This window comes from Gymnodraco acuticeps, unplaced genomic scaffold, assembly GCF_902827175.1.
Source record: "Gymnodraco acuticeps unplaced genomic scaffold, fGymAcu1.1, whole genome shotgun sequence".
Lineage (NCBI taxonomy): Eukaryota > Metazoa > Chordata > Actinopteri > Perciformes > Bathydraconidae > Gymnodraco > Gymnodraco acuticeps.
The window spans coordinates 436396-580574 of NW_022989891.1; the positions used below are offsets into that span (position 1 = coordinate 436396).

General features: G+C 40.0%; 1 protein-coding gene across 1 annotated transcript; it reads right to left on the reverse strand.

The window, feature by feature from the left end:
• Nucleotides 1-13802: 13802 nt before the first annotated feature.
• LOC117537649 (cadherin-12-like) lies at nucleotides 13803-116199 on the reverse strand. The gene is made up of 12 exons (XM_034202937.1): nucleotides 115884-116199; nucleotides 80600-81020; nucleotides 55310-55604; nucleotides 51427-51546; nucleotides 49401-49568; nucleotides 46364-46551; nucleotides 33627-33880; nucleotides 28386-28522; nucleotides 24939-25060; nucleotides 21563-21680; nucleotides 19218-19469; nucleotides 13803-15037 (listed from the first exon to the last, which is right to left on the reverse strand). Exons 2-12 carry the CDS (start codon nucleotides 80843-80845, stop codon nucleotides 14526-14528), a joined length of 2412 nt encoding a protein of 803 aa, XP_034058828.1. The 5' UTR covers nucleotides 80846-81020; nucleotides 115884-116199; the 3' UTR covers nucleotides 13803-14525.
• Between the last annotated feature and the right edge of the window lie 27980 nt (nucleotides 116200-144179).

Here is a 144179-nt window from a genome sequence, read left to right on the forward strand (position 1 = left end):
TAGTAAGTGTCTAATCCTAAAGGACCAGTCTGTAGGATGGCGGTAAATGTATTGGCATAAATTGAGTTTAATATTGAATAACTAAGACTTGTTGCTTTTTCACTTTTTATGCAGTGGATATTTTTTGCAAAGTTAGCCTGTCCGTGATTCTTCAGTAGCCAGACGAAGAATCCCTGGCTCTTGAAAGCACTTTTTTTTTTTAATGTTTTTAGGTTACAAGGTCCAATCAAGGTCCTCCAACACACTCAGAAAGGGAGGGGTAGCCAAAAAGGGTATTCAGTTTGATGCAATTTACTGCCAAAACCCTAGATTTGACTTAAATGTAACTTCTAAGATTGTTGACCATGTTTTGAGTTTAAGATATGTATGTCTTTTGCAAACATAGTGCAGTTTGAGGAAAATAAAAAGTTATATTTTTGTATTTTACGGTTCTTTCTTGAGCTCACCCAGAATCCACGAGTTGAGGACCTGTCTCTAAATGTTGTTATTTCCAAGAATGGTGTGTGTTTACTTTTTCTTTTAACGTTTGGTCTTTTTTACTCGGTATGTCACTCAGTATTGACAGTCTGTCAATTTATTGTTTTCCCCGCACTTATCAAATCGACTTTTTTTCAGACTTTTTTTTTAAAGCAGGTCTGTGCAATTCCTCCAGGGAGTAAATCACTTGTTGAATGTACATATTGGAGTAAACGTTGGAGATTATTGGTTTGAGGGAAGCTGAGACACGCATCACTCATCACATCTCACAACTCATGAACTCATAAAAAAAACACTTGATGCTGTCATGCAGAATGTATGAGCTCATATTAACACCATTATACCATGTCTAATAACGCTTTAAACACTGCTTCCTACATTTAAATAGATCTGAATGACTCTACCCCAATTAGACCACTTGATTTAGCACAAGTTCACATGTGTTGACCTCGCTCATTAGCACAGATACTGCATCACAAATCCAGGAATCACTTCATTTATGTTGCCTAGAAACAAGGATGGGCTGATCCAACCCACAGACCAAACTCCCCCTGCACTCCACAACCTGCCTTGGTCACATACAATATATGTTATTATATATCCGACCTTCAGGGGCAACCAATGAACCATTAGCCACAACACATTTGTGCATAGTTCATATCCACTTTAGCTTTTCAAAAGCTCCCTGTTGCTCAGCTTCTCATTAAAAAGGTGTCCAGTGCTTATGTAGTCCCTTCATTAACTGGGAAGGGATAAGAGGAGCAGGAGATCAGTTCCACTTGTTTACTGATATTGCACTTCACAATCGAACTGCAATCAAACTCCTGCAGTGTGTACATGGTCCACACAACCATGTCACTGAGAGACATCTTCTGACACTGCTTTATACATTATGTCTTGTTCTTTTGAGACATACATTATTGCAAAAAAAAGATAAAGGGACCTTATTGTTGTTTAATATTCAAAAACTGCTCTGATTGGTTTGGCTGATCAAACTAATAGAGATGTCCCGCCCCTTAGCTTATCGCTAGAATTTGTTGGAGCGCTAGTGGGTGTCTCAAAGTGATATATATTATGTTATGGAGGTGTTTCAGGCAGAGGGGAGTGTGTGGAGGGATTCAAGCCTTTGCAGAATATTTACATGCACTAAAACCATTAAAGAACCCCAAAAAGCATAATAGGGACTCTCTTGCTCTTGCTGAAATGTGCAAGTCTAGGACCTTTCAACAATTACAAGTACCTTTACAACAACCCTGCTGAATAAATCACCCTCATATTGGTAGTTTGCAGAGGACAAACTGTTTGCTAGGTTTGATTACCACCGTGGGTAGGCATTAAAAAATAGATTCACCCTTCCTTACTGGAGTGATAATGAGAGTGTAATCGTGCAGAACAGCATTAGGCTGTAAACGTCTGCACTTACACCTGAATGCAGTGGCCAATTTGGGTGTTTCTATATTATTTCGCCTATTCCCTCATCCCCCTGGCAGTTGTTGAGATAAAATAGTATGCTTCTCATCAGTGAACGAAACTGACATGGGAAATTAGTTTCCTCTTTTTCTCCTGCTGACTTTCCTTTTCAGCAATGTTGGTGCTTTCGGCAAAGCCATTAGACTTGAACTTGTGACACTGTGCTTCTATTTTCTGCACCAGTTTTAGTAACGTCTCCAGTAAGTTAGGCAATTCACCCAAATGAAAAAATCACAACATGCCAAATTAAATACAAATATATATGACTTAATAAACTAGTGACTGATTTAACCTGCATGTGTCAATCTTTTAAAGCTGTGTGTTGTGTTTTTTCAATTTGTTGTGCAATTGATGGCATGCAGTATTAACACAAAGTCATACTTTTCATTTTTAACTTGTTAACCCGCTAATCAGACAAATTCTGTGAAAGCAAACAGCTCTCAAACACTCAAGGCTTCTGACTTAATAACACCGCTGTGCTGCCAGTGGCACAGAATCACAGTTATCTCTCGTGGCAGAGGTGATGAACTGCTTTTTCATTAATAGGTTGGCACCAAGGATTTCCACTGGAGTAATCTCAAATCTCAGCCGTTGCAAAGGCGTCAAAAGTGTGGTGACACCCAAGCGTGTGTTTATGGTGGGGGAAGACGATAAAGAGGGAAGAAAAAGTGATAAACTCAGATACAAAAACAACTAAATTGTGATAAAGAAACTGAATGACAAGAGGAGGAAACCGGGAAAAAAGAACAACTCATGCATATTAATTAAATCTCTGGGAGCAGTTTCCCTGATGATATTTTGTTAGGATGCTCTGGATCAGGAGAATTGTGTGGTTGCATTACAGCCAATAAGAATGTTAAGGCACACATGTTAAGACCTGGTGTTGATGTCCATCTTTGACTATAAAGGTCAAACAGTTATTACATCCACACTGATCTCTACAAACAGGAATCTGCATACGAATGCAGACCGCTTGCCGATGGGTTTGGAGATTTCCCCCACAGTATTAAGATCAAAATCTGCAGCACACTCACCTCGAGACTGGCTCATCCCTGGAGTTGCAGACAGATCTAAATACATGTTTAAGTTACCTCTCAGATCTAAAAACTGAAACTCTAGTATATCACATGAATAGTACATACATCGGAAGTAATTTGGCAAATGATTCAAGCTGATGAAATCTAGATTATCTGAGGATCAAAGACACTGAAATTCAATTACATTTAGAAGAATTGAAGCAATGGAAAACACTAAATAAACTATTGTGGCATTAAGAGAGGTACCTTTCACTAAGGTCAATGATGCATTCACGCTATTCTTCAGACTTCCGTGTGTTCACGAGCTTTGAGAGTTCATTTAGAAAATAAAAAAGCTACAAAGAAGATGTCTTGCCTTTATTGCTATTACTGCACAAAGCCATCAGAAATATATTGTTTTTGAGGTATAGTCAGAAATGAATTTGTCCTAGTATTTCGACACCACTTGAAAGCAGCACAAAATATATCAACAATGAAACATAGTTTGTCTATTGCAGAGATTTGTATCTATTCCAAAATGTTATGCCTTCTTTCTTGACAAATGTGCCTTCTTTCTTGACAAATGCTACACCCATATACCAAGAAAATCTGGCCTGTTATTATTTCCAAAACGCTGAAAAACGAGAATCCTCCATCGCAGACGAAATACGATGTTGCACAAAAGTGACAGTATTTGTCAGCCAATATCAATTCATCTTTGGATACGTTTGAATTCAGAGATCCTTAAGTTCCAATTTTTCCTCCTAATATGTTTCATCGATTTTGAGTTATTTAGACACAATTAACACTTATAGTTTCATGTCTTGTTACATAGATCATATTTGTTAAGTGTTATCATGGGAGAATTACTTTTCTTGTGGTACTACTGCCTTATTAGGCCCATATTGAGCAGCGCATATTAAGACCAAAACTCATGTACAACAACTTCCTTACTTGCAATAAATAAGCAATAATTAGAGGGTTATTGAGGAAAAACTCTCAACTAATGGCCTATTACTTGTAGAATATGGTCATGCAGAATAAGGCATTAATAAGTGTTTTATAATGACTAATAAAGAGCCAATATACTGCTAATATGCATGTTAATTAACAACTAGTTGATGGTTAATTTGTGTACCTTAATATAAAGTGTTACCAATATTTAAAAACAAGCTAAAATATAAAATTCTCTAAAAAGTGTGCGGAAAATCTATCTATTCATCAAACATGCTTTACCAGTTTGAATATGAAGACATAATTACTATGATCAAATTGTCTGAACACCAGGGACATAACTTGTCACTTCTCCATCATGTAAAGCAGCCTGAGCATAAAAGCTAACCTGACATGTCTTTGTGTGTGAGAGGCAGCCATTAGCGACATAATGGAACAGGCTCAATTAACTTTGTTCTTTTCATATTATATATAGATATTGCTCTAAAATAAATAAAGATGTGGTCTGTACTGATGTAACAAACGAATGTGTTATATAACAAAGAACACGGAACGATAAAGAGGTGTGAAATGTCCTTGTAGCACTATGCAATACAATTGTAATTATTGATGAATAAATAGCTAAATTAATTCATACAATATTTGAAAGTTGCATTCACAATATATACCCTCTATTTCACTGAATGACATACACGTTTTTGAGATATAAAGAGATTTTATAGCTTTGGAAAAAGTGATCAATTTTGGATAGGATTTATTCTTTGTAACAAAATAACTTAAAGATAAATGCTAGCCAGAAGAAGAGTCTTTCACTTCTGCACACTGCACTACATACATGTGATCAGTTAAAATGAGATTACAAAATTAATAATTTGAATGCATCATGGTCCATTTAAAAGTTATAATGCACGCAATAAAAAATGTTGGGATCATTTTTGGTTTGTGAGCAGCATCTGAATGTATATGCTGTAGATACATGTTACTTTTACGATGCTAGTTCATTACAATGTGACAATACATACGATAAGATGGGATATAATGTGTTGCATACGATAGGATACGATGCAATACCATAGGGTGATTGTGTTTTTAATGCAATTCTGAATATGCAATTTGAAATTGCCAAATAAATGCAGATAAGTAAAATAACCTCTGGATAAATGGATAGCTGAATACAAGTATAAAACTAAAATACTCAAGTAAAGTACCTCAAAATTGTTCTATTATAATATAAAGTACCAGAATGAATGGTTTTATATGTTAACCATCTGTAACGACTGAATGAACACAAGTGGAGGACTCAATAGCACGACTCAGAGACAGAGGCTTAGGATGCAAAAAAAAGGTCTTTATAGCCAAGGTTCGGTACACGGGAGATCAGTCAATAAGGCTAACAAAACAGACGAGGAGTAGACAGGGACCGGGTCAGGACACGAAGCTGGGTCAGGTACACGTGGAATCAGATACTAGGAAAAATAGTGCTGGAACGCTAGGAATAACTAAGACGAACTGGCACTGAAGGGAATGTGGATGCAGACTAAGTAGGCAGAGGGAGAGATGATAATGGGGCACAGGTGAGGCTAATTAGGGAAGGGAAGCATGTGGAGTTCAATCAAGGGCAGGAAAGCTGAGACTGAAATGAGAGAAACCACAATGAAAACAGGAACAATAACAAAAACATCAACATGATGGCTAGGCCCTTACACCATCACTGGAAACACTTTGTATTTCAAATGATAACATGGATTTGATTTAAGGTATAGTGCAGCACTTTGAACAGTAACAGAAAACAAATCAATTGTTAGCAAGCATGTTTCATATTTATTTCCTCCTGTCATTTGTTCTTTTCTTCCTGCTGTGCCCTAAAGGGATCCATGAGGGCCAAAGTCAGCCGCATCCGTCTCCGCCTGTTTATCCTCTCGGACTGGTTGTAAGAATACATTATCTCACAGCCTCAGACTGAACGCCTGTGTTTCACTTCACAGTTGAAGAGAGGTGAGCAATGTGTCTTTTTTACAGAGCACAGGGATAATGTGTCGTTATACTGAGTTATGTGGAAGATTATTTCAACTGAATAGTGCTTCGGGAATGTGTTGATGTAGCATGAAATTATCAAATTACTGGCAGGTTATTATAGGCATCATTTTCTCCAAGTGTCAACTGTTTCAAAAAGGTTTTCACTGATAATTATTATCAGTGTTATTACTGTTTCCTAGAACATCCAGTGTTTAAATAGACATTTATTATCAGACTCACTTTGTATTAAACAGCCACACTACCATGTGTGTTCATGTTAAACGTAATACAAAGTGTTACTTCTTAAAATATTATTTTTTTCCATCTACCTATGACTCAGTTAAGATGTAAATTAAACTCAGAATAAAAAGTTAGTGTGTAAACTTTCCAAAAATGTGACTCTGCTAACATTTCTTTTAAATATTGAACCATATTTGTACACAATCAGAAATGTTACAACCTGAATTAATTCATAATGTCTCTCTCTGGGTACTGTGGGAAGTATTGTATTATATGTTTACTCCCAAATTGTAAGGCCGATCTTTAACAATAATGATTTTGAAAAATATATTTGTCTTTTTACATATTTACCATAAAGAGAGAAAGATATGGCCCTTCAAAACGACACAAACACGCTTTTTACCCTCCTGACTATTTACAGAAGATTGTCCTTTGTCGTTGCTTTCTAAAATGTTATAACTTACTTTTGCAAAACAGTACAAAAAATTAAACTTAGACTTTACTGTGTTTATGATTTGGTGGCACAAAATTGATCCTAACCTTGAGTCAAATAACTACTTGTTATTTCCCTGGTATTTATTTTTTACTGACTATTGACATGAAGAAGCATCTGTATTTGTATGTAATTTTCAGTTATTGGTCTTTGTATTTCATGTAATTTCTACCCCTCTTTTCTTTTCTTTTTTTTCTTTTTTTGATGCTGGCGTTTTATGTTTTGTAACTTTTTGATTTATGTCTTGTTTATAATGTGATCATAGCCCATAGGGGTGAGGGTGGGAGGGAGGGGTGAGGTAAATATTTAATTTTCCTACAGACCATCTTCTATACATGTATTTGTTACATGGCAATGTATTTTAATTATTCATTATTGCATGGCTTTAAGTGTAGTGTGTTTTATACCTTTTTATTGTGTGATTTTACTCTGAAATGTGTTTGCCTTTTTAAGTTGGTTTTAACTTCCTGCTGCATGCTTTTATTTTGAAATGTTTGGATTGGCCTTGCCATGCTGATTGACAATGAGTGACCACACCTGGAGCCAATTTACACACCTATAAAGGGAAGGAGAAGAGCAGCAGAGAAGGAAGCTGAGAGAGACGGAAGGGCACAGGAGCGGCGGAGCGCACCAGGAGCAGAGACGGAAACTGGGACTGAGACTGAAGGAGACAGCAGAAGCAGAACGCACCAGGAGCAGAGGCACACGCAATAAAGGGATTAAAAGACACGGCAGTCCGAGAGAGGGTCGACGGAGCACCTTTACAGCCCTGGAAAGACTGGTTTTGAGAAAATACTTTTAAACCCTTTTAACATTCGAATTCTTTGTATTGTTTTAACTACGTTTAATTGTATTTTAACATAGTTTTAGACTATCTTTTTACTGAGATTATATTTTAGACAGCTCTGATTTTAGTTTTCTTAGTAAATATGTTATGTTCTACTGAATAAATCATTGTGTTTTAAACTTAGTAGTTGGCTCCTTGATTACCCAGTTTTGCTCTCCACCTGATTTAAAAGAACCCTTTCCCTCTCCTTAAATTATTACCCCTCCCCCTCCTTTACATATTGCCATTGTGATGTCTGTCAAAAAGCCAATAAAAAGATTAAAAAAATAAATAACTACTTGTTTAGAGCTGTCAATGGGAATCAGCAAGAGAACAGTTGTCCTTATAATAAAAAACTGAATCGGTTAATAGTGCAGCTTCGGCAAAGAATGCACTCTCTGAGAACTTTCTGGTGTTAATCAGTAATTTGTTTAATTTCACAGATCTGTATTCTAATCTTTTCCGCTGGAGTCAGGATCCTCCACACTTACTCATTTACTGTACCAGTAGTGCATAGAAGAAATGCTTCAGGCAAGGATGCTCTGCTAAATTCAATACTCTCAAAGCTCTCACTCTCAGCAGATCCAAATTGGGTGGCACGGTAACAAGGTGAATCCACACACAAAGCCCCGACACAGATATTAAAGCAAACTGGTGCTCGCAACAGTCAAAACTGTGCTTTGCCCTTGGTTCTTTTTTTCTAATATAAGCAAGTGCTGCCTCCTGGGAAGAATCGTCATGTTCCTGGCCACGAGTCCTCGCATTTTGGGTCTGTTTGCTGTATTTTGTTCTAATGATTTCTACTAAAATACCAGAAGCACGACTGCAGTTGTAGAAGACCTTGGGAATTACATGCCACGGTGCTCCCAATCCCCAATCAGGGCCTCCATAAAGGACCTGAGGAAGGCTGCAGTGGCGTCTCTCCTTCTCCTCTGGCTCCATGTGTGCAGCATGTCTCTGTCTCTGTGTGAGGCCTGTGTTTTATCAATTATTAGGAGTTGTGTTCCCGTATACATTGGTACATTAGTTTACTGCGCAAATTGGCTGGTGAGCCCGTGTTCTTTTTGTCCATTAAAAGACCTGCTCGTGGCATCAGAGATCAGTTTTTCTCGTTCCTGGTCAATTCTGTGTTTTGTTACTCCCCTTCGTATACCCCTAGATTTGGAGGGAACATTCCCAGATCTTTAATCACCCTTATTTGGCTCTTTAGTGAACCATCAGTTGTAATAGTACAGAACAGACTGGTTTAAAACTTTTGGATAAACTCCCTGAAGCAAGCTAAACATCCTTAACTTAATCCTATATTTCAGGGTATTAAAGAGGCAACCCTCTGGCAAAAGAAAAAGTATATTATAAATTGTTATAAACTGAAATAAGACTCTAAAACGAAGCATCACCAATATCCCTTAAGTTAAGACACACCAGTTGGTAATTCCTTATTTGCCTTTCCAATAGCATGTAGCTCGCCAGGCAGCTCAAATACAGTCAACAAACATATGGATTGGATCTAAAAATAGCACTCACACACCCCTTTGGGACTGCCAAGGAAATGGTCTGTGTCCGTAAGTGTTAGTAAAGCACACAAGCAGGCGATTGGATGGGTAAAAGGAATGACTTTAAGACATGTGTGCTCTACATGTTTAGGCATATGGCCCTTAACTCAGTCAGCGGTGAACAAGGAAGCGCTTTTTCTCCTTAGTTAATGAACTGGTAAAAACAATGGTGTCTAAAGAGATGACTACTCGGGGATGATGTTATGGGTACGTTTGGTGGTTCAGAACAAACCATCAAAGTAATGTTGTTGACGCTAGAAAACCAGTGTCTTGTCTTTTTCTGTATTCTTGTTTTTTGTCTGCTGCTGTCTTGTTATTTAGCACAAGTTTATTTTACTGTTAATAGGTGCATAATTTACAAAATAAAGTTCATGCTGTATTGAAGAAGATCTGAAACTAACAATTGAGACAATACACTTATCAATAAAATGTTTAATGTGATCAAATCAGAAGTGGTCAACTTCCTCATAGACTTCTATACACTCTGATTCACTGTTGGGTATTAGGGAGAGTATTAGGCACTTTTAAGCCACTCCCAAATTTGATTAATTTTTCAGACCTGATGGAACTCATATTTCCCTTTGTACTAATGTGACAGGAACCTTTTGATTCCAATAGAAGTCAAATGAATACCATGCAAATTGGCATCAATTCCCTTTTGCTATTAGTCATTTGTTTAAATGAATCTATCCGGAGTGACATATCGTGGCACCCTTTCAAACACTTAACAGTAACATGTCATTTCCTTATTACTCTGGACATTTGACTTTGATTCTGAGTTAACCATTCTGCTGTCATACATTTAATAACAGTATTTTACTAAGCCAAGCATGAGTGAAACGATGAGAGAATTGCTTGTAAAGTGGAGCAAGAGGTACATTTTTCGATTTCATGTTGCATACAACTTTAACCTCCTGCAGTTTATTTTGTATTTGTTGAGTATAACACCAACAGCCATATAATGTGCTCCTGAGGCTAACAAATTAATTTTAAGGAAATGTTGAGCCATACTTCTTCCTGAAATTGCATGAGCTAGCTAATGGATATTTGTTTTAATACATTTTTTCAAATGAATACGTCAAGTGTTCAAGTGCTTAGAGTTGGTCTAAAGTTTGAAAATTTGTGTTTTTATTGTTCCAGTTCTGCCATTCTCAAAGTACAAAAATACAGTGATCTTATTTTATATATCAAGGATCAAAGTGCTGTTAAAAGTTGAAAAATAAAGACGAAGGATTTTAGAATTGTTCTTACATGCTTCAGAAATGTGCGGACGGGTTTAAGATGTTACTTGGCATCTTAATGTTTCTGTAATACCTTCAAAGGAAAAAAATACAATGCTTTGATTCACTGCCTGCCTGTTTCACCTTGTTCTTTTCAACTCTGTCTCCAGTGTAACAGCTCAGATAGGGCTGTGTTCGGTAGCTCTGACTTCCTGAGTGATTGTCCAGTAGATGAGCAGAACATGTACCTAGACTGTATTGTGGTGCACATTCAGGTAAAACCCCATCGCACTTAAACTGGGTTTGACACCAATACAATGCAGTACACATAAACACCAACTGACATAAATCAACACTATAAATCAACTCTGTACTGTATCAATACTTCTGATAAAAATAAACTGAGCATAAGATCTCATTACTTACTTTTAAATTGCTTTAGATTTACACCATCTAGGTGCACGTAATAAACCTGTAACGTGTGTAAATTGCCCATGCAAGCGCTAGTTTTTGTCTCTCCATCAATTTGAGTCTTAATTATTGCTTCACACTCAATAAACTTGTTCCTAAGGTGCGATAATGACTGCTGTGTTTGCTTACATGCTACAGCCTCAAGGTTAGTTACCGCTGATGCCGCATAATTAAGAGGGTTAACAAAGGTTAGTGGCCACAAATATATGCACACCAAGATCAGCACATTCCTGTAAAGCAAAGCTGTCAGCTTAGAGAGCACTCAGCAGCAGTGGTGACAGCTTTATCTCCATATGCATAAAACACTCTCCTTAGATGCAGAATATGAATACAAAGTGAGTGGTATTAATGAAAGCAACCATATGCATCAGAACTACATTAAGGAACAACAGAAGTGTGCAGAACAGGGGTTCATGATACATTTAAGCATCATTTAGAGTGGTTTTAATTATGTTTTTTTTATTCACCTCTAACAGTCTAAGCAAACTGTTGTCTGTATACAACAATGGAATGGTTAATTCAAAAGATGCTGTGACAACTCGTCTTTGTTGAATCCTGACAGCTACGCTTGCACAGACTTGTGTGAGTCAGAAATCAAATTATGTAAACACTTTTGTTCACAACCAAACAATGCAGCCATCATTTGAAAGCCTTGTGATTGTGATGTTAAAAAATGAAATGATTGCCACATCTTTGTTATGGCAAATACAGTTGTGCTGTTTGTGTGCAATTATTGATAAATGACTCATAAGAAAGAGGACATTTTGATTTGATGGAGTCAATCACACCCATGGTAGGGTTTTGGCAGTAGAAAGCTGGAGAGAAAACTAAACAATTAGACTGGACAGTGTTGTTCACTAGGGCACAGAGGGTTGAATGCTGTCCAACACAGACAGTATCAATGCCATCACTTATTTTGGCTTTGGCTTCTGGTAATAGCAGCTCTCCCATGAGCTTTTGTGTAGGTTGCGCCAGTTCTCTCATGTTTATGCATCGGATGGCAGCCTCGTCCCACACCCAGCACCCCAGCACCCCCTTAGTGCTGATGTCTCTGTTTGCTCCGTCTTCGCTGCCTATTACTACTTGACATGATGAGTCATAGTGTCGGAGCAGCCGCTGATTTAAAGATCACCAAACAGATGTCACCAAATAATTTCAATAAATTGATTCCCCGTTTATTAATGAAGTCCAGAGTGCTGTTGCCTTGTAATGGCTTTTCTTTGTCTGTACAGTTAGTAAAACAGTAAAAATCTACTGCCCATCTAGCTGCTTTTTGATAAAGTAAACATTGGTGATTTGAGCTAGCTTTGGTAATGCTAATGTGCTCATAGTATATCACAAGCAGGTATAATTGTTTACTATGTTCATGTTGAGCATGATAACATGCTTATATGTCTAATCAAATATAACATTACAGGTATGGCTGGTATGGCAATATTGTTAACACATTTGGTCAGAAAGTATTGAAAAGATGTATAATTAAAAGTAAGGGAATCACTCAAGTAATTTCATTTCATCATGAGGGAGGAGACATTAGCCTCAAAACCACAAATGCCAACCTCATGGTAACCAAAAGTCATTTGGATTTATTGTCTGGGCAAAATTAAAATGTCTACCAAACATGTTCCCAATTAATATTATAGATGTTGAGATATTTCACATATATCATGGCTAAAACTCCAAAGCTATTATAGGCGTGTGTAATGCTTTGAAATTGACAAGAACGCAAAATCCGTATACCTAAAACTCCCTGGCTGGGCGTGGCTGACCTGCTTTTGGATTCCCGCCTCTACACCTCTTCAGCTGCTGCTCATCTCACGGTTTGCCACCACTTACCTGCACCTGTATAAAAACCTGGGTCTTGAAGTGTGTTTTGTCTCCCTTGGTCCTCTGTCCCTCTCCATTCCCCTCATCCTGGCCTTCTCACTTGGTTTTTTCTGGTCATTAGATTTTCCCTTTGGCTCCCGCTTCAAGTTGAAATCCCTGGCCCCGGCTTCCTGGATCCCCTCTGCTCCATTCACTGGATTTCCCCGTCTGCGCCTTCCCCCGAACACGGCCACAACTCCCAGTCCTCTTCCTCGCAATAAAGCCTTGAATTCACTCGACTCTTGTCTCCTTTTTCAATGTTTAAATTGTGTGTTCAACCCAGTTACTCGTTCAGAGCTTAACATAAATATCGTATGGATCTCTCTAATCATCCAACACACTGTTTTCTCTTTTGGAATGTGACTACATTGTTGGTTTAAGTAACTAACAACCATAACTCGTGAGGGTAGTATGGCCATGGGCGTAGAAGTTGAGTCACATCCCTATTGTTGCAATTCATGCTGCATGCAAGGGCTATAGAAGACTTAATAAATCTCAGATTTGGGGAATACCTACTGGATGTGATAGAGAGACCAAAAGGGGAATCATTTCACCTCCATTGGCAGATGCTCTGCATTATATATCACTGACTGCTTTGGCTTTCATCCAGACCTTTCATTACGTCGTCACCAGACCATGGCGAGAAATAGTCTGAGCCACTTCGTTCAAATGCTGGAGAAGTAAAGCTTTTTTGAAATTGTACTGAAGCGCCGCTGTGACTGACGTTACTTGATTGCCTTTTTTAAGCATATAAATGTTTAGTCAATTCCAGCTAGACTCACTTTTAAAAGCATTTATTTGTTGATTGGTCTGAAGTAAACCAATCAACTGAAAAGTGATTTCTCCATTTCTAGTTTGGAGGGATTCTGGTCCAAGTTTGCATTAAACATTTACAATTTCTTCACATGCATTGCAATTTAAAGGAGAATATGAACTGCAGGCACTGAGATACTTTGCTGCCCATAAATGCGCTCATCATTTCCAGAAATAATATTACATTCCACCTAATGTACTTATCTGCTGTAAAGTGCTATGGCCCTTTCACATTAGTCGCAGAGACCCTCATCATGAGCAGTGCCGTATTGTTTTAACCCAGTGATGGATGAACTCTAAATATTAATAGACCATACAGTACATAATGCAAGCCAAACACACTTAAAGGAAGTTTGTCCAAGTGTGGTTTATTTAAGAAAAACTGTGTTTATTACATGACTGAACTGCATTATTTAGCCCTAATAAATGTTTTTACAACTCTAGTACAAGTCTATTCACATCACCCACCTAACAGAAACATACATTTTCATGTGGGCCTTTTTTAATTACAAAATTCCTCCAAAAATAAAAAAAATACAGATTGATGACTGAGATAAATAGATAAATACACAACAAAATAATCAAACTCACTCAGCCAATAAATAAATAGAACAATAAATAACATTCAAAACATCTTTGGCCTTCTTCGGGCCAATGTATGTCCTCACAGATGTTGCATTGCTCTCGGTAGACAGAGCAAAAGGTGACAGAATCAGCCATGGGGATATAAAGAACAACACTGGATGTGTGGCATGAGATAGCAAGTGAAAGAACAATTATATGGAGGCACTTTTTAAGGATGTTCTAGGAAATGAAAACATTTCCGTGTGTATGCGTATTCCCCAAATAGGAAACAAAATGTAAGACAGGAACATTCAATTGAAAGATAATTGAATGGCTGCTTGGCTCATCTAATCATGTTACCGTATGTTCCCTCATTTATTTTTTTTACAATTGTGGAACTGAGCATGGTAAAGTACCAAATCAAAACGAAAACAGAAAGCTGGAATAAGATGGATACAAATAACATGTGAGGAAAACAATGGTAAACTATTGTGTGTCGTAAACCAAACTTTGTTACATATTTCCTTTTCGAGTCTGTGAATAACATCAATGTGTGTTCTCCGTGGTGGTTGAGTTCGACTGAGTCTCTGACTGCTCCCCGAATATCCCTGCTAGTGTCTTAAAGCGGGGCCCCCAGTCATTGAGGTAATCATAGTCCTCCTCAGGGTCTATGACGATGGACTCGATGGAGCTGAGCGACTCAGCCACGGAGCCATCGCCCTCGTAAGCGTACGTGGCCAGGGAGTCGTAGGGCGGCGCCGAGTTGTCCACATCGTGCTCCTTCAGACGCTGGTTAATGAAATGCCGGATGTCAGCGCTGTCCTGAGAGACAGGTGCCCTCGGACTTCTCTTCATCTCAGGTTTGACGTCCCTGCGGAACAGGTTCTCTTTGACAACCTTGGGATTGCGAAGCGTCCCCATGTCAAAGGCGTGCGTGTCCTCTTCTCCACCTCCTTCATCGTCATAGTGGATCACATTATCCCGGATGTCCTCTTTGGATGACATGAGGGTTTCTTTCTTCTTCTGCCGTCTCAAGCCAACGTAGAGGACCACGATTACTGGGGGAAAGAAAAAATTGAGAAATTATATTTAGACTTGTTCACACAACTAATCTACTAAGCACAAGGGACAACGTGGGGTTATGTCAAGGTTTTGGGTGATGTTGGCTCAGGACTAAAATATATTAACCACTTTGGAATGGATTGCCATGAACATTTTGTACAGATATTTTAGGTCCCCAGAGGATGAACCATGATTACTTTTGTGAACCGTCACAAGGCGCCATCTTGTCATGAGCACTTTAGTTTACAGTAAACAACACACATTTGGATTCATTGCCATCAGATTTCTTACATATTCATGTGCCCCACAGCATGCATTCCGATGACTTCGGTGATCCCATTATTTTCACAAAAACGTTGGTTTATTTCCCAATCTCTGGAAGGCTATAAAAATCACATCAGCCTCAGCCGTAATTTGTGTTAAGTGTTAATTAGCAATAATTAGCATGCTTACAAGCTAAACCAAGATGGTGAACATAAAATCAGCAAGTTTGCATTTTTATGCAGAATGCTATTGTTGACTCCAAGGCGCACAAAGATACTGCCATCTGTATTTAGCTTTGTGTGCTTTAATGCAGCCCATATTTCAGACGGGTTTAATTCCGGCAGCGGCTCAGTCAGTAGGGGCTTGGACTGTGAGCCGTAGGGTCGGCGGTTCAAGTCCCCGACCAGACCTAAAATATGGAGTGTGGACTGCTACTTGGAGAGGTCCCAGTTCACCTCCTGACCTGCCGTGGTGCCCTTGAGCAAGGCACCAGACACCCCCCTTCCCCCCTCACTCCCATTGCTCCCCGGGTGCTGTACAATAGCTACCCACTGCTCCTAGTACTAGACTCCTGGTACTAGGATGGGTTAAAAGCAGAGAACAAATGTCACTGTGTGTGTGACCATTAAAGAGGGTTTCATCCCTCCCAATGATATTCTATTTATAAAGTGAAGTCCTGCTTTACAAGGAGGTAGTAAATGAAATCCCATTGAAACCATGGTTATGAAAAACCTAGACATATAATGCACTATTTTCACAGTTTGACCCGCACATCAACACCTTCTGGGAATTTAATTGCTTTTGTGGCTCAAAGCAAATAATGTGTGCTGGCCACATTACACACTTATAGGTAGCACAACAACTGTGAGCACTGTTGGATAGAGCCAAAGCACACAGTTTTGCTCACAAGCCTTCATATGTAGCTTGAGGATCTGCACATTTTCAACACTGAAGTGCAGCAGTGTGATGCTCAACACATTATGTTACAATACATTCCCTTCTCTCCCTTCTGTCAATGTAATCTGTCTCCCTCGATGCCCCTCTCCTGGTCTCCTCTGAGAAATCTGCAGTAAAATATGTGTTTTTCTTTTCCTTTCAATATAGAGTTGCATCCAGGCAGGAGAGCAATGGCCAGGATAGATGGAATTATTCAAAGCGAAAGAGTCCAAAAAACACATTCAGACTGAAAAATAGACTTAAGTAGGTCTCTTCCTTTCATCCTGGCTGTATATCACTTTCTCTCTGCCTCCCTTCACTCCCATGTGATTTTGATCTGCCTGTATATAGTGTGCCAGCTCCCCCCAGTGGCCCCTATGTAGATTTCGACAACAGCCAGCTACAGTATAGAAGGACTCACTGGTTGAACACAGCCTGTCACTGGGTGCAGCCAATCCACATCAGTTTGAAAGAAACAGCAATGCAGATGAAAGCCTGTGTGCTGGTCTCTTTAATTTACCTCATCATTCCTCCTCACAGGACAACTGGGTCATCCTGACAAATCCTGCACAGGAACTAAGTGGCTCTATGAAAATGTTCTCAGTGTGAGTTCTGATTTTCTCCACCACTTTCCTTCCCAGGGACAGCATGACAATTTGGCGTCAGCCTCAGCCTCTGGGGCGAGTTGACTTGGAGCTTTGAAGACGTTCCCCTCAGATGAAGGGAACACACCAACAGCTCTGCAGCACACAGCTACTCCACCACATGCAGCGATGGAAACAAATTAAGTACATTTACTCAAGTATTGGACTTGAATATGATATGTTCTTCTACTTACTGGTCCACTTCAGCTGATAGGGACATGTTGTACTTTTTACTCCACTAAAAATATTTGACATTTATAGCAGTGACATTTTGCTCACATATTTAAAAAAACTGAAATTGTTATGCCACACGGAGAAAAATACAAGTAAATACAGCTCAATTTAAAGGTCATGGCTACCCTTGACTTCCATTGTAAACTAGGAACTTCCTTAACAACCAACCATCCCATATTCATAATTCAGAGAATGATCACATAAACCCACATTTACTTCCTCCCTGTTATGTAGATGAGATAGGGCATTAATAGCAGGGAATTAAGGAGGAGTTTTACAACCATGACCTTGTGGGGAATGTGAAAGCTGAAGCTTGAGGAGCGGCCACAGGGCAGCGAGATTGGATTTAGTTTATAGAGCCAAGAGCTCCTCCCTACAATCTTTATTGCTCATTGAATGACTAAATTCATATGCGTTCTATAATTAACTGTGGACACTCCTGGAGAGGCGCCAGAACAAGTCTGAGGGTCAATTCGGCATGTTTGGATAAAACAATTGTAAAGAATTGAAAATAATCCTGCACTAGGATTATATTCAGGTGTTGAGCTCAATCTCCTACAATAAGATGTTTTAATTTGACATAAAAAATCAATCAACATCTCAAAATTAGGAAGATAAAACTCATACCTAATATGCCAATCAAAATAAAAGTCTGTTTGCTGAAGACACTGCAGATTTGCTGCAGAGCAGAACACATTCATGTCAGAAAAGCACACAGGGGCCGTTTCTCAATCTCGAGGATACTGGTTTCCAAGCCAATATATCAAGGATGCTACGTCATCGAGTGCCACCGAAGTAACCTACTGTTCCAATCTCCAGCATACTTGGAATTCCACGAGGCCGCGTCCTTGGTTTGGGGGAAATTTCGAGGCTGCACATGGGTAGTAGACTTCGCGTCCTTAAAATCCTCACAATGCTTTGCGCACGGACCAATTTCAAAAACCCTTGCGGAGAATGGCTGAAGCGACGCAGCACACATTGTAAGTATGTAGTGGCGTAGAACATGTGTTGGTAAATATGTTCACCAAAAATGTGTTCCGTGAAAGTAAAGCAAGTTCATAATTAGATAGACATGGTTGAAACCGTTAGAAAGAGTGACACACTTGTTAGCCTGTTCCATTCTTCTTCGTTTTCCGAAGCCGTGGCTTGGAAGCATACTTGCTTCGTTTCTGAAGGAAGTGACTTGGAAGTACGCGACTACCAAGCCAGCATCCTCGAGATTGAGAGACGGCCAGGGTGTTTCTCAATGTCAAGGAAAGCTGCTCCAGAGCCACTATTTCAAGGATGCTACGTCATCGAGTGCCGCCGAAGGACTGTTCCAATGTCCAGGGTACTTGGAATTCTACCGAGGCCGGCGTACTTCGTTGCGGGAAATTTCGAGGCTGCACGTGTAGCCTCCGCGGTCTTAAAATCCCCACAATGCTTTGCGCACGGACCAATTTCCCAAATCTTTGGTGGAAAAATGAAGGCGGGGCCTCTCCTATGACACACACTTGCTAGCCTGTCCCATTCTTCATTCTCCGAATGAAAGGAAGGATTCTTGCCTCGCTTCTGAAGGACCACGACTCGGAAGACGTGTCCCACCAAGGAAGCGTCCTCGACATTGAGAAACACCCACAGTTTACTGAGATTAATTGAAATAACATTTCTGCTAAATAAAATAGATGTATACCTTTTTTTACCCAGGGTAAGGTTGCCTTAAAAAAATTATCGTGCCATGTTAAACTGTGTCATACAATTTACTTTCCATTTCACATTATAGCCAATCAATATCTTAAAACGGCACTAAATTGATTTTAAAGGTCAAAATGTTTACTTAACCTGTCAAAGTGTAAAGACTGTTTGATTTGATAAACATATGGAAATGGCATTTTTGAAAAGGTAATAGCTGACAGGTAAAAGTTACAAGCAAAAGTTCAAACAAATGTCATACTCTCACCAAGCATGAAAATAAACATGTCATTGAATGTTTTATACCCAGTGTGTGGTTACCTTGTTCTGAGTGTAACACTAGGCAATTCCCTGGTTCCTTTAATATTATCAATGATGCAGGGCTACAATGGAGCATGTTTACAAGCCAGAACACGGCAGGCCTCACCTAACAGGATGATGATACATAGGAGGATAGCGATCAGCGCTCCTGTGCTGAGGCCCACGGGGAGAAAGATGGCCTCGGCGCTGCACGTTAGCAGTGAGCCATCGGACTCGCAGCCACACACACGGATGGTCAGAGTGCCGGTGCTGCTCTTAGGAGGGTAGCCATTATCGTCAATCACCACAGGAAGGAGGTAGATCTCCTGCAAACGCCGCCTGAAGCCACCCCGCTTAGTCACAATTCCAGCTGTGTTGTCTAGAAGAAAGGAAAGAAATCATGAAAGAAATCTTCGAAAACAGATTTTCTTAAAGGCCTTGGATGAAAAGAAACTCATAAATCTGCATGGAGAGGCCTGAAGAAGTACTTTCTTCCTTGATCTATACAGTTTATAAAGTGCTCTGACCAAAAGCAAAAGAAAATATTTCACCCTTTATACCCTCACATCAATCACACAATGCTCCAAGCAAGTCTGGAGGTCCATGAATGAGCAAGATAACACTTTTCAATGTCTGATAACTTTTCATGTTTGATATCAAATCCTCTCCAAATGTGCCTCCCTGAATGTGATGAGAAACGGCAACGTATAAAAACTCTCGCCCATTTTACACCGCTTTCTTTAAAAGCCAACCACACTCCATACATCATTCCCTGAAACACTGAGATGGGATGTTATTTCTTATCTCTGTGTGCAGGCGGCGTCACTCGAAAACAGCAGATCAGCAATGTGAGATAAAAGATCAAGAAAATAATAAAAACACACAAACTTGGAGAGATGGGAGGATGATGAGTGAAATGGAGGCTGACAATGTAAACCAGGGAGAGGGAATGTCTCAGGTTGTTCTACTGCAGAGAGACTTTCTGACCCCTGTCAAGCCGGGTTTGTTCCTCTGACGGAGCCTGTCACTTTTTCTTGACTGGAGGTCAGGCGTTTTAGCACACCTTGCATGTCGTGCAGAACTGTGGCTTTGTCGGCACTCTCTCTCCCTCTCTGTGTTTGCAGCACCTGTAGCGAGGCCCGCAGTGTTTTGTGCTTCCTGTCCCTGCCGATCACATCCCTCTCTGTATTTGGGAGGGTGCTCACACGGCCTCTGGCACTCAAGAAACTGCAAGAGTGTGTCCAAAAAGGTAAAACTGGATCAGAGGTTCGGAACTGGGCTTGTCAAAAGGATGGTGAATGCATTCGATTCCTTGGCCTCATCCTGCCATGACCCACTTTTCATTACCTGTCTTTCTTAGACTTCAAAGGGCTCCGCCAATGCAAGCTGTCATGTATGCCTCACATATATATAAGTGTCATGTATACCCTTATGCAGTCACGTTGTCAAGTTATTTTTAGCTTTGAGACATGCCACTCATATGAGCTTAGATCAAACAACCTTTTCAGATGGCAAATTATTGATCTTGACAGGTTGATTGTCCTCACTCCAAACTAAATGACTGCATGTAGAGACCTGAGGGTAGCAATTTAGATCAATATTGGTATAAATTGCTGCCAAAGACAAATGTTATCATTTATACACTGCAGTGGTGATACTATAAATGTACACTTAAATCCTTATCAAGGCCACTATCTGGGCTGTTTGAAGAATTCAGTTGTTTCTTTCAGTAACAGTAATCTAATAACTATATGTTTCCTTTTTAGGAAACCATTAATGATTGCATGCAGCATTTCTTCATCAGGACATGGTTAAACCGTACACCCCGGCACGTGCACTCCGCTCTGCATCAACCAAACGGCTCGCTGCACCCTCGCTGCGAAGGGGACCCAAGTTCCCATCAGCAAAAACACGTGGGTTTGCTATCCTGGCTCCAAGATGGTGGAATGAGCTCCCCATTGACATCAGGACAGCAGAAAGCTTACACATCTTCCGGCGCAGACTGAAAGCTCATCTCTTTCGACTCCACTTCGAGCGATGGAACTATTAACAAAGCACTTATATACTAATAAAGGACTGGCTTATCTAAAGCCAGTTGAGTAGCACTTGAAATGTTTTTGCTCTATGAAACCTGATGTACTTTATGATTCTGTTTTCTTCAAGTTGTATGTTGTTGGTCGAACGCACTTATTGTAAGTCGCTTTGGATAAAAGCCTCAGCTAAATGCAATGTAATGTAATTGATACGTCAGCCTTTTTAATTGTTCAATGCAGAGCGTAACGCGGTTTTATAGTTAAAGGGGGCCTATTATGCTCATTTTCAGTCACAATTGTATTTTGTGTCTCTACTGTGACAGTTAAGTGCTTTCTTTGTACACACAGGAAAGGGAAAAAAGCTTAAGCTGCAAACATTTTTATAATAAGTGTGACTAAGTGTCACCAAACTGAGGTGACGAAATTCAACAACACTTACTTCCAAAGTCCCTGACGGTAAAGTTCTTGTTCTTCATGTCTTCTTTTGGCGATTTGAAGGAGAACTGTTGTCCAGCAGCTCGTAGATCCTGGTCTTGTGCACTGAACGTCTGAATCACCTGTGAAACGTGAAAATGATGATAAATAGTTTAAGGTCCTGCCTCTACGTGGTACACTCGTTGTAGAAGTTTGATGTTTTGTTTGAGCACTGGATGTCAGATGTCTTTTCAATAGAAACTCAAACGTATATAGGTTGAATTCTTCTGGGAAAAATGTGTACAATTATTGTCGGACTGTCCTGAACTGACTTCCTGTCAGCGCTGAAACAAAGCGGTACATTGTTCTCCCTGTAGTTTTAGATACAGGCATTGAGTATTTGATTGATGACTTGTTAAAACCTCTCGATAACCTCAACACATTGTGATGGATTCAGTTCATTCCGGACTGGTGGAGCTTGTTCAAGGGTCATGGACAGAAGGCAGTTGTTTCATATTGTACTTATATTACAGTGCATCTCCTCAGAGCACGGGGCCGTCCAAAAATAAACCCGCAAGAAAACAATTCGATCAATTCAACACCTTTCATGAATACTCCAGCTCAACAAACTGAATGTGTTATGTGAAAATGAGTTAAAGCAACAACTGAAACAACAAACAACTCCTAACTTTTCCACCCCGCTGCTCACAGACTGCTGACGGCTCTCAACTTCCTTCTGTTCCCCAAACGTCTCAGGGCTTTGTCTGAAACCCACTGACCTGAAAGCCCCCCGCTCGCCGGGCTTCACCTGCTGAAGACCTGAAGCCTCGTCCCAGGAATTCCCACGAGCCTCAAATCACCCCCGACCACAGTGCTCTCTTTGCTCCTTTGTTTGATAACCTGACACCGGGTGATGAGCCTCTGTTGTTCTCCCCACAGCAGCTGTACACTTCACACTGTTGATTTCTCAGCCACCAAATTAGCTCGGTGATGAATACATCTAAACGATCAATTACTTCCCTTGCTTTAAAACTTTCTGTCTTGCACATACCAAAACGCTGCAGAATGGATGGTTCATTTCCTGTGCTGCATGTCACACCTCTCCTTCAATTTTTAGATATACCTTTACTGACCAAAAATGTCCAAATGAATCAATCAATTTGTGTTCGTTTTATTAAACAGGACTTGACAAAAGCAGCACATTTTACAATTTTAGAAGCTTGTAACTGTTTTCTTAAATTTAAACATCCAATATTTAATAATCTGTTGATTGCCCAACGGATCAATTCAATAAATATGGGTATACTGTCTATCACAAGCTCCAGAGAAGAATAATCTGCAATTTAATATTCTATCATTGGGAGAATTCAACTTTATCATCTCTATTTGGTGTAAACCTATAAAAGTTATATGTTTTTTTTTTTTTTTTTTTCTAATTACATAATCCATTATGTAAGAAGTGCTCCTTTTCTTGCTCTCAAAGTGCTCCCACCTTGGGATCATAGGTGGAACTGTGAGCGCACTAAGTGCTATTGTATATGTTAAATGGCTCTAAGGCTACTCTGCTTTTGCACTCCGCTGCGTTGTAAAGTAAGCAAGATAAAAGTGCCAGCTAAATGCTGTAAATGTAAATGTAATTATTCCAGCATATCAAACTGATTCAGCGGGTTAGCATTTCAATGTGGCATTATAAAAAGCCTGTGAGAGGAGATGCATTAAAGAGTGAGCAATGCGTACTGTAATAGCACTGGCTGTCCTAAGTATCTCTAATACGTGGAGGTCAATATTCTTGTTTTTATGTTTCCTTTGTGCTTGCTTTTTCTCATTTCACACTTGACCAGTTGACTCTCCAAACGTAATACATTTTAAAATAGGGAAACGTTTTGCTGTATTCCTACCCTGCCCTTTTTATTTATATTAAAATCTCAGTTTGAGGTCACTCTTCCTGCTCTTTCCACACACTGGCATGAACACAGCTTCTCTCTGTCCTGGTTATACATTATATTCCAGGGTAGGGTAGTGGCACTGTGTGAGGCAGCCCTAAACAAGCAGTTTGTATGTTTTTTCAGCAGCGTGAAGGCAGATAATCTTCTGGGGAGACGTGTGATGGATTTTACACGAGAGGATCTGCAATTCTTTATCATTCACCGGCTGCGCACAACACCTGCTGGAATCATGCTGTGAAAATGCTGCATTAAGTGTATATTGTGCACCGGAGGGCAAGGGAGGAGAGGGGAAAGAGGGGGAATAGGAAGCGGGGGAGGTGATTAACGCAAGGGAGTAAGGTAGAGGAGAGGATGCATCTTGAATACAGACGTGTTGCATTGCTAACTGAATTTGAGGATGTGGTTGTCTCCATTCCTGCTTTTTATTTTTAGGAAGATTTTGGTGACCTTGATTTTATTTGTTCATTATATGGTCTTTTTTATAGCTTTTACTATTTCTATAGCTAAATTATTATAAATATTGTCTCGCCTTACTTTTTGACTTCAAATAGTTTGGGGAATTTTGTTTTGTCTGTCAAAGCACTTTGTAAACCGTTTTTAACAGTTCTTTATATATTTATTTCTTAAAAGTAATTTTTCAATTCAATTTTTCAACATCAAACACAGCTTCGAACACATTTCTTGGTGTCTTGACAAGATTTTTAAGGCTGACAAACATGACTCTACCTGCAGCCAAGTGCATGATGGGAGGACAGTGATGCCTTCAAATGCAGGGGCACAGCCGTTGTTTTGATTGCAACAGGCCTGAGGAGTCGCAAAGCGTCCTCAATGTGATGAGGAGTCTACAGCTATTTGACAGACTGCCAAAGAAGCTGTTCCCTCAGAACGCTAACTGCATATAGATGCCGGTTAATGGGCTAATTTACAGGCGCAGGTGGTTTGCAATGCGCACAGGCAAATGATCCACTGCATCCAAAATATATCATCTGAAATGTACTCCAAGTTGCCGGTAGGAAAAACACTGCTGTGCTTTTTGATTGCTTCTCTCTTTTGAATCCAACTCCACCACTCAATCACTTCAGGATTTACATTCACACTGTGCTGAAGAGCCTGCAAATTCCCCTGTTTAATTTAAGTGACCTTGAGTAAAACACTAGGAATAAAACTTCTGTTCTGTATCAAAGCAAGAACTAATTGTGTATTCATTCTAGCTGAGAATACCAATAGGTGTTTTCGCCAAAAAATCATGATCAGTGTTTATTTCTGCATAAGTGTTTTTACACCTCAATGTAACACCTTCAGATATGTAACAACCACCTTGCAGCCACATTGTATAGGAGGACAAACCAATTAACAGTTGTCACCTACAGAATAATCAACACGTTTTAACACTAGACAATTTGCGGTGTTATAAACCGCAAAAGCATAGTGTGTGCAGAAGACATGTGAAAGTACCTGTCCAGCTTTGGAGTTTTCACAGACAAAGGTCTCGTAAGGTCTGGCCAGTTCAGGTGGGAACTCATTGATGTCCAACACGTGGACAGTGACGGCCACTCGACTGCTCAGAACCGGACTATCTGCAGGAGAAAACACAACAGAGACGTGACAGATTTGCACACTGGAGCAATACAACACATTTGTTCACAGTGCTGACATCATGTGGATATTGAAAGTACTGCCATCATAGGACGAGACAAAGCAATCGGTTGCAAAGGGGTGGTTAAAGAAAGTCCAGTCGAGATTTTAAACCGCCTATCTGCTCGCCCACTTTAAACCGCTCTGGTTAAATGTGTCTGCTATAAAACCTCAGATGTGTCTGGAACACGGTGATGCATACATTCCCTCTGGACGCTGATGTATTATGCTACGTTTGATTAAAAATATAAAGCAGAATTAAATAAAAATACACAGCAAATGCATCCCATGTGCTGCCTACAAATAAAGCACAATATGGAGTATGGCTCTATAGGGATTTTTTTTTTTTGCTTAGGTTATTTTATGGGTTTTAGCCCGTATTAATTATAGTGTGAAAGCCCTCTTGAGAGGAACAAACTTGAATCCAGGCTTGTTTGTAACAATGTTTCCTCACTGCCGGGGCACAACGGGGGAAATGTTCTTTTTGTGCGAAACCCCCAAGTAAGGTAAACTTTATGGATTTGGTGTGGGAATAGGCTTTGCTCTGCAGCGGGGGGCTTAGTGTGCACTTGTGTGTGCAAGTGCCAGTGCAGGGCAGCGCATGGTGTGTGTGTGTGTGTGTGTGTGTGTGTGTGTGTGTGTGTGTGTGGTGTGTGTGTGTGTGTGTGTGTGTGTGTGTGTGTGTGTGTGTGTGTGTGTGTGTGTGGTGTGTGTGTGTGTGTGTGTGTGTGTGTGTGTGTGTGTGTGTGTGTGTGTGTATGTGGGTGGTTTAGAGGACTGCAGGAGGGGGGATCTGTAGAGTGGTCTCCACAGGATTGGAGACCAGTTAGTAACCTGTCTCTGACCTTGATGGAAAAAGCAATCTTCCCACTGAGGTGAAAATGACACAGAGCTGGGGATTTTCTACTTTCGCACTGACTGAATTACTAACATTGATGCTCAGTCAGCAAAAACACTGATCTTTTCTGTCATCGAGGTCCTGAATTTGTTGGCCTCTACAACGTTTGCAAAGCTAGATCAATGCAATCTGTACAAAAACATACAAATCCTGAGCTTCTGGATACACAAGTTTGTGGTTTCCCCCTCATCTCATTTCAACTCCATAACTGTCACTGCATCAGTCAGTGATACATCTTTCAGTCCACTAGATGGAGCAATGGTATAGTGAATACATTCAAATGTGACCAGCGTCAGCATTTCAGCTCAATAACAAATGCTTTATCTATTTTACTGAAACAGAATTCTGGATTGCTTGATTGGTCAGTCATAACGTTGGCTACTTTCTGCAGCTTTTTTATTGAGTATTACTTTTTTGATTAAGCTCATTTTAATAAAAAGCCAACCAACCAAGCAAGCAATCAACCACAAATCTATAAAATGTGCTGCCAAACAGAGATAGGGAGTTTTTTGTGGTTAGCAAACTCTTGAAAGTGCAACTGTAGACAGAATAAGTAAGCAAGCTCTCATCACAAACCCCATTTTAAGTGTGGAACTACACTTAGTTGCTGCAATTTGATGGAATCTGTGCGCCCTCATTTTATTACCGCCAAGGTTATTATTGCATTTAATAGAAAATCCCCTCCATTTGACTCATAAAAATGGCAACTGGGCTCAAATGCCAAAAAGCAGAATGTTAATTTAACCCCGGCTATTATTTAGCTCGGCTTCTGCTGTGTTCTGAGTCTCAGGGGAGCAGCGGGGACTGCTCTCATTTTGCTGCATGACTGCAGTGTCTCGCTATGACCGCACAAATCTCTCAGGCTTTTGAGAAGTCTCCAACTCGGTTGTTTCACTAATCGTTGCAGAGTAAAGGTGCCTTTTATTCAGGGGAAATGTCATCCAATAAACTCATATTGTGCAGATTTTTTCGCCAGTGTCAATTCAATTGTGAATAAAAAGTGTAGGTGGATACATGTTTAAAAGCATTAGTCACAAGGACACACAGACACAGAATGGGTTCAAATGCAGAGGTCTTGAATATTGAAAAATGCTGTGCAGGGTTAACTGTGGCTGCTCCATACATTAAATATATATTCCCACACAATCTATATTTCTCTGTTGTGTGAATATATCTTGCTTTAATATTAATTGCTGTATTGGTGGTTTGAAAGCAGACAAACTATAACCCGACGATGATAATATAATTCATCTCAGAGGAGCTACCCAATACTCAGAACACAAAGTTCTGCCAAATCTCATTGAAGGTCAAAAACAGATTTCAACTCACTAGTTGGGATACAAACTCTGGGGTGATGGGTTTATCTCTATCCCTGCTGCACCAGCTCAACCATTACATTAACACTGGTTTCCATGTGAATATTGTTCTAATCTTTTTGAAGGAGATCGAGAGAGGACAGAGGCCTGGGTCAGAGCCTAAATGGGGAATAAGGAAGGAGTGAAACACATGTGAGAGGGCAAGATGTGCAGAGATACTGCGATGATAAACTGAACATGTAACGCCCTTGTGCAGTAAACCCCCCCGTCTTCCTCCCACTCTCTCCTCCCACCATCCCATTTCCTTTCAGTTTACCTCATCCTCCCTTTCCTTGACATTTATGCACAAAAGCCACACAAAGAAACACACACACACATTGAAAATAGAATTACCATGTCACTGCCATGACCTTGAGGGGAAGTGAGTAATATCAGTTTCCAAGGCGACAATGACTCAAGTTTTACAGCCCATATTTCACAGTCTATCCTAATGAATATACAGCGTGTGTAATTTTGATTGAGCACCAGCCTGCCTCTGGGATAATGACTTTGACGGTTCTTAGCAGATTTGATGACTTGATGACGATGGATTTGCTTATTTATCTGTAAATTTGCTCCACTTCCTTCATAAAAACATAATTAGCCTGATGACATGTCTTAAAGCTACAGCTCCGCCTTAGTTCACCCTTTCACAACATGCTGCGACGCCACCACATCTGCTCGGTGTAAAACTTTAGAAGGTTGACATTTTACTGCGGTGCGAGTAAAAGTTGACTCTGGCAAAGAAAAGCTGTCTTTCAATGCCAACGTCATTAAAGAAATAGTTGTTAAAAATGAAAACAGAGATGAGGAGTGTGCTAGAGGAGACAATGTCCTAAAGATACATCCCCCAGGGAAAGCCATCATGGTTTATGGTCACCAATAAACATTTCCTTCAAAATGGGATTGAGTATTGACTTGAGTAAAAGCGTGTTAAATCCTTCACACAGATTATGAAGGGGGAAGGACAACGACACTTGCATGGATCACAATCTATCTTGTTGTCATACTTACTAAGTTTGGTGGCCACGATAGAGATATTGTGCTGGGCGATGCTCTCTCTGTCAAGGAGTTCGTTCGTGGAAATCGTTCCCTCCACTGGATCAATGTCAAAGTAGCTGTCCAAGTCACTCTTCCAGTCAATGGAATACCTGAAAGAAACATTTTTGTTTAATGGCGTCCATTTCCAACATAAACCAGAGAATTAAACCACAAGGATTGTCCCTCTGGGCTCATGTATATGAGTTAGGTGTAATATAACGTTGGCATAGCCTTCATTACTCATTCTGAATGGTCATTTCCAGAAAATGTGCTGAGGATCGCATTTACATTCTAATCCTCTAATGGGCAGCATGTTCTTCGGCCATGCTGAGCCAGTGTTTTTTTTCTTCAGAACGTAAATGAATTTTAGGCATCGTTGAAACCGTATCAATCTCACAGGGCTGATGTTTAACATAGGCGGAGACATTTTGATTGGTGTCTGAGAACAGAGGGTACAGTGTCCTTTGGTCTTGCCCAGTTATTCTGAATGCAAACCATGAAAGAAAACAGGGATCTGAAACCAAACCGCATGACAGCGCCATTCATCAAACTATGCTATTTGATCTTAAAAGGGCGATTTTTTTATTAATAACTTTGTGATCGTCAGTGGAGTTCCCGGAGGAGAACATATGTTGTTGTCTTGTATTCCTCTTCACAACAAGGTTATTGGTTGGGGGTTCAATGCCTTGCTCTTGGGCATTTATTCAACACAGAGGCTTCATTTCTCTCAGCCTTGAGTCTGGACTTCTTACATTAAGAACAGCCTTGCTGTGCCACCATTATTCCTTTATTTTTCTTTCTAATGGCAAGCTGTTTGATCTTAATAGGGTATTTCTCATGAATATGAATTTGCTTGTTTTTTTCTCCTGCTAAAGAGCTTCAAACTGGACTTGAGTCATTAATGGAAAGAGGGTTAGCGTACTTTCAAACCCTCAAGTCTTATGCCGTAATGAGAATGATAACAAAACCATTTAAGTGGATTTCTTTTACAAGCTTTGGTTCCATCACATTTTATGTTTCAATTTCGATTTCTCCACGTCCTCTCTTACACTCTTTATGGCGCGCAGCCTTGAAGTGAACACGATCGTATCCAAATAGTTTAGTTTGAGTCTCTCTCATAAATATTGCAGCTAAACTCAAATCAGGAGTTCAAAAGATCAATGGTTCACAATTTCTCCTCGGGGCACAAACCCTTTTTTTTAAGTGTGGTTTTATTGGAGTCCTGCTGCTACTGAAGCATATGTTTCAGTGTCAGTCCGGCCCAGAGGTTACACAGGCGGCCTCATGCCGAGAATATTACAGATTAAAGAATGAATGTTCAGGGATTTCCTGGAGCAAAACACACATCTCTAATCACCAAACATGCAATATGTAAACATGTGAGATAGAATGTTTACTTGTAAATGGATCAATCTGTGAATTATTTTCAAGGAGAATAGGGGTGTGAGATATAAGGAGTCTTCTTATACCAAACTCAGTACTGAGAACAGCAGAAGTGGAAAATAATAACAGCGTTATCTCATACTTTGAACTGCTGTAGTGGTCATTCAGTCCAGAGAAGATTACTAAAAAAACACAAGTTGATTTAAAAAGTAAAGGCACAACTGAAGTTTATTTTCCACAGATATTGATTTCTAGAGCTTACAGTGTTGCTGCAGTAAACCCTTCAGAGTTCATGTCCAACAAGGCTCTTCAGTGGGATTTGTGAAGTTACCATTTAAGGCCAACAGCTCAGCATTCCATACAGAATGTATGGCCATTAGCACTTAGTAATATGACTGTTTTTTTAAGGACGGGGCCATTTTATGCATAAGACCTAATTTACTGTAAATATGTAACAGCACCTGGATGCTATTTGCTTGGCGCAGGTTTACAGGTGAACTGCTACTTTTTTTAACAGCCAGCCAATCCTTCTGTGAATACGCCCTTCCACTTTGAAACTGATTTGAACTTTGGGACGCTCTTTCAATTCGGCCAACAATTAAGTATTCATGATGCCCTTTGTTTCCCCAGTAAGAGATAACTCGGCTCTGTACTGCTAAATAGCGCAATCATTTGGGACTAAAGTCTAAAAGCTTAATTCCCTATGCATGATGGGTGATTGGGTCTATTTTTTAAGTAGAAAATGCAAGGCTGCTCTCTGAAGGCACCCAAAGAACAATGTGAGCTGTGGTATTGATGAATATTTAAAGTGCTGGAGATAAAGTGGAGTTCTAGAGAATAGTGGTTTTTTGTTGTCCTAAATCACTACATCTTCCATTGTTTTTGTTTTCTCAAGGATAAAATATTCATTATAAAACATTTCCTGTCCACGCAACAGGTATTTTGTGTTGCACTTGAGTGATACATCTTGGAAGAACCCTCACTACAAAGTAGCTACAGTGGACGAGTTTAAAAACAAAAGGGTTCTCATAAATGTTTAAGAATGCACTTCTTTGACATTCTATTGTTATCAAGCACTTAAGTTGTGTAGCGTGTTGTTTATATGTGTGGTGGAGAGGTTGTAAAAGAAATGGAATAACATGACTTAAGTGAAGTAACCAGGATACGAGTAAAGTCAGATTTATAAAACTAAGCAGTGGTGTTTGAAACTGCACAGAATATCACCAGGACGGAGCTGTCATCAGTGGAGGACCTTTACTCCCAGCGGCTCAGGAAGAAAGCCCTCAGGATTATAAAAGACCCCCATCACCCCAGCCACAAACTGTTCCGTCTGCTGCCGTCTGGCAGGCGCTACCGCAGCATCCGGACTAAAACCACCAGACTCAGGGACAGTTTCATCCCACAGGCAATAAGACTGTTAAACACCTGAACTGTTGAAAAAACATTTGTTAAACACCTGAACTGTTGAAACAACATTTGTTAAACACCTGAACTGTTGAAACAACATTTGTTAAACACCTGAACTGTTGAAACAACATCTGTTAAACACCTGAACTGTTGAAACAACATCTGTTAAACACCTGAACTGTTGAAAGATCCATAACATTCATCTGGCTGCTAATTATTTATCTAATATATCATATTCCAATAACTTGCATTTAGACTCTTATTGCACAATTTCACTTTTTAAACAATTTTTCTTTTTGTATTTATTATTTACCTGCACTATATTTTATGTTTATCTGTTTTATTGTTGAGCCTGTGACCTAAGATTTTAATCGTCATAACTACACTGTATGTTCGTAGGACAAAATAATACCTTGAACCTTGAAAGTCCCATCTAAAAATGACCACGGAGAGGAGGGGGGAGAGGATTTTTTTGTTAGGGTAGGAATTGTTTGGATGTGGATTAATATTTCAGTTAAAAAAATAAATAATCATAACATAAGACACGTTAAAACTACAGAAGCGTTTGCATTAATATTCATTATGTGCGGCTCTACTTGTTCACTGTATACTGTTTATATTATTATCATTCGTCTTGTTCAATAAGGATTATGTTTAATGCTGCTAAACAATGTTTTTTAATGTGCAAACTTTGCAATAACTTTACTGGAGAAGCTAACTCGGGATTTGGATAAAAACAAATACGCTTACTGCAATTTATTTAATTCTAATTGCTTGCCAAAACTTCTATAAAAAAACATATCCACTTCCACTTGTATCAACACAGGCAATGTGCACCGTGTTGCACATCCCCACAAAACAAGGACAAGTATAGAATATATGATTACCATTAATTAAGTTATGTTAATTATCTCCATCTGCAAAATGAATCACCACAAACGGATCTCATCTAACAGCTGCCTCAAAGAAATGCATTTAACTTCAGGGAAATACAGTAGTTGGCCAAATAAACTTTTCAAAGTGACAGACAATTAAATCATTTTCAAGAAACATGGCTATATCTTGAATATTTTAAGCCATAGTGAATGTCAGCCCATGGGGGATACAGTATATTCCTGAATATGGTGAAAAGAATGAGGTGCAACAGTTTCTGTTTAGTTAATCTCAATAAAAAACTGAAACTGTGAGATGCAAAAATTCATTAAAAAAACAATTAAGTTAACAGAATCATTGTCTTTTAAACAAAATAAATATTGTAGTTTAAGAGACGCTAGCTACAAAGAGGCATTTCTGCTGATATCCTCCGTTAGAATTAACGTAGTTTTTACATTTAACCATAAATTATACGGCAAAACAATATTAGTATTTATTACATTGTATTGAGTAAATGATGCAACTAAGTAAATGTCATAGACAGCATACATAAGCAAAGTCTAATGAGTCCTTATCAACCAGAATTTCAGATATGCAATTATGGCGCGGCTAATAATATTATCTCTGTTAAATCACATCAGCGACACAACCTGAGCTGCAAAGAGACGATGCAAGCAGGATTTTTCATGACAATGTCAAATGTTCAACATAGATTGATTAGCTCTCTGATGAGTAAAGCTGACAATACTCTGAAGATTAAAGCCATGATGACATTAATGAATAGAGACTGGGAACATTGATGAATGGATTAGGGTTCTAAAACCTTCAATCACTGGCGGCAGTATTACAGTTCTTCTTCCTTTAGCTCTTTTATCCTCGCGGGAGTAACGAGGGATAGTCGGTTCAATAGTAAAGCCTCTGAAGATGAAGATGTGCAGATCCAGGCCAACTTCATTCACTAAGACTACATAAAGCTTCTTTAGATGGCCAAACTGGGGGTCATACGGACTCCTTTATTTATCTTACTTAGACCCCCTAGAAACTTCAAAGTTGACCAAATTACAAATAAAAACATCAGTATTTGTATCTAAATAACAGGACTTTTTAATGTTCACAACAAACTCCTTAAATAGTCCATTTTAAAATGTATTATTTAGTGAATTTTGACTATTTGCAAGGGACAAATCCAGCTAACAACGATCACTACTTAACAATCTAAGAATGTCCGGAGAACATTATATGACCATAAGAAAATAATTCAAACATGTAATTTAGATGTGAATGGTTGAATGCTGACATGTATATGAAAGCGCTTTGAGGGGTGTCAAAGACCCTTAGCCTATCAGAGTGCAGGCCAATAGAAGCGCAAGTGTTTCATAGTGATGTCATTATCTCAGGGAACTTTGGGATGTCAGCCTTTGCAGACCATTTACATGCACACAAACCTCTAGAACACAGTACAGGATAGAGAAAACCCCAAAAGCATTATCTGGCCCCTTTCAACTTAAGTGTAGAGTGTCTATTGTTCTACACAGAGGAGTGAAACTTTACCTGACCGGACTGCTGCTGGCGTCTAAATCTTGTGCCGTCACTGCTCCGATGATGGTGCCCGCGGGTGTGTCTTCATACACATCCATCATATAGGAGGGCTTATTGAACACCGGGGGCTCATCCACATCCAACACGTTAATCTTCACTGTTGCTGTGTCTTTGAAGGCCCCAAAGCTTTGAAATCGTGGATCCAGATGGGCATTGGAGGCGTCTACCTTAAAGGTGTATGCCTTCTTGCTTTCATAGTCCAGGGGCTGCAGAAAAGAAACAGAAAATAGTCCCGTTAACATCTCCAGTTTATTTAAAAGCATTATCTTAATGAGTATAGAACGTGTCAGCACTCCCATGTCATTTATTATCTCTGTAGTATTCATCCTGTATGCAATAAGAGCACTTGAATGAATTGACTGATTCTGAGCAACAGTGTTGGCAGTAGTTTCTTATTTCTGTTAGTTTAGCATTTTCAAGGATGAGTAAGTGCTATCAATTGCCTACATCAGCGTCCTCTTATTGAATCTATTTAAGCATTTGGCTGATTTCCTATGTTACTAAAAACACATTGAAATACAGTCGCCTGAAGAGCAGAACTAAACAACTGACGATTACACATATTTGTGTTGTTCAAATGGCAGTTTATTGTGGAAGAGTGCTTCATGTTAGACAGACACTGTAGGTCCTGACACGTCTCGCCCCTCTTCAACGAACAAGTCAAGCTGCACTTTCCTGGTTCAGCAGAACTACGCCCCTTTACAAGAGTTCTCCAGACCACAGCTTAGGGGTTCATCTGTTCTACCTCTTCAAGTTTCTGACACATCAGCTCAGGGTCAATTAGTCAATGCCAGGCGAGGGGTGGAATCTGCATTCTCGGCATGTCTGCAGCTGAGGTGTAAACACCCGACAGCAGTGACACCCATGTTCGTGCTCCTGCCTGTCTCCTGCCCTCTCATGTGTGACCGACAGTACTTGGCGAGCTTGCAGCCGGTCACGCTCCGCTGGCCTACAGTCACATGAGAGACATTCCTTTCGGTGTATTTCAAATTGACTAACATGTAACCACTATGGCAGCAATGCTATCTCTTTGCCCCAGGACCTGGCTCTTCTGGCATGTTGTTCCAAACAACATCAAAGGAAAAACAGCTGGTAATGGCACAGCGAAATGTCCTTAAAGAGACAGTTGATGTGAGTGGGGAGGCGCACTGGAGGGTGCAGAAAATGGCTTTTATCGGTGGAAGGGAAATATGACCAGTCATCTGTCCAAATTAAGTGCACATGAATTAGAGATCTAATTAGAGTGTAACCACTAGGAATGATCAGAGGCTGTGCAGTGGTGATTTCACAGTGATAGCAGATGCTTCTCGAGCCCTCTGTCTCTCCTCCATCTCCATGGTTTCACAGTCTTGCTGCTACAGCAGGTGTCCGTCCGTAAAAAAGAAAAGAAAAAAGAAGAGATGTGAAGGCAAGCCAATCTGAAAGCAATCATTGACCATCAACCGCCATGATTGGTTTGATTACAGTGTGCCAGATGCAACTGGCTAGGTACAGCTATAAGATCTTTCAACAGGAAATACACTCTGTCCCTTTCAATCTCTTTCAGGAAGTGACAACACAGTGAGGAGACCAAGCTCCCTGAAGCAACAGTCGTGTATACAAATGAAATTCATGGCGGGTGTCATTCAAATGCTGATCACTACAATCAACCTAAAAGACTTCCTGCTAACTTTCACTTACAAAAGTCTTACAAAGTAGCTTGAAATATACAGCAGTCAATCTTTCAGATAACTCAGATCCCTGCAGGTTCCTGGAAAATGTTGGAAATAAACTTCAAAAGGAACTCAGTGTATCTCATAAAGTGAGATTAAGACATAGAAGAAAAACGCATCCGTTCTGTAATTCCAAAACATATATTATTAGGAATTTATATGACGTAAATCTAGGAATAAAATATACATAGTAGCTTTAAAAAGACATACATAGTGACCTCTTGTAATAGAGGCTACGTCATTGTGCCTGAACCATCGCACCTTGCATACCTCAGCTTTAATACAAGCACAGGTGGAGGACACGAAGGGAGAGGAGGAGGGATGGAGATGCTGGGGGAGGTAGACAGCAGGAGGTGTACACCAGGCTTCATTAGCCAGACTCTCATGGGGACGAGGAGACGAGTTGCTTTCCATCTCAACATGCTGCATCGCAACACAGTTCAGATACAGGCCCAAACCTCCACCTTGTAAAGCTGTCTTATTTTCATGTTATCCTCTTCTCTTGGGTGTGATGGGGAACTGCTTTTTATTTTCGCATAAAAAACTTCAAAGGCACAACAACTGGCATCCTGGAGTTACATTTGACAAATCATTGTTCATAAATAATATTCTAAATTCAAAAACTGAGCATGACAAATCGTTTGTTCAGTTATTGTCACAATCTCAGTTTTTTGTATTTAATGTTTCTCGTTTTATTTTGAAATGTATTTCCTCTTTGTGTTTCGACTGCATTTTACTTCCTGTTTTTTTGTTTTCCCGCCTGTGTGATGTTCTGATTGTGTTCACCTGCTGCCCTTGTGTTTCTGCTTGCCCTCTCCAGCTGTGTATAGTCCTGTCTCCCCTTGTTCTTTGTCGGTTCGTCGTCTTCGTTCCTGTCCGGTCTTGATGTGGTGTATTTCGTCCCTGCCTGACTCCCAGTATTCCTGCTCGTTTACTGCCCTTGTTTCCCAAACCCGGTCTGTACTCGTTCAGTTTTTTATTTTGTTGTTTTGCCTGATTCCCCTTGTTTTTTGTGTTAAACTGTTTATTTTTGTTTATCAGATATCAGATAATTTAGCAAAAACTGTCTCTTACACTCCATTACTATAACTCTAAATAGCTCATTCAGAATCACAACTATAGTCAAAACTAAAATAAGACTTGTAACTAAGTACAGCTAAAATGAGCTAGCTGGTGCAACATCCACAGCTAGACCTTAGCTCAATGAAAATAACTTCACATCAATGCTCAGTGCACTTGTCTTTTGTTTGAATCAATTTTGAATAACAATCGATAGTGGACTATGCATGAAAGCTCTGTGAGCATGGCTTCCAATACCATGCACATCAGATGCCCTCACTCTGACTCTTGTATCTATTAGAGGCATTTAGTTGACCAGATGCCTTGATTAGCTAGCTAATAAGCTAACATAATCAACAAACTCAAAGTGATTATTTCTCCTTTTCGCTAAAATCTACATTATCACCACCAGAGGGCGTGTTATATGATCTCAAACGTCTGTGCACTGAACGGAATCACAGAAGCAAGTCAGATGATTTTGTACAATCTTTGATCAGAAAATTCAATTAATAATGAAACGTTTCTTGCTGACACCCGTGGAACAATGCATTGACAGAGATATGATCAACCACCAAGCAAATCTTACATTTACATATTCTGATTTGGGTGTAAATCTTTCATGTTAAGAGCTTCACTGCCTTTTTAAAGTGCCTAAGACTCATGATGGTCCAAGTATGACTGGGAGATGTGGGGCCAGGAGGGGGTAATGAGAAAGTCTGAGTTAATGAGAAGACGTGTTAATGTGTCAGAGCATGACTTGGGGAGAATCAAATCACATCTGGAGGCCATAGGGGAAATTTCCCAGGAAGTAAAAACGGCCATTCATTCTCTAACTGCTACTACCATTTTGCATTTTTCCCCCTTCCTCGAATGACCTACTTTAGGGCTCAGAATCAGAGCTGTATGAGGGCGTATTACACATATAATATCCTAAAACAAGTTGCATACACCTATGTATGTTCGGTTACACGTTTGAAGTGTCTTTACAGCTTCAGTTGTTATGCACATTTGATGGGTTACTGCGGACACAACAAGGAAGTGTATCAACGGAGGAATTTGTAAGGAGGACAGACCGAGTTCCTCTCATGTCAGTGCTGCTGCTCTTCAACATCACAACAGAACACACTTGAAATTCTAGACATGGTGCTGCGCCCTTTGATATGTAAATGTGCACCTTCATTGCACTGGCAGTGATACTGAATGAAGGAACTTCTTTTTTTTCTTGTCAATTGAACCTGTAATGTTCCAAGGGAATTTGTTAATTTAAAACAGGGACTAATCAAGGCATCACAGTCTCTCTGGTACAGTATATGCTTCAAACACAATGGAAAAGAAGACCTTATATTCAAATGTGAATACTGAACAATGGGTGTGATTTTTGACGCCTTATACTGAGATATGACGTGTAACCCATAATGTAAAATCTGTTTCTCCTTTATACTTGGGTATGTTCCTCATATTATAAAGTGTTAGCTGCAGATGTTTTTACAGCTTGCTGGTTGTTTTGGAGAAGCAGGACGATATGCTTATTGAATATGGGCTCCGTTTCTTTGTGTCACTCTTGTATTACTACAGCAGATCAATATTCTTCTCAACCTTCAGCTACACACCCAATAGTTTGAGGGACAGTCTTTTGCCAACACCCATGGCTGCCATTCCCCTTGGAGAGTTATTATCGCAGCGCAGCAAGTCCTCAGCAGGCTGTATTTATTTGTTTATGCTGAACACAGGTATTGCCTGGAGAGGCTGACGATTAAGTAGGGTGAAAAAGAATGCAAATGTTGTTTAAGCTGTGGTATTCAGAGCATCCTTAAATCCATTTACCACAGCATTATATATTTACAATAGCACTTATGAATCATTAACACCCACTCACGTGATTTATCCTCTGAGAGTAAATCAAAGCTTAGCCGAATATGGCAGTACATTTCTCCACACATCCTCATGTCTCCATGCTTAATTCTCATGAGGCCAAAACCTCTTGATCCCATATGACAGCACCCTTCATTTAATCGCTAAAGATGTGTCTGTTTTGTTGCATTAAGCGGGAATAGTTTCAACAATGCCCAATGCTAAACACATTCATTCTGGGAGGCGAAGCCGCTTCGAGGTGCAAATTCCTCTGAGATTTAGAGATAAGCAATTATGACTCAGTGGTTTGACTGTGGCCTGACGTCTCTGTTTGTGAATGAGTGACTTCTTCATAAGGTCACTGCTGTCTTTGACTGACGGTTCCGGAAAACCCTGCCATGCAGAAGAATGCTAAACTCCTCCAGCCACCATTGTGCCATCAGCAGTCAACTGGCCACAGAGCACAATGAGCTTATCATCGCCAAAGTAAAGCTTACATGCCCCAGAGAGCGATTCGATGTCCCTCTTAATACCGGGGGGGGGGGGGGGGGGGTCTTAGCACTGTGGTGAGGAGATGCTCACTTTGTTGCGCTGCCATCAGTCACATCGGTTTGTGTCCTTAGCTGCCTCCAAGCATCTCCATCCCCCCAGTGCTCACAACAGTCGAGTGCCATGGAGAGGCTTGCCAGCAGCCCTGTCCACACTGCAGCGGAGTGGAGTGACTGTGAAAGACTCACACTGCCACTCTTAATAGGACAGGGTTAGCCGTGGGATGAGCCCCGAGACTCTACTTTAATCTATTACACCCACGCCTCCCGGGCCACCAGGGAGAAGGCACTTCATCGACTAGCACCACCTCAGTCGCCTATTTGTAACAATCTCTTTCCTTTGTGTCTCTTTGTTCTCATTCGCTCACAAAGCACATGCAGAACCACACACAAGTAGTTGCACACACACTTCGCTCCAAGCTTGGTTGCTTGGTGAGGTGTTATTTATGTGTGTCACTGTGGTGCACCTGGATCTCCTGTTGTTCTCAGATATTGTTTCCTTCTTTTCTCCTTCTTTCGACTCCTTCAACACCCCTTCTGAAAATAACTCATTTCACCTCCCACTGGAACATTGTGCACTATAATCAATAGATTAGTTTCAACTCCTGTCTGTGAGCAAGGCTCAGTCGCTCTCATTCTACAGGGTGAACTCTCACTGCTATCAGTTTTAAGCTATAACATATTGAAATCACCCCCTGGCCATTTACAGATGACATGTTCCACTTTGTAAGGACATTTAGATATTGGACAATGTAGTATGTGTCCTTGTTAAAGCGTTTACATATATCAAACTAAAGCCCCTCTGTTCTTTTTTGTTGTTGTATTCAACCAATATTCCTCACTATATTCTGGGTTTCAGAAATGTTAGCAGTCTGTTCATTTCTTTCATTTGACCATTCCTTTTTTCAAACTGACGGAGAGTGTCGCATCAAGACTGAAAGGCAGTAGCAGCTTTCATTCTCTGAAATGATTAACTGTTCAAACAGCCCACTAATGACATTTCTGATAGAGAAATTAGACTGCAGTCACCGTCTGACTTTAGTGAAATTAAGTCCTTAATTGATGGCAGCAAAGAGGAAAAGGGCTTCTTGCTTCGATACTGCCAATCGTTATGACTTTAGGGAAGTCCATTGGGCCGCGTTTGAGCTAAGCAATCCAGGCAATTAGTGGCATTTATTTTGAATGCAATGTTTATCCGTTTTTGCTCACGGTTGGTGGCAAGCTTTTGTCTAAAATGTCAAGCGACACTGTAACATTTACCTCTTGAAGGTGCTGCTCTTTGAAAGTGGGAATAATTGTCATCGTATGCAATCTGGAGTCATCATTTGCCGCTTTTCTTACTGTGTTACCTTATTAGAAGAACAATGGAAACAAATCATTGTGCGGTTGTAAACTAATTGCGTACTTATATAAGAGCGCAAACATCGGGGCGGTCTGCATTTACTGTGGGCAATACTAGAGTCGATTATACATAATATATATATATATTTCTTTGATTACATTTCAGTCTATCTCCTCCTGTCTCTGTCCATGGTGCTGAAACATTTACAGTTACAGGCTGTGGCACAATCCTCCCCCCCCTCTTGTCTTTCTCTCATAAAATATTCTCTATATTATTTACTTTATAGAGAATAGAACACATTTCCCATTGTCACTGACCTAGTATTATGTTTTTTCTGTGTTTCCAGAGATAGAAAATGGCCCCCTTAAAGTACCTTTACATGTACAAGTCAGAATTCACCCTTTTAAACACATTCATACCGAGGCAGAGGCTGCCATACAAGATGACACCTGCTCAGAGAGAATAACTATATACATTCACACATCATTAGCCATGCCACGACGAGCTGTTGGGGGTTTAGAATATTGCTCAATGACACGTTGACTGTAGGCCTGGTGTTCGAACCACATAGCTTACACCTATATGCAACCAACAGTTGCCCACGAAAGAAACCACAAACAAACAAATTAGATGCATTTATGTTGCACTTTTTGAGCTTATATGTTCATATTGCTATATAATCAAATCAAAATCAAATAACATTTTATTTCTATAGCACATTTAAAAACGATTTTCGGTCGAGCCAAAGTGCTGCACATGCAGATAATAAATAACACATTCCTACCGATGTAAACAGAAGACAATAAATTACAACATCAAATATAAAAATCAAACACAGGGAAGTGTCATGAGTCGTGCTAATATTACTTTCATTATCTAGTTTGGCCGTTGGAAACAATTGGAGTTCAGTGTCTAGCTAAATGACCTATAATAGGAAAAGCCAGGGCTCAAACCACAACATATTTCATGGTTGAATGCTACATTTCACCAGTGGTTGAGGTGTAAATGCAGCACTTTGCACAGCACAAGTCCCCGGCAGTTCTCCACTTCATGTTTTTTGAACCGCTCTGACACTGGGGGCGATGGATTTTGAGTCAGTGCCAAGAGGTGCTCTTTACTCAATGCACTGTGGCCGCTGGGGGCATTCGGTTTGTTCAGTGAGTAGATAGTCCTGTATTAAAATGGATTCCCTGAATATGAGCCAGTAAATATTATGCCACACATGGTGAACAATGCCGTTCCTCTAGGCCTAGAACAGCATATTTCAATTACACATAACCGCCATCCCCTCATCTCACAGGAGGAGGTAAATAAACAAGAGAGTGGGCATTTAATCTGACTAAAAGTATTTTTTACCAACACAAGGTTATCTTGCCGATGTGTGTGTGGGCTCCTCATACTGTATGTAAAGCTGTGTGCTTGTCTGAACGTTTCTGTCTGAATTCATCGGTGGATTTACCTATTGTCTCCCGTAATCCTATGTTTTGCAGATGGGATGTGCAAACCCCCTTCATTTTCCTCTCCCCCCTGTATCGTCAGACTGGGAAATAGATGATCATCCCTTGTACCCATTACTCAGCCTGATCCTCTTATCATAACCAACCTTCCTGAGTCTCTAATTTGGGGTCTGCCAAACTCTGCTCTGTGTACAATGTGGCTTTCCACTCTGTCCTGCTGCGATTTGTCGACGTTGCTGCATTGGAGTCGAAGTCAAAAGGGAAAGAAAGAGACAGAGGCAGAGGGGGGGGAGAGAGGGAAGCGAGAGGGATTGTCTGCACACATTTGCACACCTGTCTCTAGGGATATTCCACCAATGTGAAATAAGACAAGTCTGTGGGCGGGTCAGTATTCTGGGAACACAGTGAACAACTCATAAAGCTTCATCTCTAGCTCCCCACACCTTTCCCAAGCACAGCTCATCCCTCTCTCCTCTGTTTCTCACTCTGTCCTATCACTACCCCACATGGGCAGAAGCACGTGTTGTTTAGTGCATTACACTGTGGGGGAGCCTGGGCAGGTAAAGGGGATAAGAACGTCCCCCATCAACAATGCCTTTGTGCAGTAGCTTACCACTGTAGGGAATCCATCACACTGCCCCTGTGTTATATGGCAGTAAATCAAACACCACAAGTGAAAACAATAAACACGAGATGCATCCCCATCCATTGAGGCTATACATGTAAACCATAATTGCATCCTGCCTCATTTGGTTATTCCATTAGTGTCAATGAGAAGGTCACTTTAAAATGATCTATTGACATGCCTTTGAGAACAGTAGGTACATATATGTAAGCATGATATGGGGTTTGCATACACGTGCACAGCGCATCCTGAGCAGCGCTAACACCGAGCAGGGAATCAATTACTCCCTCAGCGGCATATTTTTCTGGGATCAAAGGATCACACCTTGGTGTTTGCTGGGGCTTGTACTAAAAATGTACCGGTTAGCAAATACCCAAGTGTGATACGTCAGAAAAACAAATTCAGATTTGCATTTCCCCCGGAAACATTTTACACACTTAGATCAGAAATACCCTGGAAGGTGCATGGACAGATAGAATTGTCTGGCGAGAAATCAGACGAAACATATGCGTTATCCCCGAACTGAAAGAAGTGACAAAAAAAGATTACCATTTCTTACGGGTATTTTGTTGAGGTGAATTTACATGAAAGAGGCAGGATTTAATGTGAAACCGACTCTTTTAATTCTTTAATAATGAATTTGCTTTAACAGCTGCAAAATGTTAGAGGAATCTGTTTTTCAAAGTTTTAGTTGTGAGTAATTGATACTGTTCTGTTCTAACATTCAACATAATGGTCATTGCTGACATGAATGTGGGACAGAATTAGTTTCAGTAGAGTTGGAACTTTTTTCACATAAGATATTGTATGATGCCTTAATCAATGTATTATATATATTAAGGATATCATACAGTTCTCCTTAAGTGCCAATGTTCCAACATACAGAACAATCCAGGTAAGCAATTCATTTCCTCCATAAATCAGAGCATCTCTCATAAATATCTTTCTGACTTTAAATAGATTTTCCCTACATCATATCAAAGAGACATGCTATGGCTCTTGCATTATGCAAACGTGGCTTTGCTCTGCAGTCTTTTTTTTTGCTTCCATTGAACCTCAACAGCACTGACAACAAAGGGCATCTAAACTCACCGCAGGGGTCTGTTGCATCCTGCCAAAGGGAAACGCAGCACCAGGTATGAAGGGATCGATGTGCAGGGGATTATGGGAGAAGGCTGAAAGCATATCTGTGTGCATGTGTTCCTGCATGAGTATGATAATGACTTGCATATGTGTAGTTTGGGGTGAAGATCAAATAACTTTTTTTTTTTTTTTTACTTTTTATTTAATGTTTTTTATAAACTAACAGTCAGACAGACAGCACAATAGCAGTTGGCAAACAAATTAGGATGACAACAATGTGATTCGAGTCCGACAGGATACAAAACAAAGACAAAACAATAAATGAAACAAAACAAAATGGACTGCAGGACAAAAATCAACAACAAAAAAACTAAATCTAAAGGCTCTGAGTCTAACTCCATTATTAATAACATAATGCAAAAGTAGAGATCAAACAATGTGTATAAATGGATCAAATAAAAAACAAATAAAAAACCTAGCACTTGTTGGTCAGTCAGTCGCCCACTAATCACAGTTTAACACCGCAGGTCCACCACCCTATTGCACAGAGACATCCGGCATGTCCAGCTCCCGTATATACCCGTATATAAGATCAAATAACTTTGATCACATTCCCATTATCATGGTCCTTACTGTAACATGACACGTTTCCGAAACACTGAGCCAAACAATTGCCAGCAGTTAGTGATACTGACGACATGTGTTTTAACAGCACGTTGCTGGAAGTGTGAGCGGCGCTCTATACATGGCAGAAAGAAGTCTGTAAACTATGAAAATGAAGATGATGGTCAGATATCTTACTTAAGTCAAAGTAGGAATATACCCTCATGTAAAACTCCAATAAAAAGTACACCAGTATGAGCATGAAAATACATTTTGAATACTGAAAATAAAAGTACTCATTATGCAGACTTATTTATCTTATATTATGTATTTATAATGCATTAAACATAACTTTAATGTTGCAGCTGATGACTGTGGGGATTATTTTATTTATTTGATGCTGGTAGTTCAACCTATATTAATATCATTTTGATTTTTTGTATTTCATATATTCTTTAACAATTTCAATCTGCAGAGTAACTAGTAAATGTATCATACCTGTGAGCCCAGATTCCTCTTTACAGAGCATTTACACCATGATTAATATGACCACATATGGGAAAGCTGTCATTCTAATGAGGCTTTCATAACGCCCATGCTCTTAATACTACCCTTTTTGTCACACTAACGCTTATCACCATCTTAAAAGTAGGTGTGTAGTCCCCTGAAACTTTAATAAGCCGATACTGAGACTCTTTTATTCTCTGCTCATAAATGCATATTATCACCTTCTGTCAGCCAGCTGAATGCTTTCAGTGTCCGAGGAGAAATAATATCTCTACAGTGAAGCCTGAGGGAGGAGAATAATAATCTTTATATTTGGTGGGTTTGGGCTTTAACCTCTTTTAACTATGAGATTTCATAAACCAAAATAACATGAATACATTAAGAAAGCTGACATTAAGATTGATGAAGGAATTCTCTTACAGGCTTTTCCATGGAACAAATCTGAAGCGTGTCCTATAATTTTAAATTGCAATAGTTATTAATGAAATTATCACAGAAAACGGCACATTGGTATATTTGAAATGAAATGAATATCCATAAATTGTTAATCCACTCCTCAGATCTTAAGGACATACGGTCATGATATTATTTAAAGTATGAATGAACTAGATCTTGGAATGGAGAAACAAGTATGTATAGGCTTAAGTTAATAATTGGTTGCATAATAAGTCTTATTAGAGCCTGGATATTTAGTAGATTAGCACACAGGTCAATCTATTCTGCTTCTAACATTACTCTGTGGCTGTTATGTCCTTTTTCTTTCACCTCAGGCAGTTGTAGGTCCCCCTTGAAAATGAGATGATAGATCCTTGGAGTTATACTTTATAAATCACTGGTGCTTTCGTGACACTTCCCTTTTTCGTGCAGTGATATCATAGCCCTACAAACGTGCTAAAAGTAGTTTTAAAATGAGATATCTTTGCACTGTTGTTCAGAGGAAGTGCAACCAAAGGCCGAGACCTCTTGATGTTGGTCACTATGCACTGGCTGTATTAATCCATTTAGCCAAAAAGAACATATGGCATATTAAATGAGGCCTGACAGGCTGAGTTAATGCTTTATATAACACAGGCACTCAGAGAGCGCTACTCCTTTGCTCGGAGCGTTGCTCTTAGGCATCGGCTGCAAGAGACAAACAGAAAGAGAGCAGCATCTCACAGGTTCAGCATCCGTTGTGTAACACAGTGAGCTGCACACTTGGTATGGTTTTATGTATTTAAACATTGATTTTTAACATGTGTAAATGTAAAATGTAATGTAAAGTGAGCTTCTAGGTGTATTATAACACACTGAGTGTCATATTCGCAGGAAGTGCAAGATGCTAGGGGTGCTGGAACAACCCCCCCCACACTTCCACACGTACACAACTGTGTATATACTGTATAATGCTAAACTGCCATATTTTTCTCCAGTGTTACATCCCTTTTCCCATTCCCTGTCACAAACAGGAAGGAAGGGTTGGACAGCCTCTCCAGCATGAAAGAGCTTTCAAATGCAGAATAAAACATACAGCAGCACAATGTGTTGCTTTGTCTTGAATGACAAGTCTGCTTCACTCGGCCTTATGACCCCTTAGGAAACCATTTTGCATATACGCATGTCATTTGTATGTAGAAACATTCTGTTCGGGAGTTATCTGCAATGTACTGTAAAGATACATTTGAATTGTGTAGCAGATAATCAATAGAGAGTGTTATGTGTTGGTGTGCATGTTAATAAGCTTCCATCAATGCATTCCAACACTTTTTAACATCGAAACTTTTCCCTTATTGGTTGGCTTTTAATGTGAAAATCCACAGGAAGGGTTGCATTTAAAAAAAGTAGAACAACTGGATAAATTGGTAAATTAATCTGGTCATCGGTAGCCTACTATTTGCTGACTTTAAAAAATGTCTTCCATACCCTTTTGAGAATGATGATCCCCTCTTGGTTGTGTTCATTCGTGGTGATGTCGAACATGGCCCCTCCGTCACCTGGCACGATGGTGTACTCTACTTCGGCATTTTTCCCGATGTCCAAGTCATGGGCCTTGATTCTTCCGACAGCAGAGCCCACTGCGGAAGACTCAGGAACCCGGAGATGAAAGAAACCTGTCAAACAAACAAAGATCAGACCGGATTCATTTATTATCATCACTTGACATCGGATGGAAAACGCAGAGCTCTTCACATCCTCCGTCCTTTATGTGTCTTATCCGCCCACAGGCAGGCTGCTGATATGCTCTGTCTGAAGTCCGCCCTGTAGCTATGAGCATGACATTATTCCATTTGGACGTACTTGGACATCAAGGCAACACAGCTCGTTGTAATTGGCGGGCTCAACCCTGTATGATCCACAAACACAAGAGCCAGGGGCTGTGATACTCCCAACAGGAGAGAAATTACTGCTGAGGGCTTGGAAATAAATATACAAGCAAACAAACTGCGGATTGATTGATTATCACTTACAACTCACAATATGTGGAAATAAATCTGTTTCTCTTTTTCCCTTTTACTTTTTGAGATAGCTAGTATCTGCAACAACATAATCTGCTGATGAAGAGAAATATAATATTTACTGCTGCATTAGAAATCTGTTGCGAACACCTGGCGGCATCATAGAGGTGCCATGGGCAATTCAGTGGCACTAAAAGAGTGTCCAGATTAATTTGAATGTTTTCAGGGCTTCCATTCCATACTCAGAATCGTGTCAGGTCACGAAATGTCAAGTAGGCAATGTGCCATTATTTCTAACACTGTGTTATGTCAGAGGTTACACGACAACTATTTTAGACTAAGTCCTTTTCTGACGCCACGGCTGGCTTCACTGTTTTGTTGACACTAATTTAACAAATTCCTCAATTTGATTAAACATATTCCGGACACATTTTACTGCTGCAACAAATAATTAGCCAAGATTGGTTTTCAAAAAAAACATTATTCGCTTCATGGAATGTCATTTATTTGGCCTTTTAAATTAGAAATGTGTTGTGCAAGAGAGAAGGATGTTTGAATCTCTTAAAACTTTCTGAGGATGGTGCTATTTGACAAATAAATCCATCAACCTTGACCTTGAAAATTACAATGTACAATGATCCAACGTCTTAGTTAAAAGGCATGCACAGGGTGAAAACAGAAGGTGGTTGGCATACAGGATATTCATTTTGTGGGTGATTTAACTAATCTACTGAAACAAACACCAGTCTTTCTCAGATCTCACTCAACTGCTGAAAGGGAAAGGGAAGTTTGATCCAGCTATTTAAACCCAGTTCCATTTTGAGGACTTGTTCTGGTCAACCAGGCTGTATTTTAAATGTCACTGAACCCAGGAGCTGGTGGGATGTAACAATTCACCTTCAACATCGTCTGTTAACCTGCATTCTGATCTGTGACCTTCGCTGGCCTGCTTTTCCTCTACCTCTCCTCTCTACAAGATCCTCATCCCTAATACATTGACATTTTGTTGTTTGAACTGACAAATTTGGTTTTTACATCTTTTGATGTTAAGTTTTTGGGTAATGGGTCTTGATGTGATCTTTTGCTTTCAGATGTATTAATTATGATTTTGGACAAATGCTGACATTATTTGTACATCCTGTAAAGGCCACCGGGCTATCCCTCCATCTGTTTCAATAAATTAACCTTTTTATTCTTGACAGATAAATATTTTAAATATTCTTCTGTCTGGTGCACAAATGTAATGTTATACTTTTGCGATAAAACCTACGCTACATGGTGTTGCTATCTACCATTTCCTTCACTCTTGATCCTCGGATTTTGAGAGGGAATCTGAGGCATATGTGTGAATTCAGATGGTCGAATTTCAATACATAATCAAGTACTTTCAAGGACATTTACAGTATTTAAAAGTGGATGTCATTTGAAGGGCAGGACAGCTCCAGTGCCAAAAAGGGTGAGTTGCAGGTTAGGAGAAGTTAGGAAACAGCTGTTATATCCCACTGCATATCATTTAACAAAGCCACATGCAGTTAATACACCCCTATTAATAATGACCATTTCAGTTACAACCACATCTGGTATCATTACAAAAAGAGATCATTCAGGGGATTTACAAATGTTTAATCTGTAATAACTAAAGGACAGATGTTGCAAGGATGCTGGAATATTATCAGAATCCTTTGATGAGGTTCCCCAATATGGCCGCAAGACTTTTTTTTTAACCTGTAAGCCTATAAATATGGAAGAGAGAAGACAACAAAGAGGATTTGGGACAGGGCAGAGGGCCCCCCCACCTCTGTGCTGTGACAGCATTATGGAAATATCATCTTTTCCCCGCTGCCAGGGTAGCTTGACCGTCTGACGGCATGTATTTACATTCAGGGGAGACCACTCGCTGTAACTTCGCAATACCTGAAGAGACTGCATCAATACACAACAGTATTTATTTTTCCTTTTCTGTCATATACTAGCTGATATTTAAAATGAAATAAACTCAATTTAATATGTGTGCTTAGTATAAGTAGGAAAGCGTTCACAGATCAACATGTTTACAGTAATGCATTTTTTTTTTCCAGCTTGGCTTTTTACATGACCTGGTGAACGGCACAATCAAATTAATCTGGTTTAGCAGCTTATTCAAAATATCGGATGGAGAACATGGAGTGTTTAAACTCTGAATCCCCGATGCAGCAGAAACCTGCTCTAAATATAGAAGGATGCCCTGTGAGCACATTTACAGCAATACTACAGTACAGTCGTTCGTTCAGGAGTATTACATGTAGATGCAATCAAGCTAAATAAACAGGCCTTTGCTTACGACGGAGCATAATGACAAATAATGAAACCTAATTACAAAGATGATACATGATGAATACCCCCCGCCCTGTTGTAATTGCAGAGTGTTTATTTTGTTATCATACAATGTTTGAACCTGCTAAATGTGAGTCAGCTTTGAAAGTAGGTGTTGGCATGCTGCAATTATTTTTTAAATATTTACTCACTTTTAGAGAACCTGGGTGGATTATCGTTGACGTCGCTGAGGGTGATGTTGATAGTGGTGGTCCCGGCCAGCCCCCCCAGCTGGCCCCCCATGTCCTTGGCCTGGATCAACACCTGGTACTGTTCCTTCACCTCTCTGTCCATATTGGGCAAGGCTGTCTTTATAACACCTGGCAAGATACATAGGTTATAGAGTGGTTAGACAATCTAATATATTCCCCCTTAAGGAGCTGACTGCCCAGGAAGACACTGCTCTAACCACGGCTGAAATAGAGGTCATTCCACAAACTGGAGACACTTGACATTCAATAGGGAGCTCTGGTGAAGCCATATAATGATTCACTTCAGGATCACAGACCCTGAGATCAGAGAGCGTTTGTACTGCAGATTAATAGCGAGGTCCACTGGAGGTTGGCAGGGTAAAAGGCAGCGGGCAGCATACTCTAGGTGGGTCTGCACTTTTTCCCTCCTCTTATTTAACTTGAGGAGGATGTAGCACTTGATCCACACACATGTCTGAATGCAAAACCACACACTGTGTGCATTCAACATGTCTGTCACCATCTTTTGGAGAAGGGGTATGTCTATCTCTAAAATCGATAATTCTGCGACAGACATGGAGAATTACGTGTCTCCCACCCTTCCATTGCTCACCTTTTTCTCTCCCAGCAGTTGTTCCCGTTGCCGATGTGCGTTTGGAGATAGAAGCAGGCCCAGCAGTGCAAACATTTACTTTAACAGTTTGATTTTTTCCCAGCATCACTTTGAAATACAGTCGCAGTATGTGCTCTGTGAAGCTCTGGGATGAGCGGCATAATCAGCAAAAGATTCCCTCGTATCTGCCAGTGTGATATGTATGAACCTATTTTCGTATGCTTTGAACTGCCCCAGATGGAAAGCCATCAGCAGCCCACTGCCGGCAAACACTAGTGGTTTGAAGGTATTTCAGATTTAGAGCAGTCACTGCCACTCTGCAACCTTTTTAGCACCATTTACCTCCCATGACACCAACCGCCTACACCAGAAAACAGCAAGCATTCATAAATATTGCTTCAGTATATTGTTTTATTTGTCTTTTGCTTTCGATTTAAGCTCCCTTATATTACAGTTTGCCAGCTATACACAACCCAGAAGATTCAGTGTCCGTGAAGCATAGACTCAGACAATGGGGGATTTGAAATGCAGTTTATTTCTTGAGTTAGAGACAGTCTGTCGGTTTTCGAAGCTCAACTGACATTTTTATATGTCGCATGAAGTTAGCAGCAACCATTTCTCTATCCACTGTACTTACAAATGTTTTATCTAGCTGTCTCTGCAGTAACTCTCCTGAATGTTCATATTATTTTTGAATGTTTCTAGATAAAATTGGGTTTTCTGCAGGGTTAAAAAAAACTTGGACTTATGAGTTTTAAAGAACATGAAAATACATTTTATACCTACTTTTTTGCAGTCACTGGCAGGAGTATGAAGAAAATGTAAATGAAAATACATGTTACTTGAATTGCATGAGTGCATTGACTGTTTAAACAATAACAAATATATATATATATATATATTTTGTCTAAATCCAAATTGCCTAAATGTCAAATCTAAATCTGGTAGGGTAGCATTTTACTTTAGGACCTTTACGGCTTAATATCAATGCAGTGTCGGATGCAATTGACCCTTTACTTCATACCTTAAAAAAACAATTCAACATCTTTATTGGAGAGCATGTGTCCTTTCATGGCCTCATGATTTGTGGATTGGCCCGATGGTCAATTCTGGGATCGTTTTATTCTCATGATGTATGCTTGCACTGGTCCACACTGCAGCATATTTCACACAATGTTTGGAAGACACTCAATCATTCAAGCCTAATGGCCGAGATGACCTTATTTTACTGCGCAATTGCCTCGCAGCAATTGTCAGGTGCACATAAAACAGGTATTTATTGTTGACTTTCACATTTAAAGTGAAAATGTGAAGATGTATTTGAACTCTACACTGACTGAAAGATTTCCTCAAATAAATCAGAATGTGCTTTACCTGTTTTGGGGTCAACGGAGAAGTATGGCTGGCCATGGATGATGCTGTACACCACTCTGGCACTGTTTCCATAGGTGGGGTCGTCTGCATCTGTGGCTGTAACCTGCGTCACATATGTCCCTGGGGGAAAACAGTGGGAAGATGTATTGACTTTCACTTGATTTGTTTCTTCATCAGACCGCAATCTAAAGTCATTGAAGTCTATCAGTTTGCTGAATGATCTCACCTGACACTAAGGAGTGATGGATCACATTTGAGAGAGCAACAGGCAGCTAATATTGAACAAAGTCACATATTGATTGCAATGAGGAGGAGTGTTGAGGAGGGAAATTGGTTTGGATTTGGTCCAATGTTAGTGGTAAATGTTTTGAGAGAATCCTTTTTTAATTGTGGGAATGGTCTTTGTAATCTTAACCATATGCTTCAGACAAGCTGATGGGTAGTACAATATGGGCAGATTGGGAACCCGCCATCTTGGCAGTGAAGCATCTACCACAACCTTAATTATGCATTATTTTAAAAGGAAAAAAGGTCAAATAAATGTTAATAAAAGCTCTCTTGACTCTTAAATGTAGGTCTAATGTATCAAGCACATTGACTCCAAATCGGGCCCTGAAGAGCTGATATGCCACTTTCTGGTTCAAACTCAAATGGCCAATGACACAAAGCACCATGTTGGCATCCTTTTTTGGGAAATGTTTTGTTTTAAACTGTACACGACCCACTTTTAAATAAACTAAGTACATTTTGGCATTGGAAGTTGCTGCTTGGTTTATAATATTTGTAGCATTACTAAGTGGGCCGTATTTGAATAATTAAAGCAAGGGTACAAAAAAAGAAATCTCTTGTGTGACCATTCATAAAAAACTACTACAATTAAGTAAACAAAAGGGCCATGGCAAGAATAGTATTAGTATGGCAGTCTTCCAAACTCCTACAGTCAGAGAGACGGAATAATTACTTGTTGGAGGCTCGGCTCATCCTCCTTAACTAGCTGGCATTGCACATGGTCCTTATTTAATATTCAAATTCCATGTTGTTCAACCATTTTGGGGATAATTAAAAATGCCTTGTCAGCCTGACTAACTCTAAAAAAACAAGGCTGATGTTTCTTGAGCAGATTTTTTTGATAGACAGGTGAACATGGACAGCTCAGTGAACATATTTCCATACATCACTCAAACCTTGCTGTGTTCAAAACATGCTGTGGTAAAAGTTGTCAGCTGCAGGATTGTGGAACGTTTATATAAATAGTAGACACTGACCAAAAGGGAGGACATTTACATAGTCTAAATTCTGCTAAGCTTCCCTGTAAGAACTTGCAGTATAATAAATAGGCTTTGCAGTCTGAGCAGATGGTAACAATGGCATTAAAACATTAGGTGAGAGAGATTAGTGTCTCTATCCTTACTAACAAAGCCACACATGCCTGATTACCAGAGGTCGACTGCATAGTGTTGTAACACCAATTTACAGTGGTGAAAAATCAACAGCTATTACTCTAGGTGTGAGACGACAGCAAGCCAAATAAATGATGTTCCTGCAATTATGGAAAATAAGGATTGCAAGAAATAACTAAGTGGAAGAATTTGATCCAAAAGTTAATCAGCCGCTTTCACACAGCTTCAGTAGAAGCTGCTGGGACTCCCAGCAGAGTACTATGACACTGGAGGAGCATGCAGAGTTTTGCAAAATAAAGATCTCAGTTAAATATATTTTACATCACAATTCTAAACAAATAACTGTAATACAATACAATGCAGATTAAACAAATGAATACGGAACTATATTGAATGTCTAATTTGTACGAGAAAAAAAAGATCATTAAACTGATACAATAAATGACTTCTGTGAGTTCTATGTAATTTGTTATGTCAACTTTTTGAAATGTTTGGTTCAGGATTTGTATGACCAACAGTTCTTTGCTGCAAGTGGTCCCCTCTCTCCCCCCTCCTCTCTATATTCAGTTGTATTATCTCATCACGGCGAGACAAAAACAATCTTTTAATATAGATTTTTTTTAATATTTGGAGACAAATTCATCGAGTCTAAGACATTTGGTGGTGATTAAATGTTTTAATTTAACCCGTACATCTGTCACTTTATTAATGATTCACGGACAATTGAATTGCTTGTAAGTCGAAGGGAGTCTCTGGTTTGCCTTGAGTGATATCCTAATGTCTGGCCATTGATTGGTCTTCATTACAAAGCATTATTGCAAATTAATGTTAAGCATCTCTCTTTTACTTTTGTTTTCCACTAACATAAAAACGTCTGAAGGGAGATAAAGACAACACGAGGGATGTAACAGTTAATGAAGCCATTGATCACACATTTCTTGCTGGTATAAATATTGAGAATAACATTTAGTTGGTTTGATGATTCTTTTTTGCACTGGCGGTAAATATTTACTCAACACCAATTGTGGCGTGCTGTTTTAAACTCACAAGTGCACTTTCGGCTAAGATATTTCTGATAATGGTGTCACTCTGCATCATTTGGCAACACTCATCATTGCCACTTGTGATTTTAAGGTTTTAACAGTTATGGGAGAGGGTACACAATATTTCTGAACCCATTATCCATTAGTGTTGTTTTTTAACAGATTTTCCTGTAACACTACACAAGAGCTTTTGCATTTTAAATGATTTGATATTGTTGCCATGGCTTTCATGACATATTGTTTAATGTGTTAGTCTTTTAAATTAGTGTTTTGAAATGCCATTTGATGTCGTTGCTTTTAAACGAGTGTTTTTAAATGTCATTTCATAATATGTTTCTTAAAGGTAGGGTAGGTAAGAATGGAGAAACCAGCTCGAGTGCGCTAGAATTTGAAAGTACACAACCGAAAATAATCTGCCCCTTCCTTCAGACTTCCTTACAGAGCCCCTCCTCCAACACACACGAACGTGCACATGACCAATGAGGGCACGAGATAAATTTGTGCACGAGATGATTGGACTTGCTTTTTACAGCGCCACAGCTTCCACAGATTAAATATTTGTCTATATTTATTGTCAAAGCATTTAATTTATTCATTGCTATCGGGATGTTAAGAGCATTCCATGGAATATAACAAGTGTTTCTGAAGTGAATTACCTACCCTACCTTTAATGCTCTTAATGTCTTTCATTTTTGTAAAGCACTTATGTTGAAATGTACTATATAAATACACTTGCCTTGCCTTGCAGTGACTTTTTCATATTCGATCTTTATTGTTTATTTTTTTTAAGAACTTATAATTCATTTTTAAAATATTCTTTCTCAAAAGCTATTTGTTTCAATGTTGGTAAAATGTGCATAACAATATTAATAAGATTACCTACATGGAAGTTACTAAGCTTTTTGTCAACTATCTAATAAAGGATCTCCTTAATATATTTTGTTGATATATTTTTTTACATAATCCCTGTACTCTACAGTATGTGTTTTTGATTCGCTTGAAAGCTTCTCTGATTCTTCGGTAAATTATTTCAGAGCAGTTTATGATTTTGAGGCTTCACTGGGACCAGACTTTGTTGTTTTTCCTTCTTCCCTGTTCCCTAGAGACTGATGATTTGGGAGTTTTGAGGGATTCATTGCGATTCAGATCAAGAGGAACCATTATCCCAGCGAATTACCTTGATCTGTGTCCCAGAGGAGGGGGGATGTGTAAAGACAGAGCTGTGAAATACACTCAGGGCACACCAAGAATAACTGGTTCTCGGAAATGTCAAAATCTGAGGGGAGCCTCTTTACCCCCCTGGTTGTATCTGTGATGCTGTGGAAACGTTTGTGTTGTGGTTAAAGAGGAGAAAATAAAACGTTCAGGGCAAAGGAGTCTAAACAAGTAAGCGTCTCTATCTTTGATGAACAGAATACATATATGTGGATGGTTACTGACCTACTGGTGACATCTCAGGGACACTGGCTGTATATGGACCCTCCAGGAATTTTGGCTCATTGTCGTTGATATCTTGAACCTTAATTACAAATTCTGACTCAGGCTCGAGGGGCCTATTGGTGTCGATGTCAACAGCCTGGGCGCGTAGGGTGTAGTAAGGCTTCTCCTCCCTGTCAAGGCTCCTTAAGGCATGGATATCCCCTGTTGTTTGGTCAATTGTGAAAATAGAGCCAGCCCCGTCTCCCGAGAGAGTGTACTTCACACCACTGTCCCCACTATCGAGGTCAGTGTGCAGCTGCAAGACAAAAGAAGAATAAGACAGGTTGAGTGAAAACATTGGCACATAATGATTCATTGCAAGCACTAGGGAAGAACTGTCAAAGAACACTATTTCACAAAGTGTGTCAAGGAAACTGACTGTGCATCAAAGAGCAAATTCATGTCTTGGCAAAGAGCTGCAAAACACTAAGTATGAGAAAAATAAAATGATCGTACTTTCAGAGAGTTTCACAGATTAATGAGGCTAAATCTCTCATAAATTATGTATTCTCTCTGTGCAATTACACTGTGGTGATAACTCTTCTATCTATCCTGGACCCGTTTCTATTCATGCATGCTCTAAAATGTTGATAGATCAGACTGTAAACCTCAGGCAAATACTCCACAAGAACTATTTTTAATACTTCACCTGGCAGCGGAGGTCTGTGACCAGATGACTCTCGGGACAGTTGTAATATCAACACTCAACAGCCAAAGAACATCTTTGTTAATATAGATCCAGGACCAGCCACTCTCTGTGCTTTGTGCAAGACAAACACATTCAGGGATGGTGGCAGAAAGCCTATTGACATAGTTATGTTTACCTCCCCCGGGGAGATCAGTCGTACAACTCAAATCCTTTTAAATATTTAAGGGCTCTAATGCAATGTAATCATCACCATATATGGATATGGATTTCTGCCTTCTTATCAATAACATGGGAATTTCTGTTGAACAGGAGTCTTATTCCAGGTGACAAGAACAGATATTTAAAGCACTGTAGCAGAGGAATATAAAGTAACCATGCTAAATAGAGAACACGCGAGTGGGAGTATACATTTTAACAAAGTCACGCTTATTTGCTATCCTCGCTCCAAAATGTTGGAACCTGCTCCTTATTGAAACCAGGACAGCAAAAAATACAAACTGAAAACCTGATTCTACTCGACCTTGGCCGAATAAAATATAAAAATAAAGAAATGCCCTCTTTACCTCTTTATCACTTAGAATTAACTTATTAAAAGTGACTGTACTTGTAGGATTCTTACTTTTTGAGTTTGCATCTTCTTGCACTAAATGTAAGTTGCTTTGGATATTGGCTAAATGTATTGTGACATGCTAGCTCCAGATAACATGGTTATTTTTTGTCTTTCAGAAAAGCTTTCATATCATGCATGGAAATTCTTCTAATGTAATATTCTACACTTTATGATTGACTTTAGGGAAACTGTGTGGGTGTCAGTTTGCTGACTTAATAATAATAACAAAATTCAGAAACAATTTCTCTCCTGCAATCATATTCTAAGAAGCCTTGGTAGTACAACTATATTGGGCCACTAATGGTTCACCATTCATGTGCAATGACAATGTTCAGTTCCAACGCGGAACACTTTACGGCTTATAAAGGCAGTTTCTCTTTTTCCAGTTTACTTATCCATAAACACCATCTTTTTAGCCACCGCCTAGCACTCACTAATGGCTAAGTGAATCACTGAATTACACTATTTTTGAATAATTCAGCCTTTATTGTTGTTTTCCCCACACATAAAGATTAGTCTATCATTTTCACATGGACACATTTCCTGTGAAATTCAATGGTAATTGCAACCAGGGAGAGAATAAGGAAATTTGAGATGCTGCAAACAATTCTCCATAGGCTAGACTACAGTTAAAAAATAACCCAAGACACGCAGACACTAGCAAAAACACATTGGGAGTAATTGGTGATTCAGTTCAAATTTCCCAGTTCACACAAGCGTAGCACCGCATTATGATATTCTCACCCATGGTGCATTATTCATTGCCATTCAAATGTGCGAACATTATTGTTGGTGCATGCCCCTTGTTGGGTGACTATAGCTCCCATAACATTTTATGCAATGAGCACACAATTTGATTATGTAGGCTATTGTCCACAATAATAACCTGGCAATAATACTAAATACAAACTAAACTCTGTATTTACTCAGATAGATAGGAAAGTGGGGCAGGTAAAGCAATATTATTTTTTATTGGGGACACTTGGTGAAGATTATATTTTTACAGCAGAAAGTCAATACATATTGCCTGCCTTTCCACTTTCTTATCTCCATATAACATAACAATTCTTACAGCTACTCATAATTAACATGTCCATGCTTGTTATCCTGAATGTTATAATGTACAATTGTCCTCAGTGAATGCAACTGTTAATATGCTTGCTATTAGCAGACAAAACAAAGAAACGAGGGAACGACCATGCTAATTGGAACTGCACATTGCAGCTGTGCAATTTCCTCATTTGCAGGAAGAGTCTGCAGTTCAGCTTGATGCATTGCCCTTGTACTGTTTGAACACTGCGTTATTTTGGCTATAGCCTATCAGTATTTTGTGATTTTACAAAACGAAAGAAACGCTACAGAAATAGACGTATCCGGGTATTATGAGCTGTAAGGTTATCTACATTAGTTTAATTGACAGGAGGTAATTAAATTAAACTGCGCAGGAGCATGACAGCTAGCTAATAGCTGTGCTCACCCAACCCAGATGACAGATGTGAGTAAAAGAAGAAGTGGATGAAAGGTAATACAAGCAACCATGATAAAAGTAACTTTAACTTTATTTCTTACTTAAATTACTTAATTTAAAGCTAAGAATTAAACTTTTCAAAACAAGTTTAAAGCAACGTGAAGGGTCTCTCATCGCTTTTAGAGCAGAGCTAGCTTGAGCTGGTCACCTGGACAGGTGTAAACACATTTTGGAAACACATTTGACCTGTCATGTGCTCTGAACAAATATATTTTTTCGCCAACAGAACAAGACGGGAGAGGACCAGATTCAGAAGGTGAAATACCGTCGCAATGTCCGTGTATTCCTGGAGAAAACTGTGTTTTGGACATGGCTATCGCCTGGAGAGTTTGCGACTGCAAGGGTGGGAAATAGCTATTTTGTTTAATTCTGTGCTGTGTTGTTGAGTCTTCCTGGTGTGTGTGTGTGTGTGTGTGTGTGTGTGTGTGTGTGTGTGTGTGTGTGTGTGTGTGTGTGTGTGTGTGTGTGTGTGTGTGTGTGTGTGTGTGTGTGTGTGTGTGTGTGTGTGTGTGTGTGTGTGTGTGTGTGTGTGTGTGTGTGTGTGTGTGTGTGTGGTGTGTGTGTGTGTGTGTGTGTGTGTGTGTGTGTGTGTGAATTGATTACGATGTATTGACTGTCAGTGGAAATGTATGTTGATAATACGACCACAGCAGTATTGTATTAAAGGTCCCATCATGGAGCCAGAATTGGGTCAATATTCTAGCGAGCAAAACAAGCTACTCATGAGCGAGGTGGCATAGGGATATATATGTTTTAAATCCTCTGAAGCAGAGAGAGGAGCTGTGGACTATTGTTATTGATTAATGCATCAGTGTTTCTTAGGGTCAAAAACTATAGGTTACTTACGTAACCCCCGTTCTCAGAGTAACATGAAGTGAGATGTCTCACTATGGGATGCGCCTCATCGCGGAGCAAACAGAAGCATCAATCTCATTACGCCAATCCTGATTGGCTGGAGATCTTGACGTCAGCGTCAGGGAAATCACCCCCTATAAGTAGCTTGCGCCACGACGCATGTGCCATTCAAAATAAGCACCTCTTCTCGCTTCACCATAGCAAGGAGGGCCGTCTGGTGAGACATCTCACTTCAAGTTACTCTGAGAACTGGGGTTACGTAAGTAACCTATAGTTCTCATTCATAACACTCCGTTCGATGTCTCACTATGGGAAATTGTAGCTCCCGTATTGCCAGACGAGCTTATCTCGAAAATCACCAAACCAACCAGAACTTAACAGGTAGAGCTCTGACTCAACCAGGTGCCCAGCACTGCTTGAGTCACACTGGGAGCAGAACGTCCAGCCTGTTAGGAGGCAGACAAAAGTGAGCGGCGAGGACCAGCTCGCCGCTGCACCAATGTCTTTGATGGGAGACATCCTGGACAGAGTCCAGAATGCAGCCAGACTCTGAGTCGAAAGAGCTCGCGGACCCGAGGGTGCCTGCGAACTCTGACTCGTATGAGCCCCAAAGCAATTGCTTCCACAGACCAGTGGGAGAGCCGTTGCTTAGTAACAGGCTTGCCCTTATAAGGGTTAGCCCAGGACACAAGGGGTTGGTCATTATGACAAAGCACCCTTGATCTGTCCCTGTACGTGCGTAAAGCACGGGCTGGACACGGCAAATCCGGCCGCTGTTCCCCGGAGGAATACAGTGGCGGGGAGGATGCCTTAATGTCAAATGTGGTACCTGAACCGACCGCCTTAAGATAAAGGCAGGGTTGGGCTTCAACCACACTCTGTTTGCCCTGGGGCAAACTGAGTGCATGAAAACTGTACAGATAGTGCATGAGTGCCACTGGCTCGCTTGGCAGCTGCCAGGGTCAGCGTCATGTCACACTGTATTCAGATTGTACCACTCACGGGCCAGGCCCATAGAGCCAAGCGCTCTGGGTGTGGGTGAAAGAACGCCCCCCCCGCTTGGGACAGTATGTCCCTGCGTAGTGGGAGCTGCCATGGCGGCCTGCACAGCAGCTGATATATCTCCGCTGGCCAGTACATAGCTGGCCAGTGCAGAGCTATCAGGATAAGTGTGTGGCGTTGCTCTCTCACTCTGGCCAGAGTTGGGGGTATCAGAGCCAGGGGTGGGAACGCGTACAGAAGGCCCGGGGGCCCATTGTGCGCGAGTGCATCCACGCCTAACGGTGCATTTAGATCGCGCATCGAAAAGAACAGCTGACACTGAGCGTTGTCTTTCGATGCGAACAGATCCACCGCGGCTCTGCCGTAACGCACCCACAGCTGGCTCACAATCCTTGGATGTAGAGTCCAGTCTGCATAAAGTGGTATACCTCTGGACAGTAGATCTGCCCCGAGGTTCCTCACTCCCGGTACGTGCGTCGCTCTCAGAGAGAGGAGACGCCTACCGCTCCAGAGGATAAGTTTGCGCGCCAGTGTGTGTAACTGGAGAGAACGCAAACCCCCTTGGCGGTTAATATACGATATTGTGGTCGTATTGTCTGTCCTCACGAGGACGTGATGTCCCCTGAGGAAAGGCAGAAAGCATTTTAGGGTGAGAAACACCACTAAAAGCTCCAGGTAATTTATGTGTGCCCGCTGGAGGTCTCTGCTCCAGAGACCCCTCACCGGGCGACCTTCATAAATACCTCCCCAACCTGTCAGACATGCGTCCGTGGTGACCACTTTCTGTGAAAGGACAGCACCCATAGGCACACCTCGTACTAGAAAAGTCGGGTGCAGCCAGTGGCGCAGTGCCATTACGCATTTCACAGTAACCATAACTCTCCGCGCGCCATGTTTAGTTTTAGGGCGGCCACCCAGCGCTGAAACTCCCTCATGTGTAAGCGTCCCAGTCGTACGCCCAGGATGGCTGACGCAATGAGCCCCAGCAATCGCAGGCATGATCTGAAGAGAACATGTTTGCGCAGCTGGAAGAGAGCGAGACAAGCTCTGAAAGCTTTCACTCTATCCGCTGACAAGCGAGCTGAAAAGGGCACCGAGTTCAGGTGTAAACCCAGGAAGAGTATAGTCTGCGCGGGGCACAACATGCTCTTCTCTGTGTTTATTATGAAACCCAGGTTGAGCAGGTGCTTTACGAGGACATTTGTCTGCGTAACAGCCTCCTGCTCCGACTGTGCGAGAATCAGCCAGTCGTCCAGGTAGGTCGCCAGGCGAATACCCTGTTGTCTTAACGGGGCTATCGCGGCTTCCGTACATCGTACAAACACCCTTGGACTGAGAGACAGACCGAAGGGGAGTACTCTGTATTCATAACAGATCCCCTGAAATGCCAATCTCAGATATTTCCTGTGTGGGGTAATATACTGGGATGTGAAAATACGCATCTTTCAGGTCGACTGATGTGAACCAGTCGTCTTGTCGCACGAGCCGCAGCAGAGATGTGTGAGTGAGCATTCTGAACTTATATCCTCTTAGATATTTGTTCAGAGCCCTCAAATCAAGTATTGGCCGAATTCCGTTCCCTCCCCGTTTGGGAACGAGGAAGTACTTGGAATAGAAGCCGCCCTGACTCTGCTCGGCGGGTACAATAGATATAGCCCTCTTTTCTAGGAGAGAGAGAATCTCTTTCTCCAGAATATAGGCTGACTCTCCTCGGGCCTGCGAATGCAGAATGCCCGAGAAGCGAGGGGGGGTGACAGCGAATTGGAGTCTGTAGCCCCGTGTTACTGTCTTGAAAACCCAGGCAGATGATGTGAGCATCTTCCACTGCATGCTCCTTAGAGCCAGTGGAGATGTCACATCTCTTCCCCTCTGAGTCTCTATTTGTTGTGTTATGGGGCCCTCTAGTGTCTGAACACAGTGGTGCCCCCTTTCGACAATCCCCACCGACACTGCGCATGCGTTGCGCATGACGGTGGTGCCTTCACAACCCCAGCCGGCACTGCGCATGCGCGTGGCGGTGGTGCTTTTAAAAACCCCAGCCGGCACTGCACATGCGCGTGACGGTGGTGCCTTCACAGACCCGCCTGTAATCCGCCTTTTGAGAGATGCCGTAGCTGCTCTTAGAAGGGGAACAGTTGACGGGCTGTTTATTGTTTTTCTTTTCATTTTTCCGAGCTGCGCCCTTGGCTCGAAGCCTGGATGCGTCAGCGGAAAATGTTTTGTGACAGAAAAATCAATAAGTGTGTGACATGTGTTTATGCGGACTTGAGGATGGTGTTGAGGCATCTCTCGAGGCGGCGGGAACACATTTAGAGCTGGGGAACCGTAGACTTCCAGCTCTGTCACAGAGGGGAGAAGGAGGGGCTGTCACGCCGCTTGCTTCTTCTTCCTCGACTGCTGGCCGAAATTCTGGGTTGGCTGCGCCTGAGCTGCAGCCGGAACCGGAGATTTTCTAGGCCAGCTCGCCCTCGTCTCCAGCCTGGGCTGGGGACTCGGGGCGGGCTTTTCTTCACGACCCCAGCCGGCACTGCGCATGCGCGTGACGGTGGTGCCTTTACAGCCCCAGCCGGCACTGCGCATGCTCGTGACGGTGGTGCCTTCACAGACCCGTCAATTGTCCGCCCTTTGAGAGAGGCCGTAGCTGCTCTCAGAAGGGGAACAGTTGACGGACTGTTTATTGTTTTTATTGTTTTTCTTTTCATTTTCGAGCTGCGCCCTTGGCTCGAAGCCTGGATGCGTCAGCGGAAAATGTTTTATGACAGAAAAATCAATAAGTGTGTGACATGTGTTTATGCGGACTTGAGGATGGTGTTGAGGCATCTCTCGAGGCGGCGGGAACACATTTAGAGCTGGGGAACCGTAGACTTCCAGCTCTGTCACAGAGGGGAGAAGGAGGGGCTGTCACGCCGCTCGCTTCTTCTTCCTCGACTGCTGGCCGAAATTCTGGGTTGGCTGCGCCTGGGCTGCAGCCGGAACCGGAGATTTTCTAGGCCAGCTCGCCCTCGTCCCCAGCCTGGGCTGGGGACTCGGGGCGGACTGCGACCTCTGCGTTTTCGGTATTTTGAACCGAGCAGGGTTCGGAGCAGCTTGGACGAAGGGCTGCCGCTGCGAAGGCAGCGGCTGGGCCCTTCGAGGGAGGCAGAGGTGGAGGGCCTCGTCCTCCTTCTTTTTCGACTCGCATCTCCTCTGCATGGAGGCAAGAGCGGAGCCGAAAATCCCCTCGGGAACGATGGGCATGTCAAGCACATCCTGGTCATGGTCGACTGGAAACGGTCCACCTTCGCTGGCAGCGTGGGGTTCCTGCTTGGTGACCCATCCTCGGTGGGAGGTGGGCTGCCACCAGCAGTTCCTTCGGCAGTATGCGGAGCAGGCCGAGCCTCTGCGGGCGAGACCATGGTGAGGTCTCGCCGGGAGCTCCTGCCTGGTGAGGCGTGGGGCTCCGTTCCCGCGTCTCTTGCCGCCACCGGGTCCCGGCCTGAACGGCGTGGGATCCCGGTTCCGCAGCTGCCGCTGTTAGTGAGCCCCAGACCGACACAGTGAGGGGCTCAGTCTCTGCGGCGGACGCCCCCGTGTCTTGATTGCCAAACGGCGAATCAGTGGACATGAGGGAGTCCTGTTCCAACAAGCTAGCTTGGTGTGCTAGCCGTCGGTGGAGGCTCTTTCGGATGAAAAGGGCACAATGCCCGCACGAGCCGGGGTTGTCGATAGCCTCCTGGGCGTGTTCCAGCCCGAGGCAGGACGAGCAGACCTGGTGTGAGTCTGTGCCTGCTATCTTCAACCCGCAGCCGCATGACCGAGCCTCCGAGTCCCTGACTCCTCTGGTGTGAGGGGGAGAGGCGTCCATCTTGTTCGCCTCGTGGCGTGGAGAGGACCCGCTCGTAACAGGTACGTCGTTGAGAGAAAAAGTGTTACCAACCCGTCCTTAATCCGGAGAAAAAGGGACGGTGTGGGTCCTTTGTTCTCAAAGAATATTGACTGGTGTGTCAATATACTTCTAATCCTTTTCTCCTCCGTGAGAGAGAAAAAGAAAAGCGTCCTCGCTACCGTGGTGTCGGTAGTAAGGGGAAGCTAGCTAGCAACAGGTGCGTAGCTAGCTTGAGAAAAATCAAAACCTTACCTTACTTTCCGGGGAAAGAACGGCGAGGTCGATTTGAATACTAACTGGCGTTAGTATTACCGTCTTCTTGCGAAGCAGAAGGAGTAGCCGGTGAGCGCCCGTCGACCGAAATGGTTATATTTGGGTTCAGTCTGTGGACCGTTAAGCTTGTCCGGCTACTATAGAGATGTGCTCTGAAGCGAGAAGAGGTGTTTGAATGGCGCATGCGTTGTGGCACAAGCTACTTATAGGGGGTGAATTCCCTGACGCTGACGTCAAGATCACCAGCCAATCAGGATTGGCGTAATGAGATTGATGCTTCTGTTTTCTCCGCGATGAGGCGCATCCCATAGTGAGACATCGAACGGAGTGTTATGAATGAGAACACTAAACTCACAACTTAAAATGAAAGCGTTTAGTTTATTTAATAAAATAGCATATGTTCAAAGTGAAAAGTGACAGTATATAGATTAGTTGCAATTTGGTGCTATATATATATCAATTAATTAAACAAAATTATTGTTTCTTTTCTTTTTTTAAACACCTTGAATTTCAGGGGGCGCGCGGGGCTCCGTTGGCGGTGCGCAGCGCCCCTCCAAGACAATGGTATAGGGAAACACTGCTAAAATAGATTTATATTGTGCAATTTTCCAAACTCACATTGGTTTCTCATACAGCATCTCTGTATAGTATGTGTATTCACTCTCTGTCTTCTGTCCTGTGCAGAAAAAGCTACATAACACACAAGGGGATGGGTAATAACCAGAAAAGCATGACATGGGACCTTTTAAAGTATATTGTAAGCACTTGCATCAAAATAAGGTATTGATTTGGAATTGCATTTATGTAACCTTGAATACATTTCACATACTAGTATAATAATTTCAAACATAACCTATTGCCCATCCTGATGTGCTTGAAGGTGTGTACATATACACAGACAATGGACATGTTCTTCTATTCTATTTTCTACTCCATTATATTCTATATCACTCTTTTCTAATTTATGCTATGCTGTTTTGTTGCTGGCCGCTGTGCTACTAATTTGCCATCACAAATCCTTTATCACATGTATGTTTGAATGGTATGCATTTTCATCACACAATACATCTCTCCTAACATGCTGTGGAACCTTAGAAATTGTGTCACACAAACAAAACATTTGGTGTATATATGGATAGTGTTTCTAATGCTTTGCACACAGATGGAACTTTGGACTGGATGACTGATTCGACACACGTCTCCTCACTACAAAAGGTAGGACATTACTTTTTGTTGTGGATAGCCGCCATGCTATTATACTGTGATGGTCGCTATACCACCAAAGGATATGTGAAAGTATGTATGACATGGTTTTGTCCCATCTACTGCGTGGGGGCTGGGGCTGCTTGGTTCTTGTGGAATGCATTTCTGTTCATGGAAATGTATTTGTCATGTGATCAGAAACATTGGGTATAGGCTTCGAGTGGTTGTTGCCTTCAGGGTTTCTGTTTTTGACTTAGTTTAAACAGTTAAATATAGAGGTGATATAATGATTTTATTATAGTTTGTAGTGGTTTACTTCTGAAATTAAGTTGGACTGATTTCAATATAAAGTCTTTGATGGCAGGTTGGAAATGGATGCTGTGATGGATGTGTTCATCAAGACTTGTCATTGCACCATAATTACACCACGCCTCCATGTCTTCTTTCCAAATACATACATTGCTTGATTTTATTGTTTTCTATTCTGATCTTTTTAATGCTGCTTGGGCATCTTGCCAGTTCTTGGAATCTGTTCCTCCAGCTTGCCTGTGTGTGCATGTATGTGTGATACAGTAATGATCATTCAGTAGTAATACATCATATGAAATTGCACTGTAGTGAGGCTGCAGAGCAATACATAGTCAGACTTATCAAGCCTTCTGTGATGAAAGTCTTTACAACAACTTGAGTCAACTTGAGAACTTTCTATTTTAATCGCAAATATTTAAAACGTACAACTAGTAAAGGTTTAAAATCAAGCTCAGATAGCCACCAAGCATTGTTTTATACAATAAATACATAAAACTGCTTTTTCTGTTGAGTCTAATTAAAGAGAAGTTTAACTGTGGGTCTTTTGCCTGCCAGCAGTTTGGTTAAGACGTTCTTGCCTTCAGGTGATCCCTGGAAACGTGTGCTTCCTGAATTGCCCTTTTTTTTAATGAAACACTGTGCATTGCAATGCATTGTGTTTTCTTCAGATAGTAATAGGGAATCCTGCAACAAAAGTAGCTGTGTCTCTGTTCATTTATTATCCATGTTGTGTTCTATTGCTTTGTAATCCTGTAATCTCTTGCAATCCATTCATATGATCCCCAGTATCATTTGTACTAGATTGTTAGTTTTGTTCTATTAGGCAGATGACATGACAATACCAGTGAACATTCATAAGCACCATGAACGTTGATATTTTATTTTGCTTTCGGCATGGAGAGATCACAGTTGCAGATGGACTGCTGCAACAATGTAGGCTAGCTATAATAGGATTCACAATATTTTACTTTGTAAACCGAGCCAAGAAACACCCTCTGCTCACACATAACATGTCACGCATACACATATTGCAACAAATACTGCTGTGATATATGTATTGTATATATGTTCCCTTTCTGTAGGGAATTCATGATACGGTGGCATACAGATTGTGATTGCATTATAATAACATATGTTTGTCCTAATCTGTCACCCACTGCTGAAGAAGAAAATAACGAACCCTCTGGAACAGTGGTCACCAACCTTTTTAAGCCCAAGATCCCCGACCTCGGCCTAGGTGAAAGGCGAGATCTACCTATTGCAGAATTGAGTGAAAAAGACAGCCCAGACAGTACTTCCAATTTGAGGCCTTTTATGTCGGCTACTTGCATCTGAATTACATCAAATCATTTGGTACAACTTCCAATTTGATTAAACCAAGAACACAACATAACTAACATGTCAAAAAGGATAAATATATATATTTACATCATACCTATCATTTTAAGTTTCATTAATTCCTTCATTACAATCCTAAATATAAATGTAGCTTATTTTCCGTTTGAGTGAATGAGTATTTTGTTGACAGCAACAACAACAAAGAAAAAAATAACATCTTGCAGTGAGCAGATAACATAAAGTGCCATTTTAACTGTGAGGCTTATCCATTGAAGCTTCATGCAAGTGCAACATTTAAGATTAACATTACAACTAGTTATTTTAACACAATTCCATACATGCCAACCTTTCCAAATCCAAAAGAGGTAGGTTTGTGCGCGGCAAATGTGCACGCCCAAATTAGGTGATCAGAAGAAATGGAACCCCAGTAATTACATGTATAAACCATGTATTTAACATATATTGCATAATTTTATGCATTTTTCAGAAAAAGTGGTAGTTTGGTAAACAGTGACATCAACGACATGTTTGGTCTGTAAAATGTGCAAAAGTAAAAGAATGGGAGATACATATCCCAAAGTCTCCACATTTTATTGTATTTTTAATGTGTTTCTGGTCCTCTTTCAGTTGAGACAGTGAAGGATGTGTCAGGATGTAGAAGTGTGAACATTGGATAAAGCCAGGTTCATATTCTTGTTTCATGTTGTTGACATATTAGAGTCAAAGGTTTGCACAGAGCGAAATATCTTTGTGTTGAGCCATACATCAGAAAATACTACATTTAAAAAAAAAAAAAAAAAGTCATTTCCTGCTTTTGACTACTGATAAAGTGTGATATAGATAATGTACAGGCTTTCAGATTGCTGTAGTTCACTAAACAGAGACATTAACGACATGTTTGGTGTTGAAAATGTCAGAAAAAGTGAAAGAATGGGAGATAAATATCCCCAAATCTCAAAATTGTATTATATTTTTTGTGTGTTTGTGGTCCTCTTTCAGTTGAGACACTGTAGGTGAAGGATGCTTCAGGAAAAGACCAAACACTGGATGTCTTTCAGTCGCCAACATGTGTTTTCGAGACACTGATATTAACGGGGAAATCCTGCAGGACTCAAATGCCTCGTCTCTGTTCCCCTAAATTCATTTGGGAGTGATTACCCATCAGCCCCGGGGGTGCAGCGCAGCGGAAAGGCAGCGTTCCCCCCCGGTCTGCACGTTGTTTCTCTTTCAGAAACACGAAGGACTGTTTGTATGATGCGATCACAGACACGCTGCAAAGGTGTCCGCCAAAAGTCGAGTCCTGTGTCTATGTAGTGTCATTTTTATTTGTTATAGTTTGGGAAGATTGAAAATCGGTAGGGAAAGCCAGCTAAGTCGGTAGGCGGTAGAAACATGTCAAAAGCGGTAGACTACCGCCCAAATCGGTAGGGTTGGCAGGTATGCATTGCAATTCTTACAAATTCAAAATTCTCACAACATTCTTTATCCGTGCATAAACCATTGGTGCGTTCACACCGGACGAGATGCGAATGATGCGTTCGCGCGGTAGCCAATCAGCGGTGAGGATCTCAGCCGATCACAGAACCAAAACATCAGCCGTTAGCTGTTAGCACTCAGAGCTCACAACTCCTCGTATCTGTTCAGAAACTGGACAAAAGTTAAACATGAACAAACAACAGACTGTCCGTGTCATGGCGAATTCAGTCGCTGTTGTATCTGTGTCTGTATCATGTTGCTGTGAGTCCGGACGGAGCAGCTACAACGTTAGCTTAGCCTGATCGATCCGATCTCCATTCAGAAAACACGCATTTTAAGAGGTTTTTTGCCTGCCATCTTGTCTGCACACTTGTCAAAGCATTAATTCATGGTTTTTACTAACCGGTATCAGTATGTAGTCATTCCGGCATCATTTTGAAACGTGTATTACAATTAAATCACGGTAAAATATTTTCATTTTGTTGTAGTTCAACAAATATGCAGCATCACTTGAAGTCAGTCTATTATTTTCGGGAGCGACAAGGAATGTCTCAAAGACACGTCAATCAAGTGGCACCTGCTAATGGGGTGGTTGATGATAGGCTTACATCTAAAAACTTTATTTAAAAAAAAAAAAAAACATTATTTATTTTTTTACTTTTCTTTATTTTGTTACTTTCTTTTTTTAACGGTGCGCGATCTACCCGCACCACACTCGATCGCGATCGACTTGTGGGTGACCACTGCTCTACAATGAAGTCTCTCTTGTAGTGCTGAATCAACATCTTTCTAACACACTCCTTTTAAATAATTTAAATAATTAAACATTGAAAGTGCACAGCAGGGTCTGTGCCACATGTTTTGTCTGGAAATATATTCTTGAAGTGTTTATGATAGTTTACATCATATGTTACCCTTTTCATTTAAACAACACTATATTGAAAACTCATCAAACTGTTCCGTTCTAATAATCATCAACACCAAATACTGGATATACTTTGTAATGCGGGGAGGCTCCTATTTTGAATAAATTATCACTTTGTATTTATGAGCAATGAGGTGTTTGTATGTGGTTATCCTTTGACTGTCAAGAAAGGGAAAATATAACAACTCGGAGCATATTTTTCTAATTTGTACTTTATTCAATAGAAGTACCCAGGAGAGGCACCTGCAAATTATTCATAACTGCAACATTTAAGATGTAAAAGAAATGCAAATGCAATTATAAAAAAGAATAGGCCTCATTAGTTATAAGTGAAAGTTAACTGATATTAATTATATATTACATTACTCTAACAATGGCAATCAATTATGAAAAATATTCATTATGGGGAGGTGGTCAAGGTTTCTTTTCCAAACTACAAAACAGCCAGTGGGCTCAATGGAAGAGTTACCACTGTAAGTAAATCAAAGCAAAAAAGTATGTTTACTAAAGAATTAAACAAATGTCTATTCTATTACCGATACGGTTCGCCACAATACGTTTAAATCAAAAAAAGTAGAGACTATGCATTTGGCATATAAATTATGCTTAACTTATAAGATGACTCTTACATGTCTAATATGTGTAATGTGTACTTGTAAAGCGCTTTGAGCACCTGTAAAAGCGCTCTAATAAAAAATGTAATGCATTATTATTATTATTATTAACATAATGTCAAACAAAAAGCAAATTTGGTTAACATAAAACATTCGTAGAATGACTAAGAGCCGACCAGAAGAGACATATGATGATTTGGTTATTTTGAGACCCTCTTTACACTCCATTTTTCATGATGGGCATAATTAGCAAGATGCACTGCTCAGGGTACCAGTTGACGTGGCGGCTATAAAAAGAAACAGGTAGTGGTGTTGGAAGTGAAATATTGTAGGAATCTTGTTACCATCAGAACATGCACCATCTGTTTGAATAATTATGTTTGCATGAGTTTTTCAAGACTGTTAAACAATGAGGACAGGATTTATGCCTTTTTTATGTACATGCTTTAGACATTACAATATGCAAAGCCATGACCTATTATTTTCACCTTTTTTAGGAGTGTTGTCAAAACAAATATCAAGCAGAAAGACTATTACTCTTCTGCTAATTTTGAAAAATGCTATTAGCTTAAGGTACACAAATACTGGTGCAAATGAGAAGAATGTTGGCTGATGCATACTGTCTGTGGAATAGTAACATACTAAGGATAGTGATTGTGCTGTGCAGGGAATCTTTGGCTCTGAGAGAGGGGGGTGTACTGTTCCTTTCAGGATTTGCAGCACATGGTCCCTCATTGGCTATGCAGTAAACACGCATATTGATTAATTTGAGTGATTTCAGGGGAGAATGTAACCAACCTCTGTAGAAAATGCTGTAATTGGATTTGTGCAGCCGGGATTATGTGGAGCTCCTCTCAGGAATGCATATGGTGGCCACGACTCTTTGCTGATAGCCAGCCAACATTGTTCCTTGAACAGCCCAGCAACCTTGCACCAGCAAGTACATTCACAGATCAGTGAACATTCTGAAAGGGTCAGAGTGTTCTTGTTGTTCTCGTTTTTGCGTTCAGTCAAATATCTTTTCTGATTTTGTCATGTAAAGTCCAACTTAAATTAAATAGCCTTTTGTATTTCGTGTTCTTGAACATGTATGTCTGCTCTGTGTATCTGTCCTGTTTTCTCCATTTTAAGAGAAACTTCATACCAAAAGTGAGGATTCCACATTATATATTTCTGTATTTTTGCTACACACAACAAACATCCAGATGATCTTTCGTGCTGAAGTCTGATTCCGAGTAACTCACCACCATAAGTATGCATCTTGTCCTGCACCTTGTTAAAGGAGCGATAGTTTCCTAGTACATCATAGAAAAATGCCCTGTTTGGTGGCAAAATACAGTTTCTTTGGACATTTATTATACTTGAATATCTGTATCCATTGGACCCACTGCTGTCTTGAATCTATTTTTAGGCTGCTCTTCATTATAGGCCTGAAAATACCCTTCAATCAAACAACCATTAAACCACTGTCCTACCAACCCAGTGGTGTGGTGACAGTAAGTTGTCATTATTATGGAATAGGTGTCTCCAAGATAGTTCATTGTCAGGCTTGTGCCATGCCGTACCACATCATCACGGCACGTTTCATGGTAAGGTTTTCCAAGCTATTCCACTGGTGAGCTGCTGATAGGGAGAGAACGCTGTGTCAAATGCTGCCAGCTTATTATAGCTGATCGATATTGGCTTGCGAGCCATTTCTTTGCTGCTGACAGCTTGAAGCTTGCTATCTGGGTTGTGTCATGCCTCTGTCAGGTAATAGGGATGGAGGGAAAATGCACACACATACACAGAAAGCTATACAGCTAGATTTGCAACCACAGACAAGGTAGAAATGTGTGGTTGTGTACGTGAAAGGGAGAGGCAGCCATATGGGATAGATTGCCAGATATAGCATAGGTTGTTTGATGACAAATATAAACCGTTTTTACTTCTGCATCTGTATTCAGTGCTATGCCCATATGACCTGCAATTGTGAAGATGCATTCACAATGTAACTATGTTGTTACCTATGTACAAAATCTGACACAATAAGATGCATGACAACTAGCATATTTATCATACATCACAAATACAGTGGGGCAAAAGTATTTAGTCAGCCACCAATTGTGCAAGTTCTCCCACTTAAAAAGATGAGAGGCCTGTAATTGTCATCCTAGGTACACTTCAACTATGAGAGACAGAATGGGGGGAAAGAATCCAGGAAATCACATTGTAGGATTTTTAATGAATTAATTGGTAAATTCCTCGGTAAAATAAGTATTTGGTCACCTACAAACAAACAAGATGTCTGGCTCTCACAGACCTGTAACTTCTTCTTTAAGAGCCTCCTCTGTCCTCCACTCGTTAACTGTATTAATGGCACCTGTTTGAACTCGTTATCAGTATAAAAGACACCTGTCCACAGTGACGTGCGGTGAGGTTCATGGCTGGTGAGGCACTGACTCTTTCAGAGTCAGATTTACAAATATTATATTCTGACCTTAATCGAAATATTCTGTTATTTTCAAAAGCTTTTTTGGTCTGATGTTTCGATTCATTTTAAACAGACCGTTCAACAAAAGGATACCCACAATCTAAATATTGGATTGTTCTTTCTTAGTAAGATCCAATTTTCATTACCAATGTGGTCTTGCCTTGACTTGAAGATGAAGTCCATGCTATCCTTCTGGACAACAATCTCTATTACTTTTTTGTAAAAGTCCTCCTTATCTTCCTCTAGTTTCAAAAGTCAAGTTTGTTGTTCGTCTCTGCGTAGAATAACAGTAGCAACAAGGACCTGTGGGCTCACGTGCGCCCCCTTTAGTGCGGCAGAGGTTATGGCTGCCTCCCCTGGTGCTTTTTTCATTGCCGTTGTACGGCGAGCCTAAATATCATATATACGTGAAATAAGTTATTTAGAGACTATGGATGGCGAGGATAAATGTAATAAAGGGATCTATCTACAAACATTACATTGGTGACCTACAGTGAGATGGTAACAGGCATGCGCTTAGGGCCCGCTTTCCAGACAGTTTCTGTGGGGTGACGCATTCTGAGGTGAGGCAGATCTCATCTGTGCCTCACCTTACCACACAGTAACTGGCTTGAGCGCGCTCACAAAATAAGTGCCCGCGCTAAATTAGTGCCCGCGCTCCAGCCAGTTACTGCGGGCTTACGAGAGGCAGAGCTCGTCCCTGCCTCACTTCTCATCGCTACCCGTAGTTGTAGCGGAGCTCGGCCAATTTGCTAATTTTGACTATAAAAAGCGATTGGAATCATACAGAAATCACACTTACAACACAGATCAGTGGAGACATTTTATTATTATTACTATTTAGTTTTTCTTTAGTTGTTTTTACGTTACATTGTAGTATGGCCAGTCTATGAGTATGACAGGGGAGGCTCTGCCTCCCCTGCCTCCCCTGACTGCACGTCGCTGCCTGTCCACAACCTCAAACAGTCACACTCCAAACTCCACTATGGCCAAGACCAAAGAGCTGTCAAAGGACACCAGAAACAAAATTGTAGACCTGCACCAGGCTGGGAAGACTGAATCTGCAATAGGTAAGCAGCTTGGTGTGAAGAAATCAACTGTGGGAGCAATTATTAGAAAATGGAAGACATACAAGACCACTGATAATCTCCCTCGATCTGGGGCTCCACGCAAGATCTCACCCCGTGGGGTCAAAATTATCACAAGAACGGTGAGCACAAATCCCAGAACCACACCCCCCGTGTGGTTCTGGGATTTTTGCTCACCGTTCTTGACCTGCAGAGAGCTGGGACCAAAGTAACAAAGGCTACCATCAGTAACACACTACGCCGCCAGGGACTCAAATCCTGCAGTGCCAGACGTGTCCCCCTGCTTAAGCCAGTACATGTCCAGGCCCGTCTGAAGTTTGCTAGAGAGCATTTAGATGATCCAGAAGAGGATTGGGAGAATGTCATATGGTCAGATGAAACCAAAATAGAACTTTTTGGTAAAAACTCAACTAGACGTGTTTGGAGGAGAAAGAATGCTGAGTTGCATCCAAAGAACACCATACCTACTGTGAAACATGGGGGTGGAAACATCATGCTTTGGGGCTGTTTTTCTGCAAAGGGACCAGGACGACTGATCCGTGTAAAGGAAAGAATGAATGGGGCCATGTATCGTGAGATTTTGAGTGACAACCTCCTTCCATCAGCAAGGCCATTGAAGATGAAACGTGGCTGGGTCTTTCAGCATGACAATGATCCCAAACACACCGCCCGGGCAACGAAGGAGTGGCTTCGTAAGAAGCATTTCAAGGTCCTGGAGTGGCCTAGCCAGTCTCCAGATCTCAACCCCATAGAAAATCTTTGGAGGGAGTTGAAAGTCTGTGTTGCCCAGCGACAGCCCCAAAACATCGAGATCTGCATGGAGGAATGGGCCAAAATACCAGCAACAGTGTGTGAAAACCTTGTGAAGACTTACAGAAAACGTTTGACCTCTGTCATTGCCAACAAAGGGTATATAACAAAGTATTGAGATGAACTTTTGTTATTGACCAAATACTTATTTTCCACCATCATTTGCAAATAAATTCTTTAAAAATGTGATTTTTTGGATTTTCTTTTCTCATTCTGTCTCTCATAGTTGAGGTATACCTAGGATGAAAATTACAGGCCTCTCTCATCTTTTTAAGTGGGAGAACTTGCACAATTGGTGGCTGACTAAATACTTTTTTGCCCCACTGTATGTGTTTCCATGTGAGGTTACATACCAGATAACATGGTGTAAGAATGATTTTTGACATATCAAATGAATGTACATGATTTGTATTGATCTTAGAAACTAGGGTTAAGGCTTGATTCCCTTTCCTCATATCACACTTGATTAAACAATATAGTGATATTGATACAACATGCAGAATGCAATTTTTTCCCAGATCCCCCACAATATTACCCATCAATGTCAAGGAACAAATGGAAAATGTTGACCAAGGTAATAAGTGATACTGATTGTTGCATTAGCACACAGTTTGGAAATATTATCCAGGCAATTCGTCCATTACCCATAAGGACAAATATATGAAATATATTACTTTGGCAGGACAGATGAATGGCGTCATTAGCTTTTATTTCAGATGTTCTTTCCTGAATTTCCTGCAACATTCATCATCAACATACGTTACAATTGTAAAGGCCCTCAACCTCTTAATATGTTCTAACGAGTGGCTGAATCACTGGCATACCTCATGCAAACCCTCTAGGAGAGCAATCCTTTCAAATTACTCAGAATTTGACAGTGAATTACTTGGGCAATACTTTTTCTGGATGAATTTAGAGATAAGATCTGGTGTCAGCATTTTAAAGAAGAGCTATACTGCAGTTTGTTTATCAACATTTAGACATATGTATATCATTTATATTAATTCAATATTAACAATATAGTCAAGTGCCATGCTTGCTGATACATGTACTTGTGTGCCATATTACTTATCTCACTGATTGCAGTATTGTTACTACATTAGACATGCTTTGTGGATGATATGATTATTAGTTTTCATTTTGCTTGACCCTGCATGCAGTCACCTGTTAAATCTAGGTCACTGAATGGACTGCAAAGTTATTACGTTACAAAACCTATGATCTTGCAGTCAAAGTTAATTGCCTGCCGGCTTTGCAGTCAGCCCCTTAAGTATTTTCGAAAACATTGGCTTCTCATCTCCCTAGACAAGTTTGCTGTTTTTTTTTTATAGTCCTCTTCATGTTTTCATGCATTTTACAGCTAAATTGTAAAGCATTTAAACCTAACCATATTCAACAAAGTGTGTCGCGCTATCACTAGTACGCTGGTGGATTTCAAATGGCCAGGTGATTGAAACTCTCCTTGTTGGGCCTGGTGCATAGGTCTTGTTGAAGCATTTTTTATGTCCTTCTTATAGGTCCTCATTGAAAGATGAAATTGCAGGCTCCACATCAGTAATAAATCTCAGCCAGGTGTGAGGTAGGGCAGAGAGGGAGAGCCATCAATAAAAAGAGGGATGGTCATTCCCTGTCGGGCAGGAAGCGAGGGAATAAACAAGCTGTAGGGGAAACGGGTCTGCCCTTTCTAGCAAAAGTGCTTTATTGACTTGTATTTAAATGAGCGACCTTTTGTTCGCGAGTGTGTGGAACGGGGCATCGGAGCATGCCACTGCATGCCATTGCATGCTCTGTATTGTAAAAAGGGTACTGAGATTTTTTTTTTTTGCTCCTTTACTTTTATAGGTCCTATCTAAATTGATTGGATTTGTCTTTAACCTTCATTGCATGAACTGTTATGGGTACTGTATGGTTTTTGCTTTTTGAACTTCAACTGATTCCCTGATTCTCTTGCCATGTGTATAATTTGTTAAGTCCCCTTTAAGGGTTTTGAACACTGTCTTGCGATAATGTCCCCATTACTTGTATACAAGAAAGCAGGGTTATGTGGTGTTGATTTCTGTGGGAGGTATGCTGGAATCCGTTTGATTTGCAAAGATTTATATTCAGATAGACTTTGAATCTGGAGACCAGGTTGTCAATACGAGTGTCAAATCCCTCATTAATAAGATAGCAAAGTAGCAGTTATACTCTATGTCATGTTACAAAATGAGAAGAAACGCTCCTTTTTTAAGTGGTTACTAAAAGGCCACTTTACTGTAATTTCTGGATAAATAGTAGCAACAGCAACAACAATGCATGGCCATTATATTCAATCTGATAGCCCAATGATATAAGAAAAAAATGGTAAAAAATAGCTCCTGAACACAGCGGGGAGTTTAATAGAGAGTGAGAGGAAGCGGCTTGGCTTGATATACAGCCACACCACTAATGGCTGACTTTTCCTGCAGATAATCACTGCTCAGCATAGGAAAGGCCTTAGCATTATCTAATTGTGAGCGCTCAGGTTTGTTACATTTACCCCCATAAGCCTTCTGGGCTTTAATTGCTAATCTGCAATAATGTGGTTGTTTTCTACAGGAGATTGTCAGACACTCACAAAATGGAGGCTTGTATTAAATGTGCAATCTGAGTGCTCAGTGATTTCGAATCGATATGTTTCAGAGGTCATTTTTTATATCAAGTGACAGAATAATAACGTTGTTTTTTTTAAACTAGAGAGGACAATCATACACTTATAATGGTTGATTATGTATTGTTGTTGTGCTTTCGAGTTACACAGCTTCTCTCAGAAGGGCAGCCTCACAATAAGCTTGAACAGGTTAAATATGTTATTATTCTTTTTAGAAATCCTTTGCACCCTGTCTTTTAATAGACCATTGGGACATTGTGACTCTTTGTTAAAAATGAAGTATACCTTGCTTAACAATTGCATTTCACTTTGCCCTCTACCAAGACCCAGAGCAGAAGCTTCCTCTTAAATGTAGACAGTAGGGAATATTAGCAGTTGTAAACTTATTCCTGAACCCTGTCTTATTTGCACCTTAAGAGGATGACTAACGGTACGTCCACACAGCAGCTTTTCAAAAATCTTGAAAATCTTGGAGCTGGGCGTGTCTGAAAGCTTGGGGATTTTTTGCGAGCAACGCGACCAACAACCAACGACATGAATCTCCCGCCCCCGACATACAAAGCAAAAAACCCCAGGGATTTTATGCGAGCAATATATATATATATATATAAACTCCCCAAACAGGCGAAAAACTACCAGTTTCACCCACTGTCTCTGCCACCTCCCTCCATGCCTGGTTTCTCCGGTTTGTGGATAGACCACAGCATGAGAAGATGTCTTTCTCTGCACAGTGCGAACCAGAAATAAGGAAATTGTGTAGGTGCTTTGAAAAGTATGTCGCACCTGTATAATATACCTACATATCAGTTGTGGTTAAAAAAAATCCTGATGGCCTGACATTCATAAACCGGCAAGTTCATTTTTCAGGAAAAAATAATTAGAAATATGGGGAATTATTCTCTCATATTAACCTTTAAACTGGAATGCTTGAGTTCAATCAACCATAAGAGAGCCTGAGTGTGAGTTGTTGCTTATTTTGGTGCCTTAACAAGAACCAGGGACTTAACTTGGATCTTGAGACTAACAAATAACTGTATACTGCTAACTTCATGTCATGGCCATTGTGAAGACAACTTTCTATTTAATGCACAATTGTATAATGGTGAAATGGTTTGGTATCAAGAAGCATTAGCTGATGTTTGTGGTATGGTGATGGATCTAATGAATGTGATATGTACATCCTGTGGTTGGTCTAGGTTCACTGCAGTCTAAGACTCAAACATGGAAAAGACAACAATCTGATATTCACAAGGACAACTTCATGTTATTGTGTCGTTTCCCAACATCTGCCGTCGCTACAAGCAACCACTGGCGCATTTCGGCAATATTCATCTGGTGATAGGCAAACTGGTTGATCCGTAACAATGGTACTCCAAGGCTCCACTCAGTTGTCAGTGGTTGTCCCCCTCCCCCTTTCTCCTCTATATTTTGCATTGCATTATCTGTGCTGTCATAACTGACAACATAACTGCAACCATTTATGCTCACATTCACACCTATACATACAGGCAATGTATAGTCAAAAACGTAACTAAGCTGCATCTCTTTGCAGTGTGGGATATGCTTCAAAACCAACTTTGTTCAAGGAAAAGTTTACTAATGCCCCTCTTTAGAGGGCACTGCCTTATGGTAATACAATTACCGGTATTTGAATGGACAATTAAAAATAATTGATAATGCCCCTCAAAGTTCCTTAATGTTAATACACCTTGCACGAGTTTGAGAGTAGGGCACAACAGCCCCCATGTGCTGTGCCCTGTGCTAATTATCTGATAAATAAATAATAAAAGGGTTGTTTTTTGCAGATGAACCATAACTGCTGAGGAAATCCCCTCGACAATAACAAAATCAATTCCAATATGCCCTATTATGCTTTTTGTACAAGGTTTTAAATGATATGTTCCTCCTCTCAGTCACTGAGAAGAGTAAATGCTGATTAGCCTTTTCCTAGTTATATATATATTTTTTAGTTCAGAAAGACTCCACTCGAGCCACTATAGGTATTTTACTCTGAGGGTCACTGAATGTAAATCATGTTTACACCCTAGAGTGAATACATTACCACAATTAGGCATTGATGTATTATAGGACAAGCATTCATTGCATGACGACTCATTTATGTGCCTTGAAAATAAAACTGTTGCCCTGACAGGTGATAGTACTTGATAACTCTCTGGAAGACATGCCACTGACACCCTGGCATTCTCTGTTTATCTTCCATCCTGCTATAGCTACACGCTTTATGCAGTAAAAGCCTTTCCCTTAAGATTGTCCCAACAAAGGTCCCAGGATCTCCTCTCCAAATGCTTTTCATATGGCAGAGAATCAGTCAATTATTTTTGAAGCAGTGCAGCAGTTCAGGATTAAGTGATTTAAGAGTGCACCGGACAGCAGCCTCACCCCCGCCACCCCCCTTGCTTTTAGCCTCAGAGACTTCCACTAACAGTGTGGCTCGTCAGGGCTGATTGCAGCGGCACTGGGGCAGATAAGTCAATCTTACTATTATCCTATGTAAGCTAGGAGTAACAAATTACAACTCTAGCCTTAAACCCCAGAATTGACTTCTTAAGCCACAGCAGAGAATAAAAGAAATCACTACACTAAAGCAGCGATGGCCCAGGTTTGAAGCGGGACCAAAATAAGTGTGTCTGATGGAATGCATATAAATCTCAGTCTGGATTCAGTTCAGGCTATCGGGCCTCTCTGCTGTCTCTTTATTGCCGTCTGCATCTCCCCAAGCTCATAACTATGATGTCCTGACGGCTTTACAGGGACTGTAATTCAAATGTATTTCTACCAAGCCATCGATTCTCTCACCACTTTAATGTCATGTGTGTCTGGCTAGTCTAACATAGAAATGCACAGCTCCATTAGCATGTATATATTTTCTTCCCAGTTATAACTTGGAACACTAACCAACAGGGGTAGTTTTACTACAAGAGCATTATTAGATTAAAATGGTGAGGCTTATCTCCAGGGGCAAAATGAACAAAGGTTGTGGTAGTTACCTTCTGGTGCAGTGTAGATATATTCCTTATTTATTTTGAAAAGAGAGTCTTAAAACATTGTCTTATGAATCAATAATAACATATTGTGGAATTGTATGTAGGTAATATTGCCCACCAGAGTAGTTAAAATATTCAAAGGTTTTATCTGTCATGTGCACAATACCGTATTATTTTGGCAGTGAAATGTTAATACCCAGGCTCCTTCAGCAATACAATGTACAATAAACTTGAAATGAAAGACAACATAGTGCAGTAAAACAGTGCAATAGACTAAATGGTCAAAGTTATTTGGGGGATAAGAACAATAAGGGAATGAAAAATACAATACTGTAGAGTAGCATAAATACTGTGATAGTATATCAATATGTGGGTAGGAGTGCAATGTACAAATAACAGTGTAAATAGTCTTTAGTCTGAACATATGGTAGATGAATGATACTGCATATTACCGTGCTTTTCTGTGCCTTTTCTCCTACTTTATCCGCCTCATATTCTGTTGCTCCCTCCATTTACCACAAATTCAATTTCTCCCAAGCTACACTGTGTGATTAATGACTTCTCCCACCCCATAAAAAGATGAAATAAAATATTTTTACCTTCCCCACGTACTGCGGGTCTGACCCCATGTACTCCTCCAGTACAAAGAACTGGTTCCACACCCAGCCCCTTTTGACCCGTTGATATCCAGCCGCTCCATTCCTCATTGGGCCCACCAAGCTGTTGGCGTGCTCCCTCCCCGTCCTGCTCCGTCCCAGTGGCGGCGAAGGGGGACGTAAAGAAGAGACTGAGCCTTCGTCGACAAGAATCCAAAGGAACAGCAGCAGGCAGTTCCTTGTTAGCATTGGCGATCTGTGAGCCTCAGGTCCCCAAGTCAAAGTCCAGTGATGAGAGTTGAGCCACGCTGAAACAACTTGTGAGGGTGGTGATGGGGAATGGGTGAGGTGGGGTCCAGTGCCCAAAAAGAAGATTTCCGTTGGTCTGTCAGGAACCCGCTCAGAGAGTTAAGGAGCTCATCACCTAAAGGAAAGGAAATAAATGCTTGGATTAAAACGTTGCTTTTAGATGAATTCCTACTGTATTACTGGTGTTATATTAATGATGTCTAGGACTGTGTAATGGCACACATGGTCTCTCTACAATAGTGAAAGTGTGTTGAAAGCTTTTCGTTTATGAATACTGATGGCATTGCATTTTCTAGCTCATATTCCTTGCCCTCCACTGCTTTAATTTGTAACTGTTCATTGACAAATGATGGTAGCAACTTTCTCAAACACAAAAAGAAGAGTTATAATGATTTGCCTGGTGATAGATTACCACTACACTAGACAGTCATCTTTGATAAATGCTCTTTACCAGATGTCTTCTTTGACATTGAACATTTTTTTTAAATGAAGTTTGAATATTTGTTGTCATTATTAATGACACCATCACAACAAAAAGAGAAAACGATCATTCAAAAAAATCCTCAATCTAAAAATAAAGTTGTTGTAGGTCATCAACCTTCTATAATGAATATCATTTTAAATAATGTATTTTTTGACATTCAAAGCTTCTATTGAGTTTTTTGAATATCTCTAATGCTTATTTATGACAGCTTCATAACAACAAATTACAGAATCCTCTTTTTATACTTTAGTTAACGTTATCAGTTTATTTTCAATTACTAGGTGTCAACTGAGGACTGTGTGTGTATGTGTGTGTGTGTGTGTGTGAGGGAGTGACAGAGGGAGAGAAGGTGGACACATCTTTTGTGTAAGTTATTAATAACCAGAGCTGTTAACTAATCCGTAAAACCCTTTAATTAGCTAGATCACTTCTGTCAATGATTTGATATACTTTATTAATCCCCGTGGGGAAATTGTTTCTCTGCATTTGACCCATCCTAGTGTTAGGAGAAGTGCGCTGCCATTTTGAACGGCGCCCAGGGAGCTGTGTAGGGAACGGTGCCTTGCTCAGGGACACCTCGGTAGCACTTGGTCTTGCCGGGACTTGAACTGGTGACCTTCCAGTTACCAAGCCAAGTCCCTATCAACTTCGCCACCACCGCCCCAAGGGTGAACTTGCTGTCAATTTGAACACAGTGCCCCACACCTGTCAGCAACTACGATTCCTTGATTGCTTATAAAGGATAAGCGGTTGCTAAGAAGCTCTCATGTTTTGTTTAAAAAACATGTCTTACTATTTTAATTAAACCTGTCAGAAAGTTGTATACTTTCGAGATGAACACTTTTAAAAATAACTTGACACAGATGTGCAGTTGTTACGCCAATTACACTTGAAGATGTAGCATGATGCTTTGGCACTTCATATATGAAACTGACATGTGTACTGAAAGGCAGATTTGACAACCAATGGCCACAGGAGATTGTTTTGCTTGCTGCAGCATGTCACTTGACTGACATGCATTCAATGAGAGGCAACTCTCCTACAGAAGATTACTAATATATAATCTAGATGACAGACGAGCGGTTGAATATTTTATTTGTTTTCTTCCATTATGTTTTGTTTATGTCTTCAAGTGGTTTGGAAGTACCAATGAGCTAAAAGATGGATATCATGTTGTGTCATGAGCCATTGTCTTTGCATGCTTGAGTAAAGCACAAATTCAGACCATTTGTTTGTTACCCTTATTATTATATATTTTTTACAATTTTGTTCTATAAGCAAAAGCAATAACTGTAACTATTCTACACATTGAGGACTTTGTTTGTAGCTAGAGTAAGGTAATAAACTACGGTTTAAATTCTGAGTTATTTACCAATATTTATTAATATCAGGTGAGTTTTGTTTGACAGGCAACACATTTTTCGTCATTAAGATGACTAAATTGTGATTACCTAATTACAAATCATTTATTTCAAAGCCTAATGCATAGAAGACAAAGACGTATTACAAAACCAACCTAATTTGTTAAGCCTCATTCATTATTGCACAACAGCTTTTGAACAGCTTTTGCTGTTTACACCTTGTTTGCAAGCCTGACTAGTACAATATCACCACTAAAGCATTCACGTCTGGCCTCGTTAGGACACACACTTAATTGCGCTGAAAACAAGAGAAGGGAAACACAAATGGTTTGGATGAACAATGGACCTAATGGTTTCCACACCTGGTTTATTGTTCCTTTCTCCCTCCTAATGCACTTATAAGCTATACAGTAATGGAAGACAGCATGCCTCTAATTTCCTAACCGGGGCCTCATTGACATCATTGTCTTTGATTAATTATACAGACTTGGAACATCGGCTTCAACGGGAGATTACTTCAACAAGGTTATGCCGTGCTCCCAGATCCATTTATTCTCTGTCACCACAGTATCTTAAAAGTCAAAACTGATCTGCAAAGTTCTCCGTGCAAAATTGTCAGGAACTATCTTGACATGGGTCCGACCTGCCTCTCCCGCAGGTCACTCCTCATTTAGCATTGACATAATGGAAAATTACTGTTTCCATCATTCCTGCAAAATCACGCCTCTGCCACGGTTCGGCTCCGGGAGGGCTTGATGCATATTTTATGAGATAAGTTCATTAGCATGTGTCAGGCTACGGTTGTGATCCCTGACCCGCGCGTCGTCTTCAGATAACATGACACAGTGGGCTGACAGCATTCTCACACATCACCTTCAATAATCAAAGAACATATGGCTCGCCGATCTGCTGCTGCAGATTACCTCCCACCAGAGACTCCCACAGAAAGTTATGAGTCTTCAAAGCTGCCATAAACATGACAAACACATAAGTAAGCATTGACTTCTGAAATGAAGGGGAGAAATTAGTCATCTGGATAAAGCAGTTGTTTTGCATATCCTTTCATTTATTTCTTTAACAACTACAGAGTTTTGCATTGTGGAACAACATGTCAGTCAGAGAAGTCATATTTGCTTTAACATTTAAACAGTTGTTGTTCAGGTTAGAAGAGCAGAAGCATATAGATAAGAAAGGGAAGGAGTTTTGCTTGTATTTTTTTCATTTTCACACTATGCTTATACAGTATGTAAACAATCGTCTAAAGATTATGTACTCATGTTCCCTCCCTTTAGGGGCCGCGGTAGTGCAACCAGCATTGTCATGTTTGGAAATGAGATAATGGACTTTAAGATGTGTCGTTGTGAACATGTGTTGCCACTCATAGGGCTGCTCCTTGGTAAATAACCTGGGTTGAACTATTTGACAATGGTTTTGAGTAAAAAAAAAAAATGCTTGCAGAAGTATCCACATTTGTATTATATTCCTCTCAAATATATGCCCATCAACATTAAACTCTGTGCATTCATCCGTCCCACAATTTAACAAAGTAATAACGCTAAATCATCAAATGTAGCATAGCATTTGCAATGAATCAATATTGATGAATGCATTTGTATTTTTAAATGTTTTTGCTGGCATTACAATCTACAGCTATTCTTTGAACAGAATTAGTAGGAGACAAGTTATTTTCTTCAATATGAAATATATGTTACTATAAACAAAATGTAATGATTCCAGTAGAAGAAAACTAAAATGTCGAATTATTATGTTACATTTCTGAGTACAGGCCAGTATGACATGTCCAGTATCGTATTTAAGCGGATCACATTGTCCTAAAGATGTCTGTAGTAGCAGTGAAGGCTCCAATCACATAAATAGATGTGTTGAGTTCAGCGCTGTCACCGAAAGTGATCAAGACAATGGCCTCACTTAAATTACAGCCTTGACTGATGAGGTATGTGTGCTAAGGCTGAGGAGATGAAGGAAACGGTGTGGGCCATACAGGGAAATCACTCTGAAGACATTGTTTTTGCACAGCTAAGGCCAACGACTGTAATATCATTGAAACCCATCAGGGGAAGTGTAGGAGGAGAGAAGTGTAGGTGGAAGCAAGGTAATGAAAATGGGAGCAACAACACAGCTGGCCAGTCAGGCTGAATAATCAAAGAACACCTCATGCGTAGGTTATAGCACAACCAAAGTAATGAATTGCAAATAAAATGGCTCCGTTAGTTACAGATAACTTTGAGTCATTAAATATGCAACTTTGGCTTTAACCATTTTATAGACAAAGGTGTTTGTATACGAGTGGCTGTTAGATAGCACCACAGTGGATTTCTGCAGAAAGATAATATAGCAGATTTTTTAAATGTTCTTTATGATTTAGTTTTTAAGGGCTGCTTGCATGCAACGCACCACGAAGCATACTAGTTGGTTCCTTGAACAATAGACTCATTAATATTTAATGAGTCGTCTTCCCCACTTTTTCTGATCCCACGCACATTATGTTTGGGGAGAGCAAAATGATGCCTTCCACTCACATGTCTGAGTAGTGTAATTTTCTGCTTGGTACGACATGAGCTCATACTCATACACTGAAATATTCCAGGTTTTTAGTAAGCCTATTGCAGTCTTTTTCTTATTCTGTCCAACCCTTCTGTTTCTATCTTAGTTTACACACTCCAGTGGTTTTGAGCACCAACAAATCACTTTAAATGAGCCACCTTGCTGAAAAACAGAAGCAGCCATAAATAACCGTGGTGATTTTAAAGAGATGATTCCACCATTGACTGCCAGTACAACATTTTCTAAACCATAGATTGTTCCTGTTGAACAACACTTCTATCTTTCATTGAGTTCATTAGAACACTACTGTACAACATTAAGCCAAAACGCATTCTTTTAATAGTGACAAATGGCAACTACCCCTTTTGCCAAGGCTATTTATGTGATAAATGTGCCTTGCTTACTTTGCTATAGTGCTATGTTGGCAGAACCAGGACTGGATAAAGCCTTTGCTCAGGGTTTTGGTCATATTGGGGAAGTTTAGTTTAATGTAAGACATCTCTACATTATAACATGTGGGTTTCATGCCATTTCACATTAACGAGTGACTCTGATTCCTGGCACCTGAATTGGCAAACCTGATTCACTAATACATAGTTTCAGGAATGTGCACAGTGTTTAAAATGGTAATATTGTGACAAGGAAATGTCAAAAAGCTTGGCAAGTTCACAGTGAAAGAAAAATACGAACAAGGTTAGGTTTGTCACAGCAACACAAACAACACATGTCAACTTGTCTCTTTGTATATTTTCATTATGGAATGACTGTCACTCCATCACTTCTCTTTATTCACTTTGACACCTTTCCGCTGGTGAGAGTGGTGTCAACATAAACCCTTACCAACTAAGTGCTTATTCTGCATCAGCAGAAATCAACGGGGGAGAGGGCTTATTAACTGTCATTTCATTTTAAATGAATAATGTTTATGTCCGGGTGGCATGTTACAAGCGGTCTTCTTTTTTTATCTCCTCTTGTTTTTGCCACTGTCTTCATTTTGACATAATTTCTGACTCAATTATACATTATGTTATCAGGTCTATAGCCTTGGTCACCATATTGAAAAACTCTCAAGGACACTGCTACTCACTCTTCTTTTAAAACGTGTTAACTACCAGTTCACACAGGCCTGAATATGTGTTGTACAATCATAACAAATATGACCGTATTTCTGTTATAAATCTACAGATGGTAAAACATCCTTTCCCATGCATACAATATCCTTATGATCCAGTGTTTAGCTATCTTTTCTCATGTCTTGGACATCTTAAGTTTTGACAGCTACAAATATTCCGAGTCAGAGACATGCCTGATCTGATTGTGCGGCAGTGAAAGACAGAGATTAGATGAGGCAGCCCTGTTGCCTTCAGGCAGCTCTGGAGCACCATTGGTGCAAAGGCAGCGGCTGTCATCCAGTCAGACAGTTCTCCAACATGTAGTGCTACAACTTATTCTGACCCTGCAACTTCTGCTGCTTAAAACTGTTTATCAAGACTCTTCTCTCAATGAGGGCCTGTCAGTTCCTTCCCAGGTCACTTTGTGCTTTTAGGCCTCGTCCTTGTACTCTTCTTTTTTCTTTTCTAAAAGACTCGGTATATGTATATTCAATGTCCGGCCCTCCTTGTTTAGAACACATGTTAGTGCTGTGCGATAAAACGATTTTGAAATGATTGCAACCCTCGGTTTACCGTCTTACAATATCTACCCTCATACTGGGATTCATGAAAAATAGACTAGATATAAACTGACAACAAATGGCTTGATCAGTTCAATTTTGTCCGCCCTTCATATCATTGAGTACATGCACTCCCTGAGATGCTCTATCACCTTGAAAATAATAAAGCGATGATGAAAAATAAATTAGTCCCATGTCCTACTGAATGAAGGTAGCCTCTCTGTTTGAAAATGAACTTTTCCCCCCTGAAGAAATGGCAGGCTTAGCTGTAGAGACAAAACTGGCCTGAGGCACTGACTCAGCTCTCCCCAGTGGGAACACGTCTGGATCCCCTGCCAAGAAAATGTATGATGCAACAGATATCACTCCAATGAAAGGTTACTTACGATTAAAAACGCAATATACATACAACTTCAGATCAGCACTCAGGATTTAAATGTATTGATTTTGTCTTTATAACTGCTGGGTGCTGTGGATAATCTGTGACATATTGTACACTCGCACGCATACAAAAAAAGAAGACGAATACAAGCGGTAGGTTGAGCGGCTTAATATTGATGCCGTGTTCCTGTTGTTTGAGTCGGTGCTGTTCTCTGATCTGAACGAATGTGCATTAGAGTGTGAGGTGTGAATGTGGAGACTTTAACTTGACTATGAACCCAAGAGCTACATTAACAGTAGGGGGAATTGGATTTCCCTGCTACTACAGTGTGTGCAGTGCAAACTCGTGCCCCCGTCCCCCGCTGCTTTTAGTTTGAACAAAAAAAGAAGACAAACTTGAAGGCTGCATTCTGAACCCTCTTGTTTTGTTACATAGTGTGTAATTAAATTCTCTTGAAAGCAATGTTGACTATTGACCGAGGAGGTTATGAGGGTCAAACTGACTAAATAAACACAGATAGTATTGGGTAAAGCACCTGCTCTTAACTATAAAGACTCACATAAAACCGTACGAAATCAAAACACCCGATCAGTGCAAAGCCAACATTGATCATGGGCCTACTATTTTTCACACTGCTCAACTTTAGTTTCACTCTTCAAAAAATACATAAATGCATAAAATGTATTCAGAAAGTTATTCTTCAAAAGTATTTTGGAGTAAGGATTTTGTAGCTAATTGTAACAACTTAAAGGTCTAGAGAATTTAAATATGCAAGGCCACCAGTATTTTTCCTGGCAACTAAAACAGTGACAGCTGACCAGATAATGCAGTTAATTTGAAGACAATATGGCAGTATTTGCCACACAAACTTGATCATATCAGAGGCAAAATGTAGAGTCAGCAAGCACCTAGTGAATGTCAGAGAAATGTGCCTTGCTAATTTATATAGAAAAGCAATCAGCTGTTGCTGGCTAAAAGTAAAGCCACCTTGAAGGCTGGTATTGAGCAAACTTAGTCGGTATTGTGGAGTTGATCCAGTACAGATAATAAGTATTATCTTAATCCAAAAGAGCTGTTTTTGTATATTTTTTTTCATTGGGTATTGTGAATGGATAACTTATGTATTTTCCTTTAGTGACCTTCATCCGTCATTTGCACAGCTGAAACTTTATGACAGACCAATTGATGTTCTTCAAGATGGCCTCTTTATCACAGCTGAACAGCTTTTGTCTATTACAGCTGTTGTCTTCTCCTAATTACCCTGATCTAATAAGTGCATTTGCTTGCTGCGACAGACATATATCCCTAACTATTATGACTGTCATTATCCGGACGCAGCATTTCCCAGCCAACGCGTTTCCCATTTTTGCTTAATTAGACATTGCTAAATGTTAACAGATAAAGCTCGGGCGAGCAAGTCAGCTCGCGTTCAGATTTACACCGAGGCTGAGCAGATGGCAATAAATTAGAGATGAGAGAGAGACGGAGAGAGAGAGGGAGAGATAATGGGCAGTGGCCTAAACAATTTCTGAATTCCTATTTTTCTTGTGGCAGAGAAACAACCTCACACGTTCGCTTTCTTGTAATTTTTAAGGTGCCCGTCTTTAATCAACTAGAGCTGATAATATAAACACACCCCTTCTTTCTTGTATTGTTCATAATGTGATGCGTTGGTTATGCTATAAACTTAAAAACATAGCTTTTATTCATGGCTGCTTTTAAAATGCAATCCTTTTTTCAATATTTATAGAAAAAATGCTTCTCCACCCAGCCTTCTCACAGTTCAGGGTTTGGTTTGAGATTCTCATAAGCCAAAATTATATCGTTGTCAGTCTTTCTTCAGAAATAAAAATGTACTTCGACGCACGGAATTCTTTATTATTCCGCCGGGTTATTTTGCGCCTCTTCTTCTCCCATATTCCACATCGCAGAAACTCCGTTCAAACATCAAAACGTTCAGCTCTGTCGGGAATCAATGGCTATTACTTTTCTCATTCATAACTTTCATAATTCCAGAGATACATCCCATAATTTATCACATTTTTTACATTGAAGTCAATGGAGAAACTCTTCAGACTTCAAACATCTTCATGCGACTTCAACTGCTAACTGTTCATTCATACTTTCCCTCAGAAACCTCATTCCAACTTTAAAATGTTACACATCTTTCTGACATTATTCATGTTAAACAACTTTTAAATCTGATTCATACTTTTAGAAATATTAAACATTGTTCAGACCTTGGTAAAGAGGCCTTCTTCAGATTTTAACATTAGTGTGTATTGAGCAGCTCGTTAAGGTGTGTGATCTCAAAGCTAGAGTGGAGGACAGCTTGAAATTCGCCTTCATATATTTTTTTAAACCTGCCATAATTCCAAAACCCTACACTCCTGAGACATAAGTTGTCATGACAAACGTAGGAAAACATCTCGTTGCTTAAAAAATGAAAACAAATTAAGCAAAATAATTAAACAAAATGCCTCTTGAGGTGATGAAGTGTCAAAAACTTTCAACATGTCTCCATTAAAGCCAATTGTAAATTCAAGCTGATCTTTACTCGCAGCATTAGCCGCACACCTTTTAGTTAATCTGCCAAATAGGCCACATTAGTAACCTGAAAGTACACAAAAAGCACACTTCAGATGCTCAACTTCCTTCAGATGGTTCACGAGTTGAAATTTCAGCAATATCTGTTACGGTTCTTCAACAAAACATTCACATGTAAGAGGTTTATCTCTCATTTAGAACAATGAAAAGGCTCTCCTCTCATTGATTACTGCACATCACCATGGAAACCTTTGATCTCTGGACAGGTCATTAGCTCAAATATAAACACCTGTGTCATGGAACACGATGTCATAACTCCAACTGACATGCTCAGAGCAGCAGACTTCAGATAATGGTTAATGGTCCAGCCTTCAACATGTCTGTGCCATTAGTGAGTTTTCCTCAAAAGCTGTTGCCATGGCAACGCATCCCTCGCTGTGAAACACGATATTGCTAGAACTCCTAAGAAAATGGTCAAAAAGTGCTCAAACTTCACGTGTGCTAACAGTCCAGCCGTGAAGACATCTATTTGACAGTTTTAAGATTTCTTCAAATGCCGTTGCCTTGGCAACACAATGCTCACTATGAAACATGGTTTTCTCACAACTTCAGTTAAAATGCTCGAAATGGCCCAAAACTTCACAGGTTTGTTAACGATGCAGCCATCAACACATCTAAGCGTATTATGTGGTGTCATCAAATGCCGTTGCCATGGCGACAGATCATTTGCCATCAAGTTAGTTCAAAAGTTTACAGTTCAAATATTCTGCTGCTTTTCCAAGCCTTTTTACTTTCTTTTCTTCTCTCGTCACACATTCAAGCCCCCAGTGTTCATGTATCATTTCAATCTAAATTCTTCACTTTCTTCTTACACATTACATTTCAGCATAGCAATTCAGCGTCAGCTTTTCAGCATAAAGCATTCCCACTAGCAATTTCTTCAGGAATTGCATTCTCTAGTTTTAACTTGATAATAATAAGGTATGGAGAAACAGCCAGCTAACGGTCCCGCTGTGCTGCAATATAAAGTTCTCTCAACATAAAAAGTTAATAAAAAGTTATCGCTGAATACATTTTCCCTAACGTGTGTTCAGTTGTGTTTCTCTCCTTTTGTTCACATTTTCCCCACCACGGTAATGACTACAGTCGACGGGGGAATTCTCGCCCTATGCACACCTTATTTATTTGATTATTTGAGACAGCTCTTATGTGTAGAAGCTCGGTGAAGCTTAATTAAGTGGCTCTGATGCTGCAGAGGCGTCACTTCTTACGATTTGATGATGGGGAAGAACTGAAAACAAAATAAGCCCTTTGGTACGCACTATTGCCAAACAATGTGGTACACATGAATATGAAAATCAGCACTTAGAGTGATGTGTGGCAAATGCCTGACTTAAATATAGTAGATCTCTAATATGATATACTTATCTTTATTTCTTGTATGGAGAATACGTTTGAGAAATAATTATTTAAGTTGCCCGATATTATGACCTGGCATTGGTATTGCTCCTTTGCATCAGCTCGAGGACACTTCAAAAGATGACATCTTCAAACAATGGCAGAGAAAGGCTTTTTCACTGAAGACATTACATACTGTAACTGTCCATTCAGTTCACAATCATACATAGTCATGTTTTTCTACATAGTGAATAACTTTATTAGCTGTTGTTTTTCAGTATTGAAGTTGAATATGACAATTTCACTACGCATTTTCATACAGATTCTCCTGGAGTGTTTAACTTTATAATTTTATTCAAAATACAACCACATTAGTCTCTTTTTCAGAACAACATTCATCACCATAGTTTTTCTGTTACGACAGTAATCTAAATGCAAATTTCAACCGTCCCTTTTCCACCAAGATGATGCTCCTGGCATACACTAGAATTGAGATGTGTTTTCTCCCTTTTATTCTACATCTGTACCAGGGAAATCTTTCCTTGAATCAAGGCTGCTTATCATGTTGCTATAATGTAAATGGAAATATGTCACTATTCAAACACAAATAAAGCCTTGCAGTTTGTCTGCGTCTACAGAGCTTAACAGAGGCAGTCAAACTGAAGGGGTGAGTGACTAAAGATGGGAAAACTATACAATTCGAAATAATCATATTAAGGGATCAAGCAATAGCTGAGTCATGGATTCATTGTGGTAATCTTTGATGATGAATTTGTAAAATGTAATCAAGTTAGTTCCATATAGTCCTTTTTTTATAAATATATTTTCTCTGGGATTTTCTGCATTTACCATTTGGACTAAAATTAAAGTTTTGCAGAGTTTTCTTAATCAAGGTTTCAGTGTAGTAACTCCTAATACACACTATACACACTGTCTACACACAGTGTGATGCCACAGCTATCCTGGATGCACTGATATGGATTTGTGGCAGTGAAAGGCTTCATCATCCCTGTCTTCCTCCTTGCCCTGCCATCAATTTATCCAGCATGGATATAGTCCTGAGTGACACCTGGTGAGTTGCACTCTCCTATCAGCGCTCTTCCTCAGAGCCGTTAATACATCCATGAACGTGCCTGTCTTCGTGTAACTCTAAACCCACGTGTTGGTGGTCTCATACCAATAATCCCCCTCAGCATGTCAACCATACTTTGTGGTCAAAAGCGGCTGCTTCGGCCTTTTTTAATCATCTTCTATTCATCAAATTAGTTAAGGCTGGGGAATATCAGTATCCACATCATTCATTTTACTGTCTACGCAACATTTGTCCAAAATGAAACTCTTCATGAGCTTAAATGAAAAATAAGTTTTAGGTGGCAAGATCTGTGCCTCAAGGTCAGTATATTCAATGTACAGAACTAAATGCCAAATCCTGGCCTGAGCCAGTCAAAAGAAAGCTGTTCTCTGCTATAAAAGCTGGACCTGCAGAGAAATGAACAGATCAATGCAAGGTTAATACCGTTTGGGTAGTAAATACATACATAATTCAGATTGCCTGCTGCAGGTTTATAGGGTTAAGGATATTCAGGCAAACTCTGAATTCTATCTTTTTTTTATAGTACGGCTGCTTTCTGACATTTTTATTATTTTTTTTTTATGATTTCCAGCCTCCTCATCCTAAACCTCCACAGTCCATGGTATTTCAAAAACACAACAGTGCATGCTCAACATTTCTGTACATGCTGGATTCTGTTTACTCTGCTAAGAAAATAATATAGTTTTACAAATGTCTGTCGGACAGGTTTTTGTAAAGTCAGCAGGAGTTTAAATTGTCTTACAATGAGGTAACAGAAGTGTCACAGGGAGACAATAACCACATGTTTTTCTCGAGTTAGTCTTGTACTGTATTTGGTTATGTTGTTGTGGAGGAAACTTCTGTGTAGCAATGCAGTGGGAGTCACCGACTCATGAAGGAGACACGGGATGAGCAGGAGCTTTGATGTCAAACACTGATGGTTTATTTGGAGTTACGGCCGGAGAGTTGACAAGACAGGTGGTGTGTCACGAGTTGACACAGCGGTTGCCAAACCAATTCTGAAGAACTCTTTCTGTAGCTCGAGGTTTTATCTAGTTCGGAGTGTAATAATCAACATTCTTCATCAGTGAGCCTAAACAAATATGGACCCTGAATCTAACTAGAGCTCTCGTCTATAGGAAAGAATGTGCACCAGGGAACCTACGTCCCTGAACAGTAAACTACCTCATGGCGGCTTGTGCTCTGTCATAGACTGGCAACAACAATGCGCCCAAGCTGCCCCTCCTTAAGAGAGATAGCAGCAATACCCAAGGCCGTAGACCTATGCCATGAGAAAGGAGACAGTGAGAGGAGAACATGATGAACTGTGTCAAAGGTTGAATACCTAAGCAAATTATTCCCTAACAGTTGTGATCTTCTAAATATATGTTTTCCCTTCAGGGTGTTTGACAAGGACAACCATGAAAACATGTTGTCATTTTCCTTTAAAACAACGATGAGAATGAAAGACCATATAAACGCTGCGGGGGCTATGGGGGCTGGCACAAGTACCTGATCAGAGACTGATTAGTGCAAGACAGCGCTCTCCATCGTGGCTCATTATACATTTAGCATTCTCTGACAAACTGCATTGTCTCTGTGTTGTTTGAACATTAGGGTAGATTTAATGTTTCAATTTAGAATTGTTGGCATTTAGTCGAAACTCAGAACAGTAACTCAAAGGTGGAGAAAACAACACCAAGGCATATGCACACTAACGAGAACCGGTAACACTTTAAAAAAAACAAGAACTTTAGAGCCATTCTATAAGTAGTGCACAACAATGACTGCGGTATATAGGTTGTTTAGTAGAAGGTATGCGTGTCTGTAAATTGAATTCTCTTGAAAACCCAATTACTAACTAATGATGAGACTCCATTGCACTGCAGCAATAGAAAATAACACTTAAAGGTGAACTGGCAATTACCCTTAGCTGATGCCTAATGAACTTCAGATTATTCTAAAGCAAAATAAGCTGGAGGGGCTCTTGGCTCACTCGTTACTGTGCTGTTGAATGTAGAATGGGCATCATGGGTATAATTATATCCACACATTTTCTTGTCCAATGTTTTTGAATACGGTCAAGATAAAAAAGCAATTCAGTCTTTCTTTGACCTAAATTAAACGCAGCACGATCCTTTGGATTTGACAGCATACTGACATTTACCGAACATATATTTATTTAAGATTTTTCAAAAACATGTTGAGCTTTCCTTCCAATTTGGAAATGTGTTATAAACATCTCAATCATTTCTGAAAATAATGATGTCTCAGGACATATCTGACATAGTCCAATAAGCATTTAGAATAAATAATGAGACGCTTTTTAACTCGGAAAGGTCTGCTTAATTATTTATAGCCTCAAATGGATTCAGTTGTCTACGTCAAATGGCTGAAGATGAAGTTCAGCTCAAGCGGCTGAATTGTAGGTAGAAAACCTTGTTCAATTCCATCTAACAAGAAATGTGAGACCTTTTCCTATTCCTCCATCATCTGTTGTCAATTATTTATTTATTTGAATATCCACTTGTCAAAAAAAGGTCATTCCTGGGAGCTAAAAGTAGTTAATTGTATTTAAAAAATAAATGCAGGACTTCATACAGTGCTTTACAACATTCATACATTATTTATAGTAAGTGTTGAGACTGCGGATTATGTGATGGAAAAATGTGCGTACAAAATAGACAAGCTGTGATCAATTCTGATTATAATCGAGGCTACCAATACGTCTGAAGGATGAAATGTTGGCAAACTCCACAGGTATTGCTATTGTTGGACTACATCTGTTGCAGCAAATAATGACATGACTGCAAAGTAACAGCAGGGAGTCCGCTATAGTCCGGCACCGAGAGCTGCACATTAACATTTAGATTTATTACCCAGACCTGTTAATCAGGGGTTACGTATGTTCAGCCTGTCCCTTAATTACCCAGTGTGACAAAGGATTGTACCATCAATGGCTGCTGTGGATTGAATGCTCAATATTTTATTGCCGCACAACCTGATACTTGCAGCAGGAGACCGTGACCTCATAACCCAACACTAAGAAAGATTACTGTCATTAAATATGAGCATCGACCAAGCTGTGTAACGGCCCGTCTACACTACAGGCATCGAAAAATGCTTTCAACGCTTCGCCCATTCATTTGAATGGGGTGACGTAGAAGATTTAGAATCTTCGCCGAACTGCATTGTGGGGAGCGGAGCATGGCTTTGCAAGCATCGTGAGCATCAAAAGTTGAGCAATGTTCAACTTTTGATGCTCCCGATGCTTTCGAAGCTGGCATCAGCCAATCAAATCCTGTTTATGCAAATCCCGCCAGTACAAGCGCTAGCCAATCAAACCGCGTGCAAGCTGGGAGAGCCAGACCGCAGTTCATTTCCTCATATTCCAAACGAGAAATTACGGTAGCAAATCACCCGGTTCTTTACGACCAGAACTATTTACCGGGATACAAACCGGAGGAACCAGGCATGGAGGGAGGTGGCAGAGACAGTGGGTGAAACTGGTAGGTTTTCGCCTGTTTGGGGATTTTATATCCAGTTTACTTCGTTTTAACATTGCTATTGCTTTGTATGTCGGGGGCGGGAGATTCATGTGATTGGTTGTTGGTCGCGTTGCTCGCAACAAATCGGCAAGCTTCAGACACGCCCAGCATCAAGATTTTTTTATGCCTGTAGTGTAGACGGGCCGTTAAATGAGAAGGCTTTTCTCTTGTTGCGTATCTTCTCAAATGTTTCATCTCATAAGACCTGTGATTATATTCTAGTAATGGAGGGCTTTGCATGTACTTTTTGACCTATTGGTAACATCAATGTTTTGGCACTGGGCTAAGCCTGCCTGAGATATATTCAAACCGAATAACTATTTTTGTCCATTGCTTGAATGTATTTGTGGTCTGATTTGCTTAAATGGCACATTTCTGCAAACAACCAATAGTTAGATAGAGTAGTCATGCTCCTGTATAATACATAGGAAATGTGTTCAAAACAATTGAATCATTCACTTTTGGTCTCCTCTCCAAATAAGGATATTTCAAATAATTTTCCTTTTTAATTTCTATTTCAAAACTAGTGTTATTTGAGCGCTCCGGTTCCCTGCCCTACGTGATACTAATTAATGGAATCGTTAAATCAGTAATATACTCTTGGTGCATGGAAAGAAGACTTCCTTCAAGACTGAGGGCACAGAATAACCTCTTCCATGGCACAGAGAGCTCTGAGATACATTAGGGCTATTAATGAACAGTTAATAAAAATAAACCCTACAGGCCAGTTAAATGAAAAAACAGTGTGCAGGTTTGAAAAGCAGTTTTTTGTATAGCTGCAGCCAGTTTCCTTCCATCAGAGGTGGATGACAAGACTGGCTGATAAGCATTAATGAGTAGATCAGGCAGAACTATGCTGCATTGCTGGTCTTGCTCTAACGGTGTGATTTTGACACACTATATTCTGATAGATTTGATATGATGCCTGAGGTTGCACTCTATAGTTAAACAAATGCCACTATTTCTGCAAATCAATATTTCCCTTGGCTTAGTGTCAGTATGTCAGCACAACAGATTTGTGTCTGTGAGGAATCAAATAATCCACTGAAGACCTGTGTGTTATAGCAAGTTTGTTAAGTCTTTTTTACCAAGTTTCCCTTGTTATGTTGAATAAACATAAACTGCCTTTCCAGCAGATTGCTCTACTTATTTCAGTCAAAGAAAAACTTTCAAAACTAAATTCATGAAATCAAATCAAGTTTTATTTATATGGGGCATTCTACCGAATTGATGCAAAGTGCGGTCCCACAACAAGAAATAGTATTTAACAAAACAATGAAGTATTCAGACATAGATATTTACTAAGAATATGTCATGGTCTATTCAAACATAAGGCATTCAATTATATAGTGATAAGCTTAATATATACAAAAACATCATTATAGGGTACTTTCTATTGGGAAGTAGCTGTCCCCAACCCTGACATCTACATTTCATGTTCTGTAAATGACACTTAAAACATTTTATTTTATTTTGTTTTGTTGAATGGTGTATTTAGAAGATATTTATGATTACATTCAAACACCAGTTGGAATATTTAGATTTATTGTCGGTTTAATTTTTTTATAAAAAAACTATACTCAAAAAATCATGTCCCCCGTTTTCATGTCACTACCGAAACGCAAGGGGTTTTAGTCCAATGGCTGAGCCTGGTTTTTAGCCACACCCCTGCATTTTTGACAAGGCAGTGATACTGCATCCCTGTCCCTCATGGCTGAATGGCAAGTAGCTATATCCCATACTTTTGATATCAATCTGTTCCAAAATCTGAAAATCGGCGTGTAACCTTAAGAACCTTCAATTAAGAGTTTTATGCAAAGTATTAGGTCTTTATGTGTGTAAACCTCTTCAAAAAAACGTGCTAGCCATGTAGTTGCTAGCATTATTTAGTTATGCTCAATTTTAGCTAGAATCGTCACTGCCGAAACATATGGTTACGTTTTGGTAATTGACATGATCGTTTCGGTAGTGACAAAATGGAATGGTAAGCAGGTAAATCCCATAGTTTTGAAATAAATGTGTTTTTAAAGTCTGAAAATCAGTGTGTTACTTTAAAGGTATCTTATTATACTATTGTTAGGCATATATTATAGCAGGTCTTAGATATATAAAAACATGTCTATGAAGTGTTTTGCTCAAAATACCAAACAGATCATGCATTCTAGCCTCAAACCCCTCTATTTCAGCCTGTTACTAAGTGCTGATTCTGGGTCAGTAGCTTCAAACATTCACACTTCAACATAAGGCATGTTATGAGGTAAGGTTAAGCAATAAGGTTGAGGGAATATATAAAACAACCTTGAGAACAAAATACTGTGGTCACTACCGAAACACTGGATGTTTTGTAAAAAGTCAAGTATATCGAGTTATCAAATAAAATGATATGATACTGATTGGTTTTAATGTATGTTCAATTTCAACAATCATCAACTCTGGAGTCAATATGATCAGTTTTATGCATTTTACAAAGAACAATTGCATTGAGATTTTTATGAATTGTATAAATTGAACTTTGAAATTTGATTAAAAATAAAATTGCATTGATTTAATTGAAAACCCTCAAGGAATATTTGTTAAAATACTATTTAGAGAAGGGAAGGTAAAACAATCTTAACAGGTTAATATAATACTGTTTTACTGCAGTGTATGAACTATGTTTCGGTAGTGACCATTTTTGGTAGAGGAAGAACATTCTAATAGTCTGAAAATACGATATAAAAATGTATGGCTCTTTTACTAGATATGTGTAATTTAGATATGGTACAAAATATATATGGACAAAGTTTTGGGGAAAAAACATACAACATTTCAAAACTATTCCAACCTGACTTTGCACCAATTCGGTAGAATGGCCCATATAGCACATTTTTAAAACGATTTTTGGTCGAGCCAAAGTGCTGTACATACAGTAAAAATACTTATAAGGACACTTTACAACAAATACAACAGCACAGTTTGTGCAGAATATCAGTATGATAAAACGATACCCTGCCCTTAGACCCTCACATCGTACAAGGAAACACTTCCAGAGAAAAACCCGCAGTTTAAAGGAGAACATGGGAGAAACCTCAGGGAGAGCAACAGAGGAGGGATCCCTCTCCCAGGACGGACACACCTGCAATAGATGCCGTGTGTAAATCAAAGAGATAATACATTTTACAGCTTAGGTAGATCAAATGTTTGGAAATTCATGTGTCTATAATAAGAAGATGAATCCACGAGGATGTCAACAGTTCTGTGGGAGCCATCAGGGAAGTAGTATGATGAGAGTGAGGCAGGACCGCAGAGACAGGTTCAGCCACGACTCGAGGTCAAGGACTGAAATCCGGAACTCAGTATAGAGGATCCAGGACACAGGACCACAGCAACAGGTTCAGCCACGACCATTGTGCAGCCGCTGTACTAGTCATTGCTTTGTTGTATTTTTCAGCCGCCTGTTCTTCTTAATCAGCTCTACTTTACCTTCCGAGTTCTGACATGTTTTACTTCCGTTGTTGTCTTATTTGGCTGTCAACTTATCAGAAAAGTGGTCTACTTATTCATCTAGCTGGAAGATTTTACCAACGCAAATGAGCTTTTTCACAGTATTATCTTCCTTTTTTAAATGCAGTTATTTTCATTCAAAAAACGTATCATTTTCTAATTTCTTTGTATATTCATAAAATGTTGAATTGAAAAAAATGTATATCAATGTTTCTTGACTTTAGCTGTATTTCTTTACCTTTATTTATTGGGACCACTCAGATCTTTTCCCCTGGCCAAGTGTTACGATGGAATCGGGGCCTGAGTGTTTTGTAACAATCTCATTACGGTGAATGAATATACGAGAAATGTAACAACAGATGGAGCTGGTAGACATAACATACGTAAACTAGAGCTGAGTCACCCGCTTGTGCTGAATCGCTGTAGGTGGCAAGCCATGTTTGTTTGAGACCCGAACAGATGAGAAGCACAGCTCAAACACATGTGAGTAGGCACTCTTCTTAAAACCTTTGATTTGAAGAGCACATGTCTGATTTATATGTATTTTACTACTTACTATACTCTATACTGATGTGTGTTATGTCTCATGTGAATGCAGAGAGGCCTTTCAACAGAAAGGACGCATTTACATTTTTAAAAAGGAAAAATAAATACAAACATGTGAGGTGGAAACTTGAACAAGAATATCATAGCAGTAATAAAACCAGGCAGATTTCTCCTTTATTGGAGTTATGTCCTTGAAATGAAACCTCCCGACGAAGCATTCTAGACCTAATTTCATTAAACGGTAGATTTTGCCAAGTCAATGAACCTAAAATGATGCAGTTGAACTCCCTGGTCTCCAGTCCCTGTCAAGAGGGGAGGGGTTGGTAGTGAATCAACCTGAGATGGGTTACCATGCTGCGGCCTCCAGTCAACCTCCACTCCTCCTCAACTCACTCTTTAATAACCTTGCTTTTACGCTCTCCTTTGTTTTCTCCCTACGTGTTGTCCATTTTCTGCTCAACTGTGCTGCAAACATAAAGCCAGGACGAAAGAGACAAAAGCAAATATTTTTCATGGTGTTCTGGGTTATTAGGCACAGAGTCACATTAAGCTGAGCCTCATTATCGAGGCAAAGAGAAACTCAAAAAGCATTAGGGTTGGAAATCATTGATGTAACTATGATCATCACATTGGTTATGCAAATAGCGGTCTGTTTTCCGTGTGTGTGCTACCGTAATGGTCATGTTCATCAATGTGGGTTGTGGGCACATGTGCATCCATTTCTGAGAGTTTCAGAGTGAGGAGTATTGCAGAGTGCCAAGTTACGGTAATGTAAGGGGACTGAGAGACAAAGAAGTAAACATTACTTCTAGCATCTCAACGACTGTGCAATCGCTGGAAACCCAGTGGCCCGATCATATCATCACAAACTAATGGGTCATTATGCACAGTGCACACAGTTGAAATGTAGGGTAATAATTATCTAATGAATTAATGCAGATCAAAAAGAAAGTAGGCAGAAGACAATGTGTTAGGAGTTTGCCTGAGGCAGCCCTCACTGACCAGAGTGTGCGCTATAAACGTTCCGCCTCATGAAATCTCATCTTCCTCCCTTTTAGCAATCGGCACTGCGAGCTATTGATGTTTGCAGCAATGCACTCCACGCTGCAGGGCGATATTACTCTCAGATAAGTGCCAGCAGAAAAGGTCCACTTTAACCTGTGATACCTTCTGTGCAAATAGCAGAGGAGACACTTTGAGTCAGTGACTTTGAGGGGGATGCTCTTTGGGATTATGGTTTTGAAACGGTTGTGATGTTATTTATTTGTTACTTCCCCTGCCTGCTGTCACCTGGCTGTGATTACTGAAAACAATAAAAGGCACGAAGCTGACTGAGAGCATTAGGACAGACGAGGGTGATACGCTTTCAATTAAAAGGAAGGATTTATTTTCATATTAAGCACACTCGAGCGACGGGCACATAAGTATACTGCTTGTCTGAAATTGAAAAGAGATTTTATAAGTAAATAACACGCTACTGCTGTCGCCTTTGTTTATTATCCGCTAACCTATCCCTTTGAGAGTTTTTCCTCTCATGAACACAGTTTGACTGCCGCTGTTATCCCCCCCCCCCCTCCTGAGGCTCCCTGTTCAGGCTGTCAAGCCCCCTTCTCAAATCACAGATAATATAATGGAACCTCAACTGAGCCTCACTATTAAAGTGGAGTGGTCTGACCTCAAAGGCATCAGGGAAGCTACTTAAGCACAGTGTTTTTCAGTGACATGAGCAGTACGTATTGCCAGATCATCAAAGCTTTTCTGAAGGTATCATAGTCTCTTTATCTCACTGAAGTGGACTGCTACCTTTTCTGCACTCCACATTCAGGTTTTTTACTGCAGAATAATGAAACTATGTGTACTTTTTTTTGAATAGCAGCTGCTCGCATACCATGCAACATTTTGAATTAAACAAATAAAGTGAGTCATTCCAAGTGGTCAGAACTTCAAATGAATCCGCAGGAATATCTAGTTTGAAGTCTTGGTTAAAATGAATTTGCATTGTTTATTGATTGATATTTGATAATTCCGAAGAATACTTTGTCACAGGAGACCCATCAGCATTCCTAATCAAGCATCACAGTTCAACATTATTAGCCTCAAGCAGTGCTGCTCTAATCAGTCAGCCGGGTAATATTAAAAGGTGTGCTGCTTTCAGGCTCCCAAGTGACATAAGTGCCTTAATCAAACAGTTATCACGCAAGAGGCCAGAGGGAGAGAGAATAATGAGAAAGCAATATCCTAGAGTCTTTACTGCATGGCTCTGTCATACAAAATTGGGGTAAGGAAGATTTGAGGATGGTGTTCTCACACTGATGTGAATGAAAGGGAACCTGTCCGTCCATTGCACCAATGGGAGAAGTATTGAAACGGGTGTATTGGTAGTTCGATTAATGCCATTTTGAGGTGATCAACACCAGACGATGCCTACATTCACAAATATATATTTCTTTACAAAAGTTACATTTTGTCATGAACACATTTATTTAGTTTAGTGTGTGTTTATTGCATTTCTAAGATTAAAAGTGAGTGTCACTCTTCAAAAAAAAGAATGCTGACTTGTCCGACAAATGAAGCGCATTTTCTTTAACAATCAAAAATATTGACTGCTGAATTTGAGAAACCAAACTATTTTCAGAAATGCCTTTCATCACCTTTTTTTCTTTAAATTGAAACGCCTCTCTTATTCTGGCTCTGCTTTGAAAAGCATTATTCTGTGTTCCAGATATGAAATATCTTTGGTCTGTGGCAACAATACTGTCCTTAGAGTCCCACTGGGAGGAGCTTTCTCACTCGCTCGCTATCCATTTGTACTTTATTCTTCGCAACCTGTATTGAAATATTGAATAGATGGAGTCTAATGCTGACGATGGCTTTAAAAGCCTTGTGAATAACTTCACACACTGCATGTTTTCCTCCTCTACATTATTCAGTTCCAGTTTGCAGGTAACTTTAAAATATATTGCCATGTATTTAAACTAGAGCAGGTTCATGTGAATCCTTTTAAATAAAGAAAAAAAAGGAAAATCTTCCCCAGAAAATAAAAAAGTTGTTTATCCATAATTCAGTGAGCTGAACTGATAAAACATATTCTATAAGGTGTTTATTCGAAGCTTTCCCTTGGTGCAGGCTGTGAATGGCTTAGGTGATCTGATGCTGGTGATAATAGCTCTTTCACTACTTTTTGTTTCAGGTACAACTGATTGCCTAACTCTGGCTTCAACCTCTGATTTCACATACAAACAATTATATTTAATGTATTTTTTTATGTAACATTTCAGTTTTAAATCCTTATATGTTGGATGTGGTGTTGAATCAAGCAAAACACAAAGGTTTGGCATGCCATCAACGACTGCAAATGCATTTTTTAATAAGTGAAGTATAACCCCATCTTAGTTACATTGTCATTTTAAGGGAAAATATGTATATATATTCAGATTTTTGTGTGGTAATGAAATTGATGAAGGGCTGTTGAGCAGCCACTGTGAGACATCTGTCTGTGACGACTCTACCCTGCTTCAAGCCTCAGATCCTAAATCCCCCGGAGCAACTGTCATTATGTAATTCATGCTCATATGATAAGATAACAGTTGATCCATGTGCTTCTTGAGTGACCCGCTCACACATGTCCCAGTTGCCATTTTTATTCCATTTTACACAGTTATCACACATGATTTGTATATCCACAAATGTCATGATGTAATTTACAATACTCGAGATAAGTATCATTTACATCTACAGTGTATTCTAATGATATGTCTTTGATGTGAAAGGTATATTATTGTCTGTTGGAAGAGCAGTGTATATATGTATACAGTGGCTTGTTGCATAGTAATATCTGAACTCACAAACCTTTTGTTTAATCTGTAAATGTCAGTGCCACAGATCTCTGAATAGTTTTCTGTGTATTTACAGTGAATGCATTATGGATTAGCAGTAAATATGCAACATGGCAGAATGTATTAGCCATCAATGGAGTTCTGTATAATAAAATAGGAAGCATTGCTTTCTTTAGAGGCAATGTTTGTTAGAAGCCAAAGTAGTTTCTTCAACAAAAGTAATCAAACAGTTGTGCCTAACATTTAGCTTTAGAGTTCATTGAAATGTCGTTTTTTTAATAGGACCAAGAGAACAAACAATATTCAATTAAATATTCCGTTTTGCTGAGATGCAGGTACTAAGTTGATGATTAGATAACACCTCAAATGGTTAGATCCTCTTTAAAAAATGTTTAGCAACACCATGCAGTTTACAGTATGTCACTGAAAGTTACTGGATCCCAAACTTATCCAATTTAAAGTTGAGATGTTTCGCACAAAATAAACCAAGTGATTTATGGCTCCTTATAAGAGAGATGATAGATCTGTCAGTCCAGTGGATCTTACAGACTCTCAGATATGTGGCTGGTGGAGGCCTCGCTCGCACAAGGGTGACTGGGCATAGTGTTGTTTATCCTCTACACCATGAAGTCAACGGACCAATGCTCATCAGTAAAACTCAGCAGGCTAGGTCACAGCTGTCAAATCCAGAGCTCTGATTCTCCGGGGGTTTATTGTGAATTTAGCTTTTCCTGACTCATGGTTTTGCTCACATGAGGAACAGAAATACTAAACCTATGACAATGCAGTAAGAAATAAAAGACACTCAGCTGTGATCCTTGATTATTGTCATATTATTTGGAACTGAGGAAAACCTACCAATCTGTCCATTGAAGACAACTTCCAGTAATATAACATGCACATTGACACTTATAGCTGGTCTTAACATCTTTGCTAATTAAAAACTAAATTGACTTTCATCCAAACAGAACAGAACAGATTGCTTCTGTGGGAGCCTATTTAAGTTACTTGCAACCAGAACATGCAGAGACACAGCCCCTAGTTTCACACGGAATCCACAAGTTTCATATCCAACATTCAAGAGGCGCATTCACACCGCAGTACTTTTCCCACAAAGGTTCATGAGAACTTAGTTCATGAGAACTCTTTAGTTCTCATGAACTAAGTACAGATCGCGTTCACGCCCAAAGTCCCCGGCCGGAAGTCCCCGGAGTTGGGGACTGGCTTCAGTAGAAGCTGCTGAGACTCCCAGCAGCTTCTACTGAAGCCTTCAGAGTAAATCGCCAGAACGCCGACACCTCCTCATCTCCACCGCTCCCATGTTTTATTTTGTGTTGCCATAAGTTAGTCTCTCTGCGTTTCTGCGCTGGGCTAATGCTAATGCTAATACGAGGATAATAAAATGGCGGCTTCACAAAACTTTTTGGGAGTTTTACGGGGCGTGGTTTGCAATCCGCCCAGCCAATCAGAAATATAGCTCTTTTCTCACAAGAGAGCCGCACGAAAGTCCCTGCTCTCTAGCAGCTCTCTGCTCTCTAGCAGGGACTTTCGTGGGGGTAAAAAGGTTCTCATGAACTAATTTTAGTAGGCTACCGGCTCTTTTTGGTGTGAACGCGACAAAAGAGTTCTCATGAACTAAGTTCTCATGAACCTTTGTGGGAAAAGTACTGCGGTGTGAATGCGCCTAATACCAGTGTGGTATCATGTCCAACAACACTGAACACTGAAAAGCTACCTAGTTGACTCAAACTGATTTGTAGCACTCCATTTTCTGTTCTTGTTCAGTTCCATAGCATGGCCCGGTACAACCCAGTCTCACGGCATTTCGTGTTCACCAACACGATTTTTAATCTATTGATTCGTGTTCACCAACACGATTTGCCCCTTTTTTTCGTGTTGCACAGCACGATTTTAAAAGCAATGTATTTATACTGCCTGCTGCACGTCTTTTTCTCTGGTCGGGTCGTGGGAGACCGGAAGCTGTGTGGTTCATAAAAACATTTTCTTACTCAATGTCAAGCCACAATTATTGCTTTTATTTTAAATCGTATAATTTCGGACTTTTGTTGCCATCTGTGAGGAAAATAAATGGGGCTCAGAGCCTCAGGATACGGAAATCTGTATTTTTAAATATTTGTTTCCTTCTAATTCGATATTCTTTTCAAAATAACACACTGTTATTTACTCACCAATAACACACAATTATCCTTGCTTTTATTTATTGGTTTAATTCCATAATATCGGGCTTTTTTGGCGTCCGACAGGAACTGAATTTCAAAATAAAAATAACCGGAAACAGACGTAGGCCTATAAGGGACATTTCGAGCATCATTGCGATTGTCAACATTTCTGAGTTTAGGATGGCCGAAGACACTACACTACCCATAATCCCCAGCTATCGACTACAGTCCCCGTAAGGTTACGCAGAGCGTCAAACAGCTGTGTGAAATGGAACGAAACCACGCCAGACTATCTAAAACTGAAATCGAACGCCCCCCCAGAACTACACATGCTGGCTATTGTGTTTCGCAAAATGTTCTATGGGAAGTCTCTACTGAACGTTTTCGTTTTTCCCACAATTAGAAGTTGCAAGTATTAAACACATTGGTGTTATCAAATGTAAAACATATAATTAATAAATGGGTGAAAATCGCTTGTGTCCATAATGCGCAGCATTAATACCCACATGACAGCTCATTGTTACTTTGTAATTCTACTCCACTACAATTCAGAGGTTAACCTGGTATTTTTACTCCACTACATTTATTTGAGTTACTTTGCAGATTCTGATTAATTATGTGAAATATAAACAACCCTTAAATCAGACTTTAGTTACACCTGAGTAAAATTCAGGTAAGGTGATTGTCAAGTGCCAACAATCAGGAGAGATATTTGATAGTTGATGCTTGAGAAGACTAAACATGTATCTGCAATTGACATGAATGGAAACGAGTAATAAAGTATATTCATTACTCGTTATTCTCTACTAATAGTTAATTAAAGACTGTATATTATGGCTATTTTGCACATCCCTTTCAAGATTTTCAAAGGTTTATTGACATATCATATACACAACTACGGTGTAGTTATGCAATGAATGAAACACTTGGGTCACAGGTTCCTCAACAGTGCATTACAAGACATCTATCAATATGTGTGTACCTCCACCATTAAACTGTCATATTCTGCACATTTCTTATGCTATCTACATACATAAGAGTATAATTCATATGTATAATATCAGTTAAAATAAGTGCTTCAACATAGTTAACATTGCAGGAAAGCAATATATTAGACGTTAAGTACTTTGTCAGGCTTAATATTTATCTGTAGATAGATACCCCCAAAGTGTTTTTCTTATTTAAAAGAAGACCTTAATTTGTTATTTAATGTTTAAATAAAGGTTAATTCGTTTTTCTGTTTTGCACCTCCTCCTATTAATATCTTTGTACATTCTGCACTAAACTGTTTTATTGTAGAGATCACTTATAGTATCTTCTTGATTTTTTATATTCTATATTTATACTTTCCCCCTATGAAAGTATGTACTCTTAATATTTTTTTAATCAAATAAAACACAATAATTCAATAACGTGCTTTAACCACTAGGAGGTGCACACAAGGTACACACAGCCATAATAACTTTGTATTATTAGTGTAGGACACTTATGTTTTCGTACAACATCTGAAGATGTGTAGTTTTATGCATGCTTTCACATAATTTTACAGCATATTGCTATACTATTTCAGACTCAGTATTTACATTCTTACATTCAAAGAAAATCAGTAATATCTTTAAAAACTACAGTCCTTTTATATCTGCTGTGCACCGTTATGGTGTAAATATAACCTATCTGTGAATTAGATCAAATGTAAAAGTCAGCCGAATTAGTGTTGATACTGCAAGGAGACGTATTGTGTGAAGAAAAATTGAAGATGTTGTTTAATTGTTATGATCCACGTCAAGTATTCAGTTTCGGCGGCATTTTCTCAGTTTTTCCAAAGGTCTTCTCATCAGGGCTCTATAAATAAAGAACTACGGCAGATCTGTAATATACAATGCAGCCGAACCGTGTATTACAATGCCGTTATGTGATGACTTTCAAAGAGAAAAGCAAGAGCGCTCGGAATTAAGTATTATTTTATTCTTTTAAAATGTTTTCCGGATTTCATATCATATAAACACCAAATCCCAGCATGCATTGCGGCTAAAACATCCAATAAGCGAGCTTAAAACCATAGCTGAGGATCTTGGGTAATCGCTCGAAATGCCTACGTCTGTTTCCGGTTATTTTATTTTGAAATTCAGTTCCTGACGGACGCCAAAAAAGCCCGAGATTATGGAATTAAACCAATAAATAAAAGCAAGGATAATTGTGTGTTATTGGTGAGTAAATAACAGTGTGTTATTTTGAAAAGAATAACAAATTAGAAGGAAAAAAATATTTAAAAAATACAGATTTCAGTATCCTGAGGCTCTGAGCCCCATTTATTTTCCTCACAGACGGCAACAAAAGTCCGAAATTATACGATTTCAAATAAAAGCAATAACTGTGGCTTGATATTGAGTAAGAACATGTTTTTATGAACCACACAGCTTCCGGTCTTCTTAGACCCGACCGGAGAAAAAGATGTGCTGCAGGCAGTAGAAATACATTGCTTTTAAAATCGTGCTGTGCAACACGAGAAAAAGGGGCAAATCGTGTTGGTGAACACGAATCAATAGATTAAAAATCGTGTTGGTGAACACGAAATGCCGTGGGACTGGGTTGCCCGGTACCACTCTTCTTTTTTTACACGGCAAGATAGACAGTTTGATGCTCTTGCCACATTTTCATCTGCCTGTTGCAGCGACCAAAGCATTTGATTGTCACAATCCAGACTCTTGATTCCAATCCTCTCCTTGTAAAATATCATGCTCTCTCTTTTATTTTCTTTGACGTACACTAGAAACACATTTCTCCCCTCCATAGAAGGGCTGCTCTCTATAAATGTGTTATACTCAGGCAATACTTTATTTAAAAAGTCCATTGTTGGTACTATCCTCACTTTAAGCTGAGATAAATCGACTCTCAATGTCATCCTGAAACTGTTCTGATATCAAGTATTCAAATCTGCACTTTCATAGTACAGTAAGAGTCCCGTTACATTATATTGAAATTACATTTACGAAATTAACCCTTTAATTAACAACTATACATATGAATCGACAGATAAACTTTTACTTTTACCAACGTAAATTTGTGACATTAAAATGTACAAAGGTACCTAACTTCTTTGTCTTTTGTAACCATTGTCACAACTGAGAAACTCGATGTTGAAGTAAACACAATACATTAACCCCAGTGAATCCTTGCTACCCCCCATCCCTTCTTTCTGCACCCGCTTCCTCTGAACCTTACACTGTGTCCTATTCATCACAGGCACTGCACAGAGTAAGGAAAGTACCATCACACTGACCTTGAGGAAGTCTCGCTCATAAGAAGACTTACCCAGGCTAAGATTTAGGGTCTGTCAAGATGATTTCTTATTCTATTTAATGGACGAAGTGCAATGCTTTATCACTCTCCAGGTTCATGGTTTATATAAGGCCTACGTACCCACCCTGTTTGAAATGGTAAGCTGTTAAGGAAAAAAAACCCGTACACAAAAAATATGTCCTTAAGAGTCACAATGATATAGGTGCAAGGAGGACGGCTTTTATGTTAATCGACACTCTTCTGAACCATAAACTCCGAAAGAGATGACAATGTCTCCTCAATGACATTTTCAACAAAGACATTTGTTGAGAGATAAGCATGAATGAATGCAGAGGAGGGTTAAGTGTTTATTGTCCTCACGCTCTCATCTAAGACAACATATTGTATTGATGTCGCAGAAGTTTGTAATAGTTTGAAAAGTCTGCATTTTCTTTACAGATTATTGTTAGCCAAATGTGTCTGGGTAAACGCTTCAATTGTATGTCATTGTATGCCAAATCCACCAAATTGCTACAGCTTGCGCCTGGATACATTTGCTAATTTTTACCATCCCTCCTATCGTATCAAATCTGTTGGTTTCGCTTATTATAGCTATCATCATCAGCAAACTCTCTTCTGTCCTTGGCGCAAAGTGTTTTTCGTACTTTTCTGCTTTTATGAGAGGAAAGTCTATAGTTAAGTATGATTGAACCAGTTGAGAGTAATACAAAGACTTTCATGAAGCTTTGTGATGAAAACGCCATCAGTTCAGCAGTGGCTAACATGACTGGCAGTCTAACCGTAGCATTAACTCAGAACATGATAATACAAATATAAATCAGCAGGCTGATATTTCATGGATAAGTGCAGCTGAGATTTGCAGTTAGCACCTATCCTCCCATATCAAACTGCTGCCTGCTGCTTTGCTAGCTCAACCTCTGTTCTACTTCAGTAAGTTATGATGCAATCTCTGCTATGATAATGATGAGAGGAAGAGATACCAGAAAGAGAGACTTCTATGGATACATATTTTTAAATTAAACTTCAGCCTGCTGTTAGTACACAGACTTGGATTACTACCTCAGATATTTTAGACTTCATTCAAAGCGCCTGTGTACTGTATTGTCGTTGTTCTGTCAGTTTGTGGTCACAACTGTAAATGTGTAGCGTTTACTTCCTACTAAAATGTCTTTATAGAATAGCTTAACTTCTACAGTATGCACCAAGTATCATAGACTGAAATGAATTCAGTTTAAGATACTGTGAGACCATAACTAAACTGATGGGAAATGTACTTAAACATTTGTACTGCATGGGTTGCATCTAAAGCAGTACAGTATATGCTGGGGAGGGAGACTTGCTCCAAGGTGTTAAGCTAAATGTGATATGTGATAGTTTGTGAGAGGTACTTCACAGGAAGGTGCTATCTGCTGCACTGGGAAATGATGTGATTTAAGGAGCACTCTTTATTTTAATGAAATGAAGATTGGTTGTGACGTGGATGAATACATGTGAAAATGTGATGTGGCATATACTGTATAGTGGACAGAATTAATTTCAGAGGCTCCTTGGAAAAAGGAAGACACTGTTGTGTTATATACTAGCTTGAGATGTTTTTAATGTAGGCAACACAACCATTGATTATTACTCTAGATTTAAATCACGGAAATATAATATTTAGAATATTAGGCTAATACTATGTTATTATGTGAAGGTAAAACGTACGATCTCTGTATCAATATTTAGATGATGGAAATTGCTTTGCTTTTTTACACATCTCTTTAACTTAAACACGTTTGAAACACTTATACCCTTAATAGTTTAAGCCATTTATCAAGCAAAATATGTATAATGAAACATTTAACTTGAGGCTCTTTGTTGGTTTAACCAGTTGAGCCCCATGCACCGGGGAAAAACGCAACATCTTGCAAGAAACAGCGTCTGAGGGCTTCTTAACATTTAACAAACTATAAATGTGTCGTACCCACTTAACGGGAAGAAACTCAGCAATCAGGCAATATTAACAATTTTTAGAAAAACAAAACACAAGGGTAATATCAAGCCTCTGAATTAGCCCTGAGCGAAACAAATTCTAACGCACTTAGCACAGAACTCACGGTATACATACTTTATTACTTATCGGATCTGCACAAACAAGATATAAGATTAGAGCTGAGATTCCACCGATTCTAGAGGTATAAGTATCCTCACTGTGCGACCAAAACTCAGGGCAGCGAAGGCAAACCTAGACAACACACCACGTAGCTTTACGGAGCCAAAACGGCAAATATGTCTTACCTTTGCTGTTTTTCTGATCAAAAGTTGTGTAGCAATGTGAAGAGGACCCCTTGGCCCTCATAGATAAAATGGACGAATTCCTAACCACAATAATAGGTATTCCAGCACTAACTACAGCAGTCATCATCCGATACTAAAAAAAGAGAAACTGACAGATTTCCATGGTACAAAGGATTCCTGGCGCTTTTTTTCTCTCTCCTCAACTCACAAGAAAATAAACATGTTATGACTTGTATTGATGCCTCAACTCCATTATTTCTCTAAAAGGTATGCTGATAGCCTGAGAATCCTCTGCAAGATTTAATCAATTCACCAGAATAGTGTATTTCATATCTATTTCTGCCTCTCACTTTACTGCAGTAGTGCTAGCGCTGCTCAGTCCCTATAATGAAAGGCCCCCTAGCACCCTCTCCAGAAATCATTACAATCTCCCTCTACCTCTAGGGTCAGTAAACTAATAGTCATTCACCTGTGTGACAGGAAATCTTTCCCAAGTTGCCATGGGGGCCAGTGAGGTTGTGTTTAAGGTTATCGAGTGGAGGCCAGCCGGAGATGACTGTATATTGTTTGGATGGATCTTGTGATTAAATGTGTCACATAAAGTATTTCATCCATAATGCAAAGGACGGGGATAACCTGTATTACCTGCTAATTGGCAGTCTTTTTTTTTCTCTGGCAATCAATGAAAACACATTTTGAGTAGCTTGCCAATTATGGTGTGACGCAACAAAGGACAACTTTTATAAATAGTTGAGTGAAGGTATTGGCAACGAAACACCCTATATCATCCACTTGTACTTGTGCCTGTGTGGCCTCCAGTGATTTTCATGACAACGAATGTTACTGCCTACTGTTGGCTGAGAATCTGTGGTGGATTTCTCAAAGGGATTGCACACATGTATTCAAAGGCCCTCTTTGGAATATTTAAATAAATGGTGGTGAAGAAAAGTTCACAAAGTATTCTTACAAAAGGAGAGAGCTTGAACTGACCTCACTTTGGACTTTCCTCTAAATATCTTCAAAGGAAATAGTTTGTGTATGGAAAGTGGAATCACAAAAAAAAACAGCTTACTGTTAATGTTAAAGTTTAAAAAAACGGTTGCAATTTTCCTTGAACGCTCCACTGTGGACATTTTAAGAAAGACCACAGCAAGTGCTCGGATAGAGTAATAATCAATGTCCAAACTCTGCACAGTCGCCTCTCCTTTTATCTCACATAGCACACCATACTGTGTTCACTGTTTGTTACAATCATAGCGCAAAACAGTTGTGTCCTCGATACAAAATGGTATCTTCAGGTAACTGCCTCCTTCCCACTTCTTCTATTTTCACCACTACTTCAAACAACATGTGTATACCACAGGGAAGGGTATATTTGTTTTCTTTTCTAGAAAAAGCCTTTAGTGTCAGTATGCTGCAGAAACTGATGTTTTACCTGCAGGGTATTCCTTCCACTGAGAGGAAAGAACAGCATGTCCGAAAAGCTGACAAATGAACAGAGACAAATCTATATAAATAATTGCTAAGTGAAGTGAAGAGGAGTTGCCCATCTCCTGGAGATTGAGAGTCATCCATCACTGTAAGACTTTAATTTGAGATGTTTAGGGCTCTTGCTGGTGATAGTGTGGGAGCCGGGAGAGCCCTGTCTGAGGGGTCTGCAGGGGTCGTGGCAGAGTGTGGCTCGATGCGGGAGAAATTGCTGCCTGACAAGAAGCACGCACATGCAAGAACAATCGTTTCATCTGAGATTGGCCTTGAGACAGCAGACGGAACAACAAGATTCACTTTTTCTGATTAACATTCAGATGCTTTAAACTGTGCAAGCAAGTGTCTGACGGTTAGTTTAATCATTCTTATGGTGCTCCTGAAAAATGCACACAGACGCATAGAAACAACTGATTTAGAGCAGAATTATTTAAAAATGAATGCATTGAAGAGCCCAAGGGGAAGAGAGTCTGGAGACTCCAAATAATCTCAAGTATTGATTGTGTTAAGCCCGAGGCTCTTGATGGGCACTTACTTCAAAATGTAGTAATAGGTGGCATATCCGGATGACTGATCACTGCAGTTCCGCTTACGCTAAAGGCTGCACACCATCCCATAAATAACAGCTCCCCCTTAACAGACAGTGTGCAGTGGATCAACGATCTGATGACAGCTGAGTGGACATGTGCTTTAATTTACCGCAAAGCACTCAGTCTTTCCATTACATTTACATGGACACGGACAGCGCGGAGAAGGCATATGGAGACTTCACATTCACCCTGACAAGTGGTCTTGCTGTCTTGCTGTGGCAGATCTGTCAGGCAACGCAGGTAATTGATAACAATATGTTTCGCTTTGGCCTTCTCAACTCTCTGTCGGTCCTAAATAAGCACTTCAACTCTTAAGACGGATATTCCTCAGTCAAATATGAAGACACGGTGGGATATTGAACCATACTCATGTTTAATACAAAGTCATTTATTAGCATGTCGAAAAAACCTAGCATTATTGTCAACAAAGTGGTAATTTATTTTTCTTGGGCTCCAGGGTTATTGAGTAAAATGAATCATAAATCCCCGTTAAAAAAAAATCTAATTAAACTTGATTGCAGAGAGTTTAAGTAAACCTGTTGTTCTGAAACAGGAGAAAAACTTCCACTGAATTGTTCACAACATGCACCTGGGCAGATATTGTCACCATCCTCACTTAATATAGCACCAGTATAGTGCTTCTCTCTTCATTTATCCCCTCTAATGCAGTTGTAATACCTGAGCGGTTGGTGGCTGCATGCCCTGAATGCTCATTTTCTGCACAGTAGCCTCTGTGTACTCAAAGGGTCCAGCTCCTCTTTTCCTTTGGAAGTCGACTGCTTGGAGTGTAATTTGATTATTCCAAAGCAGGTGTTTTCAGCTGAATGCTGATAAGGAAATGCAGTGCCTCTGACACAAAAGTGAGTTGTATTAGATGTGCTTAAAATAGTGGAAGTCTTAATTTGTTTATCTAATCTGTAAGTGAAGATGGGATTGCCTTTGAAAATCTGTCTGACATAATGTTACACACATACTGAGAATAGTAAGCAAGTAATCTCCATTATTTCTGGTGCAATGCACATCAATTTAAAAGTCTTTAAAGTGACAATAGGCGTTGTCTTGTATATCTCTTCGCCCACATGCCTGCCAGTTGCTCTGACTCTAGATGCATTTGATGCAACACAGTACTTGGGATAACTGTGGCTTGGAATATTTCAAGAGATGCAACGTGGATGGTATAACAACTTCCAGTGGGACTGCTGATGTAACAATAAAATGTATAAGTTCACAGCAGATGTGGCTCAGCATCACTCTAGGGTACATTTTTAAATGTTGTGTCCTTACATTTCCTTTCTGGCTCATCTGAATGAGCATCTGCTGTGGATCGGGGGCAAGGTTACATCTGTGATCCCGTGTTTCTCAGCAAATCAGATTCTGTCGAGCTTCTTTTCTATCCTTTCAGATTGTTCTCTCTAATCCTTTCCAACACTAATAGAATGGTCTTAGCCACTTATAATATTGCTGATACACACTGAGTGCAAACAAAAGGAATCATCTCTTGCCGGAGATTGAGCCATCAGACCCCGAGTGCTGTTGCTCTCAACCAAAAGTAGTTGTATTAGCACTGCACTGTCTCAACACTGCACTGTGTAAACACTATCAGTTACATTTAAAATGAATATCACAGGTTCATTGTAATTGGACATAAATATGGATTAAACGATGTTGGCGGCTTATTTACACAGCAATTATATGGACTTTCCAAAAGCACTTGACATGCCATGGTGTGATAATCGCTGTTGAACACTCTCCAAAACAGTGTTGAAACGCTACAAAGACTTTCATATGCAAATAAACTAACCTGCAAATGAGGTCGGCACATTCAGAGTGTTACTTGATATGTGAACCTGTGAATGTGCTTTTATCAACACCTACCGAATTCTCGTTTCACTCCATAAGATATGACAGAAAGCACAAGTGACACACAACTGCGGTCCACGGACTTACAGCAGTCGTGTTCCTCACAACTGCTTCTGTTGAAACATTGTCAAGGGCACAGCTGGACCACATTTCATCACACTCAGCTAGCTGTTAGAAATAAGTGTCTTAACTGTGTTCAGAAGAAATTAAAATGCCGGTAACACAATCAAATAAAACACCTCCTGTTATGTGAAGCTCTGTCAACAAGCTATAAATGTATATCACCTGCACATGGCAAGACACGGAGTTTCTGGAAATCTGTTTAATTTCTACAGAGGTGAACTAGGGTTTGTGCAAAATGCCTACAGGCAAAAATAAGAAGGTACACTCACCATTAGTGGGATACTTTAGAGCAGAGACGTAGCCAGTTTAATCCAAATAATCACTGAATCAAACCTTTCTGCAAGAGCACACTCTCCCCTTTTACTCCTCTTTTAATTCTCTCTCTCTCCCTGCTTTCCTCTTTGGAGCCTTTCTTTCATTATCCCGCTCTTGGTGCACAGTTGAAGAGCCCACGCTGGAACAGATCAGATGCTGCGTGAGTTGCAGAGAAAAACAGCTTCGGAGTAGCTGGAGAATACACGGGAGCTAAACCAAAGTGGAGCGCGACGGTGCCGTTACAGAATGACGACTGAGAGAGGGAGCGAGTGAGCGATGAAGTGAGAGAAAGAAGCTTGTGTGTGTGCGCACATCAGAGAGGAAGTGTGTGTGAAGGGGAGAGAGAGAGATAGAGGGAGGCAAAGGGAATGTGAGAGAGTTGCTGCTGGCTCGGAGGCAAGCGACAGTCGTGATTGCATTGGCGTACGGCAGTATTTCACTCCCCCCCCCTCTCCTCAGGTCCCCTGAGCACAGGGGATCTTCATCATGAAGCAGATTAGAGCCAACTAGTAAGCACCCCGCCCCCAAACCCCCCAATGACACACAGAACCAGTGGTGTGTGCTGTGGTCACCGGGGATGTTCTAATTGGAGAGACACTCGGAGATGCTGCTTTTGTCCGGAGCTCATGAGCTTCACACCCTCTGAGGTCCCGACCGGAATTAAAGAACTTCTAGCTCTTTGCAGTCACAAGTGTGTTAATTCATATTTTCTTGGAACTGATGAAAAATAAGTTTTAGTTTGTTTGGATGTGCTGTGGAGGTTTGGGGGTCATTGGAGTGAAAGGTGTGGTTATGTGGGGGTCCAATTGACTGACAGCTGAGCCAAGGGAGGGGCTGTGATCTGTTCTGTTCAATGTTACCTCGTGCCACCATCAAGCTGCAATAAGCAGCTGACAATTACTACTTTATGCTAATACCATATAAAATAAAATGTTTTGTTTGACCACTGTTTATGCAAATGTTTTCTATTTACATAGGGGGATACCCACTGGCAATACTGTTGGCAGATAACCACAGTGGATAATACAATTAATTTGTCGCTTTTGGGTTCCAGTTTTATTTTATTTAAAGGGAGGCCAAAAGGCATGTCATTAAAACGGAAAATAAATCAACATGGCAAATTAAACAATTTAAGTTACAGCTCATCATAAATGGCAGTGCAGTATTGGGAAGATGATGTATTAGTGCAATTATGCATTCATGCATGCATGTTTATGTTCTGTGAGACATTTCACATCTGTAAGGGGTAGTTAAAAAAGTTACAGTACAAGATTCTTAACTTTTTTTCTTTAACATAGCAGTAAATACAAATACATAAGTCTAAGGATTAGGTAAGTCATTGTCAGTGGTATTTTTCAAGTGTCTTTACAATGAATAGAAGGATCAAAATGATATCAATGTTATGTAATGCCTGGTTGATATAGCACAATAGGGTGCAGAGGTGTATTGTCGGTGTCGTGATATTTGTCTTTACATGCGTGCTCGCTATGAAAGAGATGAAGATGGGGTTTGGGGGGAAACCAGTTGGAAGAGAGGAGGCATCAGCTGGTTCCTGCTAATACCCATAACCTCTCAAAAGAGACAGAGCTAATAAAGAAACCCAACACCTCCCCCGCGATTCCCAACAGAGATCACCAAAGAGGAAGAATTACATCATCAAAACATCAAAACTTTACGGTTCCTCTGAAGTCTGGCAGTTGTCGCTGATGGTGACCTAAATTCCCTTATGTTCTTGTATTGCATGATTTAATGCAAAGCTTCTTGTCTTACTTGGTCATGCAGAATACATATGTCATATTGGATCTCCCTGGCATATTGAGGAGCAACCACCAGCTTTAACCTTTTAAAATTAGACCTTGATGTGCAGAGGGAATCAAAGGTGGCACACATCACTCTATGGAAAAGGTTATGGAGGCATTAGCATTTAGTCCTCTCTATATTTCATTTTGACTGTCTTGAAGATGGACAGGGCTAACGACGAAAGAAAAAAAAAAATCTTTCTTTTCTTTCCGCTTGCTTAAAATGACTCAAACAGTTCAAATTCTCAATGCTTTCACTTTCACTGAAATCAAAGCAATTTTCTTCAATTACATATAAAAATACATCATTCCCTCTTAAATGTCAGGACAGTTGAAATCTAAACACAGGAAAATAGTAGAGTGCTTGACAGCAGGAACCACTTTATCTACAGCAAGGAAACAACACATTTGTGGAAGATTACACTGAAGTGTCCCACATCAACTCTAATCATTCCAATCATCCCATTTCCATAGTCAGCAGAAAGCTATTTGGAAAAAAAGGGAACACTAAATTGATGCCAATACTGTATGAACCAAAAAAAAGATTCTCCAAAGCTGAAAGCTGTATTTGAATGTAACTATGCAGCATTTTATACACTCAGCAGTCCTGGCTGACAGCCCTGCTCCCAGATCAACTCTGTCCAGATGGCATGACATGGCCCAAGAGGACTCCATTCGTAATCCTCTTGGCACAGGCTCAGCTAAGCAAGAGGTGGAACGGATGCTCAGAGTCAGGCGTCAATCACAGCATTTCAGACTGCTGTACGGGACACACGAGTGTCCCACGCAAGAACGCATGCAGGACACAGAGACAACAAGTGCCCTGGCATCAGTCCATAGAAAGGATTGACTGACATTTAATTGAAGGTCATGATACGTTACAGGGCAGTCATGAAGGCGCACTGCAGATATGATAAAGGCTCCAGCTGGGAAAACATAACCTTCTGGAACAGACATAGAAAATACAGGATTAAGGCCTCAACAACTCATTTGCTGAAATAAAGTAAAATGCTGTGAAGCACACATCCCATAACCTATCCAACACATTACACATTGATATTGGGGGAAAAAAGGTTTTATTTGAATTTTTAAGGCTTATTTACAGTAGCATTTTTTGCACATTTTCATTTAAATGACTTAATTTCGCAAAACTAATTTTATATAAGTAGCAGAAGGAACAATACTAGTAAAATCTGGTAAGAGTCCCCAAATCTGACTCGTTTTGGAACTCCTCATAGACACATAGGAGTTTGAAAACATCATCAGGCATTTGACAGAGGCGTATCCACATATTTGATTAAATTAATGAAATTCTTACAAATATCCCAAAAGTACAATTAATTATAATGTCTATAAAAAAAACGTCATACTGTAAAACTAATGCAGAGTACAAATAGTTGAATTGCCTTTTCGTTTATCTGTTAAGTTGAATTGCCACCAGAGAACTGCAATTGCTACTTTTTCTTATCCTTAGAATATAATTGGGGAACTACGTTAACAATTGAAATAAATAAATGAAGAGGGAAAAATAATGGTTTACGCTTCTCTCACATTTGTGTGCACTTCAAATTCAGTCTTAAGGAATTTCATTTTTCTCTGTTTAAGATAAAATGCTTCGAGCAAGATGTGTACATTTTTAGATATCAATCTTTTTTTCGTAGTGATAAGCTATTATTTTCATTAGATACATCACAAAGACACCTAAGACAAAACAGCACGGGTTGTACATTCACACAGTGGAGTTATCTTTCTGTTTTATTTGCAAGCCCCACAGTTGAAATACTTACCATTCCTCTTTCATTCATTGAGCTGAGTTCATTCTCATTTTGATGTCTTTGATGTGATGTCTCCCCAGTATTTGCGAGTCCCATTGCCATTGTTATTGTTGTTATTGTTGTTATTATTATTATTATTATCATCATCATGCGTCACTTTCCACCTTCTTCTCCAGTAGGACTCGGATGAGGGTGTTGCACTTTTCTTTTCCTTATACATGTGATGTTTTGGTGTTGTTTTGTTTCTTTCCGTAAACCGTCAAGTGGGAAATAAGTATTTTTGTTGTGTGTTTCTCTTAGTATCCTAAGGTACTGTTATGTTTGGCTGTGAAAATTATTATTATGAAGGGCAGACCATCTATTTGTATTAATTTGTTTTTTTTAGAAAGGGGCAGGTCACATAAGATTTTATTCTTCTCCCTGCTCCTTTTCGCTCATTGGTAGAGTCATGTTTTGTGAAAATTATTGTACATTTGGTTTTGCGTACCATGAGCGGGACAAATAAAAATGAAATGAAATTCTAGCACATGATAATCGCTCAAATGGCTAAATGGACATCAGTTTTCCAAACCATGATAACATATTCTTGCTTCACTCTTCTTTTCCACTCCACATGGCTGGGGATGACATGGGGGGCTGCTGGATGGGTGGGACCCAGGTGTAGTTCCTATTAGAGGCTAAGTTAATGGAATCACTAGCCTGCCTCTCTCCAGCTGAACACAGGAGCAGCCAGTCCTGAGGGACACACACACACACACATACAATTACCAGCATCAGACGCATCATCCTGAAACAAATACTCAAGATCTGCGGATCACGATTTCTGGTTATGGTGACATTTAAATCAAGCACACAGTGGTTTTGAATAGCTGAGACAAATCTTTGCAATAGATTGAGGAGAGTTAATGTCAACAATTTGTATTATACATATTACAGTAAACCTAATTTGATTTGCATCACATTTTTATTTTTGAGAAGAACATTCCATATATGATAGTTACATTGGTTTAAGGTTCAGAGGCCTTATTGACATATGCATATTACTACAGCATAGACGTTGGCAATGAACATTCTTATGACCCAGGCATCCCATCAATACGACAAAGTATGCATACTTAACATACAAAATGGCGCACAAACATCAAGCGTGACACAGTGGTGCATTTATAAATGCAGGAATAAGTAGTCTACTGAAAAGGCTAGCAACAATTCAAAAATGTAAAATTACATTTTGTACAGCTTATTGTAATAATATATAATATGTGCATTATTCACAATTGTGGTAAAAACATTATTTTGGCTGAGAAAAACATTCTTTATTGCAGTGAATCAGTTAGTGACAACATGTGATGTTAAAGCGCTGCTTAGCCTTGTGGAATAAGTGTTCAATCAGAACAAACAAATCTTTAATTAAGTATGCTCACATAAAAACACTCCTCACAATCAAGACCTGGCTGAGAGTGTTTTTTAGAAAAATTCAAATACTGTTTACTGATCACAGTACCATTGCCGCATTGATCTGAATGGAGCAGTAATTAAGACAGCATGCGTTTCCGAGAGTTGCTTGAACGGAGCGAGCCAAACACTCGGTCTGACAATGCCCCGCAACACAGGTTGCCATTAACAACAATCAGTGCAGGCACCATGAATGAGACATCCAATCACTTTCCCAAAGCTGTAGGCATACTGCTAACCTAATGAACAAGATAAAAAATGCCTGTTTAAGAGAGTCTGGCGCGTGTTTCCATGATGATGTGTTTCTTCTGGCTGCTAAAGATAAAAGCACAGTAACAATGCTGGAAGATTTATTCTCGATTTTAAGATAATGACCATAAGGGAAACATATTGGTTGTACGGGAGAAAAATCCACAAGCAATTTGATTTAGTGTCTTGTGTGCAAAATGTGGATGTCACAGAAATTACCCCACAAATAAAATGAGGTCACATTTTCCGCAGGTAGGAGTAAAAACTGTCTCAAAGTTTGGATGATATGACAATTTGATCAGCAATCTTCGCGAGTAATCAGTCCTGGCAGACACAAGCCCACTGCTGTCAGTGCCAGGGGCGGCTGCGAAATGAGCCCATATTACTCGTCTGCCGCATCGGCTGAGGGATGTGTAGTCAAGCAAGCATTTGGCAAAGGTTTGGAGTGGGAGTGGGAAGGAAGAAACGCATTAAATACTGTGGAGAGATGAAGCGGCCAGCATATGGGCTCTTGCCTGCAGAGGTGGAGGTATATTGAACGAGTGAAGGAGGACGGGCTGAACAGCCAGGAGGGCTGCGGTGCAGAAAGTGCCTTGACTCACCGCAGGCTCTGAATTATGCTCTGCAGCTACAGTATATTACTTTTATATGCTGTCCACCTGACTGCAGCACACAGCCCCAAACTTGAACCTCGTGAGATTATTTTAGTATTTCTCTCAGGCTGCTAAAATATACCCATCTTTTTCCTCTATTTAAACTTAACCCGGTGTGCAGTTGTCACAGTTGCTTCTCTGTGGTCTGTTTTTCTGGCCACTGCAATTTGATGGGATAAGTACTGAGGTCTGTCCTATTAATGGTGGCGAGCCAACTTGGATGTTATGATGAAAACGAGAGACATGTAATCTCTGAGGGTAGGACGGTGCCAGGGAAACAGCTTTCCTGTTTGTCCACAGCATGGATTTAGATCCCTTCATCCCAGCTCTCTCCCACTGCCTTCACAGGGTTATTATCCTCTGAATTCCCACGGTGTGGCCAATCAACAGATGTGTTTAAACTGAATTTGTCTTCCCTCCCAACAAGCCTCCCGCACAGCCACTGATATTCTATCATGTGACAACATGGCACATTCGTCATGATTGTCAAGGCATTGTTTGCAAATGTGTTTGTGTAAATGACATTGAGCAAATGCTTTATCCTTCAACTAGAATATCCAACCAAAACATTTAGCTTGAGGTTATGTCTAGTCTGGGTGTTATACAATATATATATACAAGTCAACACATTATGTGTTAATGTGTTGAATGTCTCCAAATGCAAAACATTGACCATGCTTTTGACCTTTGATACAACTACAGTACAACATGCATCTCAATGTAGACACCTTCCACAGTACATTTCAAAGATGCAATATCAACTGTTTTTTCTGGTTTCTACCTATTTTTTACTAACAAATACTTTTTTTGTCTTTTAGGAGAAAATACAAAATAAAATATAATTAGTATATTTCAACTGTTTTTTCTTTTTCTTTCTAAATAAATAACACATTTGAGATGGGAAGCATTCTGAGAGAGGTTCACAGACATGTGGCTACTTCTTTGTTTGAGTGCAAGGCCATTATCATGCACCTTATTTTTTATTTTAAAAGCAGAAAATAATGAGCCCTTCGCATGAGTCTAGTATATTATATGAGTATATTACTAACAATCCAGGTAGCTTCGGAGCAGTTACCATCCACAGCTCAATTTATCACTGATGATGATTCCAGCAATTCAGTTTTAAAAATTGGGTCAATAAATATCTGTCAGTCTAATTCATTTGGCACTGAGTCATTAATGCCAGAAAGATGCTGTTGTAGCGCTGCTGGAGCCGCCACCCTTGGCAAGCAGGGCTTAAATTAATTTGCAGCTGGATTGGTTTGAACACACACACAGGCAGAAAGAGATAACGAGGGATAGACACAGATTATATAGAATATAAGATTCTAATACCAGCAAATGTATTATGCTGGTATTATGTAACATTATGTAATGTTGTTTATGTTTTTATGTCTTCATGTGGAACCTACTGCTGCAGGTCTCCCTTGAAAAAGAGATCAATGATCTCAATGGGATTTCACCTGGATAAATAAAGGTTTTGAATTGAATTACAATGACCACCTTCTCCTTAAGGAGCTGTTTCCACCATGAATAACAAGTCACATTAAAGTACCGCAAGTAAATACTGAGCTTCATAAACTTGTATCACCGGCTGTATTTCATTATTACATCTCATAAACACATCAGAGTATATGCAGCGAGTTCTTTCTCTGACTGAATCTACCAGCTGTCCTTTCTGTTTTATACTGAACCACACATCTGTCCACACCATTTAAAACCGTGTGCTTGTTACGTCCCAACACATTTCCCCACAAATTAATCAGAAATCATGTTATCATGTGCTGCACTTTTTCACTGTGTGTCATTTACTACGCTAAATGAGTTGTCCAATCCATTAGGCATACAGCGTTTATCAGTGGTCAACATGTGTGGGAAATTAAAGAAGAGGGATAGTCTCTGTTTATATCATTTCTGCAGGGAAATCCAGAAATAAAAAAAAGGCTACGGATGGAGTGGGTGCTTGCTAAAAGTGCCAAGCCATTTCTTTCAGTAATCTCCCCCAGGGGCTGGTGGGGCTTGCTGTTGCCTCTGAATGTAAGCTAATAGTGGAATATCATTGGATATGGTCCGTGGCTGTGAACATAATTCATAGCACTTTTCTCTGACACACATTTGTGTATCATAGTATGAAGGAAACAAGCTTTGGATATTCAGTAGAATGAGGCTCTTTGAGGACATACAGTGAGTGATCTCATAACATGCAAGGGCATTTTCAATTTCCTTTTTTACCAAAGGAAATCAAGTTTTTAGATGTTCTACATTTAATGTGTTTGTTGGCAAGGGAAATCACAAGCATTCTTCAGTAACATCAACACGCTTGTGCGGGACAAATAATGTTGTTCCTGCTTGAATGCTCTTAGTGACAAGGAGATTTCAATCTGCATGCGTTTTTCCATTTAGACAAATGTGAAAAAACAACTTGCATACACAGTACATCTGAAGACGACAGAATAAATTGGTTCTGCTGCGAATGTTTGGATCCTCTGCTGGGGGCTTATTATATGCCATTGCACAACACCTATAAGGGTTTCAAAAATGGTTGTTATTGCACAATATTTCAACAGATACTTTTCTATAACCTGCCATGAGCAGGTCTAGTGTGCCCGGTGAGGGGGTCTGGCCATTATTGGACCTAGCTTATGGTGATGTTGAGTGTGGGATCATTATCGAATGGTATCTTCCAACAGGCACTAAAGAGTAGTGTTGGCAGCCTCGGGCCTCAAGCTGTTCAACCTTACGCTCACTAATTGGTCTCTGTCAGGAAGGCCAGAAAGTGTTAGTTTAACAGAGTTAGGCTCAGGGAGGAACTTTGCTAATGAAAGAACATTTAAGAAACGGAAAGGAGTGGATTGCATTAGGATAGGGCGAGAGAGCTGGACTCAGGATCAGACACAGAATATTAATTACCTTTTTAGTATATGGTAAAAACTAAATTTGATTTATTACTTACTGTTCCAAATTGTTTAATATTTAAAAAACATTTGTTATCAGAGATAACTTTATTAGTCCAACTGCAGGGAAATTAACCGTGTGACAGCAAAAGCACAATGCAGATACAGACAAGAACAACATAAAGTTACTAGACTAAAATGGTAATTAAAGAGCCAGCACGCCTAAACAAAATCAAATGAGGACAAATCCATGGTAACATTTGCTGAGAATGATATTAAATAAATGTAAAAAAAACCAGCTTTGCCCGCTAAGAGGGGGGACCGTTGGTCAGTGTCTGTTTATGTGGTAACATCTAGTGACTTTTTTCTGAGTTATGTTTCGTGGCTGATTCAGTTGCCCCTCTTATCAGAACGAATCAAGTCATGTTTAATTTATGTGGTGCTCTTGAGTGGAGGAAGCCAACGGGGCAATCTACACCCTCCTCAGGCAAACGGAGGGAGCAAGTTATTAGATAAAAAAAAATCAATAATACAAAGGTTCAGCTGAGAGGAGACACGAAAAATGAGAATCCGTCTTTGTAGATCCTGTCCCAGAATGCAAACAAATAATATTAAATGTATTTTCCTTTTACAGGGCTGTTGGCCAAGCATAACGTTTAGGAACTCTGTAATATAAATGCAACAACAACAGTAGCCCCTGTACAAAATATTTATAACAAACGTCTAATAAGAAATGCAAAGGTTGAATTCTTTCACAACATAAATGAGACATTTCATCCATCTGCATCTCGGGCAGGTGTTCCAGTACAGTACAATACTGCAGAACATTCATTGTTACCTGTAAACAGTAGGGATTGACCTCTTTTGCATCAATTTATGTTGGACATACTGTATCTCTATCATTGGTAAGCAAAACACACAATTCAGGTCCCAGGTGACATTTCAGAATATACGTAATGGCACATAATGCTGGAACACTCTGTCTTTCTATAATGCTTTTAAATGTTTTTTTCTCCCGTAGATCAACTTTTCTCATTTAATGTTGTCTCTGCTGAGTCGACATATACTGTATGTAGGCGTTATTTATGCTTCCCTCCTCTTTTGTGTCTTTTGTTAGGGGAAAGTAATCTTTTTAGATGTGCATATGGTACCTAATCAGATCAATGATACATTCAGTTATAATAGATTTTTCAAACCTCAAATAACTAACTAATTCATGTTAAAAACTTCTGCATATAACTCTTTTCTCTGAGAGTTCAAGAACTTAGTCCAAAAATAAAGTTGTCATTTTATAAGAATGAAGTCAAAATATCTTACGGAAAACTCTACCTGACCTTTAGTATGCAATGCATTACATTATTACCTTGCTGATATGTTAAAATATGAAGTTTGTGACTCTGCATCGGCACTTCTGATGAAGCATACATCTTCAGATTCTGTAACCTATTGTCCACACGCATATCAAGTCCCCCACCTTTGATAACATGTTGCTCACAGCCGCTCCCCCAAGCATTCCAGTGGGAAGCATCTAGTAGATCGAGAAACAGAGGTGGTCATAAGGGGGGGGGGGGGGCTTTGGGAATCTGCACACACTTGACAAGGGCTCCATGTCGGAGGAAAGACGCCCCACAGCCGTCCAACCTTTCTACCTGTCCTTACAATTGCGGAACGGTGATCAGATCTCACCTCCTCTGTACGGCAGTGGATATTATATTTGTACATGACATGAGCCTTCAGATAGCACCCTGCTATGCTTCGAGAAATGCTTGGAAATATGAAAGGGCACATCAAAATGATGTAATGTGACTTTACCTCAAAGATAATACAAATTAGTTTGCTTTAATATTGGGAATGGCAATTCTCTCCTCTCAACATATAAGTATGGTCATGTTCCTACCAGCCACATGGCTGAAAACAAATAATATATGCTGGTTATCTGCATGTTAATGGGGGACACAGGTGAAGTGTGGGCCATCCACTTATGTGCAGAGGAAGGGGAACATTGCTTTGTGAGTCATACCCCATCACTGCTCTTTGATCCCTCCCCCTTCCCTAGTGGAGGGGAACAAATGCATTTACCCTTCCATAGCGTATAGAAGACGAGGGCTAAAAAAAGGGCCAGTTAGTGCCATCGGACAGTTTCCCCTTTCTAACACCCCATGTAGCCGTCTTGATGTTCCACCTGCTTGCACATGAAGACGATAAAAAAGAATCGGAAGAGACATCCATTCATTTTTAAATGATAAAATCACACATTATCTATTATTAATGTGCCAAATGCCCATCTTGAGATGCACTTTTGAAGTCTTGAAGGGTATAGCTTCTCACTTTGTTTGAAGCTGGTCCTAACAATATGAAAGGAGGTGGGTATATACAAACACAGAATATAAAGATGAGTGTGTGTTTACTTATTTATCTGTTTCATGCATTTACTCTTTTAAGGCACGGTTCACAGGAAGTGCAGGGTGGACATCTGAGCCTTTTGGGTAAAGATATTTCATAAACTGCAATAAGTGTTGTGTGCCAGCGGTAACGTCAACTTGGAACTCCTTTGGGAGTTACATATTACTTTTTTCCCCCTTGTTGACATTGGACTGGCAGCTGATTTGAAGTTTATATTTCTGGAGAGAAAATTACAAAAGTGACAGACTTTCATCTACGAATCAAGAAAAGTTGACAACTGCTGACAGTAATGGAATGCATTTCCATGTGTATGTTTTTATCATAGACTGTATATATAAATGGACGTAGTGTCCGTGACGTCACCCATAGGTTTCTGCAGAGTTGCTGAGAAGCCCTTAAGGCCGCTAAACACCAACCTGAGACCAAAGAACGCGTACCGATGGCGTCCCGACTTTTACGACCGCTACGTCGCCTGCGTCGGCTACGCACCGCAAAGACTTCAGTTGACGAGGGGCAATAACTGTCCTTACCAGCAGGCAGCGGTAGTGTGTATTCGTCATTCAAAAGAGGCAACAACCGGAAGACAGACTATACACTAGGGTTGTGCGATTATGGCAAAAATCATAATCACGATTATTTGGGTCAATAATTGATATCACGATTATTTTGACGATTATTCATTGACCATTTATTGAACTTTAAAACAAATACTATTTTACCAATAAACAAGATCAACAAATATGTTGGAGCGCACTTCCAAAACCATACTAAACATATATTATTAATATGATAAATAAAATAAATTAGACCAAAATAAATGAAATCAAACATGTTGCAATGCACTGTCACAACCTACTGAAAACTCCTTAACATATAGCCAACATGTTGGTAAAACATATTCAACATATTCCACTCAGTTAAACGTTGAAGACTGGCCAACCGTCATGGTCCAGAAGTAACAGGAAATAAATGTTGAACTACAATTTAAGACCAAATAAAAAATGTTTAGGCCACCATGGCAAATGCTGGTAGGGCTGCTCATGTCATCTTTTAAAGATTTTTTGCAAGAAACACCAGCCTGTTTACATGGTCTGGTTTCAGAGATGAGCGCAGGCAGGTGACAATATTGCCACCTGTACTGAAGACCCTCAGCCACGCTCCGACACATGGGGTGACGCCGGCCAATCACAAAGCTTTGATGCGTTCAAGTGCATTATTCTGGCACAGGAAGATTATGTTACAGGACATTAACGATAAAACAGAATATTGTTGTTCTATTTTTAGACACATCTCGCGATCGACTGGTTGGGCACCCCTGGGCTAGACCATAGGTCTGTTGTGGTAGCAAAGTAGTCAGCTGAAGCCACATCTCTCTCAACTTCCCCATGGCATTTGTCATATAGTGCAGGCAGCGCAGACCTGCTGAAATAATACAGAGACGGCATCGCGTAACGCTTGTCCAACGTGTTGACAAGTTGCTTAAAGCCCTGGTTGCTAACAGTGCTATCTGGGCACATATCTTTAGCGATGTGGAATGTAATGGCAAAGTACTTGCAAATAGTGGAAATAGTTTTACCCTTCTTTTTAACGAGTTGCTGCTCTTGTTCTGACATCTTCGCTCGCGCTGAACACTCACAACATATGTCACTCCCACGTGGCCGAGTGGGCTTTTAGGGAGGGGCGAAAGCGCACCCAGCAAAATAATCGTATTTTGTCAATTATGCTGTTTTCATAATCGTCGCAAGCCATAATCGTAATCGCGATTAAAATACGATTAATTGCACAGCCCTACTATACACCGAGAGAAGAAGAACAGACTGCGTGATAACAACAAATCTTCTTCGTCTGGGTTCCATTTTCACTCTCTCTCGTCGATCGAAAACATGTAAACATAAAAATGAAACTCTTGGGTCCAGGTGAGATGAAAATGAAAAAGATTAACCGTCTGTGTGTGCCTTCTTAATCGTTTGTTTTGGTCCCTCACTTCCGCTTCGCTTCTCATGCACTGACTCGCTAAGCTGAACAGCCAATCAGAGTGATTTCTTTGTCCCAACTTTCTCTGACCTCCCGCGGCCGATTCAACATGTTGAATCGGCCGCGGGAGGTGTGAAAATGTGCCGTAAAGAGACGACGGTGCGGGACACACCAACCTGAGTAGGGCGCTGCGAATGCCCGACTGCCTCTGATGGCCTCTGACTCCCAAAATAGGGTTGGTGTGTAGCGGCCTTTATGCTGCGTTCACACTGGACGCGACGCGATGTTTGGGGGCGGCGCGATTACATGTAAAGTCAATGCAGAGACGCGGACAGACGCAAATTTGCTCCGACGGCGAGCATGAAGCGGTGGACGCGGCGCGAATCACGCGATTGAGGTGATTGAACGGTGCCACGTCAAACGCGAGAGTTCAATTTTTTCAACTCGAGCGTCAAATTCACGTGACGCGTTCTCGCGGAAGCCAATCAGCATTGGGATTCCCTCTGACGTCCCTCTGACGTGCTGCTGTTGATCAGTTGTAAAGATGGAAGAGATGATCGTTGTGGCTGTCAACGGTATGTTTGTTTTGAGTGACGCGATAAAATAAACTGCAAGCCGCGGTGAAACTTGAGCGATTGGAATGCGAAGCGAATATTCGCATCGCGTCCGGTGTGAACGCAGCATTAGGAGTCGGCCGCTGCCGCCTCGACAGTGATGTCAGAGTCTAACGGCCCCTACACACGGCGGCGTGCGTTACCGCTTGGCGGTGGGCGTGTCTGAAGCTTGGGGATTTTTTACGAACAACGCGACCAACAACCAATCACATGAATGCCCCGGACATACAAAGCAAAGCATTCATGCTACGTCCATGCTGGCTAAATATACTGTCTATGCTTGCTAGCTGTCCATTCAAACGAAGTACACTGGATATAAACTCCCCAAACAGGCGAAAACCTACCAGTTTCACCCACTGTCTCTGCCACCTCCCCCCATGCCTGGTTCCTCCGGTTTGTATCCCTGTATGTAAAGAGGGACTGGTGGTCTGGCTCTCCCAACATACACGCGGTTTGATTGGCTAGCGCTTGTAATGTCAGATTTGCATACGCGGGATTTGATTGGCTGACGCCTCCGTCGAGGCGGCAAAAGTAGAACATTGCTCTACTTTTGCAGCGAGAGAAGCTACGCTTTGCTCCCACAATGCAGTTCGGCGAATCGTGACGTCACCCCATTCAAAGTGAATGGGCAGAAGTGTTGAAGCGGCAACGCACGCCGCCGTGTGTAGGGGCCGTAACTACCGCATGCTCCAGCCTGATCCAAATAAGGGAAAGAGGCGGAGCCGAGGCGGCATACGATAAGTCCGATATTTAAATGAAAAATACTCCACCAGGCATCAACACAACAAACGCGTCCGAGTTCAAGTTGTGTTCCCCGGATCAGCCTCGCAGCTTAGCCCTTGTAGCATCCTGGAGCTAACAGAGCTAACGGAGCTAGCAGAGGGACAGAAAGCTAGAAGCAGCAGTCACCGCAGAGTCCTGTCCATCAAAGTGACCACGCCCTAATTTATGCAAACACTTTAAGACCTAATATAGCTAAAAGGGGTGCGTTATAAAAAAAATTCACTCCACAATCCATTGTCATGAAGGTGCAATCTAACTATATCCAGAATACATTGTATTGCATCCAGGGGTAGAAACATGTTTATTTCTGCTGTAAAGTTTGGCATTTTAACATGGGGGTCTATGGAAATGGCTCGTTTCTGCAGCCATCCCCTATCGGCCAATAGATGAACTGCAGTTTGTGGCTCTTCCTTATGGGCTTCCCGGCTCTGCCCCAGAGTTTGCCGCTTGGTTTTTATAGACATTTCCTGCAACGTTGTTTAGGCCTTGAGACATCCTTTTTGCTATATTGGCTTTCTCCTGAACTTTGTTTCGATTGACCAGTTGACACCAAAGTTTTCATCAGGCAAATGTATTGTATTGTTCAGCTACTGTACTGTAAATATGCAAGTTATTTGTGTCTCTATATATAAAAGTGGAGTTTTTAGTTAAAAAAAGGAAGGTTTTCAATATATTTGCAGGACAAATGAGACTCTGTTATAAATCATAGTGTTAAATTGTTGTATCTAGTTCACCAATGGTTTAAGTGAATGTATGTTGTCTCAACATCTAATTCACAAACCACAGAGGTTGTTAATAGTTCATCTATTACCTGAGGTTCTTCATAATGAAGGTGATGAGAACAGGGCTATCGGCTTACGTCTGTTGATACATTTGGCTTGTATACTCATGCATGTATTCATAGATGCATACTCACACATTGACAACACATTCTTATCTCACCCAACGGGTCAAATAAAACATTGTTTATATTTTACATTACATTACATTACATGTTACTTGTTAGACGCTTTTATCCAAAGCGACTTACATACTCAGTACTCTGGGCGATCCCCACAGGAGCAATTTGGTGTGAAGTGTCTTGCCCAGGGACACAACGACATGCAGTGGGGTTTGGTTTGAACCTCTGCTCCCCTGATCCGAACACCAACGCACTAATCCACTGCGCCACAGCCTCCCCATATTTCATTGACTTATCAAACAATTCCAATAAAAGGGGAAATTAATTATTGAGATTGTGATTGCTAAAGAACATTTGTACTCACACATGCATAACAGTGTTCTCATTGCAATTCTAAATTCCCATATATGGCTTTTTAAGTTTCAAAGGTAGGCTTTTTGGTGATGAATTCCTTTTAGCAGTGCCTATTTCTCATGCTAGAATATGTCTGTGTTCCTTATACTCTAGGCTCTTGAGTTCAGGTTGAAGCAGTAATGTGGAAATGAGAGAAAAGTAAGAAGTTGCAAATTAAACCCCTGGCAGGTTATTTTCAAAATGTGCACCAGAACATGACTAGAGAGCTGATCATTAAATAATGGAGGCCCACGTCTCGCACATCTCACGCTATGGATTTGGGATTTCTCAGCAGTTTCAGCTCCCCTACTGTACACAATCAATATTTGATCAAGTGCCATGTCACCAGAGCCCATGCATCTCCTTTTTAACTTTTAATTTCCTCCCCATATCTCTCATTCCTTTCAACTGGGATGGCAGCTTTAGCCAATATTTGATCTTCTAAGTGTGCAGCCACAATCAGTGCCCTTTTGAACTGTACCATTTCAGGCATGAGCAGCTTCCATGTGCTTTTCATTAACCAAATAGTGTGGTCCCTACAGTAAATGCATTCAAATCATCTGCCCACACATCTGCCATATGAAGAAGAAAGTGGATCACAAGCAATTTCAAAAGATGTGTAAGATAGACAGTATAGGTCAGAACTCATACATGTCCATCTAAATATGTATTAAGATTTCAGAAAATAATGATGTTCTATGTTTTGTTACATCGGGATTCACTTTTTCACACTTGTCAACCGGATGTATTTATATCATCAAACGGGCATAGTCAAAGTGCAAATGGTTAAAGCAACCAGAGTGTGTCAAATGTAATTAAGAGTTATTTTCAGTAGACAAGAAAGCAATATCTTTAAAAAAGTGTTTCCGGTAGTTATGAACTGAAACTAATTCAATTCATTATTCTTTTCCTATTTTATGTTAGGATTATGGGAAATCACAGAACACTGGTGAAAGCATTATATCCCTTTTTAGACAAGCACTTTGATGACATTCGCAATGGGCAATAATTAAAATCGTATTTGCATAATGCTTCCCAAAAAACGTTATGGACAGCAAATGTAATTAAACTGCTGTGCTTAAACACCATGACCTTGCAGTCACTAAAAAAAGACATGCAGTTTTTCCTTTTCAAAGGTACGCTAATTCCATCATTTAAAAGCATTTTCCGGAGGGTCTCTCAATTTCCCAACACGCAGCATATGTCTCTCTATTGGTCACATTAATTATCAGTATGGTACTAAGAGTTTGAACTAGTAGGCAGGACAATTGCAAACCTCTCTGCGGTAAATATTAAGCAGAAACCATGAATTTGACAAAAAAATGAGGGATTATCTACTTAAAATGTTCTGCTTGATCCCTTGACTGGACTTCAAAGTGAAGTTTCACAGTTTGAGCAGACGGGGCATTATCTGCGGCCCTGTTGTGACACTGACACTCAGAAGTCACCAAATGCTTCCAAGAAAGTTCGAGCTCCATGAAAAGCAATACGATCACAATGGACACATTACTGGATAGACTTGGTAGGCTTCAAAACTATCCTTTTTTGCGAGATCTAATCTAATTCCAATGTATTTCAATTGTTTACTTGCTGTCCAAGAAAGATAAGCAAAGGACCTTCATAACTTTACTGGATGAACAAACTCATTTCAAACCCAAAGGTCGACGGACACCCTGTGCCCTCTGCCTTGTTTCTCTCCAAATGAGGCAACAAAGTAATGAGAGCTCAGGATTAAACATTTCAAATAAGCGGAAATTACATAATCACATAAGCACTCAAGCCATACTGTACATTTGTATGATAAAAGCTCCGTCTGTTAGTGTGCATCCTAGCGAGCTATAAATACCAACACTGCTCTCTACTCCCATTCACAGTGAGGTGTTCTTATGCTCCTGTATGTTTTCTGGTGTAAGCTTCACTGGTTTTCCCCTCTGTAAATGGTACTCTAACCAAGCTGTCACTATGCCTGCTGTTTCTCCTGTTCGGTTTATTTGCAGTTGGGGAATGAGACGAGTGTGCCAGTGTTTGGAGCTGGCACACATTCAGAGGGCGCTGGCTGCTTTACTGCAGCATTTGTAATTTCTTCTTTCTTGGCCAGGCTCAGATCAAAGGTTGTTTCTCTTTGCTTATTAATTCACACCTTTCATTGACGCTCTAATGAGGGAATGTTTAGCCACGTTAGGTCTTAATAACACAATGCTCATGAATCAAACATTCTTAACATAATTGTTGATTTGTATTGAACTGTAAATAAAATTAACTTGTGCCAGATGCTTTGGGAATATTCACACACTTGACAAATCTGGAAATAAACAGTAACATTTCTCCTTGCAATCATTTCTGAAAATGCATACTCTCGGTATCTGAACATTAACATTTGCCATGTTTTATCTTATGCTATTTTCAATATAAATATACGTCTTATTCCAGCATTTCAAGTCAAGGATGGTGGATGTTATTGATCTGCTTCTCTTCAAATGTGGCCGCAGGGGATTTCTGCGACAGCATTATCTCCTCTCTTTTTGTAAAGGATGGTCCAGTGTACCTTATGCTAAAAGAGATAAGAAAAGAAGCATTGCATCACCTTTTCTAAGCATTCAGATAATGTGTCTTCTTATCATGGCTGCCACTCCCACACTGAAAATGTTATTGTTACCTCAGTTCTTCTCTCAAACCAATTGCGTTCAGTCACTTTGATTATTTCGGTTTGAGTGCACAATCAGAAGATGTTAGTTTTATTTCTCTCTCGGCCATATACAGAAATCTGCGTGACTATTTGGAGCACAATATTTTTATTCCACAACAATGTTTTAAGCAGTTTAGGGGGATTGTTGAAATTAATTCAGATTGCTCTTGACCAGTAAGTCTCGTTCCATTATTTGTAGAGTACTTTGTAATCAGGAATTTGGGCCACGTGATGATTTTTTCCTGATAAGCACAGTAGGAGCTGTATTTGTGTGATTGTGACGCCGCAGAACCAGCAGGGGAGTCTCGCTCGGCCTATGTTTGAGAGCCTGTTGACTTCTGACCGCATTAATCCTCCGAACATGTCGACAGCAAAACCCAAACATATTATTTAATCTCTGTCTAATGTCAACCAACAGCTTTCACGGACAGATATGAGCGTGATGGTGTCAGGGAGGTCATATACTGTATATTTAGACATGCTAGTGTGTAGAGCTGAATACATTCACAGCCCTTAGGCGTTAGAGACATATTATTGCATCTGATACAGTCTATTTAACAGGAACACTTTATTGCCACACATACTGTGTTCATACACGACTAATATGGAGTTAATCCCAGAAGAGCGACAATAAAGGTATTTTAAATATTTAAACTATCAATTAAAAATAAAGGTACAAACCATTCAAAACTCTACTCACACATTCCATGCAAGCTAGGTACTTCGCTAACTTATTTTACTTTTTGAATAGAAAGACACACATTTGGATATTTACTGTCAATAAAATGCAAATAGGAAAACTTCCAGGTGATCTCCCTCCAGCCTGCTGCCACCTTATCTAGGTTTTTATGGTAAAATGAAGTACAGTATTGTATAGATACCTCATTTTAACTTCACGAATCAGCAGTTCCTCGTCCATTTCATTACTTTTAAGTAAGCGACAGGAATAAATAACAACTGGGCTCCCAAAATGGCAAATTCGCAACAATAGATCATTGAATAGTGTTTTTAAAAGAAAGAATATTTGAACGTCACTTTTGGCCTGCCCTAAAGCTGAGTGTATTTGACTGACTCAGACAGCCATCAGTACAGCAAATAGGTTCTGCACAGCAGCTCAGGGAATCTGTGGGCTGATGAAAGCAGCTTTTTAATCAGTTTATCACACAATGAAATCGTTTTTTGGCCTGATTGTGTATCTTTTAAAGAAGTCTCACCATTTAACATGAACACTAAATGCTTTAGACCCCTATACATTTAAAGAATATGATCTACACAGTTTGATTAGAAATTGTATTTTTGTATGGAAGGCTGCTATTTACTTACTAAGTGTGGCTGTGCCATTTTGCACTGCAGAGGTCATGCAATCTGGGAATGTCCTTGAATAAAATGTTTGATAGCTTTTCCAAAGGTGCTTGACAAATCATAGTGTTGGCTGTGGCGAAGCTGGTAGCTGTTTTCTCAAATGGCTGTGGTCAATTATAATCAATTAGGGGTAACTCTTGATTTAGCTTGAACAAGATGAGCTGGATTACGCACTTTCCAACAGCTGGTCTGTTCCCACGCTTTATTCTGCACTCATTCCAACACCTACATGCATAATACATGACCACAACTAGAGATTATGCATTATAAAACATTTTCAGTTTACAATGTTTTAGTCTAGTTGTAACAGCTGTTTTCTGAAGCAAATGTATTAGAACTACATTCAAGGAGTATGTTTTTTCAATCACTGTGACTGCTGAATATCCCCAGCCATCATTGGCTCATACACATCTGAAATGTTAAGTAAATAACTTTTTTAATGACATGTGGGCATGGAAAGCTGTGTCACACTTGACTATACAGTTATTCAGTAGGGAACAAGCTACTGATTGGCCCTTGGAGTACCCTATTCAAATATATAAAACCTCCAAGGGTGAACCTGTTCTGAAGCTGGACTTGTCAGGTTTTAATTAGTCCTATGTATGTTAAAGATAACAAGACTGTACAATTGAGCTTTTGGCAAGGTTTGCTACCCCGGGTCAAGGACTAGTGCAACCACACACAACCATTGGTCAGTCTTTCTCATCATTATTCATATTGGGCAGTAGGACAAAGTGGAGCCAGGTATGAGCACAGATTATTCACTTGCTAAGCATCTAGAAAAGATTGCAAAATTAAAGAAATAACATTTCTCAACTGTGATTCATATTGTGACGTATCATGTTTCATCACAGGACCAAGCTGATATTATGTCCGTGGAAGAAGGAACGTTTCAAAGAAATGAGGACTTGTAGCCAAGAACAAAGGAACTAGGCTACAGTTACAGAGATAAAGGGCCAGCCCATTGCAATTCTATACAGTAGATTCTCTGCTGGAGATCTAATTTCAGTAATTAGAGCCATACAGGAAGTGAAATCTCATCACAGTTGGAAGATCGGATCGGACACATCTAAGGCTGCTTTAGATCTTCTATTGAGCCTCCTTTGACAAAAGGAGACTGGGTAATTAAGTCTGGGGACCCCAATGGCTTTGGCTGATTCACTGTTATTAGTTAGAGCTGCAAGAGGACAATGACTGGAATAATAAGTCTGCCCTGATTATTTAGCCATGTTTTAAAACCATCAAAAAGAAAATTAACCTCAGGGCGTCACGTTCTATAATGAATTAGCCTTTAAACGCATCATTAGTCACAGACGCCAACTAAGCAGTATTTTCTGGTATTCTCTCATATATTTTCTATGCTGTAAAATCAATAACAAAGCGTGGATGAGTGTGTGCACTTAAAATGTATTGCAAATGCAACCATATTTTCGAGATGAGAAAGGGTTTTATTTCCAAGTCTTGTTGCCAAAGAATCCTTTCTGCATTCTAATAACGTCATGACTCGCTCCGGCTTTCCGAGCACAGCTTTCTCTTCTTATCCCCTGCAAATATATTACTGCAGCACGTTCAAGTTTTCAGACATTCATAATTGAGTAGCATATGATGAATAGCAGGGTGTTCCATTTTAGGCTGCCTGGAAAACAGTGGCAGGATCTGCAATGAGCCAAAGCTTTCTTCCAGCTATCAAGCTCCATATATCTAAATGCAGAAGACAATTTGCAACAGTCACTGCTGGAGAAAGAGTACATTTATGGTAACAAGTCTCTTTTTTGTGTCACTTCTGTGCCACATAGAAACTGAAAGTGCATTTTTACAACAGCTATATACATTATGACAGTTAATAATAATAATAATACATTTGATTTATATAGCACACTTTAAAGACAACGTCATCTCAAGGTGCTTCACAAAGCTATAATAAAAAATAATAAAAAAACGACATCACAAATGGCAATATCTTTCCATATACCATGAATGTAATTAATGTTAAGTCTTACAAAAATATGTGGAAGAAAGTGGTGTTAATATGTGTAGGTTATCCTCCTGAAAAAAATGCAAGTATCATAAATGCATTTGCCACATATCTTATTTTCCACAATATTCCATACTAAATTAAATGCTAATTGTTGAGTTGGCCTGCAGTACACTGTCATCCCTGCACCACACTATTCAGCATTATGTAGTCAGGGCTGTTAAACTACCCCATACAAGATAATTGGTCTCATTTAATGTGGGTTAAACATTGCATAACCTCCATGAGGAATGAGTGAGATCTGTCTTGGTAAGCGTTAGAATCTCATGCGACTGACCTTGACTTCCTTCAAGTCATTTAACTGAACCAGGACCTTTCACACCTTTTTAGATTGTGACCTTTTTAAACCGACCGTGTCAGAACAGAGATGCAGCATGCAGATGGATTATCACTTACAGTAAGCGTTATTTTGTGATTCAACACTTGCAGCTGCCTTCATTTCAGCAACCTCGATATTAAAATATAGGCCGACAACTGTAATTTATCCTTTAAATCCAGATATTGAGAGCAATACTCACAAGGGAGTATAAGTTATTCTTTCAAAACACAATACTGTTGTTTCAGAACTTGTATTCGTCATATTCTAGCACCTTTTTTTGCATTTCAACAATACTTTGATATTAAAATATAGTAGTTTGGATTATAACCCCTTCATTCAGACATTAGATATTATGAGTATTAGCTGCCTCAGGACATCGAAACACTAAAGCCTATGCTCTCAGAAAACTGATTCTGGCATTATCCACAATTTGTCTACATCCATGACATTTGCTCAAGTAATCAGAAAAGCGGCATATCTTGTTTTCTATTTCAAGCGCTTGAGGCCAAACATTAAAACTGATATATGCACGGTTCTGACAACCACGTATTTAGTAAAGCCAATGCATGGCAAACTATTGATTTATTATCAGTCTTGCAGCTCTCGCCTTGGGGGAACCGTAATAGCCCTATTGATGAATCCCCCTCGATCTACCAAGGATTAAATGAGGGGCTATTTTATATGGTTTTATTCCTCATGCTCATAAAGCCCTCCTCTCCTGGTAGGTGACAGCTTAGTCCTTTGAACATGAGTGCCTTTAAAGTTTAACCTAGGATTTATCGGTGCATGATCATGAGATGGGTACATAAATAAAAGCATTGACGGATACATCACCACCCAAGGTCACACACAAACTCACTTCTCAGAACAAGTGTTTATTAGGGAGGGCACTCTCTTAATTAAAACATGATTTAGATTGGTATCTGGGAAGAGGGACATTTTAGCTTCGTTTATTATCTCTACACAGCATAATGGCGGTATTAAAACATTAAGGTCTTATAGGAGGCAAAGGTTTTTCGAAAGGTTTGTCATGTGACTTACTGTCAGTGTTGTTGTCAGTGCTGTCAGCAGTGGCGGCCGGCCCATAGTGGCGCCACCCCACCTCTTCCCACATACAAAAAAAAATATTTAAAAAAATATTAAATTAAAAAAATATATATTTAAAAAATATATATATTTTATATTTTTATTTTTAATGAACAAGGTAAATATCATACAATTGGTATCAGTAAAATGTATAATCTACAATAAAATCTCGTTTAAAATTGTGTTACGATGTCTAAAGTTACTGATAAGTCACAGTTTCCTGCCTGGCCTTGCCCATGGCATTAGTTTATCATTACCGGGCGGAGCCCTCGAGCCAAACAGCAGCAACCAGCACGTTGCAAAAGTCTCAATAGTAAACTGTGCCGCCGAAACATAATTTCAGCCAATCAGCGCCGTCAAATATTTTGGTCACGAGGGCGCTCACGTTGGCGCCCACGTTGCTTACGTGCGTTGACGTGAGTTGCTTTTTAGACTCGTGAGTGACCAAGGTGACGTAGTAGTTGGATGAGAATGGTGTGCAGGTGGAGTCGCCGGACCTCGGTCCGCACCCAAACAGGTAAATGCTATCTTTTGTTTCCCATGCTTGCTCTTCAAACAGCCGGGGACATATACGGTCTGTTCAGAAACTAGACAAAAGTTAAACAAGTACAAACCACAGACTGTCTGTGTCATGGAGAATACAGTCGCTGGTTTATTTATGTCTGTATAGGCCGTTGTTGTGAGTGTGGACGGTCGGAGCATATATAACGTTAGCTTAGCCTAGCTCCATTCAGAAAACAAGCATTCTAAAAGGTTTTTCGCCTGCCGTCTGTCTGCAGACTTGTCAAAGCATTAATTCATGGTTTTTACTAACCGGTATCAGTATGTTGTTACTTCGGCATCATTTTGAAACGTGTATTACAATTAAATCACGGTCAAATATGTTCATCTTGTTGTAGTTGTAGCCCCCTTGCCAGCGATTCTCTCTAGTTTAGCATACTCAGCCTGGTTGTTCCTGACCCTAGAACCACGATTTAGTCGGGCCAGAAAAAAGGTGAAAAAGTAGCCCCGGGCCAAAACTAGGCAAAGTAGAAGCGCAACCAAAAACGGGCCCCGCACGGCTCGGCACTGTCTGTGTCATGGCGAATACAGTCGCTGGTTTATTTATGTCTGTAGGCCGTTGTTATGAGTGTGGAGTGAGCCTATACAACGTTAGCTTAGCCTGGTCGACCCAATCTCCATTCAGAAAACAAGCATTCTAAAAGGTTTTTCGCCTGCCGTCTGTCTGCAGACTTGTCGAAGCATTAATTCATGGTTTTTACTAACCGGTATCAGTATGTTGTTACGTCGGCATCATTTAGAAACGTGTATTACAATTTAATCACGGTAAAATATGTTCATTTTGTTGTAGTTGTAGCTCCCGAGCCAGCGCGTCTTGTTTGAAAGATGCGAGTAAACACAGCTGGCAGCCGCGGTGAAACTCGAGCGACTAGAGCGATGCGATAGGAGCGTTTAGAGCGAAGCGAATATTCGCATCTCGTCCGGTCTGAAGGCAGCATTAAAGCGAGCTCCGCGCTGCACTGGAAACGCGCCATTACATCACCAGAAGTCCTAATTTAAGGGGTCATTTCTCCCAGAAAAAATGTTTTACTCACTATTTCAACAGCCCCACCAAACATATTTTGGCTCTGGCTGTCAGTGTTGTAACGCAACTACCTTTTGCGGTAACTAATAACGTTACTAGTTACCTATTCCCATTCGGTGACGCCGTTATAGTTACTGTGATTTAAATGGGTGCGTTACTGCGTTACATTATGTGATGGAACTGAACCGAATCTCCCTGTGGATGTAATTTACAGGCGAATACAGCGATGTCCTCTCACAGTATCATGGAAAAGTGAAAGTGACCAGAGAGGAGTGATGATTGGTTAATGCGGGGTAACATTTCAGGGTAAGCCAATCAGAGACAGAGTTGGGCGGGTCTTGCCTTATGGGGAAAATACACACACACACACACACACACACACACACACACACACACACACACACACACACACACACACACACACACACACACACACACACACACACACACACACCACACACACACACACACACACACACACACACACACACACACACACACACACACACAATGACAGATGCAAGTATCAGCGAGAGCAGCAGCGCATTTACAACTTGGAAATATAACCACTATTTTCAATTTGTGGGGATAAAGGACGCACAAAATATTACGGTCAAATGTAAACTGTGTGCCGGACGGAAAGCATTGTCCACTTGATTGTTGAGGCTACAATAAAGATGCCTGTCAACATTTCTAAACATATATTTAGTGTTTTATTGTTCCACTACATTTCCTAATGATAATTGCTACAATGATGGGGAGTTGTCTTTTCTCATACTGTGCCACAGAACAACACAAACACTTGTATTTTTATTGTTATTATTTTTAAAGTAAATTAACTTGTTACTAGTTACTTTTACAAATTTAGTAACTAATAAAGTAACTAGTTACTTTTTGAGAGCAGTAACTATAACTATTACTAGTTACTTTTTTTAAAGTAACTTGCCCAACACTGCTTACTGTACATACATTGGTGGCACAAATTAACTACACATTTTAAACCCTTATAGTGACTTGTTAATCACACTGGTTTGAATTGGTATTCATCGTTAGATGATTTTAGCACGTTAGTATTTTAAGAACATGACAAGTGTAAGTATACATATATTCTAGTCGATGCACATTTCATCACACAATATGACATCTGATGAAGGTGTCGACTGAAGTGGAAATACTTTTTTGTAATTTTACATTTCTACAACATGTATCCATCTCTGAGTTGCCCAATATTGTTTTTTACGTTAAATCAACAGAAGCCTATTGCATCTGCAGTCTGACACTTGATATAAGAATAATATTTGCCCCAAGTTTGAGGTTTCTGGAGGTCGTAACTAAAGCGCAGAGTTTATTCTTGGACCAAGTGGTTTGTTCAACACTGCTTAAACGCAAACGGATTACACGCTGGAAGGCAGAGAAGGAACTCGAGAGGGTGCTTTGATCACTAGTTCAAAATCCATTACTTTGGCTCAGTGGAGACAAGGAGATCCAGCAGTATAAATTAACATCAAAGGCAGATCAGCTAATGGAGAATGGTCTACCCCATACCCAAAGACAGTAAAAGGACTGTGCCAATACGTACCTGTTTTAATTATTCTACATGATTCAAGAACATGGCTTGAAGCTAGTGTTAAAATACAGAAAATGAAATGTTTCTATTCTTTGAATAATTTGGTTTTGGTATGTTTTTTTGATGATCTCTACAGGATATAGGAGACATTCTTTGACTTTTTTTACTTGATTTATGTTTCGAATTGTTTAGTGTAAGTAAACACAGCCATTGCAATTGCAGCCCTACATCAACAAGGAATTACAAATGGGGCTGTCAACATATAATTTGCAAAAACAAAATTGTGACTATTACATTTAATTATCATACATTGACCATGGTTACTTTCCTTTAAGCCCCTGTCACACTGTCCCGAAATTGACACCCGATGGACACACGATAAAGGAAATGTTCAAATTCGGCTGTGATCGTCGCAACATCGGGCCATTCGTGAGGGCATCTAAGCCATCGTATGACCGCCGGTGGAGTTTCTCAGGCTCCGGCAGCAACTTCGTGAGCGGCAACTTCGTAAGGCACTCGTGAGGGCATCTTGTCAAATCGTGTCATCTTCGTGTTATCATCGGTGCCTTCACCCTCACTCTGATCGGGGCGAATGCCCGATGGCACCGATGATAACAAGATGCCCTCACGATGGCCTTACGAAGGGCAAAATTGACACAGGAATTCAACACGAAAATGAACCTTCGCAAGGTCCTTCGGCTATTTTTTGCCATGCCAAAGATTTTGCCACCGCTCACGAAGTTGCTGCCGGAGCCTGAGAAACTCCACCGGCGGTCATACGAAGGCTTAAGATGCCCTCACGAATGGCCCGATGTTGTTACGATCACAGCCGAATTTGAACATTTCCTTTATCGTGTGTCCATCGGGTTGTTTTATTGCACAACAAAATCATGTAAACATATTATGTAAATAACCCAATTTGTGTTCTGTGAAACTAAAAAGGATATAATATATTATTTTGAAGGAGAGTTGACAGGAAGTTGTTGTTGCTATGGAAACAACATTACGGAGAAAACGTAATATTTTCTACATATAAAGACGGATAAAGTAAAGAACAAAGTCTGAAGATATCAGTACAGTATCATAGTACTGTAACATAATTGTTTTTGGTACTTTCATTGCAGTTGTATGTCTTAAATGTAATGTAAATGTTGCCTTCGTGTGTGGTTCGGGGGCATCTTCGTGCGAAATTCACAATTCCATATTCGTGTGTCCATCGGGTGTCAATTTCGGGACAGTGTGACAGGGGCTTTAGGGCTTGTGTGTTCCATGTTATATTCAAGATCTTGGTATTGAGTGAAATAGAAATAATAAAAATACTATTTGTGTATGAAACTGCCACAACATAATTACTGAATATCTCAACTAGGTAAAAGATCAATAACGTTATGTTGCAATGATTGACAGCTGCTGGTTAAATAGGTTACTTTGTGTTTTACTCTGAAAAACAAAGTCCAAAATAACTCGGAGAACTCTGATACTTTTAGTTTGGAGCTATGTCATTTAAAATGATGGGGGTGAACACAATCAAACCTCAATATCATACAGTTGTCACTTTTATTTCTTATTTTCTTTAATTCAAATTAAATTATAACTGCAGGTTTCTCTTTAACTTGTTGTTTTTTTATTGTATAATTTCCCCGCATGTAAAGCTGTGACTTTAATGTTAGAGAATATTCAGTTGCTTTGGGTTTTCTTTCAATTTTTTTCTAAAATA

Coding starts and splice junctions, on each gene's coding strand:
- LOC117537649 (XM_034202937.1), bottom strand. CDS start 80,845: ATGCTAACAAGGAACTGCCTGCTGCTGTTCCTTTGGATTCTTGTCGAC. Junction 49,569..51,426: donor CTCCGTTGACCCCAAAACAG/GTAAAGCACATT, acceptor GTATCTTGCCAG/GTGTTATAAAGACAGCCTTG. Junction 28,523..33,626: donor GCCAGCAGCAGTCCGGTCAG/GTAAAGTTTCAC, acceptor TGTTTCTTTCAG/GTATTCCATTGACTGGAAGA.